General features: G+C 28.5%; 27 protein-coding genes across 37 annotated transcripts; 14 read left to right on the top strand and 13 right to left on the bottom strand.

Moving 5' to 3' along the window:
- Positions 1-6,495: 6,495 nt before the first annotated feature.
- LOC130665348 (uncharacterized) lies at positions 6,496-8,722 on the top strand. Its single transcript, XM_057465683.1, has one exon. The coding sequence runs from the start codon at positions 6,583-6,585 to the stop codon at positions 7,294-7,296; it is 714 nt and encodes a 237-aa protein (XP_057321666.1). The 5' UTR covers positions 6,496-6,582; the 3' UTR covers positions 7,297-8,722.
- LOC130665347 (uncharacterized) lies at positions 8,442-9,443 on the bottom strand. Its single transcript, XM_057465681.1, has one exon. The coding sequence runs from the start codon at positions 9,291-9,293 to the stop codon at positions 8,562-8,564; it is 732 nt and encodes a 243-aa protein (XP_057321664.1). The 5' UTR covers positions 9,294-9,443; the 3' UTR covers positions 8,442-8,561.
- A 47-nt stretch (positions 9,444-9,490) lies between these two features.
- LOC130665346 (uncharacterized) lies at positions 9,491-10,637 on the top strand. Its single transcript, XM_057465680.1, has one exon. The coding sequence runs from the start codon at positions 9,638-9,640 to the stop codon at positions 10,532-10,534; it is 897 nt and encodes a 298-aa protein (XP_057321663.1). The 5' UTR covers positions 9,491-9,637; the 3' UTR covers positions 10,535-10,637.
- Positions 10,638-11,964: 1,327 nt separating this feature from the next.
- On the bottom strand, positions 11,965-14,036 carry LOC130665544 (uncharacterized). The gene has a single exon (XM_057465987.1). It carries the CDS (start codon positions 12,760-12,762, stop codon positions 12,055-12,057), a length of 708 nt encoding a protein of 235 aa, XP_057321970.1. The 5' UTR covers positions 12,763-14,036; the 3' UTR covers positions 11,965-12,054.
- Positions 13,520-17,771, top strand: LOC130665277 (uncharacterized). Its single transcript, XM_057465601.1, has 3 exons — positions 13,520-13,537; positions 13,706-13,919; positions 15,481-17,771. Exons 1-3 carry the CDS (start codon positions 13,520-13,522, stop codon positions 17,754-17,756), a joined length of 2,508 nt encoding a protein of 835 aa, XP_057321584.1. The 3' UTR covers positions 17,757-17,771.
- A 1,140-nt stretch (positions 17,772-18,911) lies between these two features.
- Positions 18,912-19,775, top strand: LOC130665308 (uncharacterized). The gene has a single exon (XM_057465638.1). The coding sequence runs from the start codon at positions 18,978-18,980 to the stop codon at positions 19,692-19,694; it is 717 nt and encodes a 238-aa protein (XP_057321621.1). The 5' UTR covers positions 18,912-18,977; the 3' UTR covers positions 19,695-19,775.
- A 109-nt stretch (positions 19,776-19,884) lies between these two features.
- LOC130665309 (uncharacterized) lies at positions 19,885-21,451 on the top strand. The gene has a single exon (XM_057465639.1). The coding sequence runs from the start codon at positions 20,034-20,036 to the stop codon at positions 20,460-20,462; it is 429 nt and encodes a 142-aa protein (XP_057321622.1). The 5' UTR covers positions 19,885-20,033; the 3' UTR covers positions 20,463-21,451.
- A 662-nt stretch (positions 21,452-22,113) lies between these two features.
- LOC130665307 (uncharacterized) lies at positions 22,114-23,171 on the bottom strand. Its single transcript, XM_057465636.1, has one exon. It carries the CDS (start codon positions 23,112-23,114, stop codon positions 22,212-22,214), a length of 903 nt encoding a protein of 300 aa, XP_057321619.1. The 5' UTR covers positions 23,115-23,171; the 3' UTR covers positions 22,114-22,211.
- A 1,293-nt stretch (positions 23,172-24,464) lies between these two features.
- LOC130664541 (uncharacterized) lies at positions 24,465-25,511 on the bottom strand. Its single transcript, XM_057464492.1, has one exon. The coding sequence runs from the start codon at positions 25,394-25,396 to the stop codon at positions 24,530-24,532; it is 867 nt and encodes a 288-aa protein (XP_057320475.1). The 5' UTR covers positions 25,397-25,511; the 3' UTR covers positions 24,465-24,529.
- A 426-nt stretch (positions 25,512-25,937) lies between these two features.
- Positions 25,938-27,112, bottom strand: LOC130664543 (integrator complex subunit 7 homolog). The gene has a single exon (XM_057464494.1). The coding sequence runs from the start codon at positions 27,061-27,063 to the stop codon at positions 26,458-26,460; it is 606 nt and encodes a 201-aa protein (XP_057320477.1). The 5' UTR covers positions 27,064-27,112; the 3' UTR covers positions 25,938-26,457.
- Positions 27,113-27,769: 657 nt separating this feature from the next.
- On the top strand, positions 27,770-32,957 carry LOC130664539 (exportin-6). Its single transcript, XM_057464490.1, has 10 exons — positions 27,770-27,997; positions 28,103-28,303; positions 28,415-28,606; positions 28,684-28,843; positions 28,903-29,156; positions 29,243-29,406; positions 29,731-31,350; positions 31,416-31,694; positions 32,577-32,742; positions 32,816-32,957. The coding sequence occupies exons 1-10, from the start codon at positions 27,995-27,997 to the stop codon at positions 32,891-32,893; spliced, it is 3,117 nt and encodes a 1,038-aa protein (XP_057320473.1). The 5' UTR covers positions 27,770-27,994; the 3' UTR covers positions 32,894-32,957.
- Positions 32,958-33,183: 226 nt separating this feature from the next.
- Positions 33,184-37,437, top strand: LOC130664540 (putative aldehyde dehydrogenase family 7 member A1 homolog). Its single transcript, XM_057464491.1, has 6 exons — positions 33,184-33,468; positions 33,529-33,933; positions 34,029-34,344; positions 36,163-36,401; positions 36,477-36,737; positions 36,838-37,437. Exons 1-6 carry the CDS (start codon positions 33,316-33,318, stop codon positions 37,048-37,050), a joined length of 1,587 nt encoding a protein of 528 aa, XP_057320474.1. The 5' UTR covers positions 33,184-33,315; the 3' UTR covers positions 37,051-37,437.
- On the bottom strand, positions 35,000-37,806 carry LOC130664542 (rRNA N6-adenosine-methyltransferase METTL5). Its single transcript, XM_057464493.1, has 2 exons — positions 37,467-37,806; positions 35,000-37,379 (listed from the first exon to the last, which is right to left on the bottom strand). The coding sequence occupies exons 1-2, from the start codon at positions 37,804-37,806 to the stop codon at positions 37,084-37,086; spliced, it is 636 nt and encodes a 211-aa protein (XP_057320476.1). The 3' UTR covers positions 35,000-37,083.
- Positions 37,807-37,828: 22 nt separating this feature from the next.
- LOC130664544 (SOSS complex subunit C homolog) lies at positions 37,829-38,502 on the bottom strand. The gene is made up of 3 exons (XM_057464495.1): positions 38,261-38,502; positions 38,063-38,187; positions 37,829-37,981 (listed from the first exon to the last, which is right to left on the bottom strand). Exons 1-3 carry the CDS (start codon positions 38,286-38,288, stop codon positions 37,829-37,831), a joined length of 306 nt encoding a protein of 101 aa, XP_057320478.1. The 5' UTR covers positions 38,289-38,502.
- Positions 38,503-47,770: 9,268 nt separating this feature from the next.
- On the top strand, positions 47,771-59,369 carry LOC130665632 (lissencephaly-1 homolog). Its single transcript, XM_057466095.1, has 7 exons — positions 47,771-47,940; positions 48,824-48,991; positions 51,153-51,306; positions 51,528-51,734; positions 52,215-52,625; positions 52,707-53,055; positions 55,503-59,369. The coding sequence occupies exons 2-7, from the start codon at positions 48,954-48,956 to the stop codon at positions 55,574-55,576; spliced, it is 1,233 nt and encodes a 410-aa protein (XP_057322078.1). The 5' UTR covers positions 47,771-47,940; positions 48,824-48,953; the 3' UTR covers positions 55,577-59,369.
- On the bottom strand, positions 59,367-91,322 carry LOC130665629 (kelch domain-containing protein 10 homolog). 6 transcript variants are annotated; one of them, XM_057466090.1, is made up of 4 exons: positions 91,186-91,322; positions 85,473-86,224; positions 85,058-85,399; positions 59,367-60,016 (listed from the first exon to the last, which is right to left on the bottom strand). In XM_057466090.1, exons 2-4 carry the CDS (start codon positions 86,184-86,186, stop codon positions 59,765-59,767), a joined length of 1,308 nt encoding a protein of 435 aa, XP_057322073.1. In that variant the 5' UTR covers positions 86,187-86,224; positions 91,186-91,322; the 3' UTR covers positions 59,367-59,764. The 6 variants fall into 6 exon arrangements, with proteins under 6 accessions (XP_057322073.1, XP_057322071.1, XP_057322072.1 ...); XM_057466088.1 differs by having other exon boundaries at positions 91,096-91,232; XM_057466089.1 differs by lacking the exon at positions 91,186-91,322 and adding an exon at positions 90,272-90,426.
- LOC130665637 (uncharacterized) lies at positions 61,288-62,239 on the bottom strand. The gene has a single exon (XM_057466104.1). The coding sequence runs from the start codon at positions 62,169-62,171 to the stop codon at positions 61,317-61,319; it is 855 nt and encodes a 284-aa protein (XP_057322087.1). The 5' UTR covers positions 62,172-62,239; the 3' UTR covers positions 61,288-61,316.
- On the bottom strand, positions 62,702-63,655 carry LOC130665639 (uncharacterized). The gene has a single exon (XM_057466107.1). It carries the CDS (start codon positions 63,447-63,449, stop codon positions 62,739-62,741), a length of 711 nt encoding a protein of 236 aa, XP_057322090.1. The 5' UTR covers positions 63,450-63,655; the 3' UTR covers positions 62,702-62,738.
- On the bottom strand, positions 63,749-64,461 carry LOC130665640 (uncharacterized). The gene has a single exon (XM_057466108.1). It carries the CDS (start codon positions 64,459-64,461, stop codon positions 63,772-63,774), a length of 690 nt encoding a protein of 229 aa, XP_057322091.1. The 3' UTR covers positions 63,749-63,771.
- Positions 64,463-65,520, top strand: LOC130665635 (uncharacterized). The gene has a single exon (XM_057466102.1). It carries the CDS (start codon positions 64,463-64,465, stop codon positions 65,483-65,485), a length of 1,023 nt encoding a protein of 340 aa, XP_057322085.1. The 3' UTR covers positions 65,486-65,520.
- Positions 67,180-71,651, top strand: LOC130665631 (prion-like-(Q/N-rich) domain-bearing protein 25). The gene is made up of 6 exons (XM_057466094.1): positions 67,180-67,400; positions 67,482-67,581; positions 67,667-67,915; positions 67,977-68,225; positions 70,294-70,542; positions 70,616-71,651. The coding sequence occupies exons 1-6, from the start codon at positions 67,254-67,256 to the stop codon at positions 70,858-70,860; spliced, it is 1,239 nt and encodes a 412-aa protein (XP_057322077.1). The 5' UTR covers positions 67,180-67,253; the 3' UTR covers positions 70,861-71,651.
- LOC130665634 (uncharacterized) lies at positions 71,613-72,869 on the bottom strand. The gene has a single exon (XM_057466101.1). It carries the CDS (start codon positions 72,824-72,826, stop codon positions 71,663-71,665), a length of 1,164 nt encoding a protein of 387 aa, XP_057322084.1. The 5' UTR covers positions 72,827-72,869; the 3' UTR covers positions 71,613-71,662.
- Positions 75,521-79,177, top strand: LOC130665636 (uncharacterized). Its single transcript, XM_057466103.1, has one exon. The coding sequence runs from the start codon at positions 75,579-75,581 to the stop codon at positions 76,560-76,562; it is 984 nt and encodes a 327-aa protein (XP_057322086.1). The 5' UTR covers positions 75,521-75,578; the 3' UTR covers positions 76,563-79,177.
- On the top strand, positions 79,329-80,447 carry LOC130665638 (uncharacterized). The gene has a single exon (XM_057466105.1). It carries the CDS (start codon positions 79,370-79,372, stop codon positions 80,126-80,128), a length of 759 nt encoding a protein of 252 aa, XP_057322088.1. The 5' UTR covers positions 79,329-79,369; the 3' UTR covers positions 80,129-80,447.
- LOC130665628 (A-kinase anchor protein 10, mitochondrial) lies at positions 90,722-94,696 on the top strand. Of its 2 annotated transcripts, XM_057466087.1 has the most exons (11): positions 90,722-91,026; positions 91,156-91,743; positions 91,828-91,963; positions 92,035-92,158; positions 92,996-93,129; positions 93,196-93,346; positions 93,490-93,607; positions 93,798-93,975; positions 94,048-94,121; positions 94,219-94,271; positions 94,557-94,696. In XM_057466087.1, the coding sequence occupies exons 1-11, from the start codon at positions 91,002-91,004 to the stop codon at positions 94,644-94,646; spliced, it is 1,671 nt and encodes a 556-aa protein (XP_057322070.1). In that variant the 5' UTR covers positions 90,722-91,001; the 3' UTR covers positions 94,647-94,696. The 2 variants fall into 2 exon arrangements, with proteins under 2 accessions (XP_057322070.1, XP_057322069.1); XM_057466086.1 differs by having other exon boundaries at positions 91,156-91,963.
- Positions 94,619-111,342, bottom strand: LOC130665633 (G-protein coupled receptor 143-like). 4 transcript variants are annotated; one of them, XM_057466097.1, is made up of 12 exons: positions 111,196-111,342; positions 110,646-110,894; positions 109,983-110,570; positions 104,041-104,289; positions 103,911-103,974; positions 101,968-103,780; positions 99,694-101,887; positions 99,506-99,617; positions 97,294-97,385; positions 97,039-97,217; positions 96,628-96,955; positions 94,619-95,728 (listed from the first exon to the last, which is right to left on the bottom strand). In XM_057466097.1, exons 7-12 carry the CDS (start codon positions 99,841-99,843, stop codon positions 95,504-95,506), a joined length of 1,086 nt encoding a protein of 361 aa, XP_057322080.1. In that variant the 5' UTR covers positions 99,844-101,887; positions 101,968-103,780; positions 103,911-103,974; positions 104,041-104,289; positions 109,983-110,570; positions 110,646-110,894; positions 111,196-111,342; the 3' UTR covers positions 94,619-95,503. The 4 variants fall into 4 exon arrangements, with proteins under 4 accessions (XP_057322080.1, XP_057322082.1, XP_057322083.1 ...); XM_057466099.1 differs by lacking the exons at positions 109,983-110,570; positions 110,646-110,894; positions 111,196-111,342 and adding an exon at positions 104,882-105,023; XM_057466100.1 differs by lacking the exons at positions 109,983-110,570; positions 110,646-110,894; positions 111,196-111,342 and adding an exon at positions 104,440-104,710.
- Positions 111,343-117,207: 5,865 nt separating this feature from the next.
- Positions 117,208-120,497, top strand: LOC130664775 (transcriptional repressor CTCFL-like). Of its 2 annotated transcripts, none has more exons than XM_057464866.1 (3): positions 117,208-118,634; positions 118,712-118,826; positions 120,053-120,497. In XM_057464866.1, the coding sequence occupies exons 1-3, from the start codon at positions 117,759-117,761 to the stop codon at positions 120,340-120,342; spliced, it is 1,281 nt and encodes a 426-aa protein (XP_057320849.1). In that variant the 5' UTR covers positions 117,208-117,758; the 3' UTR covers positions 120,343-120,497. The 2 variants fall into 2 exon arrangements, with proteins under 2 accessions (XP_057320849.1, XP_057320848.1); XM_057464865.1 differs by having other exon boundaries at positions 117,214-118,634; positions 120,023-120,496.
- The last annotated feature ends 3,625 nt before the right edge of the window (positions 120,498-124,122 follow it).

The following is a 124,122-nucleotide window of genomic DNA, read 5'->3' on the forward strand; positions in this document are numbered from 1 at the left end:
TTTCTCACAGTTATTCAGTGTACATATTTTTAAATAAAGATCTGATTTATCATCTGTAATTTTTGTGTTAATTGTTAGTTATTGAATTAACCACACCTACACCAGAATCCCACAGAGCATTCGCTCATTTTACAATGTGTTTTCCTTTTCTTTCTCTTTTTACAAACTTGATTCACTTTTTATTGAAACGAGAGTTTTTATTTATTTTTTTTTTTATTTTTTACTGTATAACATTTATATCTGGACTCTAAGGTTAATGCTTAGCTGTTTGTACGCATGTGTAAGGTTTAGGTGAGGTACTATGTTAAAATATTGCTGGCTGTGCGCATGTAGGTGGGGTGATAGGTTTGAATGTTATTATTTGTGCGCATATGTAGTAATTAGGTGGTCCATTACTTTGAATGTTTAAATTAGTGTTTTTAGGTGTGTTAGACATACCGAATTACTTGGTTTTAAATGATAATGTTATTCTTGTCTAGGAATCTGGCAATGCGCATGACTATTGCAGCTGGTGATTGCAATATCAGCGTTTGGATATCTTGTCCTACAACAGACAAATTTTTAATTCTGTTAATCAATTCAAGTCTATCCACTTCACTTGCTAAACTACAATCCCAGATCAGGTGTTCTACGGTTTGTGATACTTCTCCACATTCGCATTTCTCTCTGTCCACAATTTTCATTCTTTTCAAGTGAGCTTTAGTCAGTGTGTGCCCGCTCCTAAGTCGGTTACTTACTACAATTTGGTGCCTAGTCAAGTTGAGACCATGGAACCAGGGCTTCAAACTTGTCTTGGGTTTTGATAAAAAATATATAGTACCTTTAGATATTGCGTAGTCCTTCAAAAATTTTTCCGTTTCCAGATTTAATTTTTTTGTTATTGACTCATTTAATTCATTATACTCGTAATTCATCTCTGTATCGTCAGGTTCTATTGTTGCTTCTTTTGCCAGTTTATCCACCATCTCATTACCAGCAATCCCTTTATGTCCAGGGACCCACACTAGCGTTAGTTCCGCTTCAATCTCTTCCGCCGTCTTGATCAGCTCTGAGTGTTGATTCCGAGTCAGTGCATATCGTGCAGTTGTGGATGTTTAACTGGATTGCCATGTGTATTGTCTTCTGGATTGCTTTGATCTCCGCTATGAAAACCGTGTTAAGATTATGTAGTTTTATTGTTTCTGATTGATCCAGAGAGGGACAAATGACTGCTGCCCCTGAGCCTTCCGATGTCTTAGATCCATCAGTATACATTAATACTGATTCCTTGTACTTCTCAGCTATTAACTGATCCCACTTACTATTGACGTCTAGGTGCTTAAGCACTTCGCGCCCTGTCTCTAAATCTATTCTTGGTGTGGTAAATCTCGACCAGTAGGTCTCCAACCTAGGTATGTTATATCTTGTGATATGCTGAAACTGCTCTTGTTCCTTTTTCCAAATCTTGTAAATAGTTGACAGGTATGATTTCCCTGCATTACCCCTTCTTCTATTGTCCCGGCATTCCATTCTCCTCAATATAGGTATCAATTAGTTATTATTCTTTGAAATCTGTCTGGCTAGGTATTTTCGCGTTAAAAATCTTGCTCTGCAGACCAGATCTGGTTCACCAGATAGATGTAGCAGAACGTTGATGGGAGTTGTCTTTATACAGCCTGTTACATTTCTCAATGATGCATACTGAACTCTCTTAACTTTGAGCCAGTTCTTCTCGCTTGTATCCTGATAAAACAAACTTCCCCAGTCTAAAGTTGCACGTATTAACCCATTATATATCGCTAGTATCACCTCGGGAGATCCCCCCCCCCACTTCCAGCCGTTAACGGCCTTTAGTATATTGTTGTAATCCTTTCCCTTACGTCTTATCATTTCAACATGACAGTCCCACTTAATTGTGGGCCGCACCTAACGAAATCCTGAATTTAAGAATTCTAATTACTTTTTGAATATCTATGGGACTCGGATGATGAAAATCTTCCGAGGAAGTTCGTCTTCTGCTTTTAGTCGGAAGCTAATAAAATTGCTGTTATGATAATTATTTAATAAATAATTAGAATTCTTAAATTCAGGACTTCGTTAGGTGCAGCCCACCCTTAAGCTTGTCATTTATAGCTACTCTCAGGAATTTATAAGTTCTAACTTGTTGAATCGGATCTTCCAAATTTCTTGTCCAAGGTATACAAATATTAGTGTTCTACACCCCATAATTTTTTTTTAACAAGACCGTTAATTTACCCGGTACTTTGAGCTCGACTAAATCTTCTATTAACTTGTCTACGTTGACATTATCATATGCCCCCATTATATCTACATGATGGTGCCCATGTGCAATTGTTTTAGAAATGCCTCTCTCGCTTCTGTCACTATCAGGTTGATGTTGTCGTAGTATACCCTCTCTTTCCTGAATCCATAAAATTCGTTGGGAAGCAGGTGATTGTTTTCTATCCGCCACATCAGCCTACTGTTTATTTTCTCCATTATCTTCATAGTACAAATTGACATTGAAATCGGTCTATATCCTGTAGTGGCTTTAGGCAATAAACATACTCTATATTCCTTCCATTTTTCAGGTACAACTCCGCTGTCCAAGAAGTAATTATAAAATTTAGATAACGCTATGGCTGTTGCGTATGGTAACTTCCCAATTATTTCGTAAGTGATTCCGTCTGTGCCTGGGGTTGACTTCTTCGTCTTAGTAGATTCGATAGCTGCCTTGGTTTCCTCCGGTGAAATTTCTTTTCCTAGCAAGGATGTATGTCTTCTATATCTTCTTCTATGTCATCAACTGGTAATGTTAGCTTCCTAATGACCTCACATATTTCTGGGTCTGTGTGAATTTACTGGGTTCGACGGTCTCATATTAAATCGCCTCTTGAAGCTTTTAACAACATTCCGTACTTTCTTTGTCAATGGCTGGTGTTAACGTTGAACAGAACTTCCTCTAAGACTTTCTGGCGACTTTACGGAATTCTTTATGTGCTTTTACTACTTCCTCGTATGTTATTGTCTGAGGAGAACGTAAAAAAAGCTTGACTGTTCTCCTCCGTTGTTGGACTTTGTCCCTACAATCTGTGTTCCACCATCTGACTGGTGGTGGTGTTACTCTTTGACCTATGTGGATATGTTTTTTTTTGGTGGCCGGCTCTTTGGACTGTTCCACTCCGTGACGTACTATTTCTATAAATTCATCGTACTCTTCAACGTTGTAATTGGGAAAGTCGCTTATATTTTCTTCAATGTGTTTGCTAAATTTGTAGTCATTCATGCCATATGTTGACAATTTATTTTTTCTTGGAGTTTTAAAGAAGTTTGGGGCCTCAAGTTCCGTTATTAAGGGTAGGTGATTGCTTCCCATTGGTGTCCTTGCATTAACAGCAGTTAACTTTGCTCTAGCTTCCTTCTTGGTAATTTTGCACTACACGCTGATTTTGATTATGTCCTGATTAAATTTCCCTTGAGGACAGTCTTTAGACAACGCCTCGTGTTTTCCTCCACAATTATGGCACCGAGAAAATATCTTCTCGCACGTCTCTTTTGTGTGCTCTATACTGCCACATTTCTGACAATTCTGGAATTTACTCAGACAATTCTTCTTTTGGTGCCCATAACTTAAATAAGATTGTGTTTTCGAGGAAGGATTCCCCGTTGGCACTGACTCTTCTTTTAAGTCTTGGAACCTTGGAGACTTCCACGTCTTCATTATCTGGAAATTGAATTACACTCATTATTTCTCCCTCAGCAAATGAGAGTTAAACCCTTCAATCACACCAATACTATAATAGCTTTAAATTGGTCTCCAAGCAACCCAATCAATATATACCTTGGCCTTGATATCTTCCATGAACGAGTTCGTTGATTCATAATCTTTGAATGCTATCTTACACTTTTCCTTACTTTGCGGCTTTAATTCTACGAGAAACTGCAGGTAGTCTCGGATCTTTTTTCCGAACATCAATGGACTATATTTGCCGGCATTTTTGTCCTCACATTCATCCGTGACAAAAAATTACAAACGGACCCGGGTCTTTTGCTCTAAATTTGTTTCTGCTGCCAATTTGTTGTTTTCTGGGTGACTGGTTTACTACATTACTCTCCGATAGCTTTTTTTGTAAAGGGGGCGTCTTAGGCGGTGATATAAGCTCTGACTTCTTTTTGCGATTCTTCTTATCGTGATCCATAGTTTTTCCATATATGGCCACGTTTGGATTGTCCATTTTAATTACTGTTTACTCCGTATCTTTCTGTAATAATTATAATTAAGCTAGCTTACTGTCTCTGTTGCTTACCTAATTATTGCACTGCTGTTGATGTTGTTTTGATAAATTGCTGATTTTTTTTTTTTTAATTATTATTTAAATATAGTTAAACAAATTACTAAGCGAAGGAATTTAATGAAGCAGGTAGCGGATAGAAGGATTTGCGTTAATTATGCTGCAAGGCCTAGGCCCGCCACGTGCTCCGATGTTGAGACTATGAAAATTTTCCTTTATTTCCTTTTTATCCTTTTTCCTGCGATTTATATAACTTCACTCAATAGATCTTGGCTATCAATAATATCTATATATATTTAGGGACGATACTTTAGGATTAGATTAAAACAATTACTGCCTAATGGCCGATTTCTTCACTCGTAGTTATCCTACAATTAAAGTTCTCCGTTAGTTAACTGAAGATTTCGTTTTCTTCACACTAGTTTAAGAAATAACCCCCGAATATTTTTGTTCTAAGGATAAATATTGGGCTGACTTTATACCTGGCAGTTAACTTACTGATTTCAGTGTGTGCGTAACAATTCTACAGTGTAGAGTTTACATGGCACTGTACATACTTGTACAACGATTCTTCGAATGTCAAATATAAAATGAATAATATTTCCTTCCCACTTGTGAAAATTATTATTGAAAGTATTTCTTTTTTTACTTATTCATTCATTCGAAAAATATGTGTAATTAATTATTCAAAATTCGACACTTTAATCTCAAATGCAATTAATAATATCATTAGAATAGTTCCATCTTCTTAAGATAATTTAGCGTAAACAAATAATGAGTAACAAACTTCTGTTAGAACGGAGAAGTAAGTAAAGATTTTTTAAGCACATACATTAAATTTGGGTCTGGAAGACCCCTAGAGTACGTACTATAGCTCACAGTCACACATACATGACCATAGAATAGCTAACCCGTCGGTCTGTTGAAGACAACCATCGAAATTTTAACCCCGGAATAAGTTTATCTGCCGAATAACAAACTCCGGTTTATCTCTCTCATAAAGTAATCGGCCATAAGTCGCCAAATACTAAAGAGTGAAACGTTATGAGAGATTATGCGAAGAGGAGAGATGGAAAAAGGTATTTGTGGGGTGAGAGGCGTTTCGTCTAAGTATACGATAGCTGAGACTCCTCAGTTAAGTGTGTCTATCGTATACCCCGCCTAAGACGCCGTGTTGAAAGTTACATGTTGGAAATGTTATATATTGAAACAGGCATAGGGACGAGATACCGCGAGAGGCGCGAGTTGTAAATGCCATCTCGCGGAGTGAAGCTGAACCACCACATATATATGTATATTAGGGTGATTCATTTCCGAAAAAGTTTTTTTTTTAAGTGCTCAAGCAAAATCTCAATCTACATCGAAAAAAAAAAAAAAATTCTCACCAAATATGGGCTCTTAATTCCAATGCTAAGTACTTGCCATTTGATTTCAAAGATTTCCCATTTAAAATACACGTAAATTAAATTACTTTTTTTTTAACTTTCTAATACTCAGCTGCGTTTCATGATATCAACGCGGTTTTGGTCGCAAATTGTAGGGCATTTGGTGTTCTTCAAAAGTGCCCATAGTTACTTAGCTGTAATTCTAGCTGTTTCATTTGTGTCCGTTGCGGAACTCATTTTTCCTATGAAATTGACCTTTATTGGCTTGCAGAACGTAAACCAATGAAAGTACACTAAAAATGTTAATAAAAATTTTATAGGAAATTTTATTCCCTTCAAAAAAAGTCTTATGAGTCAAGTCGCTAAAGTCCATAGTTTCCGAGTTATAATCATTTTAATAATTTGAAAAATAAAATATCAACTATAATTTTTTTTTTAAATAAATTCATGAGAATTACCCAGTTACTTATTAAATAATAAATAAAACAAAAATGTTATTTTCACTCATTTTTTAATAATTTTATTTGGTTAATTAAAACTGTCACTTAAAAAATGAAATGAGTAAACTGAAGTGACAAGTAAACAAATGAGAGTAATAAGGCTGCAAATGAACATTAAATATAACTAACACGGGACAAAAACAATTGTGTTTCTTTCCTCGAGAAGAAACGCGCATGTTTTTACCCGCTGTATGAAGGTATTTGGGAATTACGAATTCGCTAGCAGTTGTTTGCAGCATCGGCTTGAAATTCGCTTATTTCGACTGGCTGTAGAGACACTGAAACTTTAAGTTCTGATGCTGATATTATGAAAAAATTATTAAATTTAATATATCTATATTTAGTATGATACATTTTTATTAATACAAACAATATTAGTCATCAATTTGAATAATTATTATTATAAATAAAAAAAAAAAAATAAATATGCTTACTAATAATCCGGTAGTTAATTTTGAATCATCAACATTGAAAGAAAAAATAGAAAGTGACATAAATAATAGCTTGACATCAAATATTATTGAAGAAATTGGAAAATCACCATATACATATAATTTGGGGTACGAACAATTCATTAAAAATCTATATGTTACCATAATACATTCGATGGTTTGTGATGCTGATTTAATATCTAATCGTATCAAATTTAGTGTTGTTGATATACCATTAATCGAGCCGATTATTTTAGTTGAAGATGACGAGAGTCAATTATTACACGTATTATCACGCTCATTGATGCGTCGCATTTTTCATCACAAAGGTAATTTGAAAATAATTAGCAGTGACATGGTATCATCAACGTCTCTAGTTAATGATAATAATAATAACAATAATGATAAAAATTCGTCACATTTTTCACCAACAAAAATGTTAAAATTGAAAGATGATAAAAATTATCGTGAATTAAACGAAGATTCAATTTATTTGTCAAGTATTATTCAAGAAAAATTATTATTGTGTTATGTCACTGTCGAGCATGCTGCTATGCACTACTGTCAATATATATTAAATGGTGATAATCCAGATTATGAGCATAATTTATTAGAAGACATTAAAGTTAAACGTTCGAAACATATTTTCCTACATGAATTAATCACTACAAAAGAAAGTCGTACAATTGATAGATATTTAGGTAAATAAATATGTATTAATCATTTGAATTTTAAAGATTAATTTTACATGAATTGCTCACCAATTTATGAGTCAATTACAAAAAAAAAATTTTTTTCAGATTAGTAATAAATTATTGTACAACTCATAAAATTTTTTTGCTTTTTATTATTTATTAGTGGATAAAGTCAAGTCTGGAAATTTCATGAGAATTGAAATAAAAAAATAATCTAATCATTTGAGTTGAACATCAACAAAGTATTTCTAATTATAACTAAAACTTATTTATAGAATTGTGTATTGAATTTATGTAAAGAGGAGGAATATAAATATTTACATATGAATATATAAATGTATCTCTCTCCCTTGAAAAAGGCGGAGAGATGTTCTCTCCGCCCAGTCCACGAGGGACTGAAGATATTTTTAATCAAACACTCATATTTATAGTTTTCCAAATTTTACCCCTCTACATTTACATTACGTCATTTGATCTACTATAAGATTTTGTGAAAACGAATATTTGTGTCATAAATTTAGATTATCTTGAATTTTCTTTGAAAAAAATCAAAAACAAAAATTGCCGCAATGTATATTTTATGATTAAACTTTTCCATACAGAATTTTACTGTACTTTTTAAAAATTTTTTGAATTGGAAACGCTTCGCGTTTGAGGTCGTGCAAAAGAAACACTAATGAATAAGCCTGACTTGATGAAACGACTCAATTTTTTTTTCACGATATTCAGAATTATGCAGAGGAGGCTCCTTTCGAAAATCACTACTGTAGCCTTTCTCGTTTTTTTTATAATAAATCATTACTGTTAATACTGACAGTTTTACATGTGAACAAACACACACTTCAAAAATTTTTATAAGGAATGTTTGCCTTATCTTACTTTTTTTGTTAACTTTTATTACCGTATATTTACCATGGAAATTTCTATGACAAAAAAGGAAGCTGATTCAAACTTGTTTGAAATTTAACTTTTTGAAATATAGAATTAACGTTCGAGGCATGCACTTTCGGATTGTCCAAATCTTTTATTTAAAATTACTTTTTTCGGTTAAACAAAGAAGAACCACCGATAACATTTCGTCAAAAAATATTGTGTTATACAGATAAATTTTTTTGAGCTTCTTCAAGTGGAATACAAGGTGCACTTTTGGATTTAAAAAAAAATCATTTTCAATACTGTTTTAAAATTTTAAATCTTTGGGTTCTGTAAACCGAAGGATAATATCTCTGTGTTATTTTTATATATGTAAGTGGTATTGTATTATATTGCATCTGTGCGATCAGTATATGCCTCGCTCTCTGGCGTTCTTGTAAATTTCCCAGTAGTCTTTAGGCGCGGTTAATTGATGATTCTTACTATTTGAGCTATCTGGAGTCTCGTTCGTTGATTTTTTATCGAAAAGTAATTTATTTTCAGCATAGAGCCAAGCATGTATAGCATCCACACACTTTACATGTTGACGTACTGTTTCAGTTCTGGGAATAACGACAAGTACTTGGTCGTTATCGCAGCCACATTGGTGTGAATCAGGCCACTCAGTTAAATAATCTATACTTTTAATATCACCGTTTTCGCACATTCTGTTTTTTATTTTCCCTGTTTTTACATCTTTGTAAACAATACCGGGATCAACTGACTTACAAAGTGGTGCAACAGTTCCTAATTCTGGTATGCCGACTAAAAATGGCGCCATACCCTCTTTTAATTTACATTCTTCAGTGCCATCCGGCTTTGTAAAGTTAACTGAAATCTTACATTTGCCAGCGATACAAAGAAATTCACCATTCTTAGACCTGCAACGGTTAAAACAATCACTGTCATGAAAGCAATATTGTCGTTCTAAATTGCAATCATCTATTTTTCTATTTTGTATTCTAAAAGTGTTGACATTTAAAGCGCTGAATAATTTTAATGACTTTTTATTTGTTTCACTTGCGTTAATTTGCTGTAATTGGTATAAACACATGAAAATAATTGATACAATAAACATTGAACAAACGATATATGTCATCGTTAATTACTTTTTTTTATAGACTATGAACGAGACTTATTACAAACTGTTACAACTAATATATATATAAATATAATAACACGCTTAATAACGCTAGAACCTTCTTATTTAATATATGAATAATTTTATCGTCGTGCCTGGTCTAGCTTCTATTACAACAAAGAATCTTTTTAATTTTAAATCTATTATATTAGTAGATAATACTTAAAAATAAAAAAAAAAATTCTTCATATATTTATTAGTACGAAAAGAAAAAAAATTGAAAATTTTTTCTAATTTCATCGATTAATTAGTAGTAAATGAAAAACGATTAATATTGTACTGTGAATAAATAATAATAAAAAATGTTTACATTGGATAAAATTTCGACTCAATTGTCGTACACAGAAAAAACTCAGTGCGTATTTGAAGAATTGGGAAGATGTTCAATAAATCGTGAATTTGGTATTGTATGTAGAGAACACGCGAAACAAATTTTCGGTATTGCATTAATAAGTGCCGTTGTTGTGTTACCAACCGGGGAATCACGGCATCATGCAGTTGTATCAACTGAACCACGTAACATATTTTTACCATTTCCCTACGAATTTACATTCAATACTGATCGAAAAATAAATCATGAAGTGAAACCGTGTCTTAAAAGGGATGTGCTACGTGATGAAATAAGCCATTACGTTCAACAAATGGAAGTTAATTCTCCGGCATTAAGTTATAATATTGAATCAGCATTAGTAAGTTTATTAACAGATGGTTTAATGTTTAATCAAGCATTACGACAAGCATCATATAATTTTCAAGTATTTTGTAATCCTAACATTAGAATGTATTTAGAAAAAAGATGGGAAAATTGTTTCGTTACGGTTAAGCTTACAGACAATGGAACAAGATTTGTCGAGTACCCAATTAAAATGCTGCCATTATTTTATCAGATAATGTTTATGTACTTAACATTGAGTAATAATCAACTTGATCCCAAAACGAATCCTCAAGCAGCAAATACTTATCATCAACTTCAACCTAAAATAATATTACACGCTACACGCTATCGATTTGAATATTGTAATCATCAAGAACCATCAAAACTATGTTTATTACGAGGTAATGCCAATTATGCTACCCCGCTCGTATTAGCTGGTAGACAAGTACATAAATATAATGTTGAGTTATTTAAACAAGGCGCATATTACAATTATTCATTGAATGATGATTTTGAATTTTGTGCACCGTCAGTGAATAATTGAATAATATTATTTTTAGTATATTCATAAGGTTGACAGTAAAATTAGATATTATTCTTCATTTTATATACTTGACATTTTTGAAACAAAAAAAATTTTTTTTTTATTTTCGGTTCGTTTAATATGAACGTTATTAGAGAAAATTTCATGTACAGAATATAAATATATAAACATTAGTTAGTTGTTGATTTAAGCGTTTCCAAAACCGTAAGTTTTCAAAGACTTCAAAAGTACTCCGGGAAAAAAAAATCTATATATAAATCTTAATTTTGGTTTTGGCACATATTATTACATATAAATGATTATATAAAATTATTTATAAACTGAAAAAAAAAATTTATTTGAGCCAAAGATATCGTATATTTGGATATGGCCAAATAATATTTAATTGTGAGAAAGATATAATATAATTGAGCAATTTAATTGCGTGAAATAAGTGATTTATTTGGAATAAAGAAATGACACAACTGCTGCAAATAAAGGTTGTTTGGTCCATGTGCTTAAATATCAACAAATTTTCCGTTATTCGTCACAAATTTAATATCTTTACCACAAATACATCATTTATTTACCACAAATAAATGATATATTTCAATCAAGTTATAAAATTATTTCAATCAACAAATTTTGTGTTTCTGATTTTGAATTTTTTTTCAAAAAGAGCATTGAAAATAAAAAAAAATATGACCCCCCATGACGTGAAATTATCATAACTATAGTCAAAGTTATATCCTTTTTAAGCAAAAATTATAACTCTGGAAGGGATGGAGAAAGAGCTAAAAATTTAGCTCAAGACTTCTTTCTACATGTATGAAAACATTAAAAAATCAAAAAAATCGAAAAGCGTCACCGTCGCAATGTCGTTGAATTGATATGGAATGACCCTTATGCATATGGCAACAATTTTAAAATGGCGTATCTTAAAGTTGTCTCTGTGCTACTTGGGTTAGTGTGAGGAAAAAGATTCCAACGTATGAATAATTTGAACTTTTCAAATTATTTATACATATTATTCTTATATATAGTAGAATATTTATTAATTATTTTATTAATTTAATTATTATGAAGGAATAAATATATATATATATATATATATATATATATATATATATATATATATACCCCCTCATAAGTTATTAAAATGGAGAATTATCCAAATTGATAATAGTTTTTTTTAATATCTTTTAACACTTACGATCTCCAAGTCAAAAGATTAATAATCAACAATCTTTTGTAAACAAATATTTCATTTTGATATTAAACTACTTTTCAGTATTATTTTTCTTGGCTAAAATTTGTAAATAAAGCTCGGACTAAAATAAAGAACAAATATTTTTAAAAAAAGAATTGCAATTTTTTGGATACTTCTGAACGACTTCAATGATCTTCAAATATAATTTTTATCTGAAATAAATAATCAATAATAATTACTTTCACAACATAATGCGCGGTAAAACCTAATAAATCAATATAAAAAATAAGCGGTAATCATTTATTTTTTTATACTAATAGCAATAAATTTTTCATAAATTCATATATTTTTGGAATAATTGAGAACCTTTTCCATATATATCAATAAGATCAATGACTTGACTGTTTGTAAAGTGTAATAAAATAAGTGGCGTTGAATTAAGATCAGAATTATGTACAAACAATTTTGCTGTTGGTAAATCTCTTTTGTAGACCATAAAATTAACGTGACAATATTTTTTTATAATATTATAATAATCAACCCAATCAAGTGGCTCGGACAATAATGTTAAAAATTTATACAAAATTTTAGGATCTTTGATATCATGCCCAATACGTTGTAATGTTAAATTAAACATTTCAGCAAATACTGACTGTCGTATACGTGGTTTCCGATCAATTTCCTTAATTTCACAATCATAAATTAAACGTAAGGTATGAAATTTATTGATATTGATAACAATCAATGGATAAATTCGATTCAAAACATTTTTTATTTTATCTAAATAACTATTTTTGATAGATAATATACTTTTTATCAAATATTTTGTTTCCGTTGGCAATTTTTCCGCCTTTTTTGTAGTAATAAATTGTGGTATCGTAATTGTTTCAATACCATAAATTGTTGGAATCATATGACCACTTAATCGTAAAAAATCATCATTACATTGTAAATTATGAATTGTATTACATGTTTTTAATTCATTATTAAATGACAATGCATCTGACAAAAGTTCATCAACATTTTCTTGATATGCCATAGCTTTATTTTTTATAAATTTTTAGGTATTTAACACAGCTCAGTTATGATTTTTTTTAATACTATAAATACATAAAAAAATAATAATAATAATAATCAAAAATTTTAATGAAATGTTTAATTTTTTTGTTAATCCGGTAAAATTCATAATTTACAGTTATTAATAATTTTTAATTTACGGTATTTACGATAATTAATTATAAATTTATTACATTTTTCCCATATTGTATAATTTATTTTAACGTCACACCAAATTAAATTACTCAGCAATATTTTGAAATGATCAATATCAGAAAATTCATCGTTAGCATCATAAATAATATTTCTACAGTTATTATTACTACCGTATAAAATTTTTAACGGTTGATAATTTATGTATGAAGATTCAATTGAGTATACAAATAACTTATGTAATGGATAAAAGAATTTAGTATCTATATAACGTACCCGTGGGCCAATAGGTGCTACTGAATATATTATGTTACCGTCAATTGGATATGGTGGATTAAAATGTATGTATCTATATCTTCTCTTTGAACTGATTTTTTCTTGATCATCAATGTAATTTTTAACATTCAATTTACATGCAACACGTAAAATTGTATAATCATGTAAATTATACGTAAGAAATGTCCAAATTGCTGGACGTGATGTACAAGAATTATATTTGGTTAAATTTTCATCTTCAGATATTGAATAATTATTATCAGTTCGATTACATTCCATACGATTATTAAAATAATCTGTTAAAACAATAAATGGATGACCATCATTGCGTAGACATTCATTTTTTATGAATTTGTTAGCACATAGCATTTTTTAAATTTATTTTTTGTTTTTAATTGTAATTAATGATAAATTTTCTTTCTTTCTAAATAATAACAGAATGATAAATTTAATATATATTTATATATGAATATTGAAATTAAAATGATTAACGCTAGTTAGATCGTGATCGACTACGACTACGTCTACGGCTTGATGATTTTTTACGATTAAGTCCAAAACGTTTAACGGATTTAGAGCCCCGTCTCAATGATCGACTTCTTGAACGACTTCTTGATCGTGATCGCGATCTCGATCGAGATCGAGATCGAGAGCGTTTTCTTGACCTACTTCTTGAACGTGATACAGATCGTGAACGTGATCTACTGCGAGGTTTCATTTTTTTCTTTTTTTATATTCTAATAAAAGTACTTAACTTTTTTTTTTTTTTCTTTTTTGTTATTGTTCCAATAATATGACAATAATTATTTAACTATAATAAAAACTCATTGTTCTAATAAAACATGAAATAAAATAAAAAATTTTAATAAAGTTTTTTAAAATTATAAAAATAAATCGATTTACACGGAAACAAAAAAAACTAAAAAAATTACAATTACAAATACGAATTTTAGGATTTTATTAAAAATTCAGTTAAATGTAAGGAAAGGGCGAGCAAAACGGGATTTCTCAGAAAATATAGATTAAAATACGCTAGATTTTCTTTTTTGGACTTCCATTTCAAGTAATTAAACCAAATTTCCAAATAGAAAAGTTTTTTTTTCTGGCCGGGCAAAACAGACCATGGTTCCCTCCTCAAAAAAGTTGAAAAAATTTAATTTATTTTTATTTAAAAAAAGACTGACTATAATAAAATTGTTTATTCTGATCTGAGTTACAAATGAGATTTGCAATACAATTAGTACATAAAGATGTCAAAAAAAAAATTATTAAAGATAAATAACTTTTATAAAATTTTAAATGTAGTGAACAAGGCACCGTATGTATTTTTTGTGGTCAACGATAATTGAGTTCGCTGAATCGTAGACTCAGTACTAAAATTGTAATGAGTGGTTCCGTAATACATCTGCCGATGTTCATAATGACGATATTAAATTTATCTGTAATTACTGTAGTCTATATTGATTTTTAGTTTTAATGCTCAACATTCTTTTAAGTTTTTACTCTATAAATAATAAGTTTTAATGATAAGAAAATTATCTGTAAATAGAATGGATTTTTTAATTTGAAAAATGACTTTAAAAACTAAAATTCATAGAATGAACTGTTTTTGAAACACTAAAAATTGTGCAAAAACGATGATAAGTGCAATAAATGATGATTAAGACCAATGTTGTAAAAAAATTTTTTTACCAAATTTTTGATATAGTTTGTTTTGCCCGCCCTCCCCCTATACATGTTAAACTGTAAAATTTACTGCTGAGAATTATTCTTAATAAAATTATTATTTAAACATTAATTCTTACAGAATTTTCTCAAATGTTTCTAGTTTTCAATTCGAAGCGCGGGGTTATTATATTGAAACTAATATTTCTTGTTTTCTTTTTATGAGGGGTTCGCACTTTTTTCTCTATTACACTCAAGTCCACGAACGGTCCTATCTTTGTTGCAATTGCACAGTAAATGGAAACTTTGGCCGAGTTTTTCTCTTAAACGAAAATTATCCAAAAATTAAAGCGCACTTCGCTAGATTAGACAGTAGTGCATCAATGTGCAGTTTGTAATTTGTATTTAGAGATTTTGTTTCCGAAAAAAACCCAGCCGAAAATATCTGATAACCCCTGCTATGGGCAATAGTACGCAGTATTTGTCTAGATTTTCTGATAATTTTGAATGTCTATAAATTCAAAATAAATCATTAATTTGAAAAAATAATTTTATTTTATACTTTTATTAGTAACTATTGAGAAAGTAGTTTAATAAAAATATAAAAACTTCCTCATAATGAAGCACTTGTTGCAATTACTAGAAAACACTTCTCTTGAATACAATAATGAACTATATGACACATTTTTATTATTATCAAACTATGACACTTCATTCGTGACAGCTGACGACATGAAATTTTTAATGACGTCAGTGTTTGAAAACATCACGCTATACAAAATATTTATACACATTGAAAATATAACATCAATTATTAATGACGATGAATTATTAACAAAAATAGATACATTGATTTTAAATAGTTTTGGTGATAATGAACTGAGTAAATTAAAGATAACATCAATGAATAAATTAGAATCTATTAATTCTTTAATATCATTATTATCAACAATACCAATCTATACATTTACAATAAATATAACAAACGCTAAATCGGTAAGTGAAAATAATTTACAAAATAATTTACCAATAAGTACCCAAAAAATGTTATTAAAAAATCAAACATTATTTAATGCTAATGATGAAATTCATAAATCATATCGCTGTCACAATAAAATTGATTCAATAGATATTTACGTTGGACCACCAGTTTATTATGACGAGTTTACTAATTCTCTATGTCTATTAATGAATATACCAAGTAACAAATTATGGCAATCAAGTCATAACAGCGATGGTTACAAAACCCAAATGGTTATTGTAAATGAATTAAATATCGTAAACGCCGAACTGAATAATTTGGATTTGAGTGAAGTTATTGAATCGGCAATGAATCAACAAATCCTTGGAGTACACAACATAAAGAATATTATAGATGATGCACTATATATTTTAAACTATGACCAGCAATCAAATGACGAAACAGATTATGATAACTATGAAGAAGATGAAAATTATACAAGTAGTGAAAATTTTGAAGTAAATGATAATATATCAGATGAATTAAATAATAAGTTACAACATATATTGTTAATCAATGATACAATAAAATCTGAAAAAAATTCGTTGACATTAAACAAATTAGATGATGTTGTGCTAAAAGCATTGAAAACTAAAATAAAAAATTTAGAGTTGAATATTGTTAATAATCCGCTATCATCGCTATTAAATTCAACATTACCGTCAGATATTGAAATATGTAACAACCTTAATCGTCTAACTGTTAAGTCAATATTTATGTCCTATCGTAATTTCAAAAATAATATGCCATTATTGCAAATGAATACAATAGCGTGCCCATTGATTTATAAACAATTTTTGGCAATATTTCCATTTTACGATGGTAATGTTATCAATATATTAAAATGTAATGAAGTTAGTGAATTACAGTGTGATGGCAGTTATGATGTTCTGTCATTAAGACCACATCCGGCTTATAATCCATCATATATATCAAACGCAGTTATAAAGAAGCTAAACTTATTGATATCATTTTTAGAATTTGATGGTAATTATACAACATTTGAAAATGTTATTAATTTAATATCATTTGATATTGATGATTTGTCAAGTATTATGACTATTATGCTTTCAATGACAAATATGGTTTACGTAACTGTTTGTACTGCTATTTATACATATCATTTAAGTATATTTAAACATTATCATGTACAAAGTATGTATCGCTTAACGTGTATACTCGGTCCTGACGCATATAAATTAATGTTAAATAATAATATTAATTTACCTTTAATTAAAAAAGAAACAAGTAAATTACATTTACTATCTATTAAAGCGTTATTTCCTACTCAATTACATTTAGCTGATGTGTCGCTTGATGAATTTGACGACGATATAGTTTATGATGATAATGTTAATAAATATAAATTAAATAAGCACTTCAGTAAAATTTATCCAGAATACGTGATATGGTTATATTTATTATCGTTAAGTAATTTAAATACAGTACGCGATAATAAGGTGATAAAACGTGAAAATTATTTATTAATGATGTTACGTAACATTATTGAAAACCCAAACGAATTGTATTATATTAAAAATAAATTGCACCATAATATAAGCGAATTGAATGCAAAATTATCCGCTAACAATATTTATGAATTAATGGATTTTGATAATGAAAATCTTGATGATGAAATTAATCTGACAGATCTCTCAAGTTTGGATGAGATTGAAGAACCAATTGTTGATCGCGTTAATTATCAACCTGAACAACATAATATCGATATTATTTATCGGTATTTGATTAGAAATAATTGCAGTTTACAAAACGATATATGGGGATTACTGCATTATATGTTACGGAGTAAAAATATTGATAAATATATTGATTGTATAAAATGTTACGCTCAAGATTTATAAATATTATTAATTATTGATTATTTAAAATTACAAAATTATCGTTAATTTAGATGAAAACAATCTTATTACCTATAAAATAAGAAATGTTACTTTTATCAAACTAAAAAAATTACATAAATTTTTTATCACTTATCAAATATTTAGGAACAGTATAATAATTATTTCTATTATGACTATGATGTTTTTTATGAAGTAATAACTGGTTTAAAGATGATAAACTAATCATTGATTATTTTATGTTATTTTTTTCGCTGATTTAGTTTGCAAAGAGACTTTAATCATAAAAACCTTTTTCCCATATTTTATACAACAACATTAACATGTGATTTTGTGGACAAATGTTTTTTGGATTTTTCAAACAATTAATAAATCTGTTGTATTATTAATATTTTTAAAACAACAAAAATTTTTTTTTATTTGAAATAAAATTCGACCTCTAATACTTCAAAAATAAAACTACTTTTTTTTAATATCGGGAAAAATTTCGACACCGCTACCTGGGTTATTTCAACACCATTTTCTGGGCTGGATTCAACACCGGAATAATGTGTACTGTACTGGTTTTTTTTTTACAACATAATACTCATGTCTGAGTATGTTTTCTTGGCAGAAACTGTCATGTATAAGCAATGCAATATATCAGTGCGAGTGTATTAAATATATGAATTCCCTATCAAAAAAATCCATATGGGAATCCAGTCTCGATTGCTATATGTAGGTTCCCATATGGCGTTTCAGGTGCATTCCCATATGGTTTCCTATAGGAATCCAGCATAGATTCTGATATAGATTCTCACTTGGGTTCCTATGGAAATCCACACCATGCCAAATCCATATGAGAATCTAGTATGGATTCCCATGTAGATTCTTACCTCGATTTCCCATAGAAATCTGCACCATGTCAAAATGAAAATCCAGGTACCCACAGTTTCCAAAGTAACTTTCCATATGGGAATTCAGATAACCATCATTTCCTACATAGATTCTTATATGGATCCATTCACTCCTATACTAATTCCTATGGTTTCTTACGGAAATCCATACTTTCCTCCATGGATTCTTATGGATTTCCATGCAACCCCACATGGGTTTTTTTGATAGGGTTTAATTTAATATGTATATAATAAAGTATCTAAGTAAATTTGTTTAAATAAATGTTTTTTATTAGTACTAGAATATTGAAAAAAAAATAAATAACAACAATTGGATATTTTTACAGAAATGGAAAAAGTTTTTGGAGTATTAGAAAAAGAATTCGATAGTAATGATTTATATCAACAAGTCGTACGTTCAATTGGTACTAATGACGGTATTCTGAAAAAAATTTATAATAATGATAAAGCAGCATTTGATAGAAATATAATAAATAAAATAATCCAATTATGTCAAAAAAAAGAGTACGGTATAAATGATCTACTTGAATTAGAAGATATTGTTAAGTTGTCAATATTCACAGAATATATTGAAGAAAAAAATATCGAACGTTTAAGTATATTGGAAAAATATTTAGATGCTTATCTATCAGCTATTTGTAAATACAAAAATTTAAACTTTTTTATGATACGTAATAAATTATTGCCACTATTACGTGTTAGAACAAAACCACCGGTAGGCGAATTGGACATTCTATCAAAGGGCAAAGTTATTATGAAATATCCCGAACTTGTTAATAATCGTAAAATTAATAACAATGTTGACATTGCTCATATGATACGAGCACAACAATTACACGTACGTAATTCCCCATGTGAACGAGTTACTTATGTCGATTGTAATAATTCATTCGGTAACAAACAAATTGTCTTAACTGGGCCGATTTTTACTACTGTTGCTACAGGTATGATTAATTTACAAAATACTATGTTGAAAAATGATAATGATATGGGGATTAGTGTTAAACCATTTTTGGAAGTGAATACCGTTAATTGGGATGTTTAATTCATTTAAAAATTATTATTTATTTAACCTTGTCTAAATGAATTTTTAAATTATAAATAAATAAATAAAAAATTTTTTCAATCATTTCAAATTACGCGCCTAATTTCATTTGAATACATGCACATGGCTCGCATCCATTTTGATACGATTTTAAAGAAACGTCATTTTATATTACTTAAAGAATATTGTTTCTGACATTTCACATATTTCAACTGTGAGTAATGAGTAATAGATCACAAGCATTATATTATTTTATAAAATAATAACGAATATTATTAGTAAAACAAATGAATTATAAATAAAATCTATATTAATATATTTGATATAAAACTTATAAAAATGCGTTTGTCACATGAATATTTTATGAATGTACTAAAAGATCCAATATTTCTTAATCGAGTAAAAATACATGAGAATGATGATTTTAAAACACGTTCTATTCAAGTAACAAACAAAGATGCCTGTACATTGTTTTGGATAAAAATATGGAATGAAATATTGATACCAATGTACAAAAATCTTGAATTTTATCGTAAAATCAAAGAACTTGATTTAACAACACCAATTTTTGCACTTGACTATCCTGACTACGATTATGTTAATTTATTAGGTGTTCCACCAACATGGACAGAAATTTATTATTCCAGTACAATAACAAATAATACAGATACTCCATTTTTAAAACCCGTATTCGCTTCTCATATTATATTTATAGGTTACATTATATTAGCATTAATTATTTTATTTCATTTTATACTTAAATACTAAATTTATTTAACAGTTTTAATAGTAGTAGCGCGTATTTTACTGCCGTAATACTGATTTATTAATAGTAGTAGCAATAAATAAAGAAAATAATAATAAAATGAAGAAAAAAACAAATGAAGAAACACATGATAAATATTATCTGAGACGACTTAAAAGAGACTATGGAGAAAACTTTCTAGCTTGTTCTGGTTTCATCGCAACGTCATTTTCATTTATTTTGTTTATCATTACTATCTCTGTTTATATGTCATTTTGTTTAATAGAATCAGACATAAAACATGAAATGATTGCAAAATTAGCTCATGGACCTGAAGACGATATAAATTCGGTAGACAAGAAAAGAAAATGTAATTTGTTGAGTAAAAACAAAAAGGATTCTTCATCGACATCGTCGTCATTGTCACATGATTCGAAAAAATTGAAAGCGGGAACCGAAAATAAATTGAATAACCCAAAAATCAATGAATTACATAAAAAAACTATCGATGAGTTAAAAACAAAATTAACAATAAATAATAACCCAAAGATAAATGAAGTACAAAACAAGCCTATGAATGAGTTAAATACAAAATTGCATATAAATAATAACCCAACAATTAAAATAAATAAAAAATAGATGTATAATTTTAGTTGAATAAAAGATTAAAACATGACATTAGGTAACAATATAATACGCAATATTCTTCTAGTGATTTTTATAATTATTGCAATAGTTTTCATGTTTCCTAGTATTTTTAAAACACATGACAATGGTGCAGATCCAAAACCTAATGCAGTTAAGCCCTAGTGATAAATAATAATTTATAAATAAAAAATAATTAATTAATTACTTATTATTTAGTAATTCATTCATATACTCATATATTCAGATGCTTATTATTAAATAAAATATAAATATATGTATTTAACAATAATTTAATAGTTGATACAATGATAATATACGATACAATTGAAAAACTACAGGAAAAATTAACAGTTACAGTAATAAAGACACCTCATTATTGGTTAATGTTTAATCCGAAAGATAAAAATGAATTGAATTTGGTATTGTGCAATGAAGAAAATGAAGACAGAAAAAATATAAAACATACATATTATATTGAACTAAGTGATGGTGATGATAGTGTTATATTATCATCATTACAACAAGAATTAGATAATTTAAATCTCGACCGTAAAGTTAAAATACGTATTGTTGATGTTGATTGCTATCACAAATTATCGACTAAATTGACATGCGTCTTAAAAACAATAGCTCAACACGAATTTGTTGATAAAATAACTTATTCTTTAATTTGAATTTTAAATTCTTTAAAATCTATTCTTACATTTGCGTAATTACAAATTTAAAAAATTTTTTTAATACCGTCTTATTGGAAAATTTATCTCTATCAATAAAATTTCACATTATTATTAAATCACACTTTAATGCTTTACTATAATAATGGATAACTCAATTTTAATCCTTAAAAAACTTATCATACTAGTTGATTATCGTCGAACTGGATGCGCGACATTGTATAGTCCTTCGAGCCATATACAAAGTATCTATTTATAAATATCTATAGATCATAAACTATTATTTTAAACTCAACATGAAATATTAGAGGAAAAATAAATGTTTTACAATATCGATTATAATTAATTTCAAAAAAATTAATTATATCTTTGAATAAAATTCTATAACAATTAGTCAATTAATTACAAAAGCTTATAAATTTTCCACGGACATACTGTAAAGATTTTTTTTTACCAACTTAATTTACGAACAGACACAACACCGTCATTTGATTCACAATCATTTTTAATTTGCGGTATTTCTTTTAAAATCCAATCGTAAAAATCACTTAAATCTTCAGTGTCATTGTATTTCGGTACATGAACAAAAAGCATATAATCATCAGTAAAATTACTTTGTAAATCATCAACAATGCATGAAAATGTTATCTCACGTACTTGAAATTGTCTATACAATTCGCCCAATACAACACCAATACCTTTATTTGAACCACAGACCTGTAATGTCGGTCTCGTGATAATTAAATCAAAAAACTTTCGCGATATTTTCAATGCATTCAAAGAGTCACGTACATGATTTGTTGTACCGTGTGACCATAATACGACAAAATTAAATATACGTTTAAATTGATTTAGTTGATTTATCAGTCGTTGCGAACGTGGATTTATTGAATCATCTATTAATGTATCGTCTAGATCAAGTACAATAACACTTGCACGCGTTAAACCATACGACTCGTATGTTAATGATAAATTTTTCAATTTATCATTTAATATTTCAAATGATTCACCGTCTTTATATTTAATGTAATGGGTGTAATGGTGTAAATCTTGTTCGTTTAAATAATCATCAGACATTTGTTTACAATTACCACAAAATAAAATTAATGTTATTTGATGCATCAATTTTAATTCGGTAAATTGTGATGGCATTTTATTGTTTGATGATGAAATTGGTTCCATTATTGTTATTGCTTTTTTACTTGTTCTGTCATATTTAAATACATGCTCAAAATATGTACGACATAATCTCCAAATTGTATCATTACGTGCTGATATTATATTTTTGTATTGATTTGTTTCATATTTTGAACGAAGTGCATCATCATGATACAAATATATTAAACAATTCATTTTATTTATTATTAATAATTATTTATATTTATCATTTCATTCATTACTAATAAATAAATTATAAATATAAATTTATTATTTATAGAGTCATATTAATAATTATTTATGATAGTGAGTCATACCTAAGTATTGTATATTAAATTTTTCTAATACTCAAAAAATTGACTACGAACTGAAGATTTATAATTTTCAGTTTATAATCAATATTTTTTTTTAAATTATGAACATTTATGAAATACGTTAAAAAAAAAATTTCAATATTTTCGCAGACGATTATTAAAATACCCGATCAAACAAAAAAATAAACATCTGAATTTAAATTTTTATGATGGTAAGTTATTAATTTTAACAAAATATTAACAAATCCCGTCGAAATTTAAATCGTAGGTTGAAGACAAAAAAAGATATTTTTTTCAGTTAACAGAAAACTATACTTGGATCAAGAGTTTAAATTTATCAATCAGATAAATTTTTTTTTGAGTCAAGAATGTCAACTTTAAGAAAAAAATATTCTTGATCCAAAAAAAAATTTTTTCTTCATAGGGTAAAAGACCTTGTGTCCAATCAGAGAACTAGTACCCGATCACTTCATGTATTTGTATTATATTTATAGGTTACATTATATTAGCATTAATTATTTTATTTCATTTTATACTTAAATACTAAATTTATTTAACAGTTTTAATAGTAGTAGCGCGTATATCTTTATTTAGTAAAATTTAGTAAGCTTAGATATTAAAATACATGAGTGATCGGATAATAGTTCCCTGATCAGGTAATGGTCCAAGTAAATTCTTTTTGGTTTAAGTTTAATTTTTTTTCTGTGTAAATTTTTCTACATCTTTGCCTCTGAAGCAACTTAGTTTAAGTACATCATAGATACTATATATTATGTATTTTTTTGAATTTGGAATCTTTGTACAACTTATGGCCCTATCATTGGCATCTGCTGTTGGGCCTTGATAAACAAAAATAAAATAAATAATCTTCTGGAATTTCTATTTCCCAACTTCTTCTCGATAATCGTTAAGATTCAAAAAATAGATGAGGAACCAACCTTCAAAAGATTTACATCTAGAAGATCCCCTACATTTTTTTACAGCTGCTAATTATTTTTCATCATAGACTTACAGGGGTGAATTTAAAATATACTGAAAAATTGATCAAGTAAAAGTCCATCTTTTAAAAATAGATTCCATATTACATATCAATATTGCCCATACGAAAAAAATATATATCTAGATATATCTGGGCCAATCTGCATATGTGAGACATATATTTTTATATATGTCGTTTATATGCAGATTAGCCCGGATATATATTTTTTTCGTATGGGTTGTGTGACAATAGATATTCAACAAACCAAATTTATCGAAATTTGTTTATTCAAAAAAAATTATAAATATTTTATAAATTCAATTAAATCTTATATCGTTTAATTTTTTAATTGGATGTAAGTGAAATTCACTGGACAATGTATTTAAATCTTTCATGTAATCAACAACTAACTTTGAAATAACCTGGCCACGTTTTTTCGACGTAGTATCTGTCAAATTAACCAATTTACCAAAATCATCGACAAATTGCTTAAGTAATATTGTATAGTTTTTATTACTTAACATTGAGGTATAAACAATTCTTCCATTAGTTATATTAGCTATCAACATATTCATTTTAAAATTAAATTCGTTATAATCAGCAAATTTTTTATTATGTATTTGTACTAAATTCTTAATTCTTGAATTCAAATTCAATGACGTATTTAGATAACGGTCACGTTTTATTCCGCGATCATAGTCCAACTCATAGTTATTGTTTTCATTCATCTGTTGATCCTCTTTAAATTCATTATATTCTTTCTTAATAACAACATATTGCTGTCTTAATAAATCTAGTTCGATAGCTATTTGTAATACTCTATTATAATCTTTAGTAATATCCAGTGAAAAATTTTCTAAAGTTTTAATCAATTTTTTATAAGCCCCATTAATATGTTTAAAGTCTTTATACAATTCTGCTGAGCTTTCATCAATTTTCAAATTATTTATGTAATTATCTAATTCCTTTCTCAATATATCACACAAATTATTAATATACTGAATCAATGTATTTATAAAATTTGTAAGTTGTGTTATATTATTTTTTATATTGGACTCACTAAAATGTATATTATTTAATAAAGGTCCAGCATAATTATTTGATGAATATCTGATTGAATCATTTTTATCCCATGGAATAACTGGTATCGTTGGATTTGAATTTTTATTGTTTAATTTACTCATTTTGTACAAGTATTTATTATATATACTATAATAGATTTAAATTGTTTGGAAAAATTGTAAATTATGATTCAAATGCTTACATAATCAAATTTTGCTTATTTTATTTTTATTTATTTAGTTAACTAGATGTAGGGATTTCAAACGGTAGAGTTTATTCATAAATGCAACTTGGTAGTGTTTTTTTCTAGTAGTGACAAATATGTGGTCTGAGGCTTTCTTTTTTACTGGCCAAGGTGCGTATACTATTTTTCTGCTCGACGGAGCCGGAAAGTTGTAACTTCGTTTAGGGCAGCGGCCCGAAAGTTTTCACTCTCCGGCCGGAGGGCAGAAAAATAGTATAAGCACCTTGGCTAGTAAAAAAGAAAGCCTCAGACCACATGTTTGTCAGCCTCGGCCAACAATTACATGTGATCTGAGACTTTTCTTATTTTACTGGCCTAGGTATGTAATATACTAATCTCGCCCCAAGAAAATTTTCCTTTTCAATTCATAATGCAAAAAATTTCTTGGGGCAAGTAATAATTTTTTTAGGGCGAGTAAAAATTTTTCGCGCCAAGAAATCCTTTTTTTCTGTGTACTCTGGAGAAATTTTAAATAAAAAAAAATTTAGTCAATTCGTTTACATAATAATCTCAGTTGTTGTTTTTTTTTTTTCTTTGTTTTGAAATGAGAACAAGTAAGGTCAGAGACCTAGTACCCGATCAGGGAACTAGTACTCGAGAGGTCCCGGGTACATGTATCACTTCATGAATTCGTATATCTATATTCAGTAAAATTTAGTAAATATAGATATACAAGAGTGATCGGGTACTGGGTCTTTTACCTTAGATACAATTATAATTTAATTTAATCCTACTAGAATTGGATACCACAATTGCCACGGTATTTTTTAGTTTAAAAAGTTCTCGGTACAGATTAATAATTCCCAAGTAGCCAATCTTGATACTTTCTAACTTTATAATAAATTCAAGTTTTTTCTTAAAAACAAACAAATGATCAACTTAAATTTATGCGAAAACAGTATGTTTTTATAAATAAATTATTTTTTGAAATAATTAACATTAAACTAAACGCACAGAATACTTGTCTTTATCAAAACATTTAATTAAATTTGACGTTTCAATTAATCTCATTGATACGGGTAAATATGCATCAATAGCTCTATATTTATTTTTCAAATAAATTTCTAATGTTGAAATATATTCACCAATCATATGTATGTTGATATCATCCAATGAATGAAAAAGATCCAATATAATATTCAAGATATACCCTAAATAACTAGTTGAGTAATAACGTAAATATTTATTTTCATAGGCGATGATATGAATAGTTTGAATGTTTGGTAATTCTTTATCGTTCACTAACAGAAATGATCCAACAGATAATGGAAATAATTGATCGACATTAAAATCAGTTGGACGATTATAAGTTAATTGCTCTTCAGTTTCTTTAGACAATTGAGTCGCAACAAATAATTTTATATTATTATTATTATCATTATCATTATTATTATTATTATTATTATTATTATTATTTATAACATCATCTCCTTTATCATTTTCTACAGATTTTAATTTATTTAAATAATCATACAAATTTAGTACTTGATCATGAACTGAATCGCCGTTTATGTCGTAAAATTGTAAACGTATTACTTGTGACATTTTAAATGAGTTATTTATATATCACAATTGCTTCTAAAGAAAGCTATTAAAAGAATTATTTTTTTTTTAATTATATTTATTAAAATTAATTTTAAAAACTTTTATAATGTATGACAATAATAATTATGGTAAGAAAAAAAAACTCACCAATAAAAGTTGTGATTCATGTGAATAATTTATTAATTATTTGATAATTAATAAATGTGAATATTTCATTTTACGATTAAAGTTTTTTATAATTATCAAATTTAAGTAATAATTGGTCACCATTTTATGATTTTTTATTTAATTTTTTTGATTTCATATATTGGATTAACGTTTCTGTAACAAGTCGGAGCACGCCTGGCTTTTCTTTTCACGTATTTTTTAAAAATAATAATAAATGTGTCGATATAACAGATGTTAACTTTATCGATCTTGTATTTGAAAATTTTCAAATCTTTTATTTCTAATAAAAGATTTTAAAATCTTTTATTATCTTTAAATTTGTTATTATTATTGCCGCAATTATTCAAAATCAATTATAAAACTAATAAGATATTAAAATATAAATAAATTCACTCATTAATTACAAAATAAAAAATAAATATTTAAAATTCGCGCCTTTTTCGTATGTATCTTCTCCAGATAATTAATCTCCATATTATCTTACCAAAACTTTCACAATTATCTTAATAAATTTTATCTGATAAATAAGTATAATATTAAATAGAAAAAAAAAAGAGAGAGAAACGACAAGACTTTCACTGTTAATTTTATTATCAAAGAATCGATCACATTTGACAACCAGAAGAAAAAAAATTCATCGCTCTCCAATTAACCTTAATCTATTATTATTACTATTGTATATAAAAAATAATATACATTATACATATATATATATTTATGTTTTTACATAAATTAATATTTAAACAGACGAACTGTCATCAACATGGTAAGTGAATAATTTAAACATAGAAAATTTGAAAAATTAAAAATGCATAATAATTTGTAAAAAAAATATATGAAATAAATAATTTGAATAATTATATCTTTAAAGGATGATGCAGCTGCATTACAGAGATTAGAGCAGTTGATGACTGAGTTTTTTTCAAATGGTGCCACAAATGAACGTATACGTACAATTGAACAAAGTTTGCATGAATTTACAGCACAAATAAATTCATGGAGACCTTGTTTACATTTTTTATCATCAACAAATAATCATTATGTCAGTATGTTTGCATTATCAACACTTGAGGTAATTATTTGAGTAATACTTAGCTGACAACCAACAAATATATTTTTAGTAAATAATATATAATTAATTTAATGAATAATTGACTATCTGTATTATTATTTAATTAATTAGACAACAATTGGAAGAAGATGGCCAATTTTACTATGGGAAGATAGAGCATTAATTAGATCAACACTTTATACTTTATCACTTGAACATAGTGTAGCACCATTTGTTAGAAATAAAATAGTTAAGTTAGTTGTTGATATTGCTAAACATGACTGGCCACATTTTTATCCTGATTTTTTTTCAAATATTTTACAGGTTTGTTTTTAATAATAATTAAGTAATAAATAATCTATATTATTAATACATTATTATTTATTACTTTATTTTATCAGTTATTAGGACATAAACAAACACGGTTATTAGGTCTGATATATTTAAGAACAGCATCTGAAGAATTAGCAACACCTAGAGAAGATTTACCTATCCAACGAAAGACTGAATTATTACGTTTATTAAGTTCACAAGTTTCAGTAACACTTGAAGCATTGACAGGTAAATTTTTTAATATATCAAGTATTGAATAATATTTATAAATATTTTTTTTTATTCAGTACTTTTGTGTGAAACAACAAAAATGCAAAATCGTTCAGGTACAATGACACCACCACCGTCACCAACTGGAGGACAAAATGTACCTCCACAGGCTGTTCTTGATGTTGATGGTCTTTCTATTGGTTGCAGTGAAATTTGTATTGTGACATTGGAAGTACTTGCTCATTTATTTAGTTGGATTGTACCTACTGATTATATTTCTATAAATTTACTTGATGCCATATTTACATGTGCCAAATATCATGATTCTATGGTAATTTAACTTGATAAATAAATACATTAATTCGTTGATTGGTATTCTGGTAAATGTTTAATAAAATTTATGGATTTTTTATTTAGAATGGTAAACAAATTGAAATGGTCATACAAGCAATGACAACAATAAATGAATTGTTATATCGACCATGTTCTCCAAGTATAACGGATACATTACTTTTACAAATATTTAATAATGCTGTGACTTTATTTCAAATAATGGAACGTTCAGATTCTGTTGATGAAAGGTAACTTTTATTTAAAATTTATTATTTATTTACTGGGAGCCATTTTTCCTAACAGTTACCCAAAAATACTTGAAATTTAAACTCTGACTAAACCATTAGATATACAGCAAAAATATATCATATCAATTTTGTAAGAAATTTAATCATCTGCAAAAAAAAGTCCTTATAAATTTTAACGTAAATCCAATAATTAAAAAGATCAATTTTTAAAATAATCGTCCAGAATTAAAAAAACTCTTTGAAAATTTTGGCTAAAAAATCAGATACGATAAAATATTTCATCTCTAGAAAAATATTTATAAATAATAAAATTTTTTTTTACAGTTATATTGATAAGACGACAGAATTTTTACAATTATTTGTAACAAATCATTTAAAGCGCGTTGAGTCATGTCCTAAATTTCCAATAAATACATTACTTGAAGTATTATATCATCATACATTTAACCAATGCACAACAATACACGCCTATCTCCGTAGTCTCGAAGTATGGAACTCATTACTTGAGTCCACTCAATCTAAATACGCATCCGTAGGTCTAGCTCTTGCAGAACGTGTTCTCAAAAAAATAAGTTTCAAGCACGAAGCCCGGAGTCTAAAAGATTTAGATATTGAGACACTTGATGAAAATGAAGAAACAGAATGGCAGCATTTTCTACGCTGCAATATTGAATGTTTAGCTAAAATAGCTGAAATATTACCAGTTGAAATTTTCACACTCTTATACCGATCATGGCGTGCCGACTTGACAATTTATGGCGAGCTAGGAATCGCACTAACAAATAATCACGTTATAATATTAAATGAATCAGAAGCAACAAAAGTACACGCACATTTACGTGATTTAGCCTCAATAACTCAAGCATTAGCCCGTCTCTATTCGTTATTTTTATCTGAACAGCCAACAAATAATAATAATACAACTAACGATGACATAAATACATTAATTGAAGAATTAATAACTCAAACTCTTGATGCGTGTGGATTTGCACGTGATAATAAATTGTATCATGCAGCATTACAACCACCAGCATTAGTTATTGATTTAATTGAAATTCATTCACAATTACTAGCATCATTGCAAGCGTGGTCACATTGGATCTGTAAACGCACAGATAAATTAAAAGACGAATTATGCCAGCGCTGTATACAATCTTGTATATGGATATTTAATTTACATATTAATGATAGTAATTCATTACCACCGTCAAATTTATTACACTCATCAGTGCATTTATTTCAAACAATAACAGCAATACTGCGTCCAAATTTATGGGAACAAACGGCATTCCGTGACTTATTATGTATAAATAATTATCCTTATCTTAAATCAGATACTATTAAAGTATTAAGACGTGGGCTAATAAATGGTATTGTGCTAGTTAATGGTGATAATGCTGTAAGACAACGTCTCTTGACAACATTTATTCACACAATGTCTGAATCACTTGGTCAGTGTGGACAAATAATTCCTAATGATATTAATATATCGACGGCTATTATTCCATTGAAACAATTACTTGAAGATTGTTGTTCTCTATCAATGAATATTAAAAAATTACTGTACCAATGTTTGGAAGATACTATTAATCGTGTATTAGAATTATTACCGCATTTAATTAGATCACAGACGACATGTGAGATAATAATGAATTTTTTACACGCAATGTTTTTAGTTTTACAGCAACAACTGGGTGTTGATTTCACCCAAAATGCTGTACAAGGAATGTTAAATATTTATACTAATGAAAATATAACTGCTGGTCCGGCATTAGATCAGTTACTTGAAATATTAATACTCGTTGTATCAGCACCGAGTAATGCATTTAAAGCTTTTGTACCTTCTGTTATTAATTTATGCTTGAGACAAGTTTGGCCTGCTGTTAATAATGATTTAAATAATTATATAGATACTACTTTAGTGTTACTCAAATTATTCAATAGGTAATTTATTTATTAATAAATTTATTATTTATTTATGTAATTAATTATTATTTTTATTTTTTTAGTATTTTATTGCATAGATGGCAATATTTTTATAATGTATCAATTGCACGTACATTTGGTCATAGTGAAGCTGAGGAAGTTGTTGATAATAAAGAAGAACTTGTTACTATTTTAGAAGTATTTGGACAAGCACTACTACAATCTGATGTTAATATATTTCGTCAGAGTTTACAGAGTTTAGAGCAATTGAATACCAGGTGGAGATTGTATCAGAGAGAAATTTTTAAAAATCATTTACTTGAACGGTTTTTAATGGCATTATTTACCGTATTAATACAAAAGTAAGTATTTATTATATTTATTTATTTATTATTAATTGGTCTTTTATCACAAAAAAAAATATATATATATATATATATATTAGAAGAAATGAAACTGCATAATTTAGTTTTAAAACGGATCTGTAGTTATCTTTGTCAAAATTTTTCTCTCAAACGAAAACTTGAAACAAAATATAAAAAACAAGACTCTAAACATTACTCTATGGAATTATTTTAAAAAAATTTTTATTTGTTTGAGAGAAAAACGTTGAAAAAGTTTCTATTTCCTGTGGAAGTGCAACAAAGATATTATCGTTCTTCACTTGACAGCGATAGAGAAAAAAAGACCAGACCCCTCTTAAATAAAACTTAATTTTTTAAAAAATTGTTCTCTGATTATTTTTACTGGCTTCGTTTCGATTTAAAATATCTAGACCATCAGATCAGTTATTAAAAACAATCATTACAATTCAAATAAGGCTTACAATTTATTTAAAATTCAAATATAAATTAATTACTATTTAAATTGTAATTATAATTTTTAGTAACTGATCTAATGGTTTATGAAATCTAAACTGAAATAAACGAGGGCTGCATACTAATAAGAAACTAGCAGGGAACTTTAGTTTTAAATAAATATTTTATTTTTTACAAAAATAAAAAAATTGAAATTTTTTATTTACCATAAGGTAAGAGACCCGGTAACCGATTAGGGAATTAATACCCGATCACTCCATGTATTTGTATAGATATATTTAGTATAATTTAATAAATATAGATATACAAATATATGGAGTAATCGAGGACTGATTCCCTGATCGGATACTAGGTATTTTACCTTAATTATTAACCATTTTAATTAAATTATAAATAATTAATTTAAAAAATAAATTTTTTTTTTAGATCACATAATTTACTAGCAGATGAAATAGCAACAGCAATCCATAATTTAGCATCTGTAAATATAACATGGTTTTTTAATAATTTTTTAATGACATTTTTGGCAAATTGTGAGTGTCTTGATGATACACAGCGATCAACTTTGCTTAATAACTTTGATAAGTCGACTGTAAGTATTAATTACTTGACTTATTGATCTAGAATTTTATACCTAAATAACTTTCTTATTTTTTTTTTATTAGGATCAACCAACATTGACAAGATCTGTATTACGATTTGTATCTGATCTGCGATGTTATCAAATGTGTCAACCAGTGTAAATAAAATTCCAAGATTTTTTAAATTTTTATTAATTTTTTCATATTTTAACTTAATAAATTAATAATAAATATGTGAAACACTGCCGTACTTTTATAATGCGAATGAACTTGTTTAAAAAAAAATAAAATAAAATAAAATAAATTAAGATTTGATTAAGCGAAAACAAAAAAAAAAAAAAACAAACAAACAAAACATAATAATTTATCTTTGAATTATTTGTCAGACAATCATTGGTAGAAAATACGATAAGAGTTACCCTCACTGATAACAAAAATATATATATACAAAATATAAATTTAATTGATAGCCTTTTAAATATAACTGAAGTCATTTTTTAAAAAGCAAATACTCAATTGTTTAAGTTAATAATAACAATAATTTCTATATACTCAGTTACTTATATCATTACATTATAGATGCCATGTTATATAAATTAATTATAAATTTAAATATAAAAATGTCTAATCAAACACGCACTCTTGTTACTGATTCAAAATATAATTTTCTTAAGCAATTAGGATTGACTACCGAGAACCCGGGTCTTTTTGACGGTCGTTGGGGAGGTTCCGGCAAAGTAAGTAATATTTACAATTAATTAATTAATTTATTTATTATTTATTTATTTATTTAACAGATAATTGAATCAAGATCACCAGCAAGTGGTAAAGTAATAGCTAAAGTACGTGAGTCAACACCACAGGAAGCAATAAATGCTGTTACAGAAGCACGCAAAGCTTGGCCCTACTGGTCATCATTACCCGCGCCAGCACGTGGTGAAATAGTACGACAAATAGGTGATGAATTGCGCCGTAATTTAAACCCACTTGGACAATTAGTGTCATTGGAAATGGGTAAAATATTAGCTGAAGGAATTGGTGAAGTTCAAGAGTATATCGACATTTGTGATTATGCTGTTGGTTTATCACGAATGTTGCCTGGTTACATATTTCCATCTGAACGTAAAGATCATGCATTACTTGAAAAATGGAATCCTGTTGGTGTTGTTGGTGTTATAACAGCATTTAATTTTCCTATTGCAGTTAATTTTATTATTTTTTATAACATATATAATTTATTAATTTTATTAATTGATGAAGTAGTTGATAATTAATTATTTATTTAAATCAATAAAAGGTTTATGGGTGGAACAGTGCGATTGCTATGGTATGCGGTGATGCTATTGTATGGAAAGGTTCACCTACAACACCATTAGTGTCAATAGCAACTACTAGAATAATAGCAAATGTTCTTGAACGTAATGGAATACCAGCATCAATAGCATCTTTAGTAACTGGTGGTGCTGATGTAGGTAAAGTTTTAGTTAATGATAAAAGATTACCATTGATATCTTTTACTGGAAGCACTGCTGTTGGTTGTCAAGTTGCGGTTAAAGTTCAAGAAAGATTCGGAAAATCATTATTGGAGTTGGGTGGCAATAATGCATTAATAGGTAAATTATATTAATTACTCTGTACTTTATTATCAGGGTGACCACAAACCGGGAATTATCAGGGAATTTCGAAAAGTATCCAGGAATTTAATTGCAGCAGTTAAAAATTTATTAACATTTCAATAATACACTAGTCACAAAAATTAAGGGATATTAAAAAAACTGCAAATTTTTAAGTGATTTTCTACAGGCTGTAACTCGAAAGAAAATAGTCGTGCAACAAAAACAAAAAAGAAAAATTGTGGCTTTAAGTGTCTAGTTTTCTGATCTAGTCTTGAAATTTTTTTATTTCGCACAGTCCCGGAGTAATCCTAAGAAAACCATCGAAAAAAAATTTTACAAATTTTTGCTCGTCTTAAAAACGGTGTTCGGGCTTCAATACATTTTTTTTGATAATTATAATTGATTTTTGATTACTTCGGAACCGTGAAAAAAAAAGAAATTTCAAGACCAGATCAGAAAACTAGGCACTTGAAGCTACAATTTGTCTTTTTTTAAATTTCCCGCTAAGAAAATCGACGATTTTCGAAAAATTGGGAAGTTATTGTTTTCACCCCGATTTGCGAAAATCGAGTTTTCACCAGATGTCGACGTTTCGAGGTCCTAGGAAGCTATTCTGACTATTTTCAGAATGATGTCCGAGTGTCTGTATGCATGTATGTGTGTGTGTGTGTGTGTGTGTGTGTGTGTGTGTGTGTGTGTGTGTGTGTGTGTGTGTGTGTGTGTGTGTGTGTGTATGTGTGTGACCGGTCTATAACTTTTTAACTAATGAACCAATTTGGATGGATAAGGCGGCAATCGAAAGAGCTTGTTGGTCATCAACTTTTCTGATACTTTCAGATCATTTGATGAAGTAGACTCGAAAATATTGGCAAATTACGAAAAGAAAAATTTTTTTTTTTAGTTTTTTATTAATTTCTCAAAAACGACTTATACGATCAACTTCAAAATCTAATCAGCTCTAGAACTCAATAAAACGCGTTGATTGCCGCCTTAGCGATCTCAATTGGATAATTCGCTCGAGAGTTATCGCGGGAGAAAGAGATGGTAAAAAACGGTTTTTTGCGAATATCTTTGAAACAACTGAACTAAAAAATTTCAAAATCTTATCAGCTCTAGAACTCAATAGAATACGTCAATTGCCGCCTCAACCATCAAAATCGGTTAATTCGTTCGTGAGATATCGTGGGAGAAAGAAATGCTAAAAAAACGGTTTTTTCTAAAACAATGGTATACAAAAGTATTTTCGAACTCGAAGAGCTCGGAAATGTATCTACAACAATGTTTTCTAGCTCTTTGAGCTCAAGGAGCTCGAAAACAGCGGGAAGTTTTGGGGCTGGCCCGCAAGGTCAACCGATAGACAGATTTTTTTTGTTCTAAGAACATTTTCTATCGAGTTACAACCTGTTGAAAATTACTTAAGAATTTGGAATTTTTCTAATATCCCTTAATTTTAGTGACTAGTGTATTTTGAATTTATTTTAATCATAAACTTTCTCATTTAAAATTTTTATTTACATATTTTTAACATCGAATAATCAAAAGCCATATTAATTTATTTTATTGACTTTTTTTTTGTTTCTCGTATAACTTAATCATCAAATTTAATTATTGACAATGAAAATATAATTAAAAATTTGAATATCTTAATGATACGAATAAAATTTCTGAATCAGGGAAAAATGGAAAAAATTTTACCGGAAAACCGTAAAATATCTGGGAATTTTTCAATCATTTCTTTGAGGCCACTATTATTATATAATTATTAATTTAGTTAATAATTTAATTTACGTAATGATTAATTATTAAATATTAAAGTTGCTAATGACGCTGATTTGGAAATGGCTGTCAGAGCTGCGGTATTCTCATGTGTCGGAACCGCTGGGCAACGATGCACATCAACAAGACGTTTGATATTAGATTCTAAAATAAAAGATGAATTTGTCAGTAGACTACGTACTGCATTCAAAAGTATTCTAGAAAGAATCGGAGATCCTTTGGATGATGCGACACTTTATGGTCCTCTACATACCCAACAAGCCGTTGATGCTTATAAAGTTATTATTTTTATTGATAATCATAAATAATTAATTTATTTTTATTATTTTAAATGTATATAAACATCTTTATAGACAACCGTTGCAAAAGCTGTAGAAAATGGCGGGAAAATTGAATTCGGCGGTAAACAAATAAATCGCCCAGGTTTTTATGTCGAGCCAACAATTATTTCAGGTCTTCCATCTGATGATGAAATCGTACAAAAAGAAACTTTCGCGCCCATTGTATACATTCTAGAATCAAATTCAATTGAAGATGCTATCATGCAAAATAATAACGTTGAACAGGGTCTCAGTAGTTCATTATTCACTAAAAATTTACCTAACGTATTTCGGGTAATGTAAAAAATTTATTTATTTATTATTATTATTATTATTATTATTATTATTGCTTATTGACTTAAGTTTTAATATTATTATTTAATAATATTTTTAGTGGATAGGTCCACATGGATCTGATTGTGGAATAGTTAATGTCAACATTGGAACAAGTGGAGCTGAAATTGGCGGAGCATTTGGAGGTGAAAAAGCAACTGGAGGTGGTCGTGAAAGTGGTAGTGACTCATGGAAGTCATACATGCGTCGTTCAACAGTAACAATCAATTATGGTAATGAATTACCACTTGCCCAAGGAATTAAATTTGAATAATAAAACATAAAATAACAATATTATTATTATTTGTTATGAGTTTATAGAAAAACGTATAAAATCTACTTGTATATCAACAGAACTTTTTTTATGAAACTTATATGCTTGAGGTAAATCGTATCTCAGTTCAGCAACAACTTTTGCCTCACAATTAAATTCTTTCGCTTTTTTTAAAATATACTTTCTTGTTGACGTCTTGTGCAATGAATACACTGTGTTTAGTGATAATCTAGTAGCTATTTCCAAAAATTCCATATCTATTCCAGCGTTATTTTTAGTACCAAATGGCGGATTCATTATTACTGTATCGAATGCTTTTTCAAATTTTCCTATTAATTATTAAATGGTTTTTTAAATAAATAAATAAATATGCTAATAATATTATTATTTACTACTAATTGTTTTTTTTTAAATACCTGGTAAATACTTAAGAATATCACACTGCACAGCTTCAACTGATAATTCAATGTCCTGACAATTTCTTGATAAAATTTCAAGAGCGTCTGTGTCTATTTCAAAACCAACGACATAATCAGCACCAAGCATTCGTGCTCCGAGGGATAATACACCACAACCAGTACCTAAATCAGCTACAGATTTACCTTCAATGTCATTAAATTGTGTTTGGGCAGTATAAAGTAAGTGTGCGCCAATATGAGCACTTGTTGAGTATTGTTCTAAATGTACTTTAGGACTTTCAAATCCATCTAATTGTTGCAAATATTGTTCCAATTCTTTCAAACGCATTGACGCCATATTAGTTATTTATATTTTATTGTTATTTTGCATCAAATCGAGGTAATACGGGAAGTATTAAATTTCCAAATGATGAGTCTTGTGTTACAAAGTAACCAAATGATGCAGCATGAGCATTATGTAGCGCTGCACGTTGACTTGCATTCATTGTTACTCCATCATTTGTTGGTGTTGCCTTAAAAAATTAAATAAATATTATTATTATAAAAATTAGTTAATATATTGATAATTTTTTTAATTTCAAGTTTTTAATTACTAAATTAGATGCTGATGACGTCGGTGGTGTATTTAATGATGTACCTAGTGTTGGTGCAACACCTTGCTTCAATAACATCTGTTTTTTTAACTGCAATTCTTCCAATATTTTTCTATTTTGTAATTCTAAAAATATCAAAACACGATTATTTTATCAATTAAATTTTTAACAGAAATTTAATGAAAACAATTAAATTACCTCGTGAATTAGGTTGTGAAAAAGCCATCAAGTCATTTAATTAAATAGTATAGGTTATAATCCAAAAGAAATTAATTTTTATTTTTTTATGATAAAAAAAAAAAATAATTAAATTAATTAAAATTATTTTTACATTAATTATCAGTTAATAAACTATGACGGCATTAAAAAATACATTAATAATTTATTTAATTTATGAAAAATTAATTTTTTTTGTCGTCCTGTTAACGTGTTTACGCGGTTTTGAGTAGTTTTGTGATGTCCCATCGCGATCCACCTGCCCGATCGAAATGACCCCTCGCGGAGTTAACAAACAATCTCTTACGCGGGTTATTTAAATATAATTATATTTAAATAAATCGTGGGAAATTCTTGGGTTTTTCGGAAGTAATAAATAAGAGTAATAAAACATCTGGTCACTCGAAGCTTGTTTAAAATAAAATTATAAACGAAAAACCATAAAAGGAACTTATGTTTGAAATCCTTTGTTCGTTAAAATTAAGAGAAAGTTTTGTAGACATTTGTAAGTTATTTATAAAAATTCCGTGTATTTTGTAGTTAAGTAGTTTTAGAGATTCAAGTACCCTGCCATAAATTTTAATAAGAAAATTTCTTAAAACTGTTATGTATAAAAAACTTGAGTAATGGAGGGTAAGCCGATTAGAGACCGCAATAAAATTCGAGCGGTCCAAACATCTGTAAGGGTGAAAGCCTTGGACCTAATGGCGGGAAATACCACATGACTCCAGACAACGTAGCAACTGTAGAAAAGGATCGACCAAGCCACGGAACGGAGGATTCAACCTCGAGGGGCGGAGATACTCTGTGACGTCATGAGGCCCCGACTACGTCCCCACATCAGCCAATAAGAAAACCTTACCCCGCCATAGTCTCCAGGGCTGACGCCCCTTCTAACTTAGAATAATTTTAAGATTGATTTTGTAAGGCAGAATTAGCCAGAAGCTCGAGCGCGAACGTCGTTGTACTAAGCAAAGATATACTTACAATTAAAAATTGTTCAACCAACTTAGAAAACCTCGTTTTTTCTGAACAGCCTTTCACCAATTCATAATCAACCTACCAGAGCTGAGTATTTAAATACTCCCGGGCGAAGTGGCCCTAGTATACGCTAATTAATTTATAGAGAATTAATTAATCGACCTCCCGATAGGTGGAGGTCATAACAAAATTGGTGTCAGAAGTGGGATTCGCCGGCTTTGGTACGCGATTCAAATTGGTGAATAAATAAAATAATCAAGTTGGTGAAAATATACAAACAATAAAAAGTTAAATCAGTGACTGTGGAAGTGAATAAGTGTAATAAACTTTGAGTGTTTTAAAATAAATTACTGCGGACTCATATTAAAGACAAATAGTTTATTTATCAACATTTATTTGTACATTAGATCAGTGAACTGCTAAAATAGAATAAATAAAATTAAGTACTTATTAAAAACAATTTTTTAAATATAATTTCTTGAAACTGAAAAGTGAAAAATAATTAGTTTTATCGTGAAAAGTTAAAAGTGAGAAATAAATCTGAAGATAAATTATCAATTTCATTGTAAAACATTTTATCATCAGTGACGTCAATACAAAATTGCAGTTACCATTGACCAGCCACCACTCTCTCAGGGGTTTTTTGTGCGTTTCCCTCTGAGCGAAGGACAGATGTCGGAGTTGGGTGATTCCAGTTGTCGCACAAGTAAATCTCTGCGAATCACGGGCATTTAAAAAGACTAAAAATTTTCGATCGAGTTAGACACTTCAAATCCAAGTCAAACGAGAAGGAATATTTAAATGTTAACATCCGTATTCAGCTTCTATAGGCAATTCTCAATTACCATCAAAAATATCTACAAGCAGGAGTTCATCGCCACCTACAATATCTACAAGCAGGAATTCATCGCCACCCACAATATCTACAAGCAGGAGTTCATCGCCACCGACAATATCTACAAGCAGGAGTTCACCACCATCCAACGATCTACAAGTGCCACATCTACTACATCAGAATAAATTTCCATCGCAGTATTAACATAAGTACCTTAAATATTGTAAACCATAGATATAAGAATTGTCGTAATTTTAAATTTCTCTTGAGTGACCAGTAGTAAATAAGTAATTTACCGTAAAATCAATTTCAACCCATATAAATACATAGATATATATATACATATTTACCAATCAAAATGCCACCTGCACGTAGTACACGTAGAGCAAGTCGTCGTAACGATCCCGTCGCTACCCCACCCGTTCGAGTCACGCGTCGGCAAAATCGTAATAACGACAATGATAGAGCCGAAGTACCAGATAATCAATTAAATAACGATCCGGTAATTGTCCCCCCACCTCCTGCGCCGGCTGCCGTATCAATCGCATCGACCAGTTCAGACGCGGGTTCGTCTAATTATAATGTCCTATCGAATGCTTCAGATATTGAAATCACCGCTAATTCATCATCATATATGAACTTGAAACTAGCTATCGATCTTGTCCCGCGATTTGACGGTAGATCTAGTACATTGTCAAAATTTATTAAGCAAAGCAAACTTGCAGATTCTTTAATCCACCCCCGGGATAAAATTAATTTACTCGCGTTAATCCGGAATAAAATTGAGGGTCAAGCAGACCAGTTGATCGCGAATCGAAACGACCCTGAAAATCTTGACGAACTGATTAGCCTCTTAAAAAACTCTTTCTCACGGACATTTGACGTAGAACATATACATGATGAACTAAAGGGTTTAAAACAAAGAGACAATGAGACTATCGAGTCATACGGAGCTCGAGTCAGTGAAATTCTGGGCCGTGGTATGGAAGCCATAAAAGAAAAATATAAAACTTCGGAAGCCGTCGGTGTTAGGGTTCTTTTAAATCACGCCGCTATTACGGGATTCACGCGCGGACTTCAGAGTTCACTTTTAAGTTCGCTTATTACTCGAGATGAGCCGGACTCGTTAGCTAAAGCAATGAATATCGCGTCACTTCTTGAACGAGAAGCAGAAAATCGAAAATCCTTATTCGGTTCGAATCAACATCAACATCCACCTTATATCAGAGCTCATAACCGGGGAGCTAGAGTCAACTCCATTATCGGGAACAGAATATTAAAATGCTTTCATTGCGATCAGCCGGGTCACTTGAAAATAAACTGCCCTGATTGGAAGCAGCAGAAACAGCGTGAACCGCGAGACCAGGTATACTGTGACTTTTGCTCTAGACGCGGTCATATCGAAGACAATTGTTTTAAGAAAGATCCGAGTAAACGCAAGACCAGTAAATACTATAGACCCAACACTGAACAAAATGATTTAAACGCGAACAACGTTCCGCGGACGAACGCAACTCGGAACGGCGAAGTGATCCTGCGTTCACAATCAACCGGATTAATTACCAACTAAAAACAGATCAAACTGCAGAATTACCGGTAATCACTCTGAATAATAATCATCTCTTAAATAATCAAGCTTGTTTTCTTATTGACACGGGAGCTCAATTAAATCTAATTAAAACAAATGCCATCAGCTCGGATATACGCATCAATTCTAATATAATTTATAATCTCACCGGGATCGGGTCCGGAACGATACGTACCGTCGGCGAGACAGAGCTCATGGTACGTGAGATACCGATAAAATTCCAGGTAGTTCAGAGCACGTTCCCGATCGAACAATCCGGTATACTCGGTACTCCATTCCTACGAAAACAAGAGGCTCAATTAAATTTTAAAAACGATTTATCGGGAAATTTAATACTAGGTAACGAACAGATAGACTTTTACGGACATACATCACATTATTTACCTCCTAGAACAAAAAAATTAATAACTATTAAGATAAAAAATGACAGGAAAGAAGCTGGTTATATCGAAAAAATAAATGCTGGACCTGGAGTTCATCTAGGTGAAGTTCTAGCTACGCCAAAGGACGGATACGTCAAAATTTTTGCGATCAATACCTTGACCAGCGCAGTCGATCTAACAATTCCGTCGGTAGAAATCGAAGATTTTGAAGCGTTGCCCCCGTCTCCTCGAACGGCGCGTACGGGATCTCCCAAGAACGTAACTGACCAAGCAGCAGCTCAACGATTCGCCTTGTTAACTGAATCTCTTAACCTCGACAATCTAAACGAAATAGAAAAAATAAGTATTTTAGAAATAGTGAAACAATTTTCATACCAATTTCACCTTCCGGGCGACAAACTTCAGGCTACAGACGTGACGAAACATAAAATTATTACGACGGACGAAGTACCAATAAATACAAAACAATATCGGAATCCGCAGGTACTCAAAAATGAGGTACAGAAACAAGTAAACGAGCTTCTTTCGTCTAATATAATTCGAAACTCAGACTCTTCCTACAACTCACCGGTTTGGATTGTTCCTAAAAAACCCGATTCATCAGGTAATCCGCGGTGGCGCATGGTAATTGACTACCGCGGGTTAAATGATAAAACGATCAGTGACGCGTACCCACTTCCAAATATAACCGATATCCTCGACCAGCTGGGTGGCGCGAAGTATTTTACCATCCTCGATCTTGCTTCAGGGTTTCATCAGATACTGATGGACCCCGACTCACGGCATAAAACAGCATTTTCTACCCCCTACGGTCATTATGAATTCAATCGCATGCCATTTGGGCTGAAAAACGCGCCCGCGACATTCCAACGGCTTATGGACCGTGTACTCACCGGGCTCCAAGGAGTCGAAATGTTCGTGTACATGGACGACATTGTTGTATATTCCATTTCTCTGGAAGAGCATTCGCGGAAACTAAAAAAATTGCTAGCTCGTCTACAAAATGCTGGTCTCGCTTTATCACCAGAAAAATGTCACTTTCTTCAAAAGGAAATAGTATATCTGGGTCATCTTATCACACATGAAGGAGTTAAACCTGATCCGCAAAAAATTCGTGCAGTTAAAGATTTTCGTGTCCCTAAAAACAGAAAAAATATCAAATCATTTTTGGGATTAGTGGGTTATTATAGACGATTCATAAAAGACTTCGCGAAAGTAGCGAAACCATTAACGCGTCTTTTGAAGAAAGACATAAAATTCGACTGGGGCGATGCCCAGCAAAAATCATTCGAGACTCTCAGAGACACAATTTGTACTCAACCCGTACTCCAATATCCTGACTTCCAACAACCGTTCGTAGTAACTACCGATGCGTCAAATTTCGCACTCGGTGCCGTATTGAGCCAAGGGCCAATAGGTAAAGACCTCCCGATCTCTTACGCGTCACGGACCTTATCAAAATCGGAAATTAATTATTCAACTACCGAGAAAGAACTTCTCGCGATAATTTACGCCGTTCGACACTTCCGACCGTATCTTTATGGACGTCGATTCACTTTAGTAACCGATCACCGGCCACTCCTGTGGCTCCACAATACTAAAGATCCCGTTTCTAAATTGTTAAGATGGAGAATCAAATTAAATGAATATGATTTCGAAATAGTTTTCAAACCAGGTAAAATTAATTCAAATGCTGACTCTCTTTCACGTAATCCAGTTGACAGCATAACAGACGAAACTTTAAAAGCACAAATTAATTCAGATAAAATACTTAAAATCAGCTCTAGAGGTCTGGAATCGGTACTTGACTGCGCAGACAAGATACCAGTTGTAGATCTCGCCACGAGTGAAAATGTCGAGACAGAAAAGAATTCATTTTTAGCAGAGGCATTTGTTGGTTCAATTTTTCTCGCGGAGAAACCCTTTTTGACTGATGTAGACATAGAGATAACGAGTAAAAACAGTTTAAGTGCAACTCCAACGTGCTCGAAATTAAGTAAAGGGGTCCAGCACACATATCCGGAACCTCGATACAGCAGAGATCGTAACAGCGGAATGTGGTGCGGACCAGGTTCATGTAATAAGGCTCTCCACGTTCGTTCGGAACCTCAGCTCTTAGGAGACTGTAACAGCGAGCTCTCGTGGAAGTCAAATTTAAGTAAAGATGGTTTACACACATATCCGGAACCTCGATACAGCAGAGATCGTAACAGCGGAATGTGGTGTGAACCAGGTTCATATGATAAGACCTTGCACGTACATCCGGAACCTCAGGCCACAGAAGTCTGTAACAGCGGAGTACGGTGGTGCGAGGCAAGTGATAAGAGCACGCTGGAGGTTTGCCAGGCAATGTATAGAAAAAGAAAACTAGATGACGTAATTGACGATAGTACAAACCATAAGCAGACGAAAAATACTTACCTGGAGATTCGAAAGATCTTAGCCATAGTCCCATTACGATTTTCCTATACTAAAGACAGTTTAATTTTGCGTAAAGATAACATCATCCAATTTATATCAGCAGACTGTACACATATACCTAAATCGAGTAGAGAGTTACTCCAGCAAGGCGTGTTTACTGTGGAAGAACTACTCCAACACCCGAGAAACGTGGGAGAAGCTCTTGCCACTCGGTGGAATGTAAATTACATTTTTCATTTAATAATTAAAAACACTAGAAACGAGCGCGCGGATATTGGTAACGTAGAAAGTAGTATCGCAGCCTTAAAACATCTAATGGAGCATGTAAACGTGAAAACCGCAAGTCTTTCTAAAGCACAAAATGAACACTCTCAGCCTTTCTGGAAATTGTTAGAACAAAACCTCAAAGATAAATTCGCGAATGAAAACTATAATTTCACGATTTGTACGGGCGAAATCAGATTCCCGCCGGTAAACGAGCAAAAGAATATTATTAAAGAATATCATAATTCGGTAGTCGGAGGACATTTTGGAGTCAGGAAGTTATACAATCGCGTTCGGGAAGATTTCTACTGGAAAAATATGAAGAACGATATAGAAAATTTCGTCCGAACTTGTAATAGTTGCCAATCGAACAAACTAGTACGCGTAAAAACTAAACAGCCAATGAGGATAACCGACACCCCAGAGGAAGCGTTCGATAAAATACAAATGGATATAGTGGGTCCCCTACCTGTAACCCTTGACGGAAACCGCTATTTATTAACTATCCAGGATAACTTGACAAAGTACTCTGATGCGATCCCCATCCCGAGAATGGACTCAGTAACGGTCGCTACCACCTTTGCGAAACATTTTATTGCACGGTTCGGATGCCCAAAAGCTATCCATACTGATCAAGGTAGTAATTTTACCAGTCAGATGATGAAGACCTTCTGCCAAATCTTTAAAATCAATCAAATTAAGTCCACGGCATTCCACCCGCAATCACTAGGGTCTCTCGAGCGAGCCCACCACGTATTCATCCAATATCTAAAACACTATTGTAAAGATGAAGATTGGGATCAATGGATAGTGTTTGGTATGTTTTCATACAATACCTCAGTTCACGAATCCACCGGTTTTACACCTCATGAATTAATATTCGGGAAAAAGGCTCGTATTCCTTCAGAATTCGCCAAAGAAAAGATCCCAAAGACATATATACAGTATTTTGACGACCTTTTTAATAAGATTACTATTACGCAGGCCACTGCCGCGGAAAACCTTCAAGCCGCTAAAAATCGTTCCAAAGCCTATTATGACAGAAACCAAAATCCGAAAACCTTCAAGGTCAATGATCTCGTATATTTATTAAAAGAGCCGAGACTGTCGAAGTTCGATCGCCAATGGGACGGTCCCTATGAAATAATTGAAGTATTTGATGACTTAAATGTAATGATAGCTCTAAACAATAATAGAACGAAAATAGTACATACCAACAAATTAAAACTTGCCCATATCCGCCTCGAGGATAACCCAAATAGTTCAGACGAGAGCAATGACGAAGCGTAAAATAAAATAAATTGTAATTCGCGTAGATTAGGAATAAACTGTTCTGAGTGCCTGCGCGATATCATTTGTATCTGTGTGTGCAAAGTAGTTAAATGTAATTCATCATACACGGGATAAAAAGCAATTTTGATGCGACCTAAAAAATAAAATTAATTTAATTTAGCCCTAAGTAAAGTAGGAAATTAATAAAAAGCAATATCTTAAAATTAAAATAAGCTAGGTGTTTCGACAAATGTAAACAAATGTTCAGGTTATGGTATTTAGACAACAACATTGTAATTAAAAACAAATTAATTGTACTAACCTTATCTTTAGAACATGAAACGTAATGTTAAGATATACATTTAATCTTCATTTGTGATTTTTTTAAATGGATGTGCTTTTGTGATCAATTGTAATGTCAAGTACATGTGTATGTTTTGATCTCTCGAGAGAGTATAAAGCTGTTACTGTATGTAACACCTTTAAAATAAGGGGGAAGGTGTGATGTCCCATCGCGATCCACCTGCCCGATCGAAATGACCCCTCGCGGAGTTAACAAACAATCTCTTACGCGGGTTATTTAAATATAATTATATTTAAATAAATCGTGGGAAATTCTTGGGTTTTTCGGAAGTAATAAATAAGAGTAATAAAACATCTGGTCACTCGAAGCTTGTTTAAAATAAAATTATAAACGAAAAACCATAAAAGGAACTTATGTTTGAAATCCTTTGTTCGTTAAAATTAAGAGAAAGTTTTGTAGACATTTGTAAGTTATTTATAAAAATTCCGTGTATTTTGTAGTTAAGTAGTTTTAGAGATTCAAGTACCCTGCCATAAATTTTAATAAGAAAATTTCTTAAAACTGTTATGTATAAAAAACTTGAGTAATGGAGGGTAAGCCGATTAGAGACCGCAATAAAATTCGAGCGGTCCAAACATCTGTAAGGGTGAAAGCCTTGGACCTAATGGCGGGAAATACCACATGACTCCAGACAACGTAGCAACTGTAGAAAAGGATCGACCAAGCCACGGAACGGAGGATTCAACCTCGAGGGGCGGAGATACTCTGTGACGTCATGAGGCCCCGACTACGTCCCCACATCAGCCAATAAGAAAACCTTACCCCGCCATAGTCTCCAGGGCTGACGCCCCTTCTAACTTAGAATAATTTTAAGATTGATTTTGTAAGGCAGAATTAGCCAGAAGCTCGAGCGCGAACGTCGTTGTACTAAGCAAAGATATACTTACAATTAAAAATTGTTCAACCAACTTAGAAAACCTCGTTTTTTCTGAACAGCCTTTCACCAATTCATAATCAACCTACCAGAGCTGAGTATTTAAATACTCCCGGGCGAAGTGGCCCTAGTATACGCTAATTAATTTATAGAGAATTAATTAATCGACCTCCCGATAGGTGGAGGTCATAACAGTTTAAAAAAATTCTCCAGTGTTGGCGCCATTTTGTCACTAAATTATTTTAAATAAATGCGCATGCGTCAGTTTTTCTTTCATTATTAATTTTATAATTAATATGTTATTATTAGTATCATTATTTATTATTAAAATTCTTAATTAATTAATCAATTAATAATTATTAAAAAAATAATTTGAAATCTATCCATTAATAAATTTACGCGGGAATATTTAAACCCAAAATTTTATCTCTAGCCCGCCATTTAAAAACTAATTTAAAAAAAAAAGTTTGTGCGCATGCGTGAAAGCTAAGCGCCGTCTCGTGGGAATATTTACAGTTTAGTCTGATCTCAGAAGTGGCCCCGAATGGTTGATTGACATTGGTTTTGTTTTTCTTCATCGTTTCATTTACTATAGATATATATAATAACCATCATAAACCAGTACTGTGTCTGTGTATAATTTATAAATTTAACTACAACCCTCATTCGTCATTATTAAAGTAAGTGTTTTATTAATAATAGCCAAATAACCTGCTATCAATAATAATAATTAAATGTCATCGTTAAAAAAACATACACACTCCTAAGCTATTTCAACAACCAGACGTGACGGTTCGTAGCAAAATGGCCGTGCGCAATTTTACAACAAACCATTTAATATTTTATTCTCTCAACACAACATATTTTTTAAAATATTTATCAATTGTCAATCCTCACATATTTACTTAATTATCAACAATACTTCATTTATTTAAGTACTATTAAAATATTCTTACTCACTTTTTTTTTATTCATTAAGACAGTTTACACGTTGTAATGAGTAATTGATTTTTCTTGATATTGCTCGCGTCAGATAAAATTTTTAATAAATAATTAACTCTATTTAAATAAAGTTAATTAAATAATTATCTGACATGTTTTTTAAAATAATTAATTTATTACTTATTCTATTTAAGTCATTAAATTAAATGTATATTTAGTTTTACTCAGTTATATTTATATTATTTTTAAATTAACATTTTATTAAACTAGTTAATAACAAATATATAAATAGACATATATATGTATATATATTAAAGTATATGTAATTAAATAATGTATAAAAGCCGGGTAATATTAAATATATGAAGCCGGTTAGTTTCTATGTATATCTATATATATGTGAATTAACTTGTAGGGAATATCGATTAAATGGTACACATAATCGCGAAAAAAAAAACTTTGCGACGTCGCAAATGCTGTCTCTCTTTTTACTGACGTCGATTGTCAAGGTCTTATCCTTAATATCCTTACAAAATAAAGTTTATATAATATTAAAATATATTATTATTAATTACATTATGTGGTTTAATAAACAATTAATAAATAAATAATTATTTACAGAAGATGCTGATGGCGATTTATTAAAAGCGAGCCGACTGATTAGTGTCTGGACTTGCTTATTATTTTTTAAATATATATTTAAAATAAAAAAAAAATTAGTGTGGAATAAGCTGAGTTTATCACAAGGATCATGAAAATGGTGTTGTCACAACGGCAGAGGGAGGAGTTGTAAGTATTGTTATTTGTTTAATTTATATATTTATTTATTTAATTAGTTAATAAATTAATTAATTCAATAATCGACTTTTTTTTTATTGAAAAAATTTAAATTTTAAATAATTGTTTTAATTTGTTTGCATTGACAATTAAGAATAGTAGATAATAAAAATATTTAAATTATTTGAAATTAAAAATTCGAGGGCTATAAGTGTATAATTTTAGCAAGACATTAATATGTAGACGAGGAAGACAGCGAAGATGAGGACAAGGGTGAATGAGGGTGTATCTTTATTGAGCAAGCGCAAACTGTGCGATCGATACGGAAAACTAGAGTTACGTGCATAGACGGTGTGTTTGTAGAGAGTGATAGACAGAGAAAGCGCTAGGAAGAACTGGAGAAAAGTCACAATAATGTTAAAAGCCAGAGAGCGATGGAGACTATTTTTTTTTTTTTTAGAGAAAGAGAGTTATATTTAAAAAAGAGAGCAATCATGCATATTGATTAATAAAAATATATATTTTATACTTTTATATTCTCGGTTACTTGTTAGCTTAAAATCAAAATTACGTCATTTTCCTCCTATGACACTTGACTAGTTTTTATTTTCATCTCTTATTAAATATTTTATATTTAAGCACAACTAATTTTTTTTTGTTTACATGATTAGAATAATTTATTCATGGTTCTAGTCATATATTATTTTGTATTATCAATGCTTACTTTTAGTCATCGTAATTATGTGTAATGATCATATCAATTTATAAGTATTTTTGACGATAGTTCATTACTGCTCAATAATTAGTATATTAGTTGGTACATTTTTCTTGTAAACTAAAATAACCACTCGGAAAAATTGTATAGAACTTTTTTTTGACATCTACTTAATTGAAAGTAAATATTTTTTGTGAACAAAAAAAATTTTTCTCAAAATTAAATACTTTCTTAAATTTGTCTATTTTTTTTTTTTGGTCAAGAATTTTCAGTGTAATAGGAAACATTCTTTACATTTTTCTCTTTGATTAAAAAAAAAACAAGCTTCTGGGCTATCTGTACTGGTTTTGAGATAAATATATATATATATATATATATATATATATATATCTTGTTGACAATAAAATTTTCTATATACTAATTAAAAAGTAGCGGTCTTTTAAAGGTATTGAGATAATTTAAATTTAAAAAACTAAAATTCTTAAATATTTTAAACTTTGACTATTTTATGAAGGGACTGACGCGATTTTTTTAAAATGACCTTTGAACTTTTAATTTTCTATAAAAAAATTTATTAATTATTAAACTTTTTCGCGAATGAATTTACTTTCAATAATATGATTAAAAGCATCACGTTTTAAATAAAAATTGTTCATAATAAGAATATTTTGCACGCCTCATAACGCGAAGCGTTTGAGGTTGTGCATTACTCTCAACATGTCCCAGTCAAGCAATTTGCCGGACTTAAATTTTTAAAAATGATATTAAATTAAAAAAAAAAGTTCAAGTATTGAAATAATTGTAATTAATGCATAAAAATTCAGTGCTTTAAATTCGTTTACTTCCATTATACAAGTATTCATATTAATTTATATTTGATACATGATTTCGATTGATTATATAAATTATATATTCTAAATGATTTATATTTATATTAATAGAAAATTTCTCTAATGTAATAAAAATTGAATGAACTTTACAATAACAATTGATCATTATAAAGTTTAAAGCACTTACTATAAAATGATGATGCCTTTCACCCTGTTATATATATTTAAAAAGAGAGAGATACATATTCTTGATGTTTTTCTGTTCTCAAACTCCTTTCAAGTATCATTATCTGAAACAAAAGGCCACAATCTACCCTCACGTTTTTATTTGCGCATCCGACACGCCCGTGACGAAATTACTCTAGCCTAGTCTAGTACATACTTTAACAACACCATAAATAATATAAGAAGTCAGGTGTAACAGTTATGTTATTACTTTTAAAGACATATACAAATATGTTTATTAAAAATATTTTCTCACGTCTCTATATGACTTACAACCTTATTATATTTTTTATCAGTCGAAAACAAAAAAATAAAAAGTATATTAAATATTTATTGTGACCTATTTGTAGTTAATTATCTTATAATAATAGTAGAAAATAAATGAATATTATATTTATTTTAGAAATAAGGCGATTGCAGACTATTTAAGTACTAATGGCTATCAAGATGCTCTGGAAGCATTCAAAAAGGAAGCTGATATGCCAGGTGAAGTTGAACGCAAATACGGTGGGTTGCTTGAGAAAAAATGGACATCCGTTATACGACTACAGAAAAAGGTAAATATTTTTTTTTTTTTATCATCATTATTGTTGTTGTTGTTGTTGTTGTTGTTGTTGCTGTTGTTATGATTTTTTAAATTTTTAATTACTGTAAAATATAAAAATAAAAAAATTTTAACAAGTACAATGTTAAATAATTATTGTACGTGTGAAATTCACATAATAATAATGATGATCATAACGATGATGATGATGATAATAATAAATGTAAATTACAGGTAATGGAATTAGAGTCTAAGCTGTCTGAAGCCGAGAAAGAATTCATAGAGGGTGCACCAACACGAGGAAAACGTTCGTCAACAGAATGGATTCCCAGGCCACCTGAGAAACATTGTTTGACTGGTCACAGAGCGCCAATAAATCGAGTTATTTTTCATCCTGTATTCAGTCTTATTGTATCAGCAAGTGAAGATGCAACGATTAAAGTAATTTTATTAATACTTTTATTCTGGCGGATAGTTTTAATTTTTTTTCTTTACTTTAAATTAAAATTTCAGCTTAGCTATTGAAGATATGGAAAAAATGTATCAGAACAATTATTAAGGAAATTTCATTCTCTATAAGAAAGATATTTATTATTTTTTACGTACATTTAATAGCTTAAACTCTAGAAATTTTCAGTTACTATTAAAAATAAAGTTTTATTAAAAATATCATTTTGATATCTTAAAAAAATTTTAATTCTGGCTTAACTATTAGAGACATGATAAAAATGTATGAATACAATTTTGTAGAAAATCAAATTCTCTACAAATAATATAAGTCCTTACCCATTTTTATGCAAATCCATTAGTTTAAAAAACTAACACGTTAAACATTATGGCCTCCAGCAGCTTGATAATTGAATAATGAAAATAATAAATTTATTTTAATCTATTTTTTTTTTTGTTGTTTTCTTTAACAAGGTATGGGATTTTGAAAGTGGTGAATTTGAACGTACCCTGAAGGGACATACAGACAGTGTACAAGATGTGGCATTCGATGCATCAGGAAAATTACTGGTGTCTTGCAGCGCAGACATGTCTATAAAGATATGGGACTTTCACCAGTCGTTTGCATGTGTTAAAACAATGCACGGTCATGACCATAATGTCAATTCAGTTGTATTTGTACCACAGGGTGATTTTGTAGTGAGTGCCTCACGGGATAAAACCATTAAAATATGGGAAGTTGCTACCGGCTATTGCGTTAAAACATTAACTGGGCACCGAGAATGGGTTAGAATGGCAAGGGTCAGTCCTTGTGGTGAATTAATTGCCAGTTGTTCTAATGATCAGACTGTAAGAGTATGGCACATGGCTACTAAAGAGACCAAAGTATTTATTTTTAATATTAATAATTAACTTATATTTTAATTATTATCGTATTATTAATTGGATATAATTTATTTATTACAGGTCGAATTACGTGACCATGATCATGTTGTAGAGTGCATTGCTTGGGCACCAGAAAGTGCGAGAGCGGCAATAAATGCCGCCGCTGGTGCTGACAACAAAGGAGCCCACGAAGGCCCATTTTTAGCATCAGGATCCCGTGACAAGTCGATTCGCGTATGGGATGTCAGCGTTGGTGTTTGTCTATTTGTACTACTTGGTCATGACAATTGGGTACGCGGTATCGTCTTCCATCCTGGTGGCAAATTTATTGTCAGTGTGTCTGATGACAAGACAATGAGAGTTTGGGATACACGTAATAAACGTGCTATGAAAACGCTTGAGGCACATGTTCATTTTTGCACTTCTATCGGTAAGTTTTATTAATTATTTATTTTAATTATTTATTTCAGGGTTACAATACCCATAAAACATCCTCATTATTTTTTTAGCTACTTTAAGTTTTATAAATAAAATAAACGAGTTTTTAATTAGATTTTATACTATATGAATATTTATTTTAAATTGGGGTTAAAAAAAAAATTTATCTAATATTCCTGTAAATGATCACTAGAATACGATAAGCCTTAGTAATTGATCAGCACATACCCTCAATACCCGATCAAGCGAAAATATATACGTATAAACTATGAAAGGCATATAGGGTAAAAATACCATTTTAGGCAACTGCTCCATTTTTTGGACATTTAATACTTTTTTTTTTAATTAATGAAAAAGAATGAAAAAAACTTGCTTTGTAATAGTATAATAAAAGTATCTTTTTACACATTTTAAAAATTAATTATGTCATTGCGTATTTTACAAATTATTTAATTTTAATTTTTCAAGTATCAAAATCGGGCCCTAAAGTGGCCAAAAACGATATCTTCATTCTATATATATATATATATATATATATATATATATATATATATATATATATATATATATATATATATATATATATATATATATATATATATATGTACGGCTGCCCAATTACAAACTCAATAACTCACAAATTTTTAGAGATCGATTTTTTGGAATTTTTGCTTCTAATGGAGACTCACACATAACTCAGTAAAGATTTTATAAAAATTTGATTTTCTTTCATAAAGATATTAATTTTGTTACACCTAGTAAGTGCATTTAGTGCTAGCGGCTAAACTAAAATATATTTTATTGATTTTATGACAAATTTTATTTTTGTCAGTTACTAGGTTTTAAAATTGGATATCAGTATATATAGTTATAGAAAAGATAACTTTCAATTATTGTACACATTTTATTTGCATTTCTGAATGACATCCACGTTAGAATAAATTATTTCTATTAAATTTGTGTTTAAGTAACGATTAGTTATTAAATTTAATAACATGTTTAAAATTAAATTTTCATGGCACCTGTTCTGAAACTTGAACTTTCAATGCTTGCTTAGGCAGTTGAAACAAACTAATTGCAGGCTAGTGCCGTGACAACTGTGACATATGCTAAAATTTAAAATTCAATAAGCAAAATGAAAGCAACTACTTTCATCCCTAGGGATAAAAGGTGTATCTGAAGATCTGAACGTTTTTCACGGAACGAAAATAAAAAAACAAATAAAGTTGGTGGAAATGATTTAAGATGAGTGGATCGTGATTTTTTGATTTGGTGACAATAGAGCACTACCTCTCCGAGGTGTGCAAAATTAAAAGTAAAAAATCTACTGGATCGAGATTTCTGAAAGGTTTCGCATAGGCGCTAGTATGTCAGCCGAAAATTTCAGCTACCCCCAATTACCCGTTGTCACTCTTAAGCAGCCAAATTGCATAAATTTTTTTCATTTTCGTTGCGCGAAAAACGTTCCAATATTCAGGTACATGATAAAAGCAATTTTTCACCATATCTACACCGAAAGTTTACAGTCCTGCCTTGTTTAGAGGGAAGAAAGTCGTTCTTTCCTACCATGATAAAATCAAATGATAAAAATTAGCGCATGCGTCATTTTTCCCACAAACAGAAGCAAAAATTTAAACTTTCAGGTGCAGATCTAGTGAAAAATTGTACACACACCACGGAGGTAGGATATCCTAATCCACCTTCGGTTCGTGTAGGCAATTATACACGCGGGTTGGAATATCCTACTTTCCTACCTTGGTGTATAATTTACTATGTTCAAATTTCGAACTTCACTTATTTTTTTAATGTCAAAATAACTGACAGCTTCAGATATTAAAACTCCAAGTATCAATACACGTAATCATGAAAATACAGATGTCAGTCTTCGCTCTCAGCCCGGGCAGTCAACTTGACCCTAGTTTAAAAGCGCCTTGTTCCATCCCTTGCCACGCAATATACTGAAAAATTTAATCGAGTACTTGTTCGAGTCAGTTTATAGTTGATGCTTGCATTACATTGGCTATTGTTTAATATTATACAATGAAACGAGAGTTCTCTATTTTAATTTTTTAAGTACATTCATAAACAATAACATTTATTTGTTTATAATTTATTAATTTGAATAACAAACTGATAAATGTTTAAAAATACACACAACACGTGTCACATTTTACAAATGTATATTGAAGCGAGTACACGCGCGTTCATGACTGCCATTTAAGAAAAATATATATTCTTATTTTAAGCTTCTAAATATTTAATTTAAATGTAGAAATAATTATTATGTTAATTATTTTCTATATCAAAGATTTATTGCTTAGAAATTTTATAAAATATATATTGGAGTCGTCAAATTTAATTATTTCTTTTGACTATTCAATAAATAATTGGTATTGTTGCCCTATAGTAATTATTAATAATTAATAAATTATTTTACAGATTTTCACAAAAGCCATCCTTATGTGGTAACTGGTAGCGTAGATCAGACAGTGAAAATTTGGGAATGTCGCTAGTCACCGAATTTTCGATATTTATTATTAAATATTTTTATTTAAAAAAAAATTTTTTTCTTTATACATAAATATCGAAAATAAACTAAATAAAAGTTTAAGTAATAAAAGTAAAGTATACAAAACCAAGACGAGGAAGACGAAGATGCAGATGCGCTTGTGGATGTAACGTGAATGAATATTTAATAAAGGCAACGAGAGAAAGATTAAACAAGTTAACGGCCGAATGAGTAAGCTAATTACATACAACAGCTATCGTACACACTATTACTATTATTAAATAATAAAAAAATAATAATAACAACAATACATAATAAACATATTATTAAGGCTCTTTAATTTATAATCAAATATAATCTACAATATATTATTTAATGGTAATTTAACAATTTAAAAATTAATAATTAAACTGGAATAAAGTTGAACAAAATTCGATCGCGGGGAGGACGCGCGTTCTTGTCCTAAGCTTTGGCATAATTTTTTTTTTTTCTTAAATTAAAAATCTTTCATTCATTTTTTATTTTTAAACATTACGCGACGATCCTGTGTACATATATACATATGCATATATATACTAACTAACAATCTTAAAAAAATCCATCAGAATTTTTTTTTAATCTCTTGATAATTATATTATTTTTCATTTTAATAAATTTACTGCTCAAGAATATACTTACGAACGATAAATTTAAAAATATTTATTTATATATATCTACATTTTTTTTTTAATTTTAAATTTAATTCGTCGCGAGAACATTGACTGTATGACGTTGACGTGAGATTTTTTTTAACGTCCTCCTCATGCTTCTTACGACCTTAAAACGCTAAATTAATTAATGAATTATTTAATTAAATAATATAAAACTCAAACCTGTAGTGGTATAATCATGAGCTTTTATTATTAATTTTTATTAACATTTAAAATTTATTAATTGAAATATAAAATTTTCTAATTACGGTGAGACGTCACGCGAGTCAAAAAAAAAAATAAAATTTTTTTATTAATTAACTAATTTGATTAATAATTAATATTTGTAATTTGTATATTCAAATAATGCATCACTGATAATTAAAGGCCTGACGTCCATCGAGATTAATAAATTAAAAGTTTATCCAACGTAGAAATTGATAGAAAAAAAAAAGTTTACTAAATAAATAATGAGATTTAAAATACAATGAAAATGAAAAAATAAAACATAATATGCACTGCAAGAAAAATAAAATAATCGTAATAATAAATAATTTAAAAAGACCTTAGTACCTTGTAGTCATTTTTAAAATGAATTTAAAACAAAAAAATATTAATTAATGAGTTTATTAAATAATAAACTGGTTTACATTAGTTACATGTTTAAATAATTAAATTAACTTTAGATTGTTAGTTTAATAATGAAGACAGTGAAGTAGAACAAAAATAATGATTTAAAAAAAAAACACATTTGACAGATAAATAAAATTAATTTTATTTATAATTATTTTATAATTTATGACACGTGCAATTTTATTCAAGTCACTTCGTGTCTTTTTCTACGTCTTCATTCGTCAAATTTATTTGTTAATATTAATATTATTTTCTTAATTGTAGAATACATTTAAAAAATATTGAATACAGAAAATTATAATTATAAATAGTACTTTTTTTTTAGTAATTGTTATTAATTAATATTGATCTGTTTTCCTGACTCGCGAGGCACCACTTAACAATTAAATGAAACTTGACATGATTTTTCCTTATTTTAAAACAAAATAAAATGAATTATTAAAAATAAAAGAAAATATTTATTTTAATGTCAAACTACTCATTATTATTTTTATTTTAAATAATATTTATAATTTTAATGAGAATTTCTAATTGTGCCAGACGATTATTGCAATAAAAATACATTTTATTAACAGTATTTCAGGATATTTTATCAGATACATTATTTTTATTTTTTTTCCAACTCGATAACGTCCATAGAGACGTAAATTTTAATTTAAAATTTCGTTGTAAAATTTTAATTGTTTTAATTAATAAAATTTTAATTTTTCATACTTTACCATTTGATCTTACAGCTAAATTTTTTATTAGCTTATTTTAAGACCTTCAAATTATATAACGCAAATCATTTATTTTTATAACAATAATTATAGTTAATTAGTTGATTTATTATTTATCACTTATGAAGATTTAACATTAATTAAATTATTTTTAAATACATATATATATATATATATATGTAGACACATTTAAAGTGTATGAATCCAATTAAATTTTTTTTGCGCAAATAATACACATCCAGTTAAAATTAATAGATATAAAATATCGGGTCCAATATATCTGACTCGAAAAATTGTGAATTTTTTATGAGTGTGAATGTAGCAGACATGAGATAATTTATAGATTTTAAATAAATAAATTAATTAATGAAAATAATGAAATTGAAAGAGATCCGTGTATTTTTTTTTTTTTTTTTTTTTTTTCAATTATCTAAATACGCATTTTTAAATTTTTATTCTATCTAAATTTTACTTGTTTGTTCCACATTTTAAAGAACTGCTAATTCTCAGCTGCATTCACACTCATAATTTTTTTAGGTTTATTTTTCAAATCATTTTTAATTATATTTCAAAATTACTATGGATGTCTAAAGCCTAAATCTTATCTATCAGAAGGTAAAAAAAGAATTTATTTCACCGATAGTCATGTATCAAAGTCTCATACCCTGATGACATTTAGTGAGCATATAAATTAATTATCATGCGCATTGTTTAATTAATGATTAATATCATGTATATTCTTACGTACTTTGCAATTGTAGGAGTAACTAGAAAAATTTTGATGCACAACAAATGTCCTTTGATTGGTAATAAATTTTAGTAATTTTTATCAGAAAATTATCAACGTATTCAAAATTATTGATATTTTCTAGGCGGTTCTCCTTCTTCTGCAAGCCAATTTTGATGGTTATTTATTTCAGTTCGTCTATATATTTCTTATTTCCAATTTGTTCATCTAATTGTCAACATGTCCGACTATATATTTCTCAAGACTTGTATTCTTTTTTGTTATCTAATTTTTCATCACATATATCTAAATTTAGTCAATTAAGGTTATTCTTAGACAGTGCTCCCCACTTTTTTAAAATATTCAATGACTTTCAATCGTAAAAACCGTATTAAAATTTTGATAATTAATCAAAAAAAAGTTAAAGCGTTAATTTAAAAGAAGATAACGCAGTTACGATTTCGCCGAGACATAGATTTTTAAAAAAATTATTTACAGTTGATGTCAATTAGGAGATAAACAAAATTTGGAAAATAAATTTCAGTAAAATCTTCATGTCGAAATTATAATTTGGAATGCCAAATTTTTTTACCAAATTTCGTTCAACTCTTAATTGATAACAACTGTGATATTAGTAATTTAAAAAAAAAATCTATATCTTGGCGAAATTGCAACTGCGTTGTCCTTTTTTTCAATTGATGCTTTGATTTTTTTTAAATTGATTAATAAAATTTTAATACTGTTATGACAGTTCAAGGTCATTAAATATTTTAAAAACATGAGGGGTACTGCCTGAGAATGTCCTTAATCTTTATTTGAAAAAAAAGAAAAAAATTATTTTCTCATTTTAAATTATAGACGTTAAAGAGTTACTAATTGTAATGGTGATGAATGTCAAATAGGATCGTATATGTCTATTTTATTTAATTATTAAATCTTCACAATTTTTAGTAATAACAGTATATAAGTATATTTAAATATAAATATAAATATAAGTATATACTTTAAAAGAAATAAAAAAAAATTAAATTGAATTGTAGATGCTTTCACTAGAGTGCAGAATGTTTTTCAATCTCGCTTCATTGCGCGAAGTTAAAGAATATTATTATATTAATTAATTATTGATTATTGATTACTATTCAATGATAAAATAAGTATTAATTGATAATTTGTGATATATCCAGCAATTGTGTCAATAAAAATTTCTGGAAATCCATTTATTATGCAACTATATTTTATCATTTATTTTTATTTGAAAGTTAACAGTAATTGATTTTTTAATTATGTTTAATAAATTATTATCTAAACAACAGCAGTAAGTAAATTTTATTTATTATAATTATACAATTTTATGTAAAGTATTTTTTTTTTTAATGTAATTAATTAATTATTGGTAATTAATTGAATAAAGTAGGGATGAATTATTAGGAACTAATATCCATTGGTAAATTTATTTTTTCGTTAGCCTTTTTTTCATCACGGTTTTTATTATTGTAACGAATCCATAAATAAGTTAAATATCGCAATATGCCTTTACGTGTTTCATTGTTGTAAATATCTTTTAATTTTATTGAATTGTTTGAAATATCCGGAGCATTTGTGTCCATTGTTTTTTGTATTTTATTTTTATTCGTCGATAGTTTAAAATAACCGATCAATTTTGAAATCTTCCTTATCTAATAAATAATAATTAATTTATAATTATAAATTCAATTAATGAAATAGACAGTATCTTATATATCATGCGTCATAGGTATAATGCTCTAAGTATGTCACTAGAGTATGCATTAGTTTATGTAATGAATGTACGACGAAAAACGCCGTTAAATGTCTAAAGTCAGCGCCATGCAGTCAGAGTTATAATAGTATATTACACACCAAAGGAGAAAAGTAGGGCATTCTAACCCATATGCATAAGTGGCAAACATGCAGAATGGGACGTCATACCTTTCTCCGTGGTTTGTATACTATTTTTCGACAGATCTGTACCTGATGGTTTCAATTTTTGCCTCAGCTGGAAGAATGGCGCATGTGCTAATTTTCATCATTTGTTTTCTCATTAAAGAAAAGAACGACATATTTGTCAGCCTCGGCCTACAATTACATGTGATCTGAGACTTTTCTTATTTTACTGCCCTAGGTATGTAATATACTATTTCATTACATGACTTACATGAATAGTATATTGTGTGCCAAGGGATGAAACAAGATGATTTCAGAATAGGGTGAAGTTGGCTGCCCGAGCCGCAGGCGAGGGCTGACATCACCCGCAGTCTTAACTCGTGTTTTATCCTGAGTCACACACTATATTTTTCATGATTACCTGCATCGGAACTTCGAGTTTCAATGTCAGCAGCCGGTAAAAAACAAGTTAATTTCAAGCCTATGATGCAGAGAACTGTTAGAGAATAAGAAATCTGTGATTTACAGTCACTTATTAAATAGTAAATGAGACAAAAATATTATTTTCACTGATTTTTTAGTAAATTTATTGGGTTAATTAAAACTGTCATTTATAAAATAAAATGAGTAAACTGAAGTGACAAGCAAACAAATGAGAGTAAGAAGGTTGCAAATGAACATTAAATATAACTAACACCGGGCAGAAACAATTGTGTTTCTTTCCTCAAGAAGGAACGCGCATGTTTTTACCCGCTGTATAAAGGTATTTGTGAATTACGAATTCGCTAGCAGTTGTTTGCAGCATCGGCTTGAAATTAGCTTATTTCGACTGGCCGTAAAGACACTGAAACTTTAAGTTTCGATGCTGGTATCATGAAAAGTAAATTTTATTGCTGGAACTTAACATTTTTATTTTTTAAAGCTATTTAATTTATTTTATATGCCAATACATCTAAATATCTTTAATATAATTCAAATTTTTCCCGGCATTACAAACCCTAAAAAATAAATTATTATTAATAATTATTAAAAAAAAAAAATCTTTAATTTAATTTAAAATCCATAATTATAAATTCAAACATAATAATCCGAACGAGCAAGTAAATTTAATGGCAAATGTTTAGCATTCATTTTACATTGTATATTTATTTTAGAATGTAATGTATAAAATGACCGTGCAAAATTTTTATGATTAATGTAATCAGTTTTTTGATATGTTAATTCTTCCATAAAATGATTAGCAGCATGATCCGCAGCAACTAATAATTGTAATAATTCTTCTTGCAATGGAACTTCTCTTACATGCTCATAAGCACAATTTATAACATGTTCTTCTAAATTTTCTAATCGTGTATTATCATCAAATTTTATTTGTGGCAACTGATTTATTTTACAACATTCTCGTAATAATTTACGCGATACCATAACACACGGTTGTTGTAATCCTGATTGTGACTGCGATTGTGTTTCCAAAGACATAACTGATGAGTCATTAACATTATCTGATAAATTACTTGTCATTGATGGATTATTTAATGTAATAACAATTGGCTCGCTAAGCAATACACTATTTTCAGTAATTAATACCTTGCATTTATCAATACCCGTAAAATTATTGAATTTTAGTATTGTCGATACCATATTGATCGCAACATGCCAAACATTATCGATTAAATTTGTAAATCGCGATGTTTCAATATAATTCCACGCGTAATCAATAATGTGATGGATGTATTGCATTAATTTATTTACTTCATTTGAATTGTACATAACAGTGTATGGTTTCAAACCAATGTAAACTTTAAAATTTTCACTTGATAATTCTGAATCACGAGTGTTTTGTGGTTTTTGCATTATTATCACGTCATCGTCAAGACTAATTTCATTGTCGTTATTTTTACGTTTTATTGAATCGCTAAATTTCAACATTATGTATTTAGATTTTGAAGAAGTCGATAATTGATAATGATAATTATTTAGAATATTTATACATCTATATAAAGGGATAATTTTATAACAGAAATTAAAAAAAGTTATTTATCAACCCAAGTAACACGTACTTAATCAAGGGCTTTTGTATAAAAGCCTTGTGCAAAGCCCACAGTTACTTAGTGTTTCTTTCTACGTATGTGCCTTGCGTAAGATTGTGTAGCAAGGACTTAAAAAATGTACATCATTTGCTCATGGTATTGTAGGCAAGAATATTGAAAATATTTCTAACATGGTGCAGCCAAAAGCTTCTGACGCATTTCTTGCCCAAGAAACTTGCAGCAGGTACTTGCGCATAGTTTGCTCAAGATCTGCTCAGGACGCTTTTTGCGCTTTCGGCAGAGGAGGATTTTTTTCCGTGTGGAAAGAGTACCAACAAGCCGTATTTATTTTTAATATTTAACGAAGTACAAAAAAATATCATACATTTTTTTTTATCGCTGATATTTAGTTTATCTTGTATTAAAATGAAAAAAATATTTTTTTGTTCTAAAAATAATATAAATATCAAATTTCCCAATTTAATGTATTAACTTCCAAAAATGGTTTGACATAAAATCCCATTTCATTATTATTTTTCAACATAACATTTTGTAAGTTAACTAAAGTTGTTGCTAAAGTAAGAAATACTGAACCACTTAGTATAATTTGTTTATTACCATAATTATTTGAACGATTATCACGAGCTAAAAGCTCATATGGTGTATTCCGAATGTGTGATTGTTGTGATCTTATCATTTGAATGATATCAATATTATTATTGATTTTACGTTTAGTATTTGTTTCAGGATATTTAAGTGATACTGTACCCTTTGCAATTAAATCAGGTTCACTAAATGGTGGCTTAGTTCTCAAACGCAACAATGGTAATAATTTATTACGCACAAAATGATAATTTTGATTTTTATAACGACAAATCGCTGATAAATAAACATCAATATATTTTTCTAAATGATTAATCCTATCAATATTTTTTTCATCAATATATTGATTAAATATTGTCAATTTTGTAATATCCCGCAATTCAAGTAAATCTTTGATACCATATTCCTTTTTTTGGCACAATAATACTATTTTATTAATAATATTAATATTGAATGCTGCTTTATCAATGCCATAAAAATTATGTAATACACCTTCACCAATTTCACTTAATTTTAATAATTGCATGTATGAATCATCTGGATCTATTGGATTGGTTACTGTTTCAGTCGCCATTCGTTACAAACAATATCAATATTTACGTTAATATCAAAAATAATTATATCTTTTTGGTACTCTTTCAAAAGAAATTTAATTCTCTATAATTTTTGTCTTATTTAATTTTTTCGTACGACTAATAGTTTACAAAATACTTTAATACTCAACAATTATAGCCAAATAAAATTTTTCATTTATGCTAATAATTATTAATTACTAGCTTGTAACAAAAATTCTAGTACTAATATAAAGACGAATTATTTATGAAAAACATTAAAAAAAATAATTCAAATTTTAAATAATTCAATTGTAATGAATTGTGTGTTATATAAATTTATAATTATCTTTCTGGTAATATGACAGTTATATTTTCTGAATTATTAATATGAAATCGTTCAGCAAAATCATTGATTTGAATTTGCGACCACAAAACTTTATTATCATGTACAGCCACATACATAATAAATGACTCAAGAAAATTTTTTTCTTTTTCGCTCTCATCATTACGTTTAAGTGCATTAATAATTCCCGTATCGTAAGAAAAACGTGTGCCGTAATATAAAATACCTCGATCAAAATAACGCCAGTGAGCGTAACCAACATATTCGTAATCATCAAGTGAATTTTTAATATTGTCAGAAAGTATTAATTCTTCTCGATTTATCTTTTCAATATAATAATTAATATTGCTATTATCATTTACTATCAATGTCGTATCATTAATAGTCCAATAATCATAAGCAACAATATTGGTGTCGTCAAATGTTTTAGCCAATCCATCGTAACGTATAAATAATATTTTGCTATTACTTTTATTAATATAAATACAAGCTAAACGATCTACATGATTATGTTTTAATAATTTTAATGTATGACTATTAACAGGCGTCGCATAAAAATAATGAACAAAACAATCACCTTTTATAGTAGCGACATTAATATATTCCGATAGATTATATCCACGGAAATTATCATCTAGTTGTTTATAACGTATTTTATCACGTCGTTTATCAACAAAGAACGCACTCATTATGTTGTCTCTTATTATTTATGTAATAATAATTACCCTTCTAATAACTACAATAACTTTAATAATAAATGGTACTATATTATATTCCATAATATCAAAATTTTGGATACCACCAATATTTGTATCAAATAATGCAAATAATGGAATTATAAATAATAATACTTGCAAAAAATACACTTTTAATGAAAAAGAATATTGCTACTATATTATTGAAAGTAAAAATCTAAATTTAGATTTTAAAACAGATAATTTGATGCCAATAATATGGTTTACTGGTGATTATTTTCAATCGACAAAAATTCAAAAATATTTCTTTGAAATGTTGTCATACAATACGGGGCGTACAGTTTGTGTATTTGAGTACCCGACATGCTTACAAGAATATTTATATGAAACAATGCATTGCATTATTAATTTACTGCACAATATAGTATTTCCACAATTGAGAATAAAAATAAATTTGGATGATATTCCATTGGGAAAAGTTGAAGATAAAGATAAATTTATTTTAGCTGGTAATAACTCTGGATGTTTCTATGCAATGTTATACTTAGATTATTTAATAAATACCAAAAAACAATTTATTGTATATGAATGTATATTCTTTGATGGTATTTATAATATACTGAGTGTACCAAATCCTTATTACAGGTGGCTGTGGAAACGAAATCTTTCGTATAGTAAAAATATATGTGAAGAGATTGAAAATTGTTCATTAGATCGGAGCAATTGTTCAGATGATAAAAACGCTCCTACAAAATGCCCCAAACTATCGAAAGAATGTGAAAATTGTTTGCGATTTCATCATTGTTTGAACAATAAACGTTTTACACCAGTTGATATAAATGTTATTACGTCAAATGATAAATTTCATTATGACATTAATGAGTCGTTTGTTAAAGAAGATAACCATCATCGTACATTAACTGAATTACCTCGTGATTCTATTAATTGGACGTATTTCTATTACTACGAAAAAATGCAATCAATTATTGCTAAATGCTTTCGTCTCGATTCATACTAAAAATTATACTTATGATTTATTAACAATGGAAAATTGAATTTTTTTTTAAATAACCCTGCAATGAAAATTATAAAATAAAATTCTAAGGTATTGATGATCTGTATTAGCTGATCTAGCTAACCTTAAATTTCAAAATCTATAAGTATAATATGATCGTTTAAGTGAGAGTGCGGAATTTGTTCTGACTAAAATATTTCTCCCACTATCACAATATTCTAGTTTGCGCATGCGTAGAATATCTTTTTTTAGAATATTATTATAATAGTGAAGAAGTTTCCTATCAAAAAAATCTATGTGGGATTGCATGGGAACCCATGAGTTTGTTTCTTTTAATCACCCATATAGCAATCTGTTTCAATTCTTGAGCAAGTCTGCTCTCAAGATCGATAGATGCTAGTGTTTTTTTCTGCGTATGTGTCTTGCTGCAGATACTTGTGACCAGATTTAAATTGCAAGTTTAGTATAAGCCTTACACAAGAAATTTGTGCCAGATTATAACTCAATTCTGGAGGAAGACTGTAGTTGAAAATAGTTGCGCATGGCTTGCTCAAGATCTGCTCAAGGCTCAAAATTGACCTTGAGCCTTGAGCAGATCTTGAGCAAGCCATGCGTAAGTACCTACTGTAAGTTACTGGTGCAAGAAATGCGTCAGACACTGTTTCTTTACACGTGTTCAAGATATCTTTAATATTCTTGCGTACGTTACCATGAGCAAGAGATACACAAATCTTGACATAGGTTTCTTGATACACGATCTTGCGAAAGACACATACGTAGAAAAAGACACTCGCAGCTAGGGGTCTTGCTCAAAATACTTACTCCAGAATCTTGCTCAAACACGTGTTACTAGGACAGAGCATAGGAATCCATATAGGGAGGTATAGATTTATGTAAGAATCCATGGGTATCTGGATTCCCACATAGGAACTTGGATACATGGGTTTCCTTGTAAGAAATTCATACGGGAATCTGGGTTTCTATATAAGTAATTTCTATAGAATCCGGGGTATCTGGATTTCTATGGCTATCGTCTATTGATACGCGTATATATGAATCTATGCTGGATTCCTACCAGAAACCATATGAGAATCCATCCGAAAACACCATGTGGGAACCCACATAGAAATCTATGCTGGGTTCCCATATGGCTTTTTTTTTTATAGGGTTGGCTGTACGGGAGCACATCCTTTAGCCAGCTGGGGAACTAGCAGAAGGAAAGGAAAAAAAATAGGGGTAGGAAAAAAAACATTTTAATTTTTACTGGAACGAATGTATTCGTTGAAAGAAATGTTCAAGTCAGTGAAATAAATTTGTCTGTAAAGCTTGATGAGGTTACATGGCATAATATAATAATTTTGTTTACAGAATTAAAGTAATTAAATTTACAATGAAAAAATTTTATTCTGACAGGGGTGAAATAAATTTAACGGGCGAAATCTAGACTGGGGAAGAAATTCATTATTTTAAATGGAGTTAAACAGTAAAAATGTACGAAATTACAATTAAATTTTAGTTTTTTTTATTCTATGTCCAAACAAACTCTCAGTTTTTTTTTTTTTTTAATTACTACATTGATTATAAATTAAAAATAAAATTTATGAAATTTATCAACTAATAAATAAAAAAAAAAACACACTATTTTTATCCTTTTTAGTTGAAAACATCATTAAGATATATTCACCTCATAGTTCTATATTTAAAAATGATCGAATAAAAGGAATAGTTTCATTCCAACAATCACATTCGTGTGACATTCGTGATAGTAACAATGTACAGTAAAATTATATTTGTAATAATTTTGAATATCTATGAAATTAGTCATGCTCATATCATAGATACTCCTTATACTGAAAACGATTATATTGATCAATACATTGATTATAACATTAGTGAATGCGTTGTTTATGATAAACAGGTGAGTATTTAATTAATAATGATAAGCTTTTTTTTATATACTTAAAGTCGAATATGTTCCTTTTTTTTTTGTTTTCATTAGTGTAATCCAAATCTCAGAACTCCATGTTGTGAAGAAAGTAGCGAATGCCAAGCAATAACTTGGAATTCATATAAAAGTTCATTTTTATGTTTGCAACCGGGTATGATTTTTTTTTGTGTATAACTTTAAATTTAATTTTTATTAGAGAAATAAAATTCATTTATGAATTTAAAAAAAAATTTCAGCGCTTATAGGAGATTCTTGTCGAACCGATATAGATTGCTTGAATATGTTTGATTTGTATTGTAATAAGGATAAAAAATGTCAATGTACAGATAATTTAGTTCCATTAAATTCAACAACTTGTGGGAAACTCACAAGTGGATTTTGTTTGAACGATACGGACTGTTCTATTGAAAATTCTACTTGCATTAATTATAAATGTGAATGTAAACCTTTTTTCGAATTAAATTTTGACAATCAATGTGTGCCAAGTAAGTTTAAATATTTAAATGTATTCACTCGTAAAAATAAGTAAATCATTTTTTGTTTTAGCGGTTTTGGGAAAATCCTGTTACAGTGATTACCACTGTAAAGATTCGATGCATTTTAAATGTTCTAACAATAAAAAGTGTACTTGTAAAGAAAACAGAATTGTCATAAATAATGCCACATGTGCCCCGCTTTTAGATGAATTTTGTTGGAGTAATGAACGATGTGCACCTCATAATTCTATTTGTTTTAATAATAAATGTCAGTGTAAAGCTCATTACAAAGCTATATCTAATTATGAATGTAAAGAGAGTAAGTGTAATTACAAATAATTTAATCATATAAAAATAAAAACTATTTTGTTTTAATGCATGCATGATAGATATGATGTTATGTCGCGATAATAATTCTAAAAGGACTTATCGTTTTATACGCTTTTCAGAAGCGCCCTGAAATAAAAAGCGCGTATATTTTTTTTCATTGCCCATCGTTTTGTAGACTTATCTTAAAGCTAAAAATTAAAAAAAAAAAACTGTCTGACCAGCCCCAAAACTTCCCGCTCAAGGACCTCGAAAACATTATTGTGAATGCACTTTCGAGCTCATCGAGCTCGAAAATGCTCTTGTATGCCATTGTTTTTGAAAAAAAAACGTTTTTACCATTTTTTTCTCCAACGATATCTCTCGAACGAATCGACCGATTTTGATAGTTGAGGCGACAATCGACAGGTTTGATTATACCCTAGAACTGATTAAAATTTGAAATTGATCGGTCTAGTTGTTTCAAAGATGGTTGAGGTGGCAATCGACGCATTTCGTTGAGTTCTAGAGCTGATAAGATCTTGGAATCAATCGATGGAGTCATTTCTGAAAAATTTAAAAAAAACTAGAAAATCTTTTTTTTCGTATTTCTTTTATACCTTAGAGTTTAATTGGTCGATCGATCTGAAATTTTCAGGAAAGTTAATGGCCAACAAGCTCTTTCGATTGCCGCAAGTACCGTTCTGATCGGTTACTTAGTTAAAAAAGGAAATCTTGAACCAAGAAATAAAATGTCTTCGAAATTTTTTTCCTGAACTAAGCGAAATTTCTTACTTTATTGAAGCAAAAAATTATTTGGATCAAGAAATTTTCTTCGCGCAAGACATCATTTTCTTAGCCCGAAACATAAATTCTTCAAGCCAAGAAAAAACTTTTTGGGTTCAAAAAATTGTTTTCTTGGTGCGAGAACATTTTTTTTTTTTTCATTTAAAAATTTTTTTTGTTGGCTAAAGATTGTTACGTTTTTGAGTCAAGAAAAAATATCTTGAGCTGAAACAAACAAGTTTTTGAACCATGAAAAATAATTTTTTAAACCAAGAACATACTTTCTTGAGTCAAGAAAGTTGGTTCTTAACTCGAGAAATTTTTTCTTGTCTTAAGACTGTTACAAAAAAATTAATATTTACAGAAAATTTACTCCCTCAAAAGTTTAAATTTTTTAAACCAACTCCCTTCATTTTTAGTTCGAGTTCGTACCGTTTATTGTTTCAAAACATCATAGTTCTTCAATTAAGTGTATAACTTTCTCGAACCAAACATTTTTATTTCTTGGTTCAACTAAGTAACGTTAAATAAATTTCCGGTTTTCATTCTACCCGCTGAAAAATTTCGTGGTTGAAGAAAAATTTTCTTGAGTAAAGATGTTTTTTTTTCTGTATACTGACACTCAGACATCATCCTGAAAGTGGTCAGAATAGCTTCCTAGGACCTCAAAACGTCGACATCTGATGAAAACTCAGTCCGGTTTTCAAAAATCGGACCGAAACCAATAACTTCCCGAATTTTTGAAAATTTTCAATTTTTTTAGCGGGAAGTTAAAAAAATTTGGAAGCCAAAGGGCGTTTCACTTGCATTGTACTCCTTTTTAGCTTTCAAAATTTTTTTTTTTCAATTTTTAGCTTCGAAGTCCCCAAACGATTGGTAATAAAAAAAAAATGATAAGCTCTATAGACTTTAAAAATAAGCTCTCTAAAGCCAAAAAGGCATATGAAAATATAAATCATTTTGGAATTAGTAACCCGATGTATCTACGGAAGCTGCATTCAAATTTATGACGATTTATTACACTCTCACAAAATGTTACTTATTCTTTGTATTGTGCATGTAAATTTCATAAAAAATTGTTATCACTTGTATTACACATATATGTAATACAAACTATTATTGGATGTTTAAGATATTATTATAAATATTGTAGCGTTCAGGTGAAAAAAGACCAAAAATTACGTGTTGTTTGTTTAATCGTTCATAACGCTAAGTTTCGTTAGTTTTATTCTAACTTCATCAGGCATCTACAGAGACTGCTGTCTGAAATTTTTAACGGTATTATTCTATTTCAGTTAAATTTGGAAAACCTTGTGAAAAAAATAAAGATTGTGGAAATGTATTGGAAAATTTTAAATGCTCAGACGATAAAAAATGTTTATGTAAGGAAAATTATACTTATATTGATGATTTATGTTTACCATCTTTGGAAGAATTCTGTCGGAGTAACGAACGATGTGCACCTGACAATTCTGTTTGTGCTGATCATAAATGTCAGTGTAAACCTAATTATATATCTGTATCTAATCATACATGTATACCAAGTAAGTATAGTATTTTATGAAAATGTCAATGTGTGTAACATGAAAATGATATAAATATATTTATTCATTGTAGATTCCATCGTTCAAAATTGTGAAATTAATGCAGATTGTACATTAGTAAAACATGCACATTGTTCGGAAAATAATAAATGTGTTTGTAAAACTGATTTTATTTCACACGATGGATCAAGTTGTTTACAAATTTTAAGTGGATTTTGTTCAGGTGATGAACATTGTGCGATTGAAAATTCTGTTTGCATCAATAGTAAATGCGAATGCTCTAATAACACTATACAGATCAATGGTAAATGTGTATAAAGTAAATTATTTTCTTTTATGTATTGTATTTGAACGAGTAAAGATGAAAAATAAAAATTTAAAGAAAAAGGAGAGGACAAGACAGGTCCATTAGGGATTCTATTTATTTATTTCTTTATTTATTTAATTCAATTTAAGCTAAGTCACATTACAACTAAAAAATTAATTCTATTCATTTGAAGAAAAACAAAAAAATAGATTATTAAATAATCAATCACAAATAGATATTGCGCCAAATTGCTTATATGGATACTCCAGTATGGGTTTGAAAAACGCTGAAAAGAGATGTATCAGAGTAGTGACATTCTTGAACTCTTTGCTTGCTCTACGGATAAACTTAAGACTTCGATAGGCACGAAGTGTTATGCTATTAATATGTTCAGAGAAATTTACTATGTCATCAATCACGCCAAGGTCTTTTATGGTTTTAACTGTGGATAACTTGTCCATCAAATAGATATACTGCAAGCAGTTGGTTATGTGACTATGAAAAAAAGATAATTGCATATTTCTTCAAGTTTATTGACAATTTATTATTCTTCTTGCACCAAATCTCAAGTTCATCAATGTCTTGCTGAAAGACATACTGATCTCTTTCATTACTAACTTCTCTATATATCTTCATGTCATCTGCATATAATTGCAGATTTTAATTAGAATAAAATTTTATTAGTTTACTAAAAAAATAACTAAACCAGAAGGCGAATCGCCAAGTCTCCGTTTTGAAGAGCAATGTTGTGTATAAGTAAAATAAAAAAATGAATAATTGTAAATAATAAATTTCTTTATATTTAAATAATAATTAAAATACTAAATTATCAAAATGTTTCATATGATCTACACCCAAAACATTATGACTCAACAAACCAATAAACATTACCGTACTACCGTCATTATCAAACGCAAAGGTAGTACGTTCTTTACTTTGTATATTATCAAAATTATATTTTAAAAATACCTCTTCAATAGTAATAATCTGACAGTAAGTTAATTTATTAAAATCTGTATATGAATAATTTAAATCAACAGCATTAATTTCATTTGGATAATTATCATGTAATAATTTTAAATTAGAATGTTGATTATTATCCCAATAAATATCTTCATCTTTTGATGGCATAAATGTATGTAATGTTGATAACCAAAATATTAAATTATCTTCTGTTTTAAGATATGCCAAATGTGTTGTAATTTGCGTAAATTCATCACTTAAACGTAATATTTTAATAAAATTATACCAACGTAATAATGGTACTTCATTTAAACATTTACATACTTCATATGAAATTAATTGACCGGTGTTATTATATTTACATACTGACCAATTACTTATTTCATTATTACGTAATGTAAAATCACATACTGACAATACGTTTGATTTTTCTGGACAGCATATTTGTGTCATACCCAATGGTATACTTCTTCTTTCATTATTATCGTCAAGCATAACACGTTTTTGGTAATCTGTACAAAGTGATATTGTTGTTGTATCGTAATAATTATAAGTTAATGGTAATGATTTATTTACATAAACAATATTTATTGAAGGAAAATTTTTCAATAAATATTTACAATCGTGATATGTTTCCAGGGATTTGTATTGTTTAAATACTGATATACGTGACGATAAATTATAATTTATTAACTCTCTTAATTCATTACGCTCAATTCTATCAATAATTATGTTTAAGGCATTTATAGTTGTTTGATATTCATCGCTATCTGGTGATCGATATTTAATAATATACAAACGCGTTGGTTCTTCTTTTCGATTTTGAATTTTTGAATTATCTGAACCAAATGGTTTTGTTGATATATAATCAATAATATCGACAGATTCTTTTACAATACATAAATATAATACTAATGGTTGAGATAAATCATCAATCATTGATGTTTCAACAGTATTATTTGTTGAATTACGTCCATAAAAATTTGTTGCGAATATTTCATATATTCCAGACATTTTTTTTTATTTATTGTCATTCACATCTAATAAAAGAGATTGTTTAAGTAATTTTTTGCAACACCTGCTTTGAAAGTTCAATTTCTGAGTGCTGTAAGTCGTGTCGGAAGCACCAAATCTATTCAGCCTTGCCGATACATTTTACTTAACCGCGCTTGTGCGCTAAATAGCCTATAACATTACAGTTTCAACTTTACTATACTTAAATAGTCATAAGATGTCACGGCCAATGATTTTATTTAATTTTGCTCTCTATAACTAATGACGTGATTGTACTTGAAGCGGATGAAAATCCACCACACGTTGCGAAAATGTATTACTTTTTGTCACTCAGGTGGACTAAGAAGCGAACATGACAATCATGATCGCGACATGTGCGTCAAATTATTTGTTCCTTAGTACACGAATAACATAAACTATTATTTATTTAAAATTTAAAAATTAATAATTCTAGAATTATCTAGAATTTATTCCGACTAGATATCTATGATATTGAAAAAACATTTTTACAGATAGATTTTAATTTTGATTACTTGTAATATAGCTAACATATCGGTTTATTGAACGTACATTTATCACTACTACCAGCTTTTAAAGGAGCTAATGCACATCGAGATGTATTGGAAATGGGTGCTAGGGTTACGGGATGCTTTGTAGCAATTTTCACTTTGTTGAAAGTTGTATTTTTAAAAATTATTTCTTATTAACAGGGGTTGTCAGTTATGGCTGAGTTTTTCTCAGAAACAAAATATCTAAATATAAACTACAGACTGCATATTGATGCACTACTGTCTGATCTAGTGAAGTCGATTTTAATGTTTTGATAACATTCTTTTGTCTAAGACTACAGTTTTAAAGAAGACCAACTAGTTAATAACTTCGAGAGTTTTGCTCTGATTGACTTCAAATTTGGAGACTATATTCTTAAAATGTGTAGCTATAAGAAAACCAAAAAAAACTGATTTTTAGTCCTTACCCCCTCCCCCCCTTAATCCGACCTTTTAATTACATGCTATGTTAACTATGTGCACTTTGATTATTAATATTACGCTTCAAAATTCGTCAAAAATTATGATTTTTTAAAATTGCATTCATCAGATATATCTTAATATTATATTGTTAAGGTTTTTTTTGCTTAATGCGTTACTTGGGAAGTAATCAAATAACTAAATAAATTTTATACATTTTTTTCCTTATTATTAGTAATAGATTTTTATAGTAATTTATAAACATATATTATTAAAAAAAAAAATATGTTTACTAGTAGTACATTACGGTCACCATTAGGTGTTAATTCATTAGAAAAATCAAGACGTAAAAAAAAAAGACGTTCTAGATCCCGTAAACAATCTAGAAGTCGATCTCGACTTAATAGATATTTTAGAAGTCCATCAAAGACTCGTAGACGTTCTAGAAGTCGATCAAAGACTCGTAAACGTTCTAGAAGTCGGTCACAGACTCGTAAGCGTTCTAGAAGTCGATCACAGACTCGTAAACGTTCTAGAAGTCGATCACAGACTCGTAGACGTTCTAGAAGCCGATCGCAGGCTCGCAGACGTTCTAGAAGCTAATCAGGTAGTTTTTGTCCTTTGCGGTAATGTGGTATACGAGATATTAGTAGAATTTTTCCTTAGATTTTATGAATAATGATCACAAAATAGTTTAAATTAAAATCGTTGTGGTAATTTTAAATTATGAGGATTAGATTTAATCAAAATATTTACTAACAAGCGAAGACAATAAAAATTTAAAATTAATTTCCTTTTCTTAGTACACCGATTATGAAAAAAAACATAAACTATATAATATGTAATTGTTAAAGATTTATATATAACGTGTGATAAATTTAATAGTTAAAATGTTATCCGTTGAAGAATTTATCGAAAATGAATGCCTACGTGATGATAATCATAAGTTTATGGTATTAACTGATTATTTTAATAATCGTACATTTCATGATAATAACAACAATAATGATGACTTATCATTATCATGGATATTTGTCGTTTATAATGAACACGATTATACAGTTTTGCGATATGCTTATAATTTAAATGTACTTAAAATAGAGAACGGAACATTAAAGGAAGATACTAATGATAAAGATAATAATAGCAACAACGATAATAAATTTATTCATTTTAATCCACTAAAATATGTAGATGATAATATAATATTTTCATTGGCACCAGTTATACGAAATAATGAATATACAATGATTGAAAAATTTTTATACCCATTACATAAATTATATGTACTAACACCATTGTCATCATTACTGGACAATACGGTAATAATTAATTTAATGCCATTAAAACCGATTATTAATAAAGATCAAGCTGATAACAGCGATGAAACTGTATATGACATAAATGATGATTATACATTTATTGATCATTTTAAAATTCTCTTAAGTAATTTGATTTGGTTTGATATTTATATAGATATGAAACTATATGAAAAATGTAGAAGATATATTAGAAATTACAGTTTTTATCGTACAATTGACGTTATTGAAATTTAATAATTAAAAAAAAATAAAATTTTACAGGGGGGGAGTATATATATATATATATATATATATATATATATATTGTTAAACTTTGAAACTTAGACTTTTCTTTGACTAAATAAAAAAATAGAATGTTGTATTGTGTTATTATAGAAGATAATTATTTTTAATTTGTTTAAGAAATTAAGTTAATTTTAATATTAAAAAAATAAAAAAGTAGAAAGTTCTCGTGACATTAAAATGGAAACGAATAATGATAGTACTAATAATAATTCAAACAATATCAACACAAATTTACATTCATTGCCACTAATAAAACGGCACGTAAAAGAAAAATATGATAACGAAGATAAACTATATCAAGAATATTATAAATTTTCATTAGACGAACGTTTAGAATTATCAAAAGTAAATAACAAAATAAAACATATTGTTCGTTATGTATTAAAATTACCAATGATTGAAGATAATGACGAACGCGCTAAATTATTTATCACTGAAATGTACAAACGTCGTATACGTTCAAGTACAATAGTACGTTATTATAATCAATTAAGACGTGTAAGATTTTTTGGTTCATCAGCAATAAAACCTAATCAGCGTATTTTTGATTCACAAAAGCCACCACAAGAACGCGTACCACCAAATAGTAATATTGTTCGATTAATAGAATGGTGTGATAATAATAAACATGAAAATAATCGCGCATACGCAATATTATTTGCTTATTATTCGGGTTTAAGATCAGCTGAAATATGTCAATTAACAATTGAAAATTTAGTTCAATTAGATGAAAGATCTCCGGTGATAGCACTGAAATGTAAAACATCTGATTTTTGGTCAGTACCATGGAATCGTGTGTTGGAAGAATTTATCGATGAATTAATGGGGGTTTACAAAAACAAAGTTGAAAAATATCGACGTACGGGTATTATTGAAAGTTTATTTAATATGTCATCACGTGTATTATCAAATACAATACGTAATTTTTATATGACTGCTGTTGGTGAAGTACCACCGGATGGTTTTGGTGTACATGTAATGCGTTATATTATTGGTACCAGATTGGCACAAGAAAATGATTTAGCTGCTGCGCAGCATTTCCTAGGACACGAAAGAATAAATACAACTAAACGTTATGTACGTTATGATTTACAACAACTGAATTCTAAACTGAGTCATATTATTGATACCGATGAATTTTATCAACAATTATTAGCATAACAATTTATATGAATTTTATATAAAAGATTTAATATTTTTTTAAGATTTCGTATCTTATATCAGTCATTATGCAGATCGGTTACTTGTGAAACGTCATTTTTATCGTTTGCAGTTCAAGTTTCAAATCGTTGCCATCTGATATTTTTTCATTGATTGCATACGATGAATTCAGATCAGTGGACTGATTCATTTTACTATTGAACAAGATTATTTGTGATTTTGATAATAGATTTTAATCAGGTGCTGGAATCAAAGAAAAAACTACAATATTTTTTTTTTAATTTCCCGCTCTGAAAATTTAAAATTAAAAAAAAAAAAAAGTAAAATTATTGGTTTCAGTCCGATTTTCAAAAATCTAGTTTTCATGTTTTCATTCGCACGCGCATGTAAGTGAGTGTGTGTGCGCATGTAATCTATTTATTGTCATACAATATTTTTGAAACGAATCAACCAATTTGAACGTTCTGTTCGGCAATCGAGAGGGCTCATCAAGACTTAATACCTCCATTAAGCTAGCAGTGAACAGTCAGCAAAAACGACCTAAATTAGCACGAGAATTTGTTGCTAAATAGTTGTTGCAAAACCGATTTTGTTGCTCGAACCGATTCCACAAAATTGAGTTACTAATGTCTTAACCATAAGCTAGCAGTAAAATCGCGGAATTGTTGTTGAACGAGATGACTAATCGGTCAAAATTCGTTGCTCAAAAACAGCGCGAGAAACCTATTAAAAACTTGAAAACCAGCTGAATCTAGCCACCGGTAATTAATGATCAATGTCCCTGCTACCTTAACACGCGGTTTTTATTAACAATGGGCAGTTATGAATTTTGTTGCTGGTCATAGATCATATTAAAGGTGCTCATAGAACCAGGAACAAAATAGAAACAAAAGATCGGCTAGCCCTAACAATCGACAACTGAACACCAGTGTTCCTACTACTTTAACACGGGATTTTTATTGGCAAGAGGCAGTAGTAAAGTTTGTTGCTGCTCAGAAATAGAATCAAAGATATTACTGTGGTGTACGATGATCGCGAAAAGAGCGAATATAACATATAGCAAAAACAAAACCTGTAATTTTGCAGAAATTCATGTATATAAAAAATTCTGAAAACCGCCTGAGCCTGCGGGCCAGCTTTATGATTTCCCGCTATTTTCGAGCTCTTGAGCTCGAAAAAACTGTTGTTAATACATTTTTGAGCTCTTCAAGCTCGAAAATAGTAATTTCACACCTACCATTGCAAAAATTTAAGTAATAAACAATAACTAAAGAAAATAATGAAGTAAATCGTTATTTTTTTATTTTATATCAGCAATATCTTTGGAAATAACGAGCCGATAGTAACGTTCAAAAAGGCATTTGACGCGGTTTTTGATCTCTAACATTAAAAATTTTTTTGCAACATTTGATAAATAATATTGTGTTATTCGGGAAAAATGCAGTAAATCGATTTTTTTTTAATTTTCGATCACCAATATTTTTTGAAATAATAAACCGATTTTGATGTTCAAGGTGACATTCGACGCAGTTTTTTTATCATTAACGTTCAAAAGAACACCGTCATTAACCAGTTCAATGATTTAGATTTTATTAGAAAAAAACCCTTTTTCACAATTATTTCGACAACGATTTCCTTTGAACGAATGGACCGATTTTGATGGCTGAGGTGGCATTCGACGCGACTTATCAAGTTTCAGAGCTGTTTAGATTTTGGAATTAATCTATCCAGAACATTACAAGTTATCCGAAAAAAAAATATTTGAAAAATTTTATTTTTAGAATATCTCTTAACGCACCGTACTGATTATTCTCAATTTCTCCAAAATTGTTGGAATTAATGAGCCGTTTTGAGCGCCACCTTAAAAATCCAAATCGGTCCATCCGTTCAAAAGTTACAGAATATTTACATACATACGTACGTAGACACATACATACATTTGGACATCACCTTGAAATTAGTCAGAATAGCTTCCTAGAACCTCAAAACGTCAAGATCTGTTATAGAAATTCGGTTTTCGAAAATCGGACCGAAACCGATAACTTCCCTTTTTTTTTTTTTTTTGAAAATTTTCAATTTTCTTAGTGGGAAGTTAAAAAACTAGAATAAAAGAAATTTCTAAGCATAAATACAAGTAAAAATATAAGACAATTATCTCTTGTAGAACGAATAAATAAAACATACGAAAGTACGGAACATATTGGCAGATTTAAAATACGGTACAAACCCGTGATTTCAATAAGTATGGGGTCAATTTTGGATAACTTCAGTAAAACTACCAGATTTTCGTAGTTTTCCGAGGTACTACAGCATCTTACAGTTGTTTACTGTGAAATTACAGGAGAGTACCAAAAAGTTGCATAGAATGTTAGCAAATTGCAGTGGTCTACTGACGTTAGTCATTTAAATATTTAAGGCCGGCTATTCTGGTTTTTTTTTTTTGGTTAATAATAATTATAGCCACTCAAAGATTTGATATTTTGTGCAATTGACGTCCCATCTATTTTTCAAAATTAAAAAAAAAATGATCTAAAGAAACAAATCCTATCAAATACAGATTCTCTGAAAAAAGTCACGCCAAGTACACGTTCAAAACTTTTTACAAAAGATAAAAATTTACTCTAAAAAAAATAAAAAAATCTCAAAAATACCATGTAGCTAGCAAAATTTTAAATCATGAGAAAAATTTTAATAAAAATACATGAATTATTAAAAAATTTCAAACGTCTTCAGACTTTTTTTCGATAAAAATTTCTTATTATAGAGGATATGTTTTAGTATAAAAAACAATTATTTATTATAAAAAAATGGATGACGCAGATATGCCGGAATCAACCAGCAAAATTGATTCAATAACAAATTTAATACAACAAATAACCAATCGTATAAAATTTTTATGTGATGATCAAATAGATAAAAAATATTTATCATATTTAGAAGCATTATTTATTGACAGTAAAATTCATTTAAAAAGAGAACAATTTAAAAAAGTTGATGGTACATATCAAAAATTAAAAAAACAATTAAAAAATTTTCGTTTAACAGTAGTACAAGATTGTGCTGAATTAATGCAAATAGCTATTGAGATAGATTTGACAAAACGTCGGCTTGATGATATAGAAACAGAATATTCGCAAGTTAAATCAAATGAATCGGATATTCGAGAAGATGAAAATGATCAAATAAATATTTCATTTAAAAATGGACAATATTTAAGTATACTCATTCAAATGCATGCTAAAGCACAAAAATTAATTAAAACTTACAATAGTCGGGTTGATGAATATAGTTTGTATATCGATAATTTTAACCAATTTATTGAACAGTTTAATCGTGGATATATTATGTATACATCACCATTAACAGATAAAACTTATACGTTATTATTAACTGATATTGTTCATGACATTTTGAATTTAATAGAACCGTCAGTTGGTGAAGTTGATGTAAAACGTAGTCAAATATTTAAATTATTTGAAACTAGTTATAATACAAGTTTGAATAATTTAATGGCTGGTTCAAAGTTAAATAAGATTACAGGATTAAAAGAAGTAATTAATACGTAATCAAATTAATTATTATTAATTTTTTAATGAAAAAAAAAAAAATGCAATTAAATATTTCAATAACTATTGAAATTTAAACATTTTATAAACTCTAATGATAAGCCAAGATCTAACAATTCATCTTCTGTTTTATCTTTTATATTTTTAAAATAATAATTAACAGCATCCCAAGATATTTCTTTTAGTGATGGTATTGTTAACCATGTTGAATTAATAGCAGAAGTAACTTCAGTCATCTTTTAAATTTAAATATTTTTCAAATCATTATTGTTTCAAAATAGTAATTAGCATCAAAAAATTTATAAGATAATTTTTTTTTTTGGTTAAAGAAATTCTTAAGCTTTTTTTTTTAGCTTATACCGTTGAGTAAAATCATTGCGTTAAAAAGTAATTTAGTAGTTTCAAGCCTTTACTTTATGAAATTTTCTATTTTTTCTTCATCTTTATCTTAAAAAATACCCTCGCGGTTTTCATGATACGGTTTGAACACTGTATTAAAAGAGCATACACGTAGTCGATAACAAGTAGTTTTACCGTATTTATACGGTATGTTTGTGAAATTTAATTACGGTATTCCTACAGAGCTTATACTGCGTTTATACGAAGCTTATACGGCATTTCTACCGTATTAATACGTTATTTCTACCGTAATAATACGGTACTTCTAATGTATTAATACGGCATTTCTATAAGATTAATACTTCATGTATATGATATTTATACGAAATTTCTACCGTAATAATATGACATTGTTAGCGTAATAATACGGCATTTCTACTGAATTTATACGGCATTTCTACCGAGTTCACACAACATTTCTACTGATTTAATGAGGTGTTTATACGGAATTTATCCAGTACATGGTAAAAAAAACTATATATAATTATTAATGATAAATGGCTCTATATAATTATTTATATTGCTTTACAATGTATTATGTCACTCGAATATTTTTAATCATATAGTAGAGATTCTATAGACTTTTGATTAAAATATTTTTGTTAAAGCTCAAGTTCAAATTCAGAGATAAATTATTTATGGAAACATTGATAATAAATATTTTTGTCATTATGTAATATAGGTTGTACTATATTACCATCAAAAAAGGTACTTATCACTCTATCAAATAACGGAGGAGTACCCGCGCCAGAATGGTCACAATTTCGGAATATAAGACTTCTGAAATAAGTTTCTTACCAGGGACACTACAAATCGTAGGCGCTACCTAGTGGCGCGCACCGAACTATTCTCGCTGCTGCTGCCTAGCACCAGTGACTTCCCTCTCTTCCATATATATCTTTTCTCCCAAGAAATTTTTCTCTCGGTTTGAGTAACTTTTTTTTTTTTTGGTTGGAGCATACGAAAATTCTTTTGTTAAACAAATAGTAATTATTCCAAGAAATTTTATTTTTTTCAAACAAAAAAATGCAATATTGCTACAATAACCTGGCACGGCTTTCGTCAATAAAATATCTCTTATTTTAAGAAATAAAAACTTTTAAAACAATTAAAAATTTTTCGACTAAAGCATAAAAATATGTTAACTTGAGGAAAAAAAATTTTGATTCAAAGTAAAGATTTCAAAATAATTATTTATTTGATGTAAAAAAAATTTTATTTTCCGAATCGTTAAAAAAAATTTTCTTGTATCAAGAGTATTTTTCTTAGTTCAAGTTAACTGTATTTTCTGTGTAGAGAAACTAAAATTTAAAAGACGTGTGAAGGTTTTTATAATGTACAAATAAAGAACTTTATGAGCTAAAAAAAGACTTTTATGTCAAAATAGCCATACGACATAAACACTGCAGTGTTTAGACATGTTTCAATTGAAGAATGAAATTTTTAATCATAAAATAATCCTAGTTATTAATATTGATCCTAAATGTATTTCAAAATTATCTGATGTTCTTGCGAATCATTACTACATAGAAAAAACAGTTAACTCGAATCAAGAAAACAATTCCTGATTCAAGAAATTTTGTTTTAACGATTCGGAAAAGTAAAATTTTCTTGCACCAAGAGAAATTGGCTTGAAATTTTAATCTTGAATCAAAATTTTTTTTCCTCAAGTAAACATATTTTTATGTTTAAATTGAAAAATTTTTACTAGTTTCAAGAGTTTTTATTTGTTAATGAGAGAAATTTTTTTGAAAAAAATTTTTTTGTGAAAGTAAAAATAAACTAGTTCATTTTTACAGCTGTACTTTTTTATTGAAAAATTGAAAGCAGAACATAGTGAAGAGATGAGCCATTTAAGAATGCAAGTAGTAGTAAAACATATTGTATCTGTTATAGAATTTGAAGATTGTTTGTTAATAAAACTGAAAGATATGAAAAGTATTTTTCAGCCTGTAAGAGTGAGACGGCATAATCACTGTATAAATGCGGCATAACCACCATATTTATACCGCATAAATACCGTTTAAATACGGTGCGAGCATTATATGAATACCGTGTAACCACTGTTTAAATGAGGTATAGCAACCGTATAAATACGGTATAACCGACGTTTAAGTACAGCATAAAAACCATATAAATGGAGTATAATCATTGTACAAATACGGTATAGCAAGAGCGTAAATACGGTATAAACACAGTATAAATACGGTACAGTCCCTATATAAATTTGGTATCAACACAATATATTTACGGTATTAATACGGTAATAAAATTTCACAAACATACCGCATTTATACCTAGGGTATACCGTAATAATACTTATACCCAAAAAATACTCGGAAAATACCGTAGAAATACCGTTATGGCAATTCCGCGAGGGTATATTTAAAAGAAAGGATGTCTACTCACTGTACATGAATCGATTCAAGTTACATACAGAGAAAATAATTTTAGTGGCTATAGCAGCAGCTATAGTTGAGGTTACTACAAGTTGTAGTGAAGAAATGCCAACGCTAACGCATATAGCAGTTGTTTTCAAGGCTTGAACAAGCCTGCTCTCAAGTTCGATAGTTGCTAGCGTCGACATTCACCTATGGGTCTTGCTCCAGATATTTGGGGCAGATTTGAAATGCAAGTTTTATATGTACCTGAAGATAGGAAGTTCTTCGCGCAACGAAAAAAAAAATTGGAAAGTAAAAAATCTACTGCATGACTAGATTTCCGAAATATTTCGCATATAGATGCTGGTATGACAGTCGTCAGAAGCATGTTAAATCTACCTTGCGCATGGCTTGCTCAAGATCTACTCAAGTTAAAACTGGTGAGGAAAAGAATAGTATAGGGAGTATCGCGCGTCTTGCGTAGATCTTGAGCAAGCCATGCGCAAGTATCTGCTGCAAGTTTCTTCAGTAAGAAATGCGTCAGAAACTTTTGCCTGCACCATGTTAGAAATATCTTCAATATTCTTGCCTACAATACCATGAGCAAATCATGTACATTTTTCAAGTCCTTGCTACACAATCTTACGCAAGGCACATACACTCGTTGTCATTAATGCCTGGTCCCCCAGGCTATAGAATCTTAGCCATGCAGGGGACCAGGCATTAATGACAACGAGTGTACGTAGAAGGTGACACTAGTAACTATGGGCCTTGCACGAGGCTCTTATTGGCAGGGAGCGCGACGAAAACGACATCTGATGGTTACAAAAAATCATGCTCGAGAATTATAAAAGATATATAAAATTAGTGTAAAAAACAAAAATTCGTTATAAAATTAAAATATAAAGTTTATAATGATATAAATGCAAAAGTGCAATTGTATTTTTGATAGAGAAAATTAAATTAAATATATTTCGATAAAAAAATTAAGTATAAAAAAATTTAATAAATAATAAATACTATTATTTTCGAACAGAATAAAAGGTTAACCGATAAAATCAAAACAAATAATACGTGACAGCTACAATGATAAAAGTTTCGAAAATAGTAGAATAGTAAATTGAGTTTTTTAACAAAATTGGAAAAAAAAATTTTATTTTGATTCATGATAATTTGCTTGTGAATCGTAACTAAGAAAGTACTAACTTATAATGTTTTTTTAACTTTCCGTTACACGCGCTTTTTCCAGTGTCTCACTCGTACTCACGCCAACTCTATTAGGTTGAGTATTGTTGTGCGGGGAATCACCGTATAGCGCGAGTAACGAATGGTTAAAAAATAATTTTTAGGCAATGATAAAAATCATTATCCAAACCGGATTTGAATCAATAAATTTTAAAATATTGTTTTAACCTCAAACAATGAGCAAAGGCAAACATTAACGACACAATAACTATTATGAACTATTTTTAAACTTAATTTTCACGTGTTTATTTTCAATGAGAGCATGATTCAACGAAATTGTGCCCACAGCGAGCGCTGCGATCGATTCAGTTGTCCCCACCATATACTAGACTCCCTGCCAATACAAGAGCACTTGTTTAAGTACGTGTTACTTCGGAACTTGGAATAAAGTCAACCACACGTGTATCCAACTACAGTAATAAATGTTCGCTACAGTATTTAATTGTCAGTATTATTTATGTAGTATTCTTTATCACATATTGGATTATCCGCTAATAAATTTTTTTTACTATAATATTGTAGTTGGGAGAACCACAATTTTTTGTTCTTCTGTGCATTAAAAAAATAAATATATGAATTGATTTAGTGCGCGCGCATACAATATTTCTTCATTAAAGTTTCGGTAAACGACATTTGTTAATTAAGAAAATACACTTTCTGACTCAATTTAATCTGTTTTTTTTTTTTTTTTTTTTTTTCTACCATAGGCAATGATTTAACTTTAAAGCTAAAAAAAATCTAACAGTTATAAAAATTGAGCTAAAAATTTTTAGCCAAATTAAAAAAAAGTTCTTAGATATTTAATCATTACAGATTTGAAAAGTCATTATTTTTTAGACTTAAAATACTTTTAATTATCTTATAATAATTTTGATGCCTAAAAAATATAAGAATATAAAATTACCTTTTTTTCAGAATCTCTGACATATCCACCAAATGAATACAATTTACCACTGGGTGTGACAGACATTGAGTGATTACTAACAGGACGTGGTAAAATAGCATTAAATTTACTTAAACAGTTCCATTGTAAAGTTTTTAAATTAAGCTCCCAAATATCATCTAATAATTTATTTATGTTACCACCACCCGATAAAATAACACTTGATTCGCCGTTTTTATAATTTTTATAATGTGCTACACTGAAACAACTTCTGTCTGTTGGGAATGATGGTGTATTATCATCATCACCAATTGTTTGTAAAATATTCCAACAATTCAATTTGATATCAAATACCGTAATTTCCTAAAATTGAATTTAAAATAACATTAATTAATGTATTGATACAATTAAAAATTAAAATAGTTTAAAATTTTACCCTGAGTGGTGGTTCTAAATCAAAGTCAGTAATGCCGCCAAAAATATAAATTTTTTTATCATCAATAATAGATGTAAGCCCGATTCTAACCGGTGGATCATTTAATAAATTTTTACGGCAACATCTATAAACACATTCCCATTTACGTGTTGTAATTTCGATTCTGTGTACATCAAAAAAATAACCGGAACCAAGTGTGTATAAATAATTATTATCACGTATAAAATTCTGATGATAATCTAATTGAGGGACTGAACCTGTGGTATTATATTCATCAATATCACCAGTTATTAAATCACATATATACATCGGATAGTTATTATTGTCATCATCATAATTTTCATTATCATTATTGTTTGATAAATTTTTATTTCCACATAGAATTAATTTATCGTGTGTAAAGTACGTTGCGAATATAATTATTTTTTTAGTCGGCAATTGTAATTGATTATTAAAACGTTGCCATTGTTGTGTTGATAAATTATACTTCCATAGCTCACGAAAATATGGACGATTTTGTTTCCATATTTCGTCATTTTCTAATAATGAATTACTTGATTCAATGCCACCATGACCGCTTGAACCACAATATGAATATAAATATTTATCATTACAATTTATTATTGGACAAACTCTGCCAATTGGGTTTTCAATATTATCGTTATTATTATCATTGTTATTTTCAGTAAATGCGTATGGTTTAAAAACATACATTTTTACATTTATGGATGTAAAATATTAGAAAAACTATTCTGGAAAGAAAAAAAATGATTAAAATTAAAATCAATTTAAGCAATAACATTAATCCTTTAGTCACATTGAATTTTAAAACATAAAAGGTGATTACCCTCTACAATAAAAATTCTATTATTGTTTATACAATTATATTTATGTTTTTATAACTGAAAACTTTTTTAATTTTATTACCTAATTTATTAAATAAAAAAAGTAATATATTAAATTTAAAAACGTAGTAATATATTAAATCAACGTCATTTGACTTTGCTTTTATTTGGGGATATTTATTACCCATGTGAAAAAAACTCGTTCTAAAAAGATTCAAAAACGTTCGACATGTAGAACTTCTCAACTTGAGACAGATTAGAACTTCGAGCAGAACTTTTTTTGAACACTTGTAATTTTGATAAGAAAAAAAAATTTATCTAGTACTTTATACGCAGGCGGATTTTCACTAAAAAACTAACGGTTTAAAACATTTCTCAAAACGTATTTTTACTACATTTTACCCTCGTTCTTAAAAAGTTCAAAAATCTCTAATTTGGAACTTTTTATGAACGTCTTTTTATTCTTATGGGGTTATTGGTTTCTAATGGGAACTTTTTAAGAAAGTCCTGCATAACTAAAAACTTATTTTTTTTAAACCAAAATTACAAAAGTTCAAAAAAAGTTCTGGAACGAATTTTTTTTACGCGGGTACGCCTTTATTAGCTTTTAATCGATAATGATATAACAAAAAAAAAAAAACAAGTCGTTTAATTTTAATTCGAAAAAATATCAAAATTACTTATCAATGTCTAGTGATGTACATTTCTCGATAGATAATATTTCTTGGTTATTGCCGAGTTTATGTTCGCTTACAATATCATGCGTACTACTGCAAATTTAATTTCCTATATAAAGTTCCATTATTAATTTTTTTATAAAACTGTTTAAATTTAAAACTCAGTTACATTGACGTATGATTATTTAACGATAAAAATTTCAATTTCAAATCCGAACCATAATTTTTCAAAGGCACTAATAAACTTTGCATTTAAAAAATTTATTTCAATGACCTTGATCTGTCATACTAAATTTTATTAATAAGTTTTAAAGAAAATAATAATAAAACACTTTTTGAAAATAAAATGTAGTTAAAATTTTTCTAGAATATAGATTTAAAGAAAAGTACTTACAATTGTTACCAATTGGAAGTTCAACGGCATTTGGTAAATAAATTCCAGCAAAACGTTTATATTAAGATTATATTTCAAAATTTTAAATTTTTTGAGCTAACATTTATTAACCAAATGTCCTAGTGAGATTGTACAACGACGTTATTTTATTTTAAACTAGGACTTTAATTTTTGTAAATTAATAACTAAAATTTTAATATGAATTATGAATATGACAGTTCGTCATCGCATTAACTAAATAACCGAGAGCGCTATCTAAAAATGCCTTAAATAATTATAACAATAAGAATTGATTGCATAGAACAAAATTAAAAAAGTTTAATATATTTATTTTTTTGTCTTCATTACACTAATTCCTTTATTTAAATAAAATCATAATCAAATAATAATAAATTTTACAAAAAGTTGTACTCAAGTATTCAAAAATATTTGATATTTTGATAATAAATATGAAATTAAATAATGACATCGAACAAATTTATTCTTTTTTTGAACAAATTGCGTATTATTAAAAACAAAAATTTTTAATTATGCGCACTAAGATTTTTGAAAATCGTTTTCATGCATTTTTCTAATGATTCTGAAGTTAGCAGATAATTAAAAATTTTCGGATTTTTTTTTTTTCAACAAATCAATTACAAAAAATAAAAAATATGCACATGTAGAAAATTAAAAAAACTAACGGTGCAAATTTTTGTTTTATAATTTATCGTTATGAATAAATTCCAAAAATTATTAGACGTCGGCTAACTTCAATATCATATTTTAAAAAATATTTATTTTATTTAATATTGAATTTGTTTATTAAAAATATATATATATATATTAGACTGGGCCAAAAAAATCGACTATTTTTTTTTTTAACGATACTGTGGAAATATTAATTGGGATGACAAAAAAAAATTATTGTGAAAATTTGAGCCCTTAATTTTGATATTAAGAGGTGTATCATCGCAATTTTTTATTTTTTTTTAATGAGCGGGTTTTTGTCTCATAACTCTCAAACCATCGAGATAAACGAAATCAACTCGGATACATTTTTTGAAAGAAATTTAATGCTCAACAAAAAAGATCTGATTAAAATTTTTCGTCAGATGAACCGTTTCCTTATAATCATGCTTTGAACATTGGTATGATTTTAAAATTTGATTGTTCAACTTTGGAATTTTGTAATTCATGTAAAAATAAGTTTCTGGGAAAAGACAATGAATATTCTTGAAAGAAATTGAATGCTCTACAAAAAAAGTCTCTTAACAATTTTCGCTAAATTCACTCCTTCAAAAGTTATTCAAGGTTGAAGTTATGTAAAACGACTTCAATAATCTTGAATAACTTTTGAAGGAGTGAATTTAGCGAAAATTGTTAAGAGACTTTTTTTGTAGAGCATTCAATTTCTTTCAAGAATATTCATTGTCTTTTCCCAGAAACTTATTTTTACATGAATTACAAAATTCCAAAGTTGAACAATCAAATTTTAAAATCATACCAATGTTCAAAGCATGATTATAAGGAAACGGTTCATCTGACGAAAAATTTCAATCAGATCTTTTTTGTAGAGCATTAAATTTCCTTCAAAAAATGTATCCGAGTCGATTTCGTTTATCTCGATGGTTTGAGAGTTATGAGACAAAAACTCGCTCATTAAAAAAAAACAAAAAATTGCGATGATACACCTCTTAATATCAAAATTAAGGGCTCAAATTTTCACAATAATTTTTTTTTGTCATCCCAAATAATATTTCCACAGTATCTTTAAAAAAAAAAAATAGTCGATTTTTTTGGCCCAGTCTAATATATATATATATATATATATGTCACATTCCACTAATTAAAATTTTTTTTAGAGTGTGACCCCTGCGGATTTTGTTCAAATTTTGTAAAGTGATTCTCTACATCAGAATGAAGATTTCCTGAAGAGTTGAGCTCTTAATATTAAGTACTTTCGAAGTAATGATTTTTTGAATTTGGACGATTTTTTTTTTTTTTTAACTTTTTCATTGATTTTTTCTATAGGTTTTTCTTAGTAAAAACATTTTCTATAAAAATACTAGCTCTACATTTTTTTTATAAAAAATTCTCAGCTTTTCGATAAAAATATTCATTTTCCGTTCATTCATATATATATATAGGGGAGGGAGGGGCAAAACGGGGTACTTAAGGAAATACCAAGTGTTCGAGGTCTTTCAAATACACTAATTCTTTTTTTTTTTTTAATGATATTCAAAGTAAATAGAAAAAATTTTCAGTTACCGTTGAAAAAAAAAAATTTTCATTTTTGCGGGCAAAATGGGGTACCCCCTAAAAAAGATAAAAAAAATTCTGGAATTTAAATGAATTACATTAAGCTAAATTTTTTTGTAAGCAATTTACATGAAGAAAAATTATATTTCACATGATTATTGGGTACAAAAAAAGAAAAACAAATTTTTAATAGTTTTTATCATAAAACAAAATTTTGATTAAAAAATCTCATAGAATCCATTAAATTCTCATAAATTCCTATGGAAATTTTATAAGAATGAATGAGTTCTATGAGAAGTGCTATAGTTAAGTATAGGGCCTTATACATACAGCTACAAGAATCTATCGGATTTTTTAAGCAGGGAAGTCATTAATATTTATCAACTGACAATTGATTTTTGAAAAAGTTTAACAAAAAAAATTCAAAATAACGCTCAATTACATTTACAAAAGTGATTTTGGAGTGTTTAAAAACTATTTAACATATAAAATTTTTTTTTATAAAATTTTGGGGGTGCCCCGTTTCGCCTACCTTACCTCTCTTTGCCCCCCCCCCCTTCTGCGACCCTTGTAAATATATATATATGTAAATTGTCTGCTGATTTCATAGTCATAAATGAATATTGAGGTTAAATTACTTACTCATATGTTTGTATTTGTATACAAAAAATATACAGATTTTCGATGAATTATAAAAATAGATTTAAAAATAATTTTTTACACTTAATTACATACCACTAGACTCTCAATTAATTAGTTAATTAATTAATTAATCATAAATGAAAGTTTTAATTACATACAAATATGAAAACGAAACAAATTGATCAAATTGAAGTCAGCCGAAATTTGAATTTCAAATTTTATTTTTTAACATCGAGATATCGAAATTAAATTTTTTTGGTCATCTGTCATAATTTAAAATTTTTAATCAACAAATAAATAAATAAATGCCATTTAAAAGTAATATTATATTTATTGAAACCATTTCAAAAATTTTAAATGTTGAATATCGAATCGAATGTATATAAAATATCTCGAATATATTTTATCAACTATCGATATTCAAGTTTTTCAAGAATAAAAATAAAAATGGTCGTTGTTTTGCAATAAGTACCCAATGACATTTGATTAAAAAAAATGTTTCCGCGATATAAATTACATTTGTCAATTGATATAAATAATAAAAATTAATTTATCATTAAATATAACATTTAATTATTATTAATTACTAATGTCATTGATAAATTAAATAATTCTGAGTATATTTATCAGAATAACCAATTACTTAATAATACACTACGTTGCGTGGTTACTAAAATACAACTGACATTTATAATAGATTTGTTTACAATGGTTTCACTAGTAACTAATAATGTTACAATTTTTTAAGAAAACAGGTAATTATAATTAATGAACTACTTATTAAATAAATAAATAATTAAAAAAATAAATATTGATGTATTAACCTCAATCCGAAATGTCAATAATTTGTTTTTATTTTTCATTTGAAATAAAAATATAATCAGGTAGAGACAGATTAAAATCTCAAAGCTCACCAGCAAAGTCAACGAGCTCAGATAAATCATTTACTGATGGTTTAATAAATTTGACAACAACATCGACACTATCAACATCAACATCATTAGTATCAACATCTATTTTATCAAGACCATTAGCGTTACGTAGTCTTGAAGAAGAGGAAGCGGATGATGATGAAGAAATACGTGATAGTTTAATAACAGAAATATCATCAGCACGATCACGTTTATCTAAAACATTAAGTGAAATTCTTGATGACAAAGATGGACTTGGTTATTTTATACAATTTATGGAGAGTCGTGGTAAATTAGCGTTGATTAAATATTGGATGGAAGTTGAATTTGTACGTGAAACATCTGATAAATATATTATTGCTAATAATATTAATTTAAATGGCAAGTTTCCGGCTGATAATAATGATAATTGCTTAGAGGATGAATGTAATGGTGATAGAAATATTAAAGATGATCATAAGGATAATGATAATGTTATTGTAAATAATGATTGTAAAAATAATTATCAACGACCAAAGACTAGACTATTGGATAAATCAATGGTACATTGTAAAAGTACTGGTAATGATGGTGATAATGGTAGTGGTGAAATGTCAAGTGTTTTTCAGGATGCTTTGAAAATTTATAAAAAATATATTCTTAAAGATCATTTGAGATTGGGAGAGCTGACATTTGAATTTAAAGCGGAAATGGAGCAAGCTGCTGGTAATTTAAATGCCGTGATGCTTATAAAGGGTTTGTTGTTGGCGCAAAAAATTGTTTATAAAGTTTTAGAAGATGAGTAAGTACTTAAAAAAAGAATTTTTGTTTTTATTTAAATAATTTATTTAAATTGTTTTATAATTTTTTTAGGTATATCAACGATTTTTTACGAAGTGAATTTCATTGTAAACATCAAATAGATGTTTTAACAAGCGGTGATGTCAAATTAGCCGATATATTATTCAACGAAACAGCATTTTTTTATTTTATGGAGGTAAATAAAATATATATCATTTTTTTAAACAGCATGTGACTGTGTAGTTTTGTGATAAATATTAATATAAATTACAATATATAACGTTGAAAATTTAGATTACTTACTAAGCGTTATCAGATCAGTAATAGAGATCAAAATTATCAAGGTAGCAAAAAACTGTAGTTTTAGGATAATTATATAATAAATTACTTGTAAGTATTTGTAAAAAAATTATTAATTGATATAAATTCTTTATATTGTTAGTTTTTTACTTTTCAGGCACTGACTAATTAATCTATTTTACATATTTTTGTATCTTAATTATTTAGATTGATAGTAAAAGTTGCTGGGGTATCTTATCAGTACAATTCAAATTGTTTAATTATTATTTTTAAACATGACTTTTGTTTAAATAGTGATTATCTAGTTGTTATTAATTAAAATATTTAAATAGTAACAATTTTTTCAAGTGTTTCATGTTTAAAGTACGTAATACTACATCATAAAATCATTCGTTCTGGTCTATTCGATTTTAATAGTTTTCTCTGCCAGTATATCGTAAAAATGTCCAATCATAGAAAAGGAACGAATCAGGTTAAGAAAAATTGAAGTTTTAAATCTTTAAAACAATCAAGATAAACTAAATTTATAAATTAAAAAACCATTTAAATTAAATAAATTGAAAAATTATTCACGTCTTGTTAACAATTATAATTTAGAACTAAGATATTAACGCAATTTATGTAATTTAAATTAATAACGTTACATAACCGAGTATATTTATGATGATTTTTATAAATAAATTATGCATAATAACTTATATTATTAAAATTAACATTACATTTTCTGATTTAGTTTATGGAACTAGAAAATAAACGTGAGTTATTAGATTTCTGGATGTCTGCGATAAATTATAAGCAGAATCTTTTATCAAAAACAAGTACTGACCCAAAGGAAGCGCAAGCAGACGCTCTTATAATATATGAAAAGTAAAGCAATTTTCTTTTCTTTGTAAACAGATAAAAGTAAATACTTATCTAATATTATTCAATTAGGTATTTTAGTCTTCAAGCAACAATGCCTCTGGGTTTCACAGATAAAATACGATTTTTAATAGAACAAAATATTTGTTGCGAAGGTGATGATGGTCCACAACCAGATTGTTTTGATAAACCAAGTATAATTGTATATAATTTTTTAAGTAAAGTAAGTTAACATACTTATAAATATTTATTAATTATATTACATTACATTACTTTCACTATCATAAGTATAATTATTGCCACTAGTTGATAAAAAAATAAAATAATAATCACAATGATAAACTTATCAGTACTTTATCATTGCAGCATTATCTACCTGCCTTCTTATCTTCCCAATTGTATTACAAATACTTATCTGAGTTGATCAGCACAATTCAAAGTGGCGCTTGTGCCTCTCACTCTCATCAACGTTTGAAGAGAGCAGGTAAAAATATACATTAATCATTATTTATTAATAAGTAACCAATAACATTCAAAATTAACACAAAAACAAAGTAAATAATTAATAAATGATAAAAAAAAATGATTGAATCAACAAATTACAAATCTTTTTATTTTTTATGAATTATGAATTTATAATTATAATATTTAATTCAAATAACATATTATTTTAGAGTCTGATTGTAGCAGCGAAGTGAGTATTTTTAGTCTAGGAACACACGATACAACACAAATGAGTAATAATGACGATGATAATCGTTCATCGCGTGATAATAAAATGAATTGTAGTCTGAATATTGATACTCGGCAACTTTATGACCCCGATTCACTTTGGAAACGTCATAAGTATAGGTAATTTTATTAAAGTTTTTTTATTTTCAATTTAAATAGTCATTTTAATTTTCAGTAATTGTTTTTTTTTAGTTTAAGCGTGGGATATGTTGATAGTATGGGACGATTTGTTACTGAAATAGAAAGAGATCCTCATCGTAAATACGGTAAATTTATAAATTTATTCAAATTATCAACCTTCGAGAGCTTTATATTGATTATTTTTTTTTTTGACTTGTTTATTAAATAAAATACTATTTTTAGAATCGCGATTATCACGAGCAGTTAAGAGACTTATCCATATGGAAGAAGATAAGGTAAATTTATTTATTAAATATTATTTAATCATAGAGTCAACATGAGTAGAAATGTCTTTCTGAAAAAATAATATTGAGACAATTCTTACATTATTTTTTTATTTTTACATAAACTAGTAATCAATAGACGGTTTAAAATCTAGAGATACTTAATTGGCTGGTATAAAAAACCTGATCATGTTTTTAAGCCGGGATTCATATTACCCAGATTCGAAGTTACTCAGGTTGACTGTACTAATAATTTATTATTATTATAAATAATTGATTAATAATTTTAAAAAATAGGCTAAAGAAGAATTAGCATGGAAAATAGCTGAGATGATTGTACGTGAAATAACGTCGCTTACTTTAGGTGTATCAGAACTTCCTTCTTGAATTTCATTTATTTATTAAAAAAGTTATTTTTAACTATTAAATCTTGATTTATTGAGATATTTTGCTGCCGTTACTAAAAAATACGAGACTATTCTCGTGCCAAAATTAAACATCGACTTTTAAATTTGATACTAAAAAAAATTATAATATTTTATTTATATTTAAATTTTACGATCTAATTAAGTGAGATTATTGCATAGTATTTTTTAATATTTTTTAAATACTTTTAATGACAGTTATTATTACATTTAATTATTATTACTTTTATTATTATTAATTATTATTTAATATAATATTTTAATTTTATAAATATTTTTTTTTATTCGTGGCATTATTATTTTATTAATAAAATTATTTTTTTTAAACTAAAAAATTCTTCCAATCAAGTAATCCATGACTTCGATTATAATTTTTTTTTATCTTACACTACAATTAAATGTAAATAATTTTGTGCGCGACTTATGAATATAATTGATAATTATTAATTATAAAACGAGTACTGTATTTAGTGAGATTAATAAAAGATACTATTTTTTAAATGATAAAACAAAGTAAATTAGTTGTCGATATTTATCCGAATGTATTAATGTATTAATCCGAAGGTGCTAACTAAATTAATTTAAATTCATATTAGAAACAAACTTGCAACCAACTGAGTGAGAAAAAATTTAAAACTAAACAATATCAATAAAACAAAAATTTAATTAATATTGTCTCATATTTGTATGTGAATGACTGAATGTTGTATAAAAATAAAACAATGGTCTATGTACCTGTACAATAAAAAAATAAATATAAAATAAACTTAAATGTTAATGATCATTTAAATTAATAAATAAATTAAAATAAAAATCAGTCTAATAAGATGATGAGCCATTAATGCTAGTGTGTGGTGTACAGCATTCATATTGTGGCGTGATATTTAATAATGGCGACACTTCATCTAACTCTTCACTATCATTCAGTTTATTATTTGTAAACAATTGACGTAATTTTTTCCACCATGAAAAAAATTTTTCACGTTTACCCCATCGTTGATATACTAGCGCATTGAAAAATGCTTGCAGTGGGTTTGTTACAGCCTAAAATAGTAATTGATATTAATTACTTTATGAAACACAATTAAATTATCGGGTTAGATCTTTTTTAAATCAAAAATATCACAATGAAGTATAATTCTAATCAATGAAAAAATATTTTAAAAGTATTAGAAAAACTTTAAAAGAAATATGAACTTGAATAATTTTTCCTAAGTTTCAGTATTTTTAAATTGTGTAACAATTAATTTAAAATTTTGATTCCGTAGTTTTTTTTTTTACAGGCCTAGTGGCCAAGGTGAGCATTTGCTAACTTAATGTTGAATTAAGTTCTGGTGGATCCAAATTACGGTAAATTAGCATAATTTACCGTAGTTTGCCGTAATTTACTGTAAAATACGGTATTTCTACAGCAAACTTGCCGCATTTTACGGCAATTTACGATAAGTTATAGTCATACGTGGTAATTTAAGGCTAATTACGGTAAAATACGGCAATTTACCGTAATTTGCGGCATTTTTGTCGTAAGCACCGTATACTTTTTTATTTTTAGAGTGCAATACTTGACGGTAAAATACCGCAGGCTTGTCGCAATTTTACGGTAAATCAACGTTCTCTTACAGTAAATTACCTCAAATTTACAGTTCAAGTACCGTAAAAAAAAAAGTAGTTTTTCCGTAAAATGCCGCAATTTACCGTAATCCGGATCCGCCAGGGAGTTGACTTTGCTAACAAAGTTATAAATTGTTAACTTGAACTTAACATAAACTCAATAAATGACCATCTCAGTCAATACCCATACGAAAAAAATATATATTCGGGCAAATCTGCATATATGAGACATATATTTATATATATGTTGTATATATGCAGATTTGTCTGGATATATATTTTTTTCTTATGGGTAGGGAACCTTTAAAACATCGTTATTTAAATAATCTTACCATAATATACCACAAGGCAATAATAACTTTAACGGGTAAATGAAACCAAAGTGTCCATAAAAGTATTCCATTAATCAAATTTGGTACCCAACAAATATAATAAACTAAATTAATCATCGCAAATTTAACTTGAATTGTTTGGACAAGTTTACGTTCGCGTCCAGTCATCTGTGCCATACTGCATATAACAGCATTTTGTAAATCTTTTGTTGACGATATATATAGAACTGGATTAACAATCATTACAATAGCCAGCAATAAATAAGTAACACAATAATTTGGTAGAATCCGTAAAATAGCCGTTGTCATTGTTACTGATTCGTGACAGCTGTAAAAAAATTTTATTTATAATTAATTTATTAAACTATGTTTATAATAATTAATATTTATTTTGCTAATGCGTCAACTAACTTAGCTTTAGGAATATAAAGAATTGTTAATCCGAATATTGTTAATACTGCGGGTAAAATCCATGCAGTTGCATGATACCATCCATATTTACTCGGTCGTTCACTCAATAATAATTTCATATCAATTGCATAACACATTGTCCATATCCATGTTGACATATAAAAATATTGAGTCCATGCCTAAAATACTTAATAATCATGACAATAATTTTATTTTTTTCTTATAAATATTTCTAAAATAAATAAATATAATTACCGATGACAATGCGCAAAGTATAACACTCGTGAAGTCATTCGTTGGCATGATTGGTTTATAGTTTATCCATAACGCTGAACGAATAAATATTCCTATTTAAAAATTTATTAGTTGATAAGTAATTACCTATAAATTATAATTATTAAGAGAATTTTTGGTATTTATGTACAAGTGGGGTTTCCTATTTTTTTTTAATAACCAATTATCTATTGTACATATCGCAGTTGGATAAATTCCATCAGAAAGTATCTAACGGCGGATTGATGATGCTTTTTGCATTATTAGATAACAAACGACATTGTGTATGAAGTAGATAATTATTTTACCTCTGAATTTATGAATTTTCTTAATATTTTTATTTAGATTTTCTTTCATTGTTATTTTATTTCAAAGTTTAAAACTGCTAATATGTAATATGTGGCATAGAACTTTAATTGAGGATGAGTTGATTCCTAAGTCAATTGTCAAGACTTAAATCATGTATGTAAAGTGATATAAATATCATCAAAGGCGATAGTTTTATCTTCAGTACATCAACGGACTCATCGGTAAGGTTGATGTTGATGAATTTTGCCTTAGACTATCTTTCTACTAGTACGATCGGAGCCAAAACACCGTAGCGAGCTTCAATGCGTTAGTCCGACAGTAACTGGAGGCGGATAGTAACTTAGTCCTACACGGAAAAAAAGTAACTGTCGCTGCAACAGGAAAGTTTTGTAGCAGCTACAGGACCCGCCTTGTTACAGCTATAAGAGCAGTCTTGTTGCAGCCACAGGTCTATTCCTGTTGTAGCTACAGGGCTAGTCCTGTTGCAGCCATAGATTATTCTTATTGTAGTCACAGACCTATTCCTGTTGCAGCAACAGTTCTTTTTTTTCCGTGTATGCATCTACTACATGTTTCAGTTGTATATTATTTTCAGGGTGGCCACGAACCGGGAAAACCGGGAATATCGGGGATTATAAGGGAATTTAATGCAACCAGGAAATATCATGGAAATGTCAGGGAATTTCGAAAAGTATCCGGGAATTAAATTGTAACAGTTCAAAATTTTAAATTATACACTAGTTATAAAAATTAAGGGATATTAAAAAAATTTCAAATTTTAAAGTGATTTTCAACAGATTGTAACTCGAAGGGAAATGGTCATACGACAAAAACAAAAAAAGCAAATTGTAGTTTCAAGTGTCTAGTTTTTGGATCTGGTCTTTATATTTTTTTGTTATATGCGGTTCCGGAGTAATCCTTAGAAAACCATCGAAAAAGAAATTTACCAAATTTTTGCTCGTCTTAAAAACGGTCTTCGAGCTTCAATAAATTTTTTTCGATAATTATGATTGATTTTTGATTGCTCCGGAACCGTGCATAATAAAAAAATTCAAAGACCCAGATCAGAAAACTAGACACCTGAAGCTACAGATTGACTTTTTGTTTTTATTGTACGACCATTTTCCTTCGAGTTACAAACTGTTGAAAATTACTAAAAAATTTGAAATTTTTGTAATATCTCTTAATTTTTGTAACTAGTGTATTTTGAATTTATTTAAATTATAAAATTTCTTATTAAATATTTTAACTTATACGTTTTTAATATCGAATAATCAAAAGTAAGGCAATATTGATTTATTTTATCGCCCTTTTTTTCTGGTTTCTCGCATGATTTAATTATCAAATTTAATTATTAAAAATGAAAATATAATAAAAACTTTGAATATCTAAATGATACGAATAAAATTTATAAATCAGGGAAAAATGTGAAAAACTTTACTGGAAAACCGGGAAATATCAGGGAATTTTGAAATCATTTCTTCGTGGCCACCCTGATTTTGTAGTTATCGAGTAACTGTACTACGCTCATTTAAACTGTTCAAAATCTACAATTTATTTTGCCAGCTTTAAATAGATTAATCACACATCACTGTCCATCTTACGGAGATAAATACTTCTATTATTTTAATTTAAAATTTTTTATTATGTGAAATTGATAATTAAAACAATTTTTCGATACTATTTTTAAACCCGTAAAGATTAAAATTTTAAGCTCCTACTTGTAATTTTTATTCTATCGCTTAGATTTTCGTCAATCCATCGTAAAATTTTATAAATATCAAATTTTTTTTTTAACCGTAAAAGTTGATTTTTTTCAAGTATTGATTTTATTTATTTAAATTAAATAAATTTTATTTAAAATAAACTGATTTTAATCAATTACCTAATGATGCAAATAAATCAGCAACAGCAAGCCAAACAATTATTCGTCGACTTCTTGATGAAGAAAAATTTTGCCAACGATATTGATTGACAACCAATTCTCTAGGTAATATCTAAATTAAATTATTTTTTATAATTTATTAATTCATATATTTTCTTAATATATTATTGATAAATTATGAATTATACCTGATAAATTGCACCAAATATTCCTATAACTGAAGATAATAAACACACAGTATTATAAATGTCTGTATTAAATTCTTGCATTATAATAATAGCAATATCGGTATTGTTGTTGTGTCGGCAACAGAATGTTTGAATTGTTGGATCAGCCATTTTTTTTTAAATTATCAACAATACATTCACTGAACAGAAGTAAAAAAAAAAAAACGAACACTAATTTTGTCACATAAACTGACGTAGACCTTAAAAAATTTTCTTGATCTGATGGAAATATTATAAGACAAGACCACTTTTGTGATAAACAGAACAGAGCAATGATAACGCTATTGATAAGAAATGAAGAGAAACTCTAGTATATAATTATAGAAAAATATATTTATATTTATGTTTATAAATCTACATTAACATTGATATAAATATTTTATATGTGAGATGTAATTGTGTGATGTGTAATTAAATAATTGTCGATAGAATACATAACAACCGGTTTCAGTTGGGGATAATAATTTAAGTACATTCACATTTAAAACTCGTAAACTAATACATATTTATGAGTTTAACGTTATATATGTGTTTATTAAACCGGACTCACAAGATATATTATCTTACCTTGAAGCCCCACAAGATCATGATCGATCGATTGTCTGTCTTTTCATGAAGGATTTTTATTTATTTTATTATTTTCCTTATCTGAAAATCGACCTATTATATAATTTAATTTTGATTGATTGTTTATTTTTTCTTATTTTTAACTCGTTATTAACAATTGTTCTTTATAAATTAATATAACACCGAATATGTTTAAACAAAAAAATTACGGCAGTAAAATACGCTATTAACAAATATTTTTAACATCAAAAAAATAAGTCATTTTTTTTTTTATTTAAACGAGTACATTTAAACAAGTAAATAAGATAATTAATATGAATTATAATTTATAGAATAAAACACAATTTCTTGAATTAACTATAAATAATAAAGTATTAAGAAATTTGAGAAATACTTCAAATTAAAGAAAAAAGTAAAAAAAATTTATTTTAATTTACTTTCACTCAGCCGCTAAATACTATTTTATTTTTATGTGAACCCACTATTTACAAAAATCTAAATTTGAGGTAAAATGGGCCGCCGAAAAAAAATTAGATTTCAAAATAATTTTTTTTTTTTTTTCAAAATTATCATTTACATTTGACCTTTCATACATATTATACATGTTTAAAATGTGAAAAAATTAATTTAAACAAATTATTGTTAAAATAAAAGTTTAAATTAAATTGTTACAAAATAATTGTTTAAAACTGTTTTAAAGTTTAACAATTTTTCGATTAAAATTTTAAGCTTTTGTCCCTCTTAAATTTATTTTTTTATAAAATTCTCAGGGAACTCTTATTTTTACGTTTTCCCCTGCAGTAATAATTTTTATTCGATTCATATCAATATTTACATTTATACTATTATATTCCTAATATAGCAAATCAATTAGTCATTTAATACCGGTTTATAATTATTAAAATTAAATGAATTCAGTTGGCCACACAGAAATATTTATAGAAAATAATAAAGGAAGTGAACAGGAAAAAAAAAAACACCCAAAATTTCCATAGGAATTAAAAGTGAAAAAAATATGTAATTAATTAATTGATTTCAAACAAAATTAATTATGATTTACTATATTGAACATTTCATCGTGCGTTATTACATTAAAAATAAATTTTAGATTCAATTACTGAGATTATAATTTAAGAAATACAATTTATATAACGAAAAGATTGAAATACATTGCGATAAAATTAAACATTTAACATCTGAATTGTGCAATACACAAAGTAAGTAAACTACTAAACTACTAAGTATTGTTCTTTGAGATAAATTTAAATTTAAGTAAACATTTCAAAGAGGAGTTCTCCATCGTCCGTTAACAAAACGTTTATTACGTACTTTTGGATTTGTAGGTACTGCAATTATATTTCTCTTTGTTCTTCGTTTCGGTTTAGATTCTTCATTAATATCCTTATTCTTATCCTTGTCCTCGCCCTTATTTTCTGTATCGTCTGCATGAAAATTTGAGTTTTCACTTTCTTTCAAATTTTCTTCGATAGAAATCACGTCCATATTGAATGAAATTTTTAAAAATGTGTTTTTCTAAATAACTTTTCAGCTGATTACTTTTTATTTGCATTAACTAATTACGTCTTATCTGATTTGTTAAAAAAAAAGAGATTATTTCAATCTTATCTTTAATTTAAAATATTAAAACTTTATGAATGGATTTCTTACCGTGAGCTTAAATAATCATTCTGTCTATCTTCGACGGTGTCTTGAAATAAACTGACGTTATTAAGTCTATTAATATTTAAAAACTCTGTTAATTGATTATTGATTATCACTTCTATTTATTTTTTACAATGGATTTCTACATTGACCATTTTTGTCCATACACTTGGGTTTGCGAGGAGCATCAATAATACTTCTTTTATTTCTTTTTTTTTTACCTTCATCAGTTATATCTTCCTGATGAATTTCCACATATGGATTATCAGGACATGAATCTTGTGGTTTATTTTCTTGACAATCTTTACTTTCTTCAAAAATTTTTTCACATGTTTCCATATTTATAATTATAATTTTTTAAAATTTTATTTTATAATTATTCACTTTCTATTAAATTATTAATAATTTAAGTAAGTAATAACCAAAAATTCAAGTTAATATTTTTTTTTAAAGGATAAATTGTTAGATAACTATCATGTTTGATGTTTAGATTTGAACTGACTTGTTAAATCTTTTATCTTCCAAAAGGTAAAAGAGGTTTTATGATTTCACAATGAGTTATTTACTTAAATTTTATTATTATTATTATTGATCAACCCATAAGTAGAAAAAAAATGTTTTATGATTTATGGAGTAATAAATTTAATATTTTGAATTAGTAGTTATATAATTAACATATTAATTTATTTTTCTTAATATTTTTTATTTTCAAAGGGCCGCTGTTATTATTTACTCATCAAAATAGATACTAAAATATTACACAACTTTTTTTATTACATATTTTATTTTACCGTGAAGTTTAGGCAGTAATCGGTTTAACTTTAATGATAATTTATATTTATATGCTACAAAATTACAATCTCTGAATCCTCAAAACCACATAATTGTAAAAAAACTCTTACGTCATGATTCGTATATACGAATAAAAAAAAGTAATATTTATAAAAATATTACTTTTTTTTTGTATTATTTTTAAAATTAGCCGCCCTAGTCTGTGCTACTATCTTCAGAAGAACTTACTACGTAACTAATTACATTGATTACAATAAAATAATCATTTTTAATGTAATCATGATTAATGGTAAAATATTTGTTTGTAATTATATGGAAAAAAAAAATATGTCTATGACATTTAAATTAGATATTTAATTTATTAATTATGGTTAATTATTTATAATTAATTGAATTTAAAGCTAAAAAAAATAAATGGTAATTGTTTAGAATCGCGGCTCCACTTATTCGAAGACAAGAAATCGAAAAATTGAGTTACAGTCGACTACCCGTCGTATAGTACAAATTGCAAAATCAAAACTTAAACAATCTGTATCATATTGACAAGATGATCCCAACTTTAATAAATCATTTTTTTTGGATGTTAATAGCATTAGGAACCTGAGAATTAACTTGAGTTAAAGTTAAAATTAAGAATATTAACAGATCACCCGTCATTGTACGAGTACGATTCAATGTATTGTTTGAAGCGAAAAAGTATAAGAATGATTCTCTAAAATATATTGATATGGAAAAAAATAGTCACTCTTGGTCTGTAAATTTTATTGTTTGAAATGATAAAATACGTCATCTTGCCATATAGATATAGCCGCGCATCAGTAATACTTTAGGTTAATTCTCTCACATACATTAAAAGCTTACAAACACAAGTAAAATTTTATTGTTTCAAACTATAAAAACTGATGCGCTTAAGATATACTTTTTGACAATTTGAAGAAAGTAATAATTATATATCGTTGTATATTACCGTAATCAGTTATCTAGGTATGAGAATCATTATATTACATAAATGTAAGACCGTGGCTTTCTGAAAATTAAAATGAGTTTTAGAAATACTTATAATTACGTCAAACAAAGCATATATATGTATGAATGTATAAATATATTTATATATTCGATTTATTTTTTAACAAATATTAATCATAATGTAAAAGTACCCCAGTGGTTTTTCAAAATGGTCATAATTTTACATGAGAATTCAGTCGTAAAATTCTGGCTCACCTGAGAAAAAAATAAAAATAATCAACACTGAAGTTATTTTTTCTTATTCATTGTCATTTTACTCACTTCGCACGCATATGTTATTAGACATAGCTTTATAGTTATTTATACACTGACATTCATTATTAATACAGTCAGAATTATCCACTCTACATAATTCATTGTATTTACAAGTTCCGCCTAATAATGGTACACAAGTGGCATTATTTATCACCATTTGATTTTCTCTACATACACAAATTTTATTTGAGGAACACATTGAATGCAAATAATCTCCACAATCATAATTGTTTTTACAAGATTTTCCTAGTGAAGCTGAAATGAAAACTCAACAATCATACTATGAAGAAAAAAGGAATCCATATAGTCATAAAATTTTTAACTTGACATTTCTATACATTTTTTTTTTATAAGGTACAATGTCTCGAGAATATGTGTTTACTTCGATTCAAAAATAGCAATTACTTTGAATTTTTTGTTAACAGTACACTGAAAAAAAAGTTTAAGTCCTATTGGTATACTCTTTTTTAATGAATTGGTATTGCGGATATAATATAAAAAGTTTAAGTATTATCGCAATACTCTGTTTAAGTGAGTGACTTATATTTTCCGTACGATACTATAGCAAGTCCAGAGAGTATAGTAAGAAAAGTAAGACTCAGCGCGTATGTCGCATCTTTTTTCCCCGTGTTTATATTATACCTTTAACCTGCTTTAACCTATACATCGTTCTTAAGAGCATTCAAAAGATTAATTACATAATTGGAATTAAAAATAATCATTTATGGATTCCTTTCTGATTCTGATTCTGATAAATCATTTATAATTGTACGATCTATAACCATTATTAAAATTATTATTTCATCTTTAAATATTTTAAAAACTAATTATATGAGTATTAATATACCTTGTCACATCTAGCGTTAATACTCTGTGACTTATATTACAATTATAATTATTATTAATTATTTTTTAATTTTGAAATAAATTTAATTTTGAAATAAATATAGCAATATTTATTTCCATAACCTTTCTTTTCTAATTCTGTCAATTTATGAGTGTAAGGATTTGAGTGTAGTGCTTATATGAGTTTTGCGGTGGCGCTAAAACTCGGTTTAAGCGTATGACTTAAACGAGTTTAAGTCATACGCTTAAAAATATTGCGTTGCGACTTATATTTGGTATAAGTATATTCGCAATACCAAGTATTTCGATATCACTTAAATTTATAAGCGTGGGACTTATACTTTTTTTTCAGTGTAAAGTTAAGTATATTAATTAGGGTGGGCCAAAAAAATCGACTATTTTTTTTTTCATTTTATGCTCTGAAAAATAGGTTGGTAGACACCTCAAAAAAATTCTCTCCAAGTATGAGCTCTTAATTTTAATCGGAAACTCCTCCGCCTCTCAGTTTTTTATTTTTTCCTTATTATTAGAAAGAAAAATTCATGTCTCGGTATTTACTATTTGGAAAAAATATTTCGTCTTATATAATTATAGGAAATTGCATTCTCTACAAAAAAAGGTCTCTTACAATTTTTTTGTAAACTTCACTGTTCAAAAGTTATTACAGGTTAAAGTTTGATTATTTTCAGGCAGATTTCTTTTTTCTTATGAATTTTATAACTTGTCAAAAAAAAAAAAATTATCATGATACGCGCATCTTATGGCTTTATAGGAAATTCACTGCCCTACAAAAATGGTCTCTTATGATTAGTCGATTAAATTAACCGTCGTTTAAAAGATATTCATCGTCAAACTTCAATGCACACTAATTTTAACAGCTTTTGATTAATAATTCGAACGATTTCAATTTAATTTATGAGTTTCGGGGAAATTCGTACAAACTTAAGTTTCTATGAGCAGAGAAATTTTTTAAACTTTTCTTCCAGTTTTTTTTTTTATTCCTAAACTCTGAAAATGCAGTATGAAACGGCTAGATAGTAAAGATAAGTTGAGAATAGGAAACTTAGGCGGCGTTACACAGTAAAAAACGAATCGTCAGTGTGTAAAAAAAACGTGTGTTAAAATTCTGAGTGTTGAATTTTTAACACTTTTGTGTGTCAATTTAACACACAGTGTTTATCTTGTTTGAACTGTCGCAATCGATTGATTTTTTAACACACAAAAATGTCATTTTATTCAAAAGTAACACTTTTTATATGTTACTATCAAATCAACACACAAAATATGTTAAAAATAATGTCGACCATCACAACAAAATTCTTGGAAAATTTTTATTCTTAACGTATACATGTGTAACTTTTTTTAACACTCACAACATGTTCAAGTAACATATAAATAAGTGTAAAACGTTTGTTTCACACACGGTGTGTGTAGATTTTGACGAATCCTTTTTTACTATGTAGTTTCACAAGAAAAACACAATGAGAAAAAAAATACTTTTATTAAAAACATTTACTTGATACAAGAACATAGATTCTTGATAATTTTCAAAAATGTATAATTTTGTCTCAAGAATTTGTAGAATTGAAGGAAATAATTTTTATTTAATTCAAGTAAAGCTATTCTTTTGTTTCCCTGATTAAAAAAAGCGATTTAAAACGATTCGAAATAAAAAATTTTAAATACTTTTTAATGCTTTTGAATACAAAAACAACCGTAAAGTGTATTAGGGGCAAGGATTGATTTTTTCGGAAGAAAATTCCCAATTTTTAAATATAGTGAATCCTAAACCTACAATTAACATTCTCAATAAGACAATTTATAGATAAACTCAGAAAAATATAGATAGCCTTATAGACAATTTTAGATCAAATCGAACGGAAGATAGTATAGTACCGGATATCTCAACTGGTAGAGCACTCGGCGCGATACCGACATGGTCTAGGTTAGATTCTCAGTTCGGGCTATCAATATTTTTCGCAATTTATCTATAAATTGTCTTATTGAGAAGGTTAATTGTAGGTTTAGGTTTCACTATATTTAAAAATTGGGAATTTTTTTCCGAAAAAATCAATCCTTGCCCTTAATACACTTTACGGTTGTTTTTGTCCAATTTTATTCAACTTCTGATCTTTTAAAAACATTCCAAAAAAACTTCAGCGCAAAGTCATAAAAAATAAGCCAAATTTAGAAATTTCTGTATTTTCAATCGAAAAAAAAAAAATATAAAGGAAAGTCGGCACAAAATGGGAATAGTGGGGTTAAATACTGTCTTGGTTGAAGTTTTTTTTGAGACAAAAAAATTGAGAATCGAAGGTGTCGAACTTCGAAAAAATAACGGTTTTATTGAAAAAACTGAAATATTTCATATATCGTGACTTTTGAAACATTTTTTGTATTTTTTTCTGAAAACTACATTTAAAAACACAAATTTTGAAAAAAAAAAGTGCTGAAAGATTAATTTTTGAGAAAGTTATAGCAATTTAAAAAAAAAAAGAGCGGTTTTTTTCAAAAATTCGTAACTTTTTTTGGGTTGGGTAAAAAAATCTGAAAAAATTCAGAAAAATGTCTTTGGTAGGATAAAAAATGATAAAGAAGTGTCAGCGAAATCGAAGGGGGTCGGGTCAAAACCTCGGTGATTTGGCATGGAATGCCCCATATATTAGGGTGATTCAAAAAATAACAAACTTTTTTTTTTTTCTCGGAACAGGTTCAAAAGTTTCATTTAGATAAAAAAGACGCCTGTGAAAATAAGAGCTCTTAATATTAACATTAAGAGGTTCCTCATCGCACTTTTCTATTTTCCATAAGAATAACATGGAAAAAATTTTTTTCACGTCTTCTGATTTTTATCAGTAGCTAACGATGCGTCATAGGAATAATTGACAGGCATACTTTTGTAGGGAATCGAATGCTCTACAAAAAAAGATTCTTATCATTTTTTGAGGAATCTATTTGTTCAAAAGTTATTTGAGGTTGAAGTCGAATTCATATTAAATTTTGAGATTTTCTTACTTTTCTGGCGAAACTATTAGACCTATTACAAAATATCATTGGACCTTTTTTGTAGACAATTTTATTTCCTAGAAGTTATTTTAAATAAAGTTTTTTCGAATTCCGCATTGTTTTCTAGTTATTTTTATTTTAATGTCATGCTCATAAAAAAAATAGTCTTCTGATCAATTTTAAGAGCTTGACATTAAAATAAAAACAACTAGAAAACAATGCGGAATTCGGTAAAACTTTATTTGAAACTACTTCTAGGGAATAAAGTTGCTTACAAAAAAGGTCCAATGATATTTTGTAATAGGTCTGATAGTTTCGCTGGAAAAGTAAGAAAATCTCAAATTTCAATATGAATTCGACTTCAACCTCAAATAACTTTTGAACAAATAGATTTCTCAAAAAATGATAAGAATCTATTTTTGTAGAGCATTCAATTTCCTACAAAAATATGCCTGTCAATTATTCCTATGACGCATCGTTAGCTACTGATAAAAATCAGAAGACGTGAAAAAAATTTTTTCCATGTTATTCTTATGGAAAATAGAAAAGTGCGATGAGGAACCTCTTAATGTTAATATTAAGAGCTCTTATTTTCACAGGCGTCTTTTTTTTAACTAAATGAAACTTTTGAACCTGTTTCCGAGAAAAAAAAAAAATTTGTTATTTTTTGGATCACCCTAGTATATATAGATATACAGTTTGCATGGAGTGACCGCTTCTCAATTCTTTTCAATTTATTCTGTGGAAAAAAGTTTTAAAATATACTCCGAACAAACGCCATAAAAATAATTAACAACACGATCGGGATTTCTAATTAATAAAGATAAAATTTATGACAATATTATAAGAATCATAAATTACAAATAAATTTTCGAACAGAGAACTTCTATAGTAGTTACTTTCGCGATAGAAACTCAAGTTTGTACGAATTTCTCCGAAACTCATAAATTAAATTGAAATCGTTCGAATTATTAATCAAAAACTGTTAAAATAAGTGTGCATTGAAGTTTGACGATGAATATCTTTTAAACGACGGTTAATTTAATCGACTAATCATAAGAGACCATTTTTGTAGGGCAGTGAATTTCCTATAAAGCCATAAGATGCGCGTATCATGATAATTTTTTTTTTTTTGACAAGTTATAAAATTCATAAGAAAAAAGAAATCTGCCTGAAAATAATCAAACTTTAACCTGTAATAACTTTTGAACAGTGAAGTTTACAAAAAAATTGTAAGAGACCTTTTTTTGTAGAGAATGCAATTTCCTATAATTATATAAGACGAAATATTTTTTCCAAATAGTAAATACCGAGACATGAATTTTTCTTTCTAATAATAAGGAAAAAATAAAAAACCGAGAGGCGGAGGACTTTCCGATTAAAATTAAGAGTTCATACGTGGAGACAATTTTTTTGAGGTGTCTACCAACCTATTTATCAGAGTATAAAATGAAAAAAAAAATAGTCGATTTTTTTGGCCCACCCTAATATTAATGTTTCTTCAAGGCATAGCAAAGAAGAAAAATAATAAAAAAATAAATGCATTATTAATTTGAAAAGAATCATGAAAATCGCTACTTTTCATATCCCATCATTAGATGTAATTACGTAAACAATAGTAAATTATGTGACAATGCATGAAATAAGACGATTTTAGACAAGGGTAAGGACTGACATATTACTTAAAGTCTAAACCCGTGCGTTACTCCGCATGCTATAAACAATACTATTCACACCACTTTCAATGAAGCTTCGAGTTCAAATGCCTGGAGCCAGTCAAACTGAGATAATTTAAGATTGGCCGCCGATGTATAAATTTAACTGTTAATTGATTACAATAATAGATAATTGTTCTGAGGTTCACAACAAACAAATGTGGTTTTGTTGGGGGTAAACTGAAGTCAGAAACGAATGCAGCAAGAGCATAAGCCTTTTCTTATCTCAAAAGACAAAATTTATTATTTTCAACCCATTCATATACATTGATTTTGAAATTGACTTGTTTCAAATGGCTCATTAAGGCATTAAAACTTATAGTTTCAATTCAGGTGATATGAAAAATTCACTTTAATTCATATTTTGATCACTATATTTACAAGGTATGCAGTGACGATTATCTACACGTTCGAAAGTCGGCTTGCATTGACATTCATAATTAATACAAACGGAATTATCGGGCTTGCACTGATCACCAGATAGACAAAGTGCACCTAAATTTGGTATACATGATGCGTTGTTTACTACAACGTGATTTGTTTTACAAATGCATATTTTATCTTTTGAACATTTTAGATGCCATATGTTATTACAGTCAAAACTATCTTCACAAGATTTTCCTAATAATGCTGCAATTAATTATGAACGAAAAGTATTAATAATTAGTGAAATAAAGAAATAATTTACAAAACAAATAATCACAAAATATTTCTACTAACAAGCTCTGCATTCATTATCAGAGTTTGGTTCATATCCAGGCTGACATTGACAGATATTATTATTACAAACGGAATGACCGATCATACATTCTATATTAGTCTGACAGATTCCGCCTAATGAAGGCATACATATTGCATTGTTAATTATAATATTGTTTTCTTGACAAACACATTTTTTATCGTCAGAACATTTTGATCTGTCTAAATCAACACAGTCATCAATAGTTGAGCAAGTTCTATTCAGCGGCGCTAGGAAATAATATTTAAAAAAAAAATAATTTACGTTACGATTACAAAAGTATTATCTTAAATAATTATACTTACATTTTGCACAACTTTGACGAGAAGTAGCCATGTATCCACTTTTGCACTGACATTTATTTTCAACACAAACAGAGTTTTCAAATAAACATCGTTCATTATTCTCACAGTAAGTATCTAAAAGTGGTAGACATGTAACATTATTATGTAAAATATGATGTGGCCTACAAGCACATATTTTATTTATGGTACATTTAACATGTCTAAAATCTTCACAATCATCATCATGAGTACAATTCATTCCAATTGACGCTGAAAATGACAAAAATTGTTTAATTATGGTTCGTGGCACAAATATATAGAATACACGCCCCAGCGGATCCGAATCGTGTAATTACCGTAATTTATGGTATTCGGAAATTACGGTAAATTACGGTATTGTACCGCAAATTTGCGGTATTTCACCGTAGAGTGAAGTATTTCACTGTATTACAGTAAAGATGCCAGTAAAATGCGGCAAGTTTACAGTAAAATACGGTAATTTACCGTAATTCGGATCCTCTAGGGTAACGAACATTCAAATACATTGTATAAGTAAAGATATTTTTCGTACCTGGTACACATTGATATTGAGGACGTGATATATAAGAAGGTTTGCATGTACAATGATAATTAGTACAAATCGAGTTAAAAAGTATACAGTCTTCATCTTTTTCACAATACCCACCTAAAAGTGGTGCGCACTTGGTTGGCTTTAATGCCACATAATCGTCCATGCATTCACATTTTTTACTTTGATTACACCGTGCATGGGCTACATTTGCACATTCTATATCATTATTACATGATTCTCCTATATGAACTGAAATTTATTGTACATTTATTAAATTTCGTTATAACAAAGACGTTGAATTTTGTCTATTAAAATTGTTAAAAATAACACCATAAGTATATTTATACACTGATGAAAATCGTGTTTTCTTCCGAAATACGCTGCGTACTTGGAATATCCGCAGTTGAGTCAACTGAATTTCAATTGATTCAAAAACATGGAAATTGAAACAAGTTTATAGGGAGGTTTGAATGAAAGACTACGGTTTTAGGCTTGTTATAGAAATATTTCCGTTAAAAACGATGTATTTGATGAAATGAAATGTGAAATTACAGTAAAAAATAAGAGATGGAGCTGAAGTCGTCTATGTATGTGATAAGAACAACTATGAATTTGAAAAGTATACTGTTTTGAGTTAATGGAAATTATTGATTTCTTTCAATCAATTTTGCAAATGTTGTTGATGAAAAGTTTTATGCAATTATCTTAACTTACTTTTTACTTTCCTCAATATATTATAGTGGTGGGTCAATCATATGATTTACTCAATAATAATACAAATGACTTTGAAATAATTGGATACCTTCTGGCTACAATGTATTAGTACCGCTGATTAAATTTTATTTAATTTTCAAATGACTACTGGGACTGAGAAAATTTTTCGTTTTTATTAAAGAAGCAAACTTTTGGAGCAAGAAATTTTTTTTCTTGGCCCAAGCAACTTTTATTTTTATTTAAGCAATCTATTTTTTCGGAGCAAGAGAATTTTTTTTTTTGGGCTAAGAGATTTTTTCTTGGCCCAAGGTGTTTTTTCTTTTCATTCAAGACGTTTATTTTTTGGAGCAAGACATTTTTTTTTCTTGTGGCAAGAAAAAGTTTCTTGGCCCAATTAAACTTTTTTTTGTTCAAAACGTTGATTTTTTGGAGTGAGATGACTTCTTTTCTTTAGCCAAGAATTTTTTTCCGTACAATAAGAAATTTTCAATTTCACTTCAAAAATAGATTTTTTATAGCAAGAGAATTTACTGTCGAAAAAAAAAGAGTTTTTGAATCAAGTGTTTCATTGTTATTGAATCCAGGAAGAAAATTCGGAAGATAACATTTTTCTTGAACCAAGTTAACTGTTTTTTCTGTGTATCACGGTTAACCTTTCGAGCTCTGTAACTTGAGTAGTACTGGTCATACAAACTTGGCTCTTATGAACTTTTTTTTTAGCAAATTTTATGCTCTATAAAAGCTTTATACTCATTCTTTTCAAAAAACTTATTTCAACACCAAAAAATCAAATTGAAACCGAAAAAAAAAATTTTCTTATGTTATTGAAATCAGAAATAAAATTTTTCCCTAATTCACTTGAAAATTTTTTTTAAGCGGGAATATTTTTTTTTTTTCCTATAAATTATCAGTTTTTCAGGTACGACAGAAAAAAAACATGTCCAAAAAATGAAAACCCTAATGTGAATCTACTAATTTTGTTCATTATTAGATCAATGATGTACTTAATTAGATCTATTTAGACTTATGCATAGATAAAAAGTTAATATCCGTAATCTAGTTATAGATCTTTGTTGATCTCAACAAAAAAATAAATTAGATTTATGTAAGTCTTTATGACTTTGTCCCAGATCGATAGAAAAAAATAAAAAACATACCGAGCTTTGTACATGCAGTCACAGCTTCATTAGATTCCAGTCTTATAAGTTTACATATATTATTGCTTTCGCAACATGAAAACTCAAGATTAGTATTACACTATAAAAAAAATTTCATTTTTTTTACAGTCTAGTTAAGAAAATTTTTTTGACGACATGCTAATAATTAATATTATTATAATTATTATGTTTCACCATTATATTAGTAATATACTCACGCGAGCTCCGTGATAAACACAATCATAGATCTGTCGAATTCCGTTTCCGTCAATAATATCTGATATATTTAAACTGATGTTAACTTTGATTATCGCGAAAATGAAGAAACAAATTTTGTAAATCATTTTTATTTATTTAAATCAAAAACATAAAGAGATGATTTAAAATTATGAAGCATTAAATTATGTAATATTTGAAAATTTGAACTGTAAACAACTAATTAATACAGTTGTTAAATCGATTGAATTGTCGAAATTCCAATATTTTTTTTAATGAAATAATTAACATTAAACGTTTCAAGAAACTCAAAACGATTGAATAACAAGCTATCTGAGTATTAAATTTTATTTTGTTATAAAAATAAAATCAATATTACGGATTTATCAGTTTTTTTACGGATTTACCAGTTTTTTTTATTAGTTAATTGTTTGATTGTCATTGAACCTCAGAATGTTATAAATAAGTAACGTTTATGACAATAATAAAAAAGTTAATTGCATCAAAATAAAGAAAGCACTTACCGATCTATTACAAGACATATTTTGATAATACCAATGTAATTCATACTTTTTAACTTCCCGCTAAGAAAATTGTTAATTTTCAAAAATTCGGGAAGTTATTGGTTTCACCCCGATTTTCGAAAATCGAGTTTTTATAAGATGTCGACGTTTTGAGGTCCTAGGAAGCTATTCTGACTATTTTCAGAAGGATGTCCGAGTGCCCCTTGTAGGAAAAAAAATATTGACAACGAGGCCAGTCTTGGCACAATATTGGGCTACCGAGGCTCGGCCTCCCAAGGTTGATCCGAGATCCGACCAAGTTCAAGTGACGAGTCTTGGTTTGCCAGTCTTGGGCCAAGATTCAGCCAATACTCAAGTGACAAGCCTTGGTTTGCCAGTCTTGGGCCAAGATTCAGCCAATGCTCAAGTGAAATTGCAAAGAAAATTGTATATATTGCACGTCTCAACGCGAAGCGTGAGTTGTGCTTTACTCTCACTCTCTCAAGGTCAAGCAATTATCTCGGCTTAAATTGCTTTCATCCGATCGTTTTTGCACTTTGAGTATTAAATGAGTTGACAAATATCAACAATAACACTTTTTTATGACAGTAGAAACTTTAAAAAACACTATTTTTGCTAGATAGTAAATAAAAAACCGTTTTGAAAAAATATTTCGGTGGACGTCGGGTTGTCTGTATGTGCGGATGATGTATGTGGTCACGATAACGCCCAAAAAACTTCAATTTTTGAGTCAATTTTTTTTTCATTCGCTTCAGTATCATTCTGAGTAATAGCCTATTTTAAATTACCGTCTTATTCAATGTAATTTGATTGAAAAATGAATAAATTCATTAACAGTGAACAGTCTTTCTTATATATCTACATCTGTATATAGGGTGCATTCCACTTGACGTTCACAACACCACGCTCACGTGTATTTAGATAGGATTTTGAAGAGTTTTGAGTGTGTGAACGCTTAGTGGAACGCACCTGTATATATATAGGGGAAGGGGGGGGGGGGGCAAAACGGGGTAGGGTGGACAAAACGGGGTACCCTCAAAATTTTATGAAAAAAAAAAAATTTTTTTTTTTCGTCTAATTAGTATAAATCCGATATATTTGCGCATTTTTAGCCCTACGCATGACACCTGGGGCAAAATGGACCAGCCGAAAATCCTGAAAAAATTATTCTTTCAAATTTTTATCGTTAAATTAAAAAAAATTTGATATAATTCCGCATTTTTAGCCTTACCCATAACACCTAGGGTAAAATGGACCAGCCGAAAATTTTGAAAAAATGATTCTTTTATATTTTTATCGTCAAATTAAATAAAATATAATACATTAATCCATTTTTCGGCTGATTTGTTATAGCTGGGGCAAATTTGGCCACTAAAAATATTCGAAAATAATATTTTATTGTTTTATTGATAAAATATTTTAAATAATGCAAAATAATCTGCAATCTAAAAAATCAAAAAACATGTTTTTGGGTTCAAAATAATGACAAATAAGAAATACAGAATTGTTTTTTTTTATTAAATAGCAATTAGTAATTAAGCTAATCGAGGTGAAACGATTTATTACACTTAAAAAAATTTTTCTTGAGTATTATAAAACCAAAAATAGTTGTCAAGAGAAAGAAATACATTCTTAATAATGGAACAATTTAAAAAAAAAAAAAAAAATATCATTTTTTGGAGGGAGGCTTCTGTGCCCCACAAAAATTTTTTTTTTTGCCTTCGTGTCCACCAATGATGTGAAATGTAATTTTTCTTTATGTATATTACATATAAAAGATTCGACTATACTTCCGAATACGGCACATCTTACTTTTGTCTATTAATTACACACAAACTTTATTTTTATGTGTAGAGACGTTACCCGAGCGAATTTGTTGGCGACGGAGCCGAATAAGCCTAAATTTTTTATGTTTAACTCAGATACACACAACACGTGTTCAAAATTCATAAACCTATCAATTAATTGTTTAATTAATTAACAAATTATTCACGAAATTTTGAACTAAATATGCCACTAATTCACCAATAACAATCTTTAACGAATGAATTCGTTAGACACCGAACAATGTTAGGTTTCATCCCAGATGTGATGGTGGAATCATCAGTGAGGCACCTCCATCACATCCTGCCTTATACCTAACACTGAAGTTACCATAAAATTATCAATGGGTTGAACCTACACGCCACCGTCCTTCTTACGGTTTGAATAAAATTAATTATTAGTATTTTAATTTTAATTTAGCTATTGATAATTGATCAATTAGCAGCGCCATCTATGTGCACGTATTCCAACATAATCGCATCTATTCGTCCGTATCGCCAACTCAGACAAATTGCGCTGGGTTTTATATGTTATTAGGGTTATTACGCCGTATTTTATGAAGTAATTGATGATATGCCGTATTCGGAAGTATAGCCAAAGATTCAAGTAATAAAATTTGATCAATTTTCAGAAATTTTTTTTTTCAATTTTTTTTAAGGGTACCCCGTTTTGCCCGCCAAAAATAAAAATTTTATTTTTTAACGGCAGCTAAAAATTTTGTCTATTTACCTCGAATATCACTAAAAACAAAAAGATTTAGCGTATTTTAGTCCTCGAAAACTTAGTATTTCCTTAGGTACCCCCTTTTGCCCCCCCCCTCCCCTATATATATATATATAAATTAAAAAATAGTTCAATCTTTGGCCACACATGGACGCGGAAAAATAAATACTATTCGCAGGAAAATTTGAAACAAATTTTTTCTTTTATTTTATTTAATACTTTTACGGAGTATTTATATGCTTGAATATTGAGCAACTGATTAATGATTAACGATTATTTTTGTCATAAAATGAGCGTTGAGACGTGCACTTTTGGATTTTCCAAACTTTTTTAAATTTATTCGTGCTTCCCGCCATTTTTTTATTATTATTTTATTATTCCATAATAAATGAGCATTATGAGTCGTGCACTTTTGGATTTTCCAAATTTTTTTATACTTCTTCATTAATTAAAATAAAATATTAAAGGTCCGAAAATAAAGCACTGGCCACAAATAGTACTTCTACCCTAATTTAGTACATTTAATTTAATCGATTAATACACATTGAGCTTTTTAAATTCATATAGAATTATTAAATAACGATTCATACAAATTATTTAAATATGATCAATCCGCCAAAACACTCACATGATAATGGTAAATACAAAGGGGAAGTCTATAATACCGACTGTCAGTACAACTTAGAAAATTTTATGAAAAATGGTCTTTCGCATAAAATGCAATTCACAAGAATTTCCGTTCATAGTTTAAATATTTCGGAGGTATTTGATTTCTAAAATATTGTCCTTCTAAATATCAGGAGACACGGTAGTGTTTCGCGCCAAGTACACGTTCAAACACATGCATATGTGTGAAGTGTCATGGCGCGAGCCTATCGTGTATCTATACTATACCGTAGACATAGTGGTTTTTGGCTCTTTTTAGCTCTCATTGTTAATTCTTTATTACGAAAGAATGAATATTTAAATTCTGAGTATGTGTTGATATGGAGATTAGAAATTCGACGTTTTTGACGAGGTAATAATTTCGTCACTGTGAATTATGAACCATCTTTATTTTTTACATTTGAAACTGTGATTTTCTAAAGTTGGTATACTTCTGAAATTTATACTTTTGAAGGTTTGCCTGCAAGCCGTTGTTATATCTTCTGTAGAAATATTAAAAAAACAGTAATAAAAATACGTTAAATAGAAATTATTAATAAACAGAAAAATATAGTTTGAAAAAAAAAAAAACAAAGGATTTTCGAAAATAAATTACAGATTTATATTTCAAATTTCAAATTTAAAATCAAAAATAGTAAAATTACAGGTAAAAATTAAATTATGGTTATGAGCTTTCTATAATTAAATTTTATAGAATTATGGAATAAATGATAATATTTTGCGCCACAATACTATAAATATGTGTGATGATAACTACAATAGTAAAATATATTTAAATAATATGGAAGTAGGTGTTGACCAAACAAGAATTGGAGTGATACATAATTCTGGAAATTTATCATCGTACGATGAAGTGAATTGGCTAGTTAATGATTATTTAAATCATGTGGTAGGAAATATTGGAAAAATTTCGAATAATAGTACTTCTGATTTGAAATCTCCAAGTTTAATTACTCATGATAAACATTGTTTTACTCCGCCTCCTTGGGATGCTGATGCTGTTTTACAAGTGCTTGGACAAAATTCAGGATCTGACAATACTAATACTGATGATAGAATCAAATTAATTGATAATCAAGAGAAATCAGCTCCTGAAATTTATGATAATGATCTAATAAAAAGACATGAAACTGTAAATTATTCTATGATCATTGATGATGAAAATACCAATAATAATTATTTTCAGTTACCATCAAATATGCCAGTAGCATTGACAGATCAAATATATACTATTCAGACATCACAAAAATTGCCAGATTTATACAGTGGAATTAATCAAAATTTATGTCAAGGACAACAAATTGTAGATTTTTCGAGTTCCATGAATCAAATTGGACAATTAATTTCTGCAGCTCCTTATTTAGTTCCAAATGTTTGCTTTCCAATAAGTCATTTTGTATTTATTCCATGTTTTTATTTTTTAATGCCTATTAATGGCATTATGACTCCACAAGCTTCTATATTAAACAACACAATATTGAAACCCGAAGATAGTAATGGTAACACAGAAACCACAGAGAATAAATCTATTAAAGCAAGTGATGAAAATCTAACTGATCAAACTACCACGAAGTTTATTACTAACGAAATGCAGCCGATAGTTTTGATTGAAAAAGTAAGAATAAGTCAGGTATCATCATTGTTTCTATTAAATATTTTTGAATGCCAATAAATATCGTCTTTTAATTATAGATTGATTCGAAATCATTGCTGGATAATGCACATTCTATTTCTTCTTATGTTAGTAAGAAAAAAAATAAATCGTCATTAGCTAAAACATTATCTTCACGAAAACCAATTTCTAACAGTAATTATTTTTATTTTAAAATAATCTCGATATATGTTAACTCTGTCATAAGTAATACTATCAAACATAAAACTCTACAGTCAAAGTTACGGCACCAAATAAGTTTATACAATTTATAGGAAATTTCATATAGAATATGATAAAATGAGATAGCACGGCGAATTATGGGTTGGGTTTAAACCCAAACTCTCAAAACATCGATTTATCACAATGAAATCACTACCGAGAAAAAATACCATCATTAAAAATCTCTACCATCAAAAATCTTCTATGTTATCAACCATTTTGAACGATCTTTGATAAATTCCAAGCAACACATAAAAGAATTGTTGGCTTTTTTTTTAATTTAAGTTAACCATTAATTACATTATAACAAAGTGTTGCCTCAAATTTAACAAAAAATCGAAAAAATTTAGAGGCATCATTTCGCGCTGGAGGTGGGCAATTTTTTTGTGCCGCTTGGGATATTTTGAATTTAAGTGTTTATTCTTGGTAGTGAATTGTCCGAGTAAAAAAAATCCGTTTCAAAAAGATTCCAGAAAAGTTCGACATGTGGAACTTCTAAACTTGAGACAGATTAGACCGTCGAGCGAAACTTTTTTAATTTTGAAAGTAAAAAAAAAAAGTTTTTCTAGAACTTTATATGGGCGAATTTTAAGTCAAAAAAGAACGTTTTTAAAACCTCGATTTTACCCTCGTTTTAAAAAAGCTTTCATTAGAAACCAATAGCCTCATAAAAATAAAAAAATGCTCATAAAAAGCTCCAAATTAGAGGTTTTTAAGCTTTTTGGAAACAAGGATAAAATGTAGTAAAAATACGTTTTGAGAAATATGTTTTAAAAACGTTATTTTTTTACTCAAAATTTGCTCATATACAGTTCTAGAAAAAATTCTTTTTTACTATAAAAATTACAAAAGTTCAAAACAAGTTTCACTCAAAGTTCTAATCTGTCCAAAGTTTAGAAGTCCCACATCAAACTTTTTTGGAATCTTTTTGGAACGAATTTTTTTTTTACACAGGTGCTGGAGGTTTTATTGTGACAGATTTTTTCATTGAGAGAGTTTCGGAAATTGTGGATAATTTATTGGAAAGATTTTTTTTGATAGACGGACTTTGACTCTGTACGGTTTTATTTTTAGTAGGGCCTCTTACGGCAGAGTTGTAAATGCGCAATATGATATGGTTTATGTTTCAGATATTTCTTTAATACATAAACATTCTCTAGATATTTGTAAGAAATCATACATATGCAAATATTGTAGCCATGCAGTTAAAACATTATCACAACTAACTATTCATACTAGAATGCATACTGGGGAAAAACCATTCAAGTGTTATGAATGTTCCTTCGCAACTGCTTACTCAAGCAGCCTGTCAAATCACATTCGTAGACACACTGGTGAAAAACGGTTCGAATGCCGTGATTGTCAATCAAGATTTGTTACTTCATCTAGTTTAAAGAATCACAGGCGTAATAAAAATTCATGTTTTTCTGAAAAAACACGTAATCGGTAATCTAATTCATAATACTCTTAAACAATATAGTATAATATATTTTGTTGAATAATTTAATGATTTAATCAAAAAATTTCATTTAAGTAAAACTTAATTTATTCTCATCTGAGATTTTAATATTAATTTTAAATGGTACCAATTTTATTGTAATTTATAAATTTTAAGTTAATATTTATAAATTAAACTTCATAATGAAGGTATTCAATAATTTAATTATCAAAAATTTACTTATAAGTGAAAAACTTTTATTTTATTCATAAAGTTTAAATTTAAAAGCATTTAAATTACTTTTAGTTAGAAAAAACTTTAGTGTGTAGTTGAATTATATGTTTTTGTTAACAATAATTTTTATATGTAGTTGCTAACGACATTAATTTTAGATAAAATTTACGAACTTAATTTTTAACGTATTATATCCAACGATAAATTACTTGTGTGAAAATATACAATATAATAATTACCAACTAATGTTATCTAACTTTTCATATTAATTTTTAATGTATCTGAAATATGTATGTTTTGATTATGGTAATTTATGTCGTTGCTAATTAATGTTTTAATTTTTACTTCTAAATTCAGCAAACTGATAATTTATTAATGAAAAAAAATGTGTCAGCACTTTATAAAGCTTACTTTTAAAGTAAGTATGGAAAATGTTTAAGCCAACAGGCTTTCTTTCAGTGTAAAAAATAAAGAAATTATATCATTAGCAAAATAAACTTTAATACATTAATTAGCATATTTTATTTTTATAAACAACATTTAATGAATATATTTTTGTCCTGCGGCAGTAAATTTAAGTCCTTATATCCTCATATGGTTGCGACCGATTTGCTACATTTGCAACGAATCTAGGACTCGTCCGTACGTAGAACTACTCGCTCATGGTAAATACACGGAAAAAAAATTCCAGTTAAATTTATGGGCATGTATGAACTATATACAAAAATTTTGTTTAAATTTGTTGTGTAAGACTAATGACTTCTGAATTTTAGGCGATTTTATGCCAATTATAATTAAGGCCAACCTTTCAAGCTCTGTAATTCGAGTATTATTTTTAACACCAAAAAATCAAGTTGAAATCGGAATAAATATTTCTCATGTTATATAAATGGGAAATCGAATTGCTAAAATTTAAAGTCAAAATATAAATTGTTAAAGGTCGCTCGATATCTTTAAAATTTCACGAAAGAAGTATCAGCTGAGCTACTTTTTAGCAAAATTTGGCAATAACTAATAATAATAATAATAATTTTAAAAAAATTTAGGGTGCACATATCGTCTAAAAGTTTCGAATGATTTTCAAATATGAATAGCTTGATTCGATCCAAAATAAATAATTCGTAAGTTCGAACTACTCGCATACTTCTAATGCGTAGTTATGTAGTATCATATTTGATAGCGCACTATCTGTTTTTATACTATCTTATCTATCATATATGCCCATATATGGCAATATATGGGCCCATACGGTTATATATAGACATACAGATTTTTTAAATAAATTTGAGCTGACTATTACAATTACTTATAAACAGGATGTTGTAGTGAAAAAAAAAATAAGAAATTTGTTTGAAGTTACTAACAGCATATTCATGATTATATTTTACTTTTTTAAAAGTGAATATATTCTTTCAATCTTACGTAGCACAACTAAACTTGTTAAGCTCAAAAACATTATCGTCAATACATGCTTGAACTCTTTGACGTCGACAATACCTTTAAATGCATTGATATTTACGAACTTCTCTAGCTCAAAGGAAGTTACTTTTCACATTTATCTCCGAGAATTTTAAATAATTAAAAATAATCAATGAGGATCGTTTTCTAAAGTTTTGCTCGTGATTACGTTTGATAAATTCAATATTTTGGACAAAAATTGATAGAAATGATCAAGATGGAGAGTTACATAAACTTTAAATTGAATCAGCAAGTTAATATACTAAACATACGAAAAAAAATTGTCACAATCAGTGAATTTTCAAATTTTTGATGATAATATTATTTAAAACTAACGAAATGATTGCAATAATTTATCTATCTTAGTTTTAATAAACAAAAACAAAATTTTCGCGCAAGAAAAAAAATTCTATGTCGATTACAGACCTAGCTCATTGAAAAATTCGATTTTCCCATTTAAATAACATGGGAAAAATTTTTTTTTTAGCTTTAAGTATTTTTTACCTCGTTAACAAATCAATAGATCAAATAGACTAATACATATTTTCGTAGGAAATTGAACGCTCTACAAAAAAGGATTCTTATCATTTTGCGATAAATCCATCTATTCAAAAGTTATCAGAGCTCGAACTAAAGTTGGAGACCTTTTTACTTTTCCGGTAAAACTATCAGACTTATCACAAAATTTTGTGAGGTCTTTTTTGTTGACAATTTTATTCTCTACAAATTATTATTAGCAAACCCGGGAAAAAATGTTCAGGCCTGGTCAGACATGAGCAGGCATGAGTCTTCAGGCCTGATCAGACATGAAAAATGACCATGCCTGACCGGGCCTAATCAGGCATGTTCAGGTCTGATCAGGTCTGTTCATGCCTGTTCATGCCCATTCTGGTAAAACAATTATATATAAAAAATGGTCCTATATAATTATATATAATTATGCATAACTATTTACAATTATATATAATTATTTCTATAAAAATGAAAAAAAAATAAAAAATATGGGAGTGTCTAGGATTCGAACCGTGGACCTTGCGCTTGAAAGTTCGCCTCGTTACCTGTTGACCTAAGAGATTGAGTTGAAAAGTAGGTCTCGTACGAACTTCAAGTACTGAAAGTCTTAAGACTCATGCCTGTTCATGTCTGATCAGGTCTGATCCTTTTTTCCCGGGTTATACGTGATAGATTCTTGGTCAAAAAAATTTTATATCTATGAACAGACATGAATAGACATAACCAGGCATGAACAGGCCTGAGCTTATTCAACGCTTCAGACATGAACAGACATGACCAGGCATGGGCAGGTATGATCAGTCCTGAGCTTATTCAACGCTTCAGACATGAATAGACATGACCAGGCATGGACAGGTATGATTAGTCCTGAGCGTAGTTAACGCTTCAGACATGAACAGACATGACCAGGCATGGGCAGGTATGATTAGTCCTGAGCGTAGTTAACGCTTCAGACATGAACAACCATGAACAGCCATGAACAGACATGGACAGGCATGGACAGGTATAATCAGGCCTTAACGCATATAACGCTTCAGACATGAACAGACATGGTCAGGCATGAACAGACATGAACAGCCATGAACAGGCCTGAGTGTATTTAACGCCTCAGACATGAACAGGCATGGACAGGTATGATCAGACCTGATCATGTCTAATTTCAGGCCTGATCATACATGAACAGGCATGATCAGGTCTAATTTCAGGCCTGATCATACATGAACAGGCATGGTCAGGCCTGATCATTTTTTCCCGGGCATGGTTACAATTCTCTCGAATTCTCAGCGAGAACAGGAATTGCACTTACTCCAACAATCTCCAAAAATAACCAGTCCTTCCTTCCAAGTCCACCAAACCATTCCAATCCTTTCCAAATCAACCAGGTCCAATCCACAATAAATATTATGTAAATACCAGTTTAAATGAACTTAATTAACTTAATTAAAGAATAAGCTTCCACGAGCCGTGGGCTTATACGCTCTTGGCCCATTTTAATGATGACTAGCAGCACGTGTAGTAGTAGGTAGAAATTTGTAGTGGAAAACCAAGATGTTAGTAGTAGTCGCAGTAAGGCACGTCCGTCCACGG

Source organism: Microplitis mediator, chromosome 3 (genome assembly GCF_029852145.1).
Source record: "Microplitis mediator isolate UGA2020A chromosome 3, iyMicMedi2.1, whole genome shotgun sequence".
NCBI lineage: Eukaryota > Metazoa > Arthropoda > Insecta > Hymenoptera > Braconidae > Microplitis > Microplitis mediator.

Bases quoted from the DNA above. Each gene is read 5' to 3' on its own strand.
- LOC130665348 (XM_057465683.1), top strand. From the start codon at position 6,583: ATGCTTACTAATAATCCGGTAGTTAATTTTGAATCATCAACATTGAAA.
- LOC130665347 (XM_057465681.1), bottom strand. From the start codon at position 9,293: ATGACATATATCGTTTGTTCAATGTTTATTGTATCAATTATTTTCATG.
- LOC130665346 (XM_057465680.1), top strand. From the start codon at position 9,638: ATGTTTACATTGGATAAAATTTCGACTCAATTGTCGTACACAGAAAAA.
- LOC130665544 (XM_057465987.1), bottom strand. From the start codon at position 12,762: ATGGCATATCAAGAAAATGTTGATGAACTTTTGTCAGATGCATTGTCA.
- LOC130665277 (XM_057465601.1), top strand. The intron at 13,920-15,480 runs GTTTCATTTTTT...AAAAATATAAAA, and splicing joins TGAACGTGATCTACTGCGAG to ACTTCCTCATAATGAAGCAC.
- LOC130665308 (XM_057465638.1), top strand. From the start codon at position 18,978: ATGGAAAAAGTTTTTGGAGTATTAGAAAAAGAATTCGATAGTAATGAT.
- LOC130665309 (XM_057465639.1), top strand. From the start codon at position 20,034: ATGCGTTTGTCACATGAATATTTTATGAATGTACTAAAAGATCCAATA.
- LOC130665307 (XM_057465636.1), bottom strand. From the start codon at position 23,114: ATGAATTGTTTAATATATTTGTATCATGATGATGCACTTCGTTCAAAA.
- LOC130664541 (XM_057464492.1), bottom strand. From the start codon at position 25,396: ATGAGTAAATTAAACAATAAAAATTCAAATCCAACGATACCAGTTATT.
- LOC130664543 (XM_057464494.1), bottom strand. From the start codon at position 27,063: ATGTCACAAGTAATACGTTTACAATTTTACGACATAAACGGCGATTCA.
- LOC130664539 (XM_057464490.1), top strand. The intron at 29,157-29,242 runs GTAATTTAACTT...TTTTTTATTTAG, and splicing joins CCAAATATCATGATTCTATG to AATGGTAAACAAATTGAAAT. The intron at 32,743-32,815 runs GTAAGTATTAAT...TTTTTTTATTAG, and splicing joins ATAACTTTGATAAGTCGACT to GATCAACCAACATTGACAAG.
- LOC130664540 (XM_057464491.1), top strand. From the start codon at position 33,316: ATGTTATATAAATTAATTATAAATTTAAATATAAAAATGTCTAATCAA. The intron at 33,469-33,528 runs GTAAGTAATATT...TTTATTTAACAG, and splicing joins GTTGGGGAGGTTCCGGCAAA to ATAATTGAATCAAGATCACC. The intron at 33,934-34,028 runs GTTAATTTTATT...AATCAATAAAAG, and splicing joins CATTTAATTTTCCTATTGCA to GTTTATGGGTGGAACAGTGC.
- LOC130664542 (XM_057464493.1), bottom strand. From the start codon at position 37,806: ATGGCGTCAATGCGTTTGAAAGAATTGGAACAATATTTGCAACAATTA. The intron at 37,380-37,466 runs GTATTTAAAAAA...AATAATTAATAG, and splicing joins TATTCTTAAGTATTTACCAG to GAAAATTTGAAAAAGCATTC.
- LOC130664544 (XM_057464495.1), bottom strand. From the start codon at position 38,288: ATGGCTTTTTCACAACCTAATTCACGAG. The intron at 38,188-38,260 runs GTAATTTAATTG...TGATATTTTTAG, and splicing joins TTCACAACCTAATTCACGAG to AATTACAAAATAGAAAAATA. The intron at 37,982-38,062 runs GTAATTAAAAAC...TAATTTTTTAAG, and splicing joins CGTCATCAGCATCTAATTTA to GCAACACCAACAAATGATGG.
- LOC130665632 (XM_057466095.1), top strand. From the start codon at position 48,954: ATGAAAATGGTGTTGTCACAACGGCAGAGGGAGGAGTT. The intron at 51,735-52,214 runs GTAATTTTATTA...TTCTTTAACAAG, and splicing joins GTGAAGATGCAACGATTAAA to GTATGGGATTTTGAAAGTGG. The intron at 52,626-52,706 runs GTATTTATTTTT...TATTTATTACAG, and splicing joins TGGCTACTAAAGAGACCAAA to GTCGAATTACGTGACCATGA.
- LOC130665637 (XM_057466104.1), bottom strand. From the start codon at position 62,171: ATGTTGAAATTTAGCGATTCAATAAAACGTAAAAATAACGACAATGAA.
- LOC130665639 (XM_057466107.1), bottom strand. From the start codon at position 63,449: ATGGCGACTGAAACAGTAACCAATCCAATAGATCCAGATGATTCATAC.
- LOC130665640 (XM_057466108.1), bottom strand. From the start codon at position 64,461: ATGAGTGCGTTCTTTGTTGATAAACGACGTGATAAAATACGTTATAAA.
- LOC130665635 (XM_057466102.1), top strand. From the start codon at position 64,463: ATGTTGTCTCTTATTATTTATGTAATAATAATTACCCTTCTAATAACT.
- LOC130665631 (XM_057466094.1), top strand. From the start codon at position 67,254: ATGTACAGTAAAATTATATTTGTAATAATTTTGAATATCTATGAAATT. The intron at 67,916-67,976 runs GTAAGTTTAAAT...TTTTTGTTTTAG, and splicing joins TGACAATCAATGTGTGCCAA to CGGTTTTGGGAAAATCCTGT. The intron at 68,226-70,293 runs GTAAGTGTAATT...ATTCTATTTCAG, and splicing joins TAATTATGAATGTAAAGAGA to TTAAATTTGGAAAACCTTGT.
- LOC130665634 (XM_057466101.1), bottom strand. From the start codon at position 72,826: ATGTCTGGAATATATGAAATATTCGCAACAAATTTTTATGGACGTAAT.
- LOC130665636 (XM_057466103.1), top strand. From the start codon at position 75,579: ATGGAAACGAATAATGATAGTACTAATAATAATTCAAACAATATCAAC.
- LOC130665638 (XM_057466105.1), top strand. From the start codon at position 79,370: ATGGATGACGCAGATATGCCGGAATCAACCAGCAAAATTGATTCAATA.
- LOC130665629 (XM_057466090.1), bottom strand. From the start codon at position 86,186: ATGTATGTTTTTAAACCATACGCATTTACTGAAAATAACAATGATAAT. The intron at 85,400-85,472 runs GTAAAATTTTAA...ATTCAATTTTAG, and splicing joins ATTTAGAACCACCACTCAGG to GAAATTACGGTATTTGATAT. The intron at 60,017-85,057 runs GTAATTTTATAT...ATTATTTATTAG, and splicing joins TCAGAGATTCTGAAAAAAAG to ATAAGGAAGATTTCAAAATT.
- LOC130665628 (XM_057466086.1), top strand. From the start codon at position 91,002: ATGTTACAATTTTTTAAGAAAACAG. The intron at 91,027-91,155 runs GTAATTATAATT...AAATATAATCAG, and splicing joins ACAATTTTTTAAGAAAACAG to GTAGAGACAGATTAAAATCT. The intron at 92,159-92,995 runs GTAAATAAAATA...TTTCTGATTTAG, and splicing joins CATTTTTTTATTTTATGGAG to TTTATGGAACTAGAAAATAA.
- LOC130665633 (XM_057466097.1), bottom strand. From the start codon at position 99,843: ATGGCTGATCCAACAATTCAAACATTCTGTTGCCGACACAACAACAAT. The intron at 97,218-97,293 runs GTAATTATATTT...TAAGTATTTTAG, and splicing joins TACTTTGCGCATTGTCATCG to GCATGGACTCAATATTTTTA. The intron at 95,729-96,627 runs GTAAGATTATTT...TTACTATTTTAG, and splicing joins TTGCCTTGTGGTATATTATG to GCTGTAACAAACCCACTGCA.
- LOC130664775 (XM_057464865.1), top strand. From the start codon at position 117,759: ATGTGTGATGATAACTACAATAGTAAAATATATTTAAATAATATGGAA. The intron at 118,635-118,711 runs GTAAGAATAAGT...TTTTAATTATAG, and splicing joins CGATAGTTTTGATTGAAAAA to ATTGATTCGAAATCATTGCT. The intron at 118,827-120,022 runs GTAATTATTTTT...TTTATGTTTCAG, and splicing joins ACGAAAACCAATTTCTAACA to ATATTTCTTTAATACATAAA.